The sequence below is a fragment of the Solanum dulcamara genome, chromosome 7, assembly GCF_947179165.1.
Source record: "Solanum dulcamara chromosome 7, daSolDulc1.2, whole genome shotgun sequence".
Taxonomy (NCBI): Eukaryota; Viridiplantae; Streptophyta; class Magnoliopsida; order Solanales; family Solanaceae; genus Solanum; species Solanum dulcamara.
The window spans coordinates 76,897,249-77,041,427 of record NC_077243.1 but is presented as its reverse complement, the minus strand read 5'-3'; the positions used below and the strand labels follow the sequence as shown (position 1 = coordinate 77,041,427).

At 33.0% G+C, this 144,179-nt stretch overlaps 13 protein-coding genes across 24 annotated transcripts; 4 read left to right on the top strand and 9 right to left on the bottom strand.

Annotated features, from left to right (window-relative positions):
• The first annotated feature begins 17,003 nt into the window (after positions 1 to 17,003).
• Positions 17,004 to 18,012, top strand: LOC129896340 (uncharacterized). The gene is made up of 2 exons (XM_055972209.1): positions 17,004 to 17,195; positions 17,637 to 18,012. The coding sequence occupies exons 1-2, from the start codon at positions 17,046 to 17,048 to the stop codon at positions 17,898 to 17,900; spliced, it is 414 nt and encodes a 137-aa protein (XP_055828184.1). The 5' UTR covers positions 17,004 to 17,045; the 3' UTR covers positions 17,901 to 18,012.
• A 2,330-nt stretch (positions 18,013 to 20,342) lies between these two features.
• On the top strand, positions 20,343 to 21,066 carry LOC129896365 (uncharacterized). The gene is made up of 2 exons (XM_055972240.1): positions 20,343 to 20,516; positions 20,759 to 21,066. Exons 1-2 carry the CDS (start codon positions 20,367 to 20,369, stop codon positions 21,020 to 21,022), a joined length of 414 nt encoding a protein of 137 aa, XP_055828215.1. The 5' UTR covers positions 20,343 to 20,366; the 3' UTR covers positions 21,023 to 21,066.
• A 1,347-nt stretch (positions 21,067 to 22,413) lies between these two features.
• Positions 22,414 to 26,242, bottom strand: LOC129896549 (autophagy-related protein 8C-like). Of its 5 annotated transcripts, none has more exons than XM_055972480.1 (6): positions 26,136 to 26,242; positions 25,817 to 25,879; positions 23,956 to 24,011; positions 23,820 to 23,872; positions 22,751 to 22,869; positions 22,414 to 22,671 (listed from the first exon to the last, which is right to left on the bottom strand). In XM_055972480.1, the coding sequence occupies exons 2-6, from the start codon at positions 25,851 to 25,853 to the stop codon at positions 22,565 to 22,567; spliced, it is 372 nt and encodes a 123-aa protein (XP_055828455.1). In that variant the 5' UTR covers positions 25,854 to 25,879; positions 26,136 to 26,242; the 3' UTR covers positions 22,414 to 22,564. The 5 variants fall into 5 exon arrangements, with proteins under 5 accessions (XP_055828455.1, XP_055828456.1, XP_055828457.1 ...); XM_055972481.1 differs by having other exon boundaries at positions 25,817 to 25,896; positions 26,136 to 26,236; XM_055972482.1 differs by having other exon boundaries at positions 26,179 to 26,225.
• Positions 26,243 to 28,352: 2,110 nt separating this feature from the next.
• Positions 28,353 to 30,762, bottom strand: LOC129896551 (protein S40-6-like). Of its 2 annotated transcripts, none has more exons than XM_055972485.1 (2): positions 30,561 to 30,762; positions 28,353 to 29,243 (listed from the first exon to the last, which is right to left on the bottom strand). In XM_055972485.1, the coding sequence occupies exon 2, from the start codon at positions 29,213 to 29,215 to the stop codon at positions 28,790 to 28,792; it is 426 nt and encodes a 141-aa protein (XP_055828460.1). In that variant the 5' UTR covers positions 29,216 to 29,243; positions 30,561 to 30,762; the 3' UTR covers positions 28,353 to 28,789. The 2 variants fall into 2 exon arrangements, with proteins under 2 accessions (XP_055828460.1, XP_055828461.1); XM_055972486.1 differs by lacking the exon at positions 30,561 to 30,762 and adding an exon at positions 29,989 to 30,209.
• Positions 30,763 to 38,661: 7,899 nt separating this feature from the next.
• LOC129894423 (putative disease resistance protein RGA4) lies at positions 38,662 to 44,477 on the top strand. Of its 3 annotated transcripts, none has more exons than XM_055970118.1 (3): positions 38,662 to 38,783; positions 40,016 to 43,523; positions 44,341 to 44,477. In XM_055970118.1, exon 2 carries the CDS (start codon positions 40,021 to 40,023, stop codon positions 43,429 to 43,431), a length of 3,411 nt encoding a protein of 1,136 aa, XP_055826093.1. In that variant the 5' UTR covers positions 38,662 to 38,783; positions 40,016 to 40,020; the 3' UTR covers positions 43,432 to 43,523; positions 44,341 to 44,477. The 3 variants fall into 3 exon arrangements, with proteins under 3 accessions (XP_055826093.1, XP_055826095.1, XP_055826094.1); XM_055970120.1 differs by having other exon boundaries at positions 38,663 to 38,771; XM_055970119.1 differs by lacking the exon at positions 38,662 to 38,783 and adding an exon at positions 38,798 to 39,910.
• LOC129894424 (uncharacterized) lies at positions 44,255 to 49,278 on the bottom strand. Of its 2 annotated transcripts, XM_055970121.1 has the most exons (7): positions 48,817 to 49,278; positions 48,463 to 48,677; positions 46,951 to 47,754; positions 46,293 to 46,483; positions 45,750 to 45,956; positions 44,977 to 45,037; positions 44,255 to 44,818 (listed from the first exon to the last, which is right to left on the bottom strand). In XM_055970121.1, the coding sequence occupies exons 2-7, from the start codon at positions 48,673 to 48,675 to the stop codon at positions 44,255 to 44,257; spliced, it is 2,040 nt and encodes a 679-aa protein (XP_055826096.1). In that variant the 5' UTR covers positions 48,676 to 48,677; positions 48,817 to 49,278. The 2 variants fall into 2 exon arrangements, with proteins under 2 accessions (XP_055826096.1, XP_055826097.1); XM_055970122.1 differs by lacking the exon at positions 48,817 to 49,278 and having other exon boundaries at positions 48,463 to 48,689.
• Positions 49,279 to 51,277: 1,999 nt separating this feature from the next.
• On the bottom strand, positions 51,278 to 59,445 carry LOC129894425 (calcium-dependent protein kinase 21-like). Its single transcript, XM_055970123.1, has 8 exons — positions 58,053 to 59,445; positions 55,065 to 55,208; positions 54,823 to 54,975; positions 53,746 to 53,858; positions 53,356 to 53,523; positions 53,152 to 53,279; positions 51,919 to 52,018; positions 51,278 to 51,839 (listed from the first exon to the last, which is right to left on the bottom strand). Exons 1-8 carry the CDS (start codon positions 58,819 to 58,821, stop codon positions 51,762 to 51,764), a joined length of 1,653 nt encoding a protein of 550 aa, XP_055826098.1. The 5' UTR covers positions 58,822 to 59,445; the 3' UTR covers positions 51,278 to 51,761.
• Positions 59,446 to 66,064: 6,619 nt separating this feature from the next.
• On the bottom strand, positions 66,065 to 66,439 carry LOC129894893 (uncharacterized). Its single transcript, XM_055970498.1, has one exon. It carries the CDS (start codon positions 66,437 to 66,439, stop codon positions 66,065 to 66,067), a length of 375 nt encoding a protein of 124 aa, XP_055826473.1.
• Positions 66,440 to 79,655: 13,216 nt separating this feature from the next.
• LOC129894170 (uncharacterized GPI-anchored protein At1g61900-like) lies at positions 79,656 to 85,903 on the top strand. 3 transcript variants are annotated; one of them, XM_055969725.1, is made up of 8 exons: positions 79,656 to 80,086; positions 81,263 to 81,442; positions 82,156 to 82,761; positions 83,683 to 83,928; positions 84,054 to 84,065; positions 84,921 to 85,064; positions 85,162 to 85,206; positions 85,477 to 85,903. In XM_055969725.1, exons 1-8 carry the CDS (start codon positions 80,020 to 80,022, stop codon positions 85,548 to 85,550), a joined length of 1,374 nt encoding a protein of 457 aa, XP_055825700.1. In that variant the 5' UTR covers positions 79,656 to 80,019; the 3' UTR covers positions 85,551 to 85,903. The 3 variants fall into 3 exon arrangements, with proteins under 3 accessions (XP_055825700.1, XP_055825702.1, XP_055825701.1); XM_055969726.1 differs by having other exon boundaries at positions 79,658 to 80,086; positions 85,165 to 85,206; XM_055969727.1 differs by lacking the exons at positions 85,162 to 85,206; positions 85,477 to 85,903 and having other exon boundaries at positions 84,054 to 84,085; positions 84,921 to 85,025.
• Positions 85,904 to 89,650: 3,747 nt separating this feature from the next.
• On the bottom strand, positions 89,651 to 98,220 carry LOC129895945 (DNA-directed RNA polymerases II and V subunit 8A-like). 2 transcript variants are annotated; one of them, XM_055971735.1, is made up of 5 exons: positions 98,110 to 98,220; positions 96,736 to 96,818; positions 92,319 to 92,476; positions 90,597 to 90,691; positions 89,651 to 89,936 (listed from the first exon to the last, which is right to left on the bottom strand). In XM_055971735.1, the coding sequence occupies exons 2-5, from the start codon at positions 96,806 to 96,808 to the stop codon at positions 89,825 to 89,827; spliced, it is 438 nt and encodes a 145-aa protein (XP_055827710.1). In that variant the 5' UTR covers positions 96,809 to 96,818; positions 98,110 to 98,220; the 3' UTR covers positions 89,651 to 89,824. The 2 variants fall into 2 exon arrangements, with proteins under 2 accessions (XP_055827710.1, XP_055827712.1); XM_055971737.1 differs by lacking the exon at positions 98,110 to 98,220 and adding an exon at positions 96,904 to 96,922.
• A 5,966-nt stretch (positions 98,221 to 104,186) lies between these two features.
• On the bottom strand, positions 104,187 to 108,033 carry LOC129895944 (UPF0051 protein ABCI8, chloroplastic-like). Its single transcript, XM_055971734.1, has 2 exons — positions 106,507 to 108,033; positions 104,187 to 104,843 (listed from the first exon to the last, which is right to left on the bottom strand). Exons 1-2 carry the CDS (start codon positions 107,932 to 107,934, stop codon positions 104,625 to 104,627), a joined length of 1,647 nt encoding a protein of 548 aa, XP_055827709.1. The 5' UTR covers positions 107,935 to 108,033; the 3' UTR covers positions 104,187 to 104,624.
• Positions 108,034 to 113,377: 5,344 nt separating this feature from the next.
• Positions 113,378 to 118,804, bottom strand: LOC129894344 (polyadenylate-binding protein RBP45-like). The gene is made up of 7 exons (XM_055969999.1): positions 118,338 to 118,804; positions 116,338 to 116,806; positions 114,556 to 114,611; positions 114,345 to 114,475; positions 114,135 to 114,234; positions 113,877 to 114,038; positions 113,378 to 113,764 (listed from the first exon to the last, which is right to left on the bottom strand). Exons 1-7 carry the CDS (start codon positions 118,635 to 118,637, stop codon positions 113,762 to 113,764), a joined length of 1,221 nt encoding a protein of 406 aa, XP_055825974.1. The 5' UTR covers positions 118,638 to 118,804; the 3' UTR covers positions 113,378 to 113,761.
• A 933-nt stretch (positions 118,805 to 119,737) lies between these two features.
• Positions 119,738 to 127,457, bottom strand: LOC129895875 (beta-glucosidase 18-like). The gene is made up of 12 exons (XM_055971654.1): positions 127,223 to 127,457; positions 126,516 to 126,582; positions 126,115 to 126,173; positions 125,429 to 125,504; positions 125,205 to 125,279; positions 124,714 to 124,801; positions 124,081 to 124,333; positions 123,361 to 123,476; positions 121,885 to 122,137; positions 121,209 to 121,311; positions 120,579 to 120,687; positions 119,738 to 120,046 (listed from the first exon to the last, which is right to left on the bottom strand). The coding sequence occupies exons 1-12, from the start codon at positions 127,400 to 127,402 to the stop codon at positions 119,851 to 119,853; spliced, it is 1,575 nt and encodes a 524-aa protein (XP_055827629.1). The 5' UTR covers positions 127,403 to 127,457; the 3' UTR covers positions 119,738 to 119,850.
• Between the last annotated feature and the right edge of the window lie 16,722 nt (positions 127,458 to 144,179).

Genomic DNA, 144,179 nt, shown 5'->3' with positions numbered 1-144,179 from the left:
AGCTAATCGTATTAGAGAAATTTTCCAAGTTACGTGGCTCCCAAAGACTTGACCAACTAGAGAAGACCAAAAATCAAGCTTTTTAATTATTAATTCTTGCAATTTTATATTATTTTTTGAGAAAGCGAGAAAGAGAAGAACAACAAAAAGCCATGATTGAAGGAAAGAAGAAAATGTTTCTTTACATGAATCCAATAATTTAGCAAACATTTGCATTTTGGCTATGTTTTTTCACTTTAGAAAAATTTAAGTTAAAAATTAATAAGTTTTTTCAGTTACACACTTATACTCCATCTTTTTCACCCGGGCACCATGGCACCAAGCACTCGAGTACCAAGGCATCACGACGCCAATGCATCCGGGCACCAAGGCACAATGGCACCATGGCACTGTGTGCACCAAAGCACAATGGAATCGGGCACCAAGACACCAAGGAACCATGGCATCGGTGCACCGGGCACCAAGGCACCATGGTACCAGAGTAGCCGGGCACCACGGCACAGGTTCACCTAAGCACCATGGCATAGGATCAACCGGATACCATGCCATGCCCACATTTCCAACATATGTAGAAGTTGAAATCCATTTTGTTTAATCAGACTTTTATTAAAAATTAATAAAAATCTTCTACCGAATTGGGGGAAAATTGAAATTGAATGGTATAAAGGCAGTTTTCAGAAAATTGGCTCGGCCAAACCGCCTTGCGACAGTTTGTCGTGATAGATCTAAAAAAATAGACAAGATAAAAAAAAAAGTTGTGTAAAACAGACATTCGTGGCCAAAGTTATTAATGTTTGAAGTTTTGCCATTTTAAAAGCTTGTGTGGCCCCTAAATGCTATGAACGCGCCGTGGATCGTGATGAGGCCGCACGTATGGATCCCTTGGGTACCTACAAAGGGTCCCATAATGATTTTTGAGAAAAATCCACCGAAAGTCAGTTCACCAAAAATATCTATGGGCTAGCACACACAAAAAGATGACGAAATTGCCTAATTCTGCTTATGCGGCCTTTAATTGCAATGAACGAGCTATGGATCATGCCGAGGCCGCACGTACTGATCCCCCAGGTACCTACGGAGGGTTCCATAATGATTTCCAAGAAAAATCCGCTGGAAGCCAGTTCACCAAAACTATCTATGGGCTAACACACATGAAAAAATGGTGAAATCACCTAATTCCGCTTATGCGGCCTCTAAATGATATGAACGCGCCGTGGATCTTGCCAAATCCGAACTTGCTGATCCTTCGGGTACCTACGCAGGGTCCCATAATAATTTCCAAGAAAAATACACCGGAATCCGATTGACCAAAAATATTAATGGACTAAAACACACGAAAAAGTGACGAAATCACCTAATTCTGCTTGTGCGACCCCTAAATGCCATGAACGCATTGTGGATCATGTCAAGGACACATGTACTTATCCCTCGGGCAACTATGGAGGGTACCATATTGGTTTCCAAGAAAAATCCAACGGAAGACAGTTCACCAAAAATATCTATGGGCTAACACACACGAAAAAATAGTGAAATCGTTTAATTCCATTTGTGCGGCCCCTAAATGCCATGAAGACATCATAGATCGTATCGAAGCCACACGTACTGATCCCCCAGGTACCTATGGAGGGTCCCATAATGATTTTTGAGAAAAATCTGTCAGAACCCATTTCACCAAAAATATCCATGGCGAACACACACCAAAAAGTGGTGAAAATGCTTAATTCGGCTTGTGCGGCCCTCAAATGCTATGAACGCGACGTAAATCATTTCAAGGCCGCACGTACTGATCCCTTGGGTACCTACGTAGGGTTTTATAAAGTTTTCAAGAAATATTCGGCGGAAGCTAGTTCACCAAAAATATTCATGGGTAACACAAGAAAAAATGGCAAAATCTAATAATTCATCTTGTGTGGTCCCTAAATACTATGAACACACAATGGATCATGCCGATGCCGCACAGACTGATCCCTCGGGTACCTACGGAGGGTCCCCTAATAGTTTCTGATAAAAATCCATTGGAAGATAGTTCAACAAAAATATCAACGGGCTAACATACATGAAAATGTGATAAAATTACCTAATTCCGCTTGTGCGGTCCTTAAATGCTATGAACGAGACATGGATCATCCAGAGGCCACACTTGCTGATCCTCCAGGTACCTACGTAGGTTCCCATAATAGTTTTCAATTAAAATCTGCAAGAAGCCAGTTGACCAAAAATATCTATGGGCTAACACACCCGAAAATATGGCAAAATCACCTATTTTCGCTTGTGCGACCACTAGGGCTGGCCATAAAATACCGAAAACTGAATTACCGAACCGAACCAGATATTTCGGTATTTCGGTATTCGGTAATTCGGTATTTTGGTTCGGTATTCGGTATCAAAATTGATATTTCAGTATTTGGGTTTTGGTATTCGGTATTTCGGTTTTGGTATTCGGTATTTCGGTTTCGGTATTCGGGATTTCCCGAATATCAAACTTTTTAATTATTTTTTTTTTACAAAAAAATTGGAAAACAAATTACCAAAAAAATAAGAGTATAGTAAGAGGAAACTATCTCATTTTTTCATTTCCCTTACCATTTTCATTTCAACTTTTCCACGTTTATCGTATATTATATGCACACTTACACGTACATTATGGATAACTGCTAAAATTTAATTCATGTACATGTAAAAAATTTAAATTCTAATTTCAAATTTATGCAATTGATTAAAAATTCTAATTTCACTTTGCATGATTCCCACGTTAGCTACCTACATAAATTGTTTGGTAGTTACATTGAAAACGAAAGATTCCAACTCTTTCATATCTTTGCAGGAACTAATTAATAATTAGTGCAGTGATGTAGAGTTTTTGGATAATTCAAAGAAAAACATATGTATAAAAATTATGTATGATATATTAGAGATTTTTATTTTCACTCTTTTTCATTATTTTTATTACATGGTAATATTTTTTTTATTCTGTATCGATTCATAAATTATTTTCTCTTTGTTTACGATGTATCATTTCTCCTCCGTAGAATGTGGCTTACGAGCAATTTCGATTTCGATATTCGGCAAGTTAAAATGCATATATTACTTAATTATGGTGTAGTAATAAAAATGTAAGTTAAGATATGTATTCTTTAGGTAAATGTAAATATTAAATGCGGATAAATTTTTATTGTATATTAACTATTAAAAAAATATAGTATTACCGAATACCGTATCGAATCGAAGTTTGATTCACCGATTACCGAATTACCGAACCGAAGTTTAAAAGTTCGGTATTTGGTATATACTTTGAATTACCGATTACCAAATTACCGAATCCGAACTTTGAAAATACCGAACCGAATACCGAACGTCCACCCCTAGCGGCCACTAAGTTATGAACGCGTCATGGATCGTGACAGAATGGACGTACTGATCCATCGGGTACCTATGGAAGGTCCCATAACAGTTTTTAAGTAAAATCCGTCGAAAGCTAGTTGACCAAAAATATCTATGCGCTAACACACGAAAAAGTAGCGAAATCGCCTAACTCTGCCTGAGCGGCCCTTAAATGCGTATGAAAAATGTTTTTATGCTTAATCATGAAGAATTTGATCCAATATTTTAAACTCTACTTTAACCTCGATGTAAATATAAAAAAAGGGAAGAAAAATTAAAAACATGAATGATAAGGCATCAATCGAATTCACTGAATGTGATTTATGAATAAATTTTGTAATTTTGAAAAATATATGGTGCAACATAAATATTATTATATGTATCTCCATATATAATACTAAGAATTTATCTATGAAAATTCACATTGTTTTGTTAAATGACACATAAATTCTCTTGACATGATTGTTTTCTTCATTTCAAGCACACTCTTTATGTATAGTAAGTGTATAGCCGTATATAAAAAGTTTGTATCTACATTTACGTTACCTTAAAAGTTTGTGCGGCTCCTAAATTCTATAAACGTGTCATGGCACCGGTGCACCCTGACACTATGGAATCGATGCCTTCGAGCACCAAGGAACCATGTCACCCGGGCACCAAGGCACCATGGCACCGTGTGCACCCATGCACCAAGGGACAATGTCACCGTGTGCACCCGGGCACCAAGTCACAAAAAAGTGGCGAAGTCGCCTAGTTCCTCTTGTATATCACCTAAATTATATGAAAGCATCATGGATCATGCCGAAGACACACGTACTGATATCTCGAGTACCTACAGAGGGTCCCATAGGCTAACATACACGAAAAAGTGGCGAAATTGCCTAATTTCACTTGTGTGGCCCTTAAATGCAATGAAAGCATCGTGGATCATTCTGAGGCCATAAATACTGATCTTTCAGGTACCTATGGAGGGTACCATAATGGTTTTCAGGAAAAATTTATCAAAATTCAGCTCACAAAAAATATTCATAGGCTAACACAGACGAAAAAGTAGCGTAATTGCCTAATTTCGCTTATGCGGTCCCTAAATATTATGAACGCATCGTGGATCATGCTAAGGCCATAAGTAATGATCTCCTGAGTACCTACGGAGGGTACTATACCAGTTTTCAGGAAAAATTTATCAAAATTTAGTTCACAAAAACATCCATAGGCTAACACACACACGAAAAAGTAGCGTAATTACCTAATTTCGCTTGTGCGACCTCTAATTATTATGAAGACGCCGTGGATCGTTCCTAGGCCACATTTACTGATCTCCCGAGTACCTTCGAAGGGTCCCATAAGAGTTTCCAAGAAAAATTCAGCAGAAGCCAGTTCATCAAAAATATTCATGGGCTAACACATAAAAAAGTGGCGTAATCACCTAATTTCGCTTGTGCGGCCCCTAAATATTATGAAAGCATCGTGGATCATGCCGAGGCCACATTTACTGATCTCCTGGGTATCTATGGAGAATTCTATAAGAGTTTCCAAGAAAAATACGGCAAAAGCCAGTTCACCAAATATATCCATGAGCTAACACACACGAAAAAGTGGCGAAATTGCCTAATTTCTATTGTACAGACCCTAAATGTTATGAATGCACTATGGATAATATCGAGGCCGCACGTAATAATCCCTTGGATACCTAAAAAAGGCCCTAAAATGGTTTCCAAGAAAAATTCTCTGAAATCCAGTTCACCAAAAATATTTATAGGCTAACAAACACAAAAAAGATGGAGAAATCGCCTAATTTCTCTTGTGCGCCCCCTAAATGTCATGAAGGCACCATGGATCTTACCGAGGCCACACGTACTAATCCCCTAGGTACCTACGAATGGTCCCCTAATGATTTCTGAGAAAAATCCATCGTAAGTCATTTCACCAAAAATATCCTCTTGTGCGACCCTTAAATTCTATAAACGCGCAATGGATCATGCTTAGGCCGCACGTGCTGGTCCCCCAAATACCTACGGAGGTCTCCATAATGGTTTCTGAGAAAAAATCATTGGGAGCCAGTTCACCAATAATATTCATAGTCTAACACACACAAAAAGATGGTGAAATCGCCTAATTCTGCTTGTGTGGCCCCTAATTGCTACGAATGGCCGTGAATTCTGTCGAGGTCACACATACTTTATCACCCAGATACGTACGTAGGGTTCCATAATGGTTTTCAAGAAAAAATCTATCGGAAGCCAGTTCACCAAAAATATCTTTGGGCTAACAAACACGAAAAAGTGACAAAAATGCCTAATTCTGCATATGTGGCCCATAAATACGTACGAAGAATATTTTTATGCTTAATCATGAAGCTTTTGATCCAATATTCCAAACTCTAGTTTAATCTCAACTCAAATATCACAAAATGGAATAAAAAATAAAATCATGAATGGTAAGGCATAAATCGCATTCAGTGAATGCAATTTTTGAACAAATTTTGCAATTTTGAAAAATATACAGTCCAACATAATTATTATGATATGTATCAATATATAATACCATATAAGAATTTATCTATGAAAATTCACATTGTTTTGTTAGATGACATATAAATTCTCTTGACATGGTTTTTTTCTTCATTTCAAGCACACTCTTTATGTATAGTATGTGTATAGTCGTATATAAAAAGTTTATAACTATATTTATTTTACCTTAAAAGCTTGTGCGGACCCTAAATTCTATGAACGTGCCATGACACCTGTGCACCCGAACACCATGGCACAGATTCCTTCGAGCACCAAGGAACCATGTAACCGGTGCACCCGGACACAAAGGCACCATGGCACCGTGTGCACCAAGGCATAATGGCACCATGGTGTCGTGTACACCCGATCACCAAGGTATCAAGGCTCTATGGCACCATGGCACAGTGTGCCTCCTTGCACAATGGCACCATGACACCATGGCACCATGTACACCCGATCACCATGGCACCGATGTACCCTAACACCAAGGAACCAGGGCACCGTGTGCACCCATGCACCAAGGTACCGGGCACTCGAGCACCTAGGCACCATGGCACCAGTGCACCAGGCACCAAGGCACCATAGCGCCGGAGTAACCGAGCACAAAGAAACCGACGCAACCGGGCACAACAGCACACACTCCTGCGCACCATGGCACAGGATAAACCGGGTACCATCCCATGCCCACATTTCATACGTATTTAGAAAAATTGAAATTCATCTTGTTCAATCAGACTTTTACTAAAAATTAATAAAAATCTTCTATCAAATTGGAGAAAAATTAAAATTGTATCGCATAAAGGTAGTTTTTCAAAAAATTAGCTCGGCCAAACCGCCTTGCGACAGTTTGTCCAAATAGATTTTAAAAAATACACAAGATCAAAAACAATTGCATAAAATAGACATCTGTGGCCAAAGTTACAAATGTTTGAAGTTTTGTCATTTTAAAAGCTTGTGTAGCCCCTAAATGCTATGATGCGCTGTGGATCGTGCGGAGGTCGAAGGTTCTGATCCCCCGTGTACATACGGAGTGTTTCATAAAGGTTTTTGATAAAAATCCATCGGAAGCTATTAACCAAAAATACCAATAAGCTAACACACCCGAAAAAGTGGCGAAATCGCCTAATTTTATTTGTGCGACCCCTAAATGTTATGAAAGCATCATGGATTGTGTCGAGGTCGCACGTACTGATCCCTCGGGTACCTACGGAGTATCCCATAGCGGTTTTCAACAAAAATCCACTGGTCAATTCACCAAAAAATTGATGGGCCAATACACACAAAAAAATGACAAAATCGCCTAATTACTTTTGTGAGGCCGTCAATACTGATCCTCCGGTATAAAAATCCGGCTAAATCCAATTCACCAAAATTTCCATGAACTCACACAAAAAAGTGGCAAAATCATCTAATTCCTTTTGCGGCTTCTACATGCTATGAACGTGTTGTGAATCGTGCTGAGGCTGCACATACTGATCCTTCGAATACCTACGGAGGGTCCCATAATGTTTTCTGAGAAAAATCCATAGGAAGCATGTTCACCAAAAATAACCATAGGCAAACACACACGAAAAAGTGGTGAAATTCCTTAATTCCTCTTGTGGGCCCTCTAAATGCCATGAATGTGTTGTAAATCAAGAGTGGCAGCACGTACTGATCCCTCGAATACCTATGAAGAGTTCAATAATGTTTTTCGAGAAAAATACACCGGAGACCAGTTCACCAAAAAATTCTTGGGCGTCACACGAAAAATTGGTTAAATCGCCTAATTCAGCTTATGCAGCTCTTTAATGATTTGAACGCGCCTTGAATTCTATCGAGGCCGCTCGTACTGATCCATCAGGTACATATAGAGGGTCCCATAATAGTTTTCAAAAAAATAATGCGGAAGCCAGTTCACAAAAAATATTCAAGGGCTAACACACAAAACAAAGTAGCGAAATTGCTTGATTCCTCTGGTGTAGCACCTAAATTCTATTAACACGCTGTGTATCATGCTGAAGACGCACATAATTATCTCTTGGGTACCTATATAGGGTCCCATAATATTTTTTGAGATAAAATTCCTCGGAAGTTGATTCACCAAAAATATCCATGACTGCATAAACGAAAAAGTGGCAAAATCGCCTAATTTCGCTTGTGCGGCCCCTAAATGCAATGAATTCACCATGGATCGTAGCGAGATCACACGTACTAATCCCCTAGATACCTATGAAGGGGTCCCATTATGGTTTCCGAGAAAAATCCACCGTAAGTCATTTCACCAAAAATATTCATGGTCTAATACACGCCAAAAAGTGATGAAATTGCCTAATTTCGCTTGTGCAGCCTCTAAATACCATGAAAGCACCATGGATCATACCGAGACCATAAGTAATGCTCTCCGGGTACCTAGGGAGGGTATCATAATGGTTTTTGAGAAAAATTTATCAAAATCCAGTTCAAAAAAAATATTCATGGGCTAACACACAATAAAAAGTGGTGTAATTGTCTAATTTCGCTTGTGCGGCCCCTAAATATTATGAACGGGCCGTGGATCGTGCCTAGGCCGCATTTACTGATCTTTTGGGTACCTACGGAGGGTCCCATAAGAGTTTCAAAGAAAAATTCGGCGGAAGCCAGTTCATCAAAAATATCTATGGGCTAACATACACGAAAAATGGGAGTAATTGCCTAATTTTGCTTGTGCGTCCCCTAAATATTGTGAATACATTGTGGATCATGCCGAAGCCACATTTACTGATTTCATGGATACCTACGAAGGGTCCCATAAGAGTTTTGGAGAAAAATTGCGAAAGCCAGTTCACCAAAAATATCCATGGTCTAACACACACGAAAAAGTGGCGAAATTGTCTATTCCTCTTGTGCGGCCCTTAAATGTTATGAATGCGCCATGGATCATGCCGAGGCCGCATGTAATGATCCCCGAGATACCAACGAAGGGTCCCATAATGGTTTCCAAGAAAATTTCAATAAAATCCAGTTCACCAAAAATATTTATGGGCTAACAAACATGAAAAAGATGGGAAAATTGCCTAATTTCTCTTGTGCGACCACTAACTGCCATGAAGGCACCGTGTATCATACCGAGACTACACATATGGATCCCCTAGATATATATACGGAGGGTCCAATAATGATTTTCGAAAAAAATATGTCGTAAGCCATTTCACCAAAAATATCAATGGGATGACACACAAAAATAAATTGGCGAAATAGCCTAATTCCTCTTGTGCGGCCCCTAAATTCTATGAACGCGCATTGAATTGTGCTGAGGTCACACGTACTGATCCCCCAGATACCTACAAAGGGACCCATAATGGTTTTTGAGAAAAATTTATCGGAAGCCAGTTATCCAAAAATATTAATGGCTTAACTCACACGAAAAGATGGCGAAATTGCCTAATTCCACTTGTACGACCCCTAATTGCTATGAACGTGCCGTGAATTATGACAAGGCTACACATACTAATCACCGGGATACATACGGAGGGTCCCATAATGGTTTCGAAAATTTTTTATCGGAAGTTAGTTCACCATAAATATTTTTGGGCTAACACACACGAAAAAGTGGTGAAATTTCTTAATTCCTCCAGTGCGGCCCCCTAAATGCGTGCAAAGAATGTTTGTATGCTTAATCATGAAGATTTTGATCCAATATTCCTAACTCTATTTTAAACTCGACTCAAATATAAAAAAAAAATGGAATAAAAAATAAAAACATGAATGGTAAGGCATAATTGAATGCGATTTATGAACAAATTTTGCAATTTTGAAAAGTATACAATCCAACATAAATATTATGATATGTATCTCAATATATAATACTATATAAGAATTTATCTATGAAAATTCACATTGTTTTGTTAAACGACATATAAATTCTCTTGACATGATTTTTTTATTAATTTCAAACACACTCTTTATGTATAGTAGTGTATAGTTGCATATAAAAAATTTATATCTACATTTATTTTACTTTAAAAGATTGTGCGGCCCCTAAATTCTATGAATGCACTAAGGCACCGGTGCACCCGGACACCATGGCACCGATGCCTTCGAGCACCAAGGAACCATGTCACTGGTGCACCCAGGTACCATGGCACCGTGTGCTCCCATGCACCAAGGAACAATGGCACCATGCCACCGTGTGCATCAGGGCACCAAGGCACCATGGCATCTGTGCTCCCGGGAACAAGGCTCTATGGCACCATATGCCCCCTTGCACCAAGGCACAATGGCATCATGGCACCGTGTGCACCCGAGCACCATGGTACCAAGCATCAAGGAACCAAGGAACCTTGGCACCAGTGCACCCAAACACCAAGGCACCATGTGCACCTGGGCACTCGAGCACCTAGGCACTATGGCACCGGTGCACCAGGCACCATGGCACCGAAGCAACCGGGCTCCAAGGAACTGGCGCAATCGGGCACTAAAGCATAGGCACTCCTGGGCACCATGGCACAGGATAAACCGTGTACCATGCCATGCCCATATTTCCAACGTATTTAGAAACTAAAATTCATTGTGTTTAATCAGACTTTTACTAAAAATTAATAAAAATCGTCTACCAAATTGGAGGAAAATTGAAATTGAATGGGATAAAGACAGTTTTTCAAAATATTGGCTCGGCAAACCGCCTTGCGATAGTTTGTCCTGATAGATCTCAAAAAATACAAAAGATCAAAAACAATTGCATAAAATGGACATCCGTGGCCAAAGTTATGAATGTTTGAAGTTTTACCATTTTAAAAGCTTGTGCGGCCCCTAAATGCTATGAACGCGTTGTGGATTGTGCTGGGACCGAAGGTTTTGATCCCCGCGTACATACAAAGTATCCTATAATGATTTTCGAGAAAAATCCATAGGAAGCTAGTTAACCAAAAATATCCATAGGCTAACACACACGAAAAAGTGATAAAATTGCCTAATTCGGCTTGTGCGGCCCCTAAATATTATGAAAGCATCGTGGATCGTATCGAGATCGTACGTACTGATCCCTCGGATACCTATAGAGGATCCCATAGAGGTTTCACATGAAGGAACACGTGTAGCCTCAGCATGATCCATGCTATTTTCTTAACATTTAGTGGCCACTTAACAGGAATTGGACGATTTTTTCAATTTTTAGAGTATGTTTATTAATGAATTTTTTGAAGATGTGATTTTTGATCATTTTTTTGCAAAATATTTACAGGACCCTCCATAATGACATGGGAAAATAGTACATATAGCATTGACATGATCCACACCATTTTCTTATCCTTTATGGGCTACTTAACATGATTTAAGCGGTTTTCTCTATTTTTTGTGTGTGTAAGCTTGTTATTATTTTTGTGATATGACTTTCGATCAATATTTTTGCAAAATTTCAACAAGACCCTCTGTAAACACCTAGGGGAACAATTATTATACGTTCAGCATGATCCACATCATATTCTTAGCATTTGGGGTTCACTCAACAAGAATTAGGCAATTTTTCTCAATTTTTTGTGTGTTAGCAATTAATATTTTGGAGATATATTTTTCAGTTAATTTTTTCACAAAATATTTGTGGGACTCTTCGTAATTATCAGGGGGAACAGTACGTGTAATCTCAGCATGATCCACACGATATTGTTAGCATTTAGGGGTCACTCAATAGGAATTAGGCGATTTCTCAGTTTGTTTTTGTGTAAGCCTATGAATATTTTGCTGATATGAATTTCAAGCAATTTTTTTTTGAAAAATCTTTACGAGACTTTCTATAAGTAACTGGGAAACAGTACGTGTAGCTTCAACTAATTCACGCCATATTCTTAGCATTTAGAGGTCATTCGACAGGAATTGGACGATTTTCTCAATTTTTCGTATGTCTTAGCCCATAAATATTTTGGTGATATAAATTTCAGTGAATTTTTTCGCAAAATCTTTGAGGGACCGTCCGTAATTACCTTGGGGAACCATATGTGTAGCCTCGGCATTATCCACGCGATAGTTTTAGCATTTATCGGTCACTCCATAGGAATTAGGCGATATCAATTTTTCATGTATGTGTTAGCCATGAATATTTTAGTGATATGACTTTCGGTTAATTTTCTTACAAAATATTTATGGGATTATCTGTAAGTACCTGGGGTAACATTAATTGTAGCATCGGTATGATCCATGCCATATTTTACCATTTTGGGGTCACTCGATAGGAATTAGGCGATTTTTTAAGTTTTTTTTGTGTGTTAACATGAATATTTTGATGATATGTTTTCGGTATTTTTTTTTGCTAAATATTTATGGAACACTTTATAAGTACCTGGGCAATAGTACGTATAGCCATGGCCTGATCCACGCCATTTTCTTAGCTTTTAGGAAAACTCTACAGAAATTAAGCGATTTTCTCAATTTTTTTATGTGTTAGTAAGCACATGAATTTTTTGGTGATATGAATTTCGGCCAACTTTTTTCCAAAACCTTTACAGGACCTTGTGCAATGACCTGTGGGAACAATATGTGTATCCTACGTATGATCCACGTCATTTTCTTTGCATTTAGGTGCAACTCAATACTAATTAGATGGGTTTCTTAGTTTCTTTTATTTATTAGACAATGAATATTTTGCTGATATGACATTTGGTCAATTTTTTTGCAAAACTTTTACGAGACCTTTCGTAAGTACATGGGGGAATAATATGTGTAGCCTCGGTATGATCCACACCATATTTTTATCATTTAGGGTCCATATAACAGGAATTAGGCGATTACACAATTTTTGTGTGTGTTAGCCCGTAAATATTTTGGTGATATGACTTTCGATCAATTTTCTTTCAAAACCTTTAAGGGACCCTTTGTAAGTACCTGGGGAGCAGTACATGTAGCCTCGACATGATCAATGCCATATTTTTAGCATTTAGGGGCCACTTAACAGGAATTAGGATTTTTTTAGTTTTTCATGTATGTTAGCCCATTAATATTTTGGTGATATGACTTTCAATTATTTTTTTTCAAAACCTTTACGGGAGCCTCCATAAGTACCTAGAGAAACAGTATGTATAGCCTCGGCATGATCCACATCATATTCTTAGCATTTAGGGGTCACTTAATAGGATTAGGCGATTTCTCAGCTTTTCATCTATATTAGCCCATGAATATTTTGGTGATATGACTTTTTGTCAATTTTTTTGCCAAACCTTTACTGGACCCTATGTAAGCACCTGGGGGAACAATATGTGTACTTCGGTATGATCCACACCATATTTTAGCATTTAGGGGTCACTCAACATGAATTAGACCAATTTTCTAATTTTTGTGTGTCTTAGCTCATAAATATCTTAGTGATATAACTTTCGGTTAATTTTTTTACAAAATCTTTACGGGATTCTCCGTAAGTACATGAGAAAAAGTACGTCTTGCCTTGGCATGATCTACGTCATTTTCTTAGCATTTAGAGTCCACTCAATATTACTTAGGCGATTTTCTCAATTTTTTTTTTGTGTGTTAGCTCATGAATGTTTTGGTGATATGGTCAATTTTGTTTGCAAAACCTTTACAGGAACCTCCATAATGACTTGGAAAACAGCATGTATAGAATCGGCATGATCCATGCCATCTTCTTAGCATTTAGGGGGCACTCAACAAGAATTATACGATTTTTTTCAGGTTTTATTTTATTTTATTTTAGCTTATAAATATTTTTGTGATATGACTTTCGATTAATTTTCTTTACAAAATCCTTACTGGACCCTCCGTAAGTACCTAGGGGAAAAGTACGTCTATCCTCGGAATGATCCACGTCATTTTCTTAGCATTTAGAGCCCACTCAATATGACTTAGGCGATTTTCTCAAATTTTCGTGTGTGTTAACCCATGAACTTTTTGGTGATATATGATTTTTTTTTGTGATATGAATTTCGGTCAGTTTTTTTGCAAAATTTTTACAGGAACCTCTATAATGCCCTGAAAAACAGTATGCATAGCCTCGACATGATTCATGCCATCTTCTTAGTATTTAGGAGTCACTCAATAGGAATTTTTTCTCAGTTTTTAGTTTGTATTAGCCCATGAATATTTTGTTGATATGCCTTTTCATTAATTTTTTTTTTTGCAAAACCCTTACGGGACCCTCCGTAAGTACCTACGAAAATAGTATGTGTAGCCTCAGCATAATCCCCGCCATATTCTTAGCATTTAGGAGTCACTTAACAGAAATTAAATATTTTTTTCAATTTTTATGTGTGTTAACCTATAAATATTTTAGTGATAATATGCATAAACGTAAAATCGAAATTATACGCGCCTACAATCCCCCACCTTTTTTTACTAGAACTATAGAAGCAACAAATCCCACTTGTTAAGACCTTAATGGGTCGTTTGGTTTGAATACAATTTATGATGGGATTAGTTACGATGGGATAAGTTATGATGGAATTAGTTATGATGAGATAAGTTGTGATGAGATTATTTCTTATTGAGTGTTTGGTTTGTTGCATTAAAAATAATATGCATTATATAAATTTTAAGAATAAATTATTTGTTTGCAAAAATACCCATTATGAATATGAAAAGTGATGTATAAAAATGGTTTAAAAGGGTTATTTTTGTCATTTACCTATTTTATTCGGGGATAACTTATTTCGGGATTACTATACCACCCAAGAAGAGGGATAGCTTATTCCGATATTAATTATTAATTTCAGAATAAGTTATCACGGACTTGCCAAGCAAACGACAAATTGAGTGGAACAATAATTTAATCCCGGAACTATTTGATGTTGTCCTTCACCCCAAACGACCTCTTAAGTTTAGTCAAAAATATGTAAGTACTATAATTATAATCAGATTTCTTCTATAACGATATCCTTATATAACATTATTTTATTATAATAATCAAGTTTTTTTGGAATTACTTTTTTATGTTATAATACATTTTACTTTTGTATACCAATATTTTTACCTATAACAATAATATTCATCTTTATAACAATACGCTCTTTGTAAAATTATGTTTTTATAACAATTTTTTTTTGATAATATAATATTCAACCATCTTTATAGAAATAAACTAAGATTATCAATAATAGGTGGAACTATTTTGATCAAATAATTTCAATACTTTAATACAGTATTTAAAATATAATCTGAATATATATTTTCATCATTAAAATTACTTTAATTTTAGTTAGTGATGAAGTATGCATGTTTTTGAGATTTAAAATTTTTAAACAATTTTGTTATTTGATGCATTTTATAATAACAGCCTAATATTATTTAAATATTAAATATTATTATAAATAAACAGTCAAAAAAATATGGTCCATCGTGGGTCCACACTAATAATCTGATGGCTTTGCAATACCACTACTCTACTAGTGTCAAAAACAACATATAATGCTTTTGTAGTTTTTTTAGTCCCCAAAATGACTTTTTGTTTGACCATTCAATATTTATTTAAAAACTACTTGCCTAGTGCATGCTACTTTATTCTATTTAGAGTTTTTTTTATTCTGTAAATTTAAATTCGATATCTCACGTTTTCAAGCATGAATTTCAATTAGAAAATTCAAAAAATTTACTTAAATGATCTCACATTAATTCTACATCACGCTTATTCTCTACGATGTTGATTTAGTGATAAAATTATGTTCATCTTATGATATATGAATTAGACGTATACATGAACTTGAATCATATAGCAAGCAAAAGTTAAATATTTGATTAAAAAATAAATCTATTTTTTTCTCAATTTCAAATTGTGTGCCACGAATTTTTGAGAAATTTTATATTATAAGAAGCAAAAAGTCAACATTCGTGTTGACTAGTGATAAATATGAATTATATATTCACTAATTGCCTCCTACAAAAATATACAAATGGTCGTTTGTTTGGTGGAATGTGATAGATACGGATATTTATTAGTAAATTTTACCTAAATTTTATAGTGATTCTTTTCAATTACATTTTATCCCTATTCTTTTAAAAACTATCCAAAATTCCTTTTTTTGGTCACTTTCAGATACATCACGTAAAGTGATATATCCAATCGATACATCATGTAAAGTGATGTATCCGACGTCCTAATACTTATGTGATGTATTCGATTGATACATCGCGTAAAGTGATGTATCTGACTTTCTGATACATCACATAAAGTGATGTATCCGATCGATACAACACTTACAGTGATGTATCAGAGAATAGGAAAGAGTAGAGATTTTTATAATTTTGTCAAATGATAGGAGATTTAAGAAAATATGATAAAATAAGTTGTGTATTTATGTAATATTTTCTTATTTTATTGGTTGGGATATCTTTTGAGATTAGCTATCTCATCTTTTATATGGGATAACTAATATTATTTTAGTACAAATGATGAAATAAAATAATTCTGAAAAACTAATTGATACTCATAACCAAAATAAAATAATATCACATTTTATTCCGAATTTATAATCCGCATCCCACAAACTAGAGGTGAACAAAATCAAACCGCAAACTGATCAAATCACAAATTTAGTCAAATCGAAAGAAAAAAAAACTTCAAGTAGTGATTTGGTTTGACTTGGTTTGGTATATTAAAAAAGAAAAACCGACTATACTTAGATTGGGTTGGTTTCAAGTAAAAAAAATCAACACAAGATCAAATCAATCCGACATTATATATATATATATATATATACACGCCTTCGAATCAGAGGATACTTTAAGTCAGTAGGTCGACGAGGTCGAGTTAACGACACAGAAAGACAGTTTCTTTAAAATCATATGAAGAAAATTAGTTCTTTACCGATAAAAAAACCCCAAAAAATCTGAAGTTGAAAAATCCAACTATTATCAATTTGATTTAATTATAAATTTAAAAATCCAATACAAATAATTTAATTTGATATTTTAAAAATCCGAACTAATCCGATCCATGTACACCCCTGTCATCAACCAAACGACTATGTTATAAATCTGTGTCCAAGAATTCAAAATACACACACTTTTTATTAGTCTAGTTGACTCCTACAATAACATTTACAAGTAAACTGTGCCAAAACTAGCAACTCAAAATTGGCAGTCTTCCAAATTCCAGTAATTGACAAAAAGTATTCAAGTATAAATAGAATCTTAGCTACAAATTATCATAATCATTAATTGTGTTTCAATACCTACAAATTAACATCACACAAAAAAAACATGAGTGTAGAGGTGCTTGACGGTGCGACAATCCTTAGCTTCGTGGAAGATGAAGAAGCGTTCAGTGAATTCATCGTTGAACGCTTCAACAATCTCGATAAAAACCATGATGGCATACTTTCTTATTCAGAAATGCTGAAAGAGTTGCAGGTAAGGACGGAGCCACATAAATTAAAGAATAATTAGTTAAAATATTTTTAATTTGTCAAAGATTACTTTTTATAGAGTATATATTTTTTGTTTGTCCATAGAATTTATTTATTTTGATGAACTTTTCAGGTGAATTCTTTTTCACTTATAATATTTTAATTTTTTTAAAAAAATATATGTCCAAAACTCAATTTTTAAGTACCCTTTTAAAAAAATATCAAATATCGGATTAAAAGGTCTCTATTAGAAATAACCTCACCTTATAAAGGTAGGAATAAGGTCCATGTATATATCACCTTCCATATACCCAAATTACTCGGAATATGCTATTGTTGTACTACCATTTCAAATATTATCAAATTCTTGATAGTCAAAACACACCTACTAATTTTTGAATATTATTGATTTTAACAAAATTCTTGATTTCGCCACTGATTGCAGGGGTTGAGGGTCTTCGATAAGCATTTTGGTATCGATGTAAAAACTGATCCGAACGAGGTTTCTCGTGTTTATAGTTCAATCTTCGTTCAATTCGATCGCGACTCGAACGGAACTGTGGATTTGGAGGAATTTAAACAAGAGATGAAGGAGATGATGGTGGCTATGGCTAATGGTTTAGGGTTCTTGCCAATTCAAATGGTACTTGAAGAGAATAGTTTCTTGAAGAAAGCTGTTGATAGGGAATTTAAATATTACTCTATTTAATAGTAATGGTTAAATATCTTATATTTTATCGTATCAATTTTCCACACAATGTTTATGCAATATCCTTAAAAAATTGTATTGTAAAATTTTGAAATAAATTTGATTTATAGTATGATTTATTATAATTATATGCATTTTATTTCGTATATTTCTCTATAGAAGTCCCAAAATAAGAAACAGAGAATTTTTACTCTTTTTAAAAAAAAATTGTACATATTATGCACTTCAGATAATCTGAAATTAAGCTTGACAAATCAAATTTTAGTCTTTTTTTTTTTTGAAGCTCAGTTAAAAATAGTTGGACTTAAGTTATTTTTGCCGCACTTTGTCCATCGTACTGTTAACTTTAATCCGGATGGCATTGTATATTATAATGGACCCAAACTAAATGATAGCATCAAAATTTGTGTATTCGTGCACTTTGCCCTTTGAGTTTGAATCATCCCATAACATAGTAATAATTAGGGTTGTACAGAATAAATTGATAAATCGCATCAAATCGATAAATTAAATTAAATCGAAAAAAAAACCGATTAATGGTTTGGTTTAACTTGGTTTGGTGTTTGGAAAAAAAACCGACCATTATAGGATTGATTTGGTTTTAACTAAAAAAAGTCAAACTGAACTCAAACCGACCCGATTATAGATATACTACTTTTAAATTATGTTATACATTAAAATATTTATTAAAATGTAATTTACAAATATTTTTTTAAAATTTTTCATATTTTTTGTTTTCTTTCTTACATTTAGATTTGGACTTGAGAAAACCCATCTAAATAATATACAAAAAAAAAACCATCTTATAAAGTTATAAAAGTTAAAACTTCAAACAGTGTTCTGCCTCCATTTTATATGTTGATATTTTATACTAGAACTCTTTTTAAGAAGCATTGTTCTGTGCTTTTTATTAGATACTATGAAAAACCCGAAAAAAACCCAAAAAACCCGAGAAAAATTAATATCAAAAAATCCGACTTTGATTGGTTTGGTTTGGTTTATAGATTTAATAACCCAACACAAATAGTTTGGTTTGATTTGTAAAAAATTCGAACCAACTCGATCCATGTACACCCTAGTAATAATGATTCTCTATAATCTCTCTTGGTTTAAAATTAGTATTTTTAGAAAAACAACGTATGATGCTTTTGTAGTTTTTTTAGTCCCAAAAATGACTTTTTGTTTGATCATTCAACATTTAAAAACTACTTGCCTAGTGCATGCTAGTTTATTCTATTTAGAGTTTTTTTTTTTTTTAAATTTAAATTTGAGATTTCACGTTTTCAAGCATAAATTTAAATTAGAAAATTCAAAAAGTTTATCTAAATGATCTCGCATTAATTTTACCTCGCGTTTATGCTCCACGATGTTGGTCTAGTGATAAAAAAATATGTTCATCTTGTGATATATGAGTTAGAGAATTTGAATCATACCATAAGTAAAAGTCAAAGATTTAATTAAAAATAAATCTATTGTTTTTGAATTTCAAATTGCGTGCCACGAATTTTTAAGAAATGTAAATTATAAGAGGCAAAAAGTCAACATCCGTGTTGACTAGTGATGAATACGAATTATATATTCACTAATTGCCTCCCACAAAAATATTAAGGGGTCGTTTGGTCGGTGGAATTTGATAAATATAAATATTTTATTGGTTGGAATATTTTTTGAGATTAGCTCTAAAATAAAATAATTCTAAAACTAATGAATACTCATAACCAAAATAAAATAATATCACATTTTATTTCGAATTTATAATCCTTATCCCACCAACTAGGGGTTAAAAAATCGAACCGCAAATTTAGTCAAATCGAAAAAAAAAACTCTTACTACTGATTTGGTTTGACTTGATTTGATATATTGAAAATAAAAAACTGACTATACTTGGGTTGGTTTAATTTCAACTAAAAAAATTCAACACGAGATCAAATCCCAAATCAATGATATATATATATATATATATGATTTTCAATTTCTCTGATGCATATTTTTCTTGAAATTGCACAACTATTCCGGAAAAAAAATGAAGTTTAGTATTCAACAGTTTCTTTAAAATCATAGGAAGAAATTCTTTATCGATAAAAAATCCAAAAAAATCTGAAGTTGAAAAAATCGATTATTAGCAATTTGATTTAATTTATAAATTTAAAAATTCAATACAAATAATTTAATTTGATATTTAAAAAATTCGAACTAATCTGATCCATTTGCAATCCTACCAGCAACCAAACGACAATGTTATATATCTGTGTGCAAGAATTCAAAATACACGCACTTTTTATTAGTCTAGTTGACTCCTACAATAACATTTACCCAGTCAACTTTGCCAAAACTAGCAACTCAAAATTGGTAGTCTTCCAATACTTGACAAAAAGTATTTTTAAGTATAAATAGAATCTTAGCTACAAATTATCATAATCATTAATTGTGTTTCAATACCTACAAATTAACATCACAAAAAAAAAAATGAGTGTAGAGGTGCTTGACGGTGCGACAATCCTTAGCTTCGTGGAAGACGAAGAAGCGTTCGGTGAATTCATCGTTGAATGCTTCAACAATCTCGATAAAAATCATGATGGCATACTTTCTTATTCAGAAATGCTGAAAGAGTTGCAGGTAAGGGCGGAGCCACATAAATTGTTTGTTCATATAATTAGAAATAACCTTAGCTCACAAAGGTAGGAATAAGGTTTTTATACATGTCACCTTTCATAGACCCGACGTGTCAAATTACTTTGAATATGCTATTTTTTACTATCATTTCAAATATCATCAAATTCTTGATATTCAAAACACACCTACTAAATTTTGAATATTATTGATTTTAACAAAATTCTTGATTTCGCCACTGATTGCAGGGGTTGAGGGTCTTCGATACGCATTTTGGTATCGATGTAAAAACTGATCCGAACGAGATTTCTCGAGTTTATGGTTCAATCTTCGTTCAATTTGATCACGACTCGAATGGGATGGTGGATTTGGGGGAATTTAAACAAGAGATGAAGGAGATGATGGTGGCTATGGCCAATGGTTTAGGGTTCTTGCCAATTCAAATGGTACTTGAAGAGAATAGTTTTTTGAAGAAAGCTGTTGATAGGGAATTAAAATATTACTCTACTTAATAGTAATTGCTAAATATCTTATATTTTGTCGTATCAATTTTCTACACAATGTTTATGCAATATCCTTAAAATTTTGTATTGTAACATTTTGAAATAAATTTAATGTATAGTATGACTTATTATAAATATGTGCATTTTATTTCGTATATTGCTCGGTAGAGTCCCAAAATAAGAAACATAGATTTTTTACTCATTTTTTTTAAAATTTTGCACATATATCCACTTCAGATTGTCTGAAATTAAGCTTGACAAATCTAAATTTTACTCATTTTTTTCTGATGCTCAGCTAAAAATAGTTGGACTAAAGCCACTTTTACTGCCCTTTGGCCATCGTATGGTTAACTTTAATCCCGATGGCATCATATGTCTAAAGTTATCCTAAAATAGATATACGTGCGAATATAATGGACCCAAACTAAATGATAGCATAAAAAGGGAAACTTATATAAATATACTATATTAAGAAAATATTTATCATTTATAGTAATAATAATTTTTTTTCAATGGACACTTATAATATATTTATAATACAGTTTTAAATATATATTAGCGAGAATAATTTATAAAATTCATATAATACAAGTTTTATTCATGGATAATATATTTATCACACACTTTAATACACTTATAATACATTGTGTCAATTTCTTACCAAACAAGTATAATATATTTTAAAACACTTATAATACATTTATATTACATGCATAATTTACTTTTAATACATGACAGATATATCATAATATTGTTATATATTGGTATAAATGGTAATAAATAAAAAATATCGCTAAAATCAATAATTATTTATTAAAATGTGTTCTCCCTAGTAATATTTTCGCATAAAAATCTGGTATTCGTACACAAATAAGTGGGTTTCGTAACACAACCTAAAACATTTTTTCTACTAAAAAAAGTAGTAATCTTGCGTCTGGCTGGAGTCGAACCCGGGTTTATTGCTTAGGAGGCAATTATCCTAACCGTTGGACTGCAATTCTGCAAACGCTTCGATGACATGCCTCCATTTGGAGGAGAATTTAGAACAAAGAATAATACTGCAATAAGGCCAATTCATCATCTAGTTGAAGATCTTGTCTTTAATTATATGGTCTTTTGTGAAAACATTCAAAGATCCCATATCAATTTGTTTAGTCCTTTTCTCTTTTTCATGAATCAATATGAAATCAACCAAACCTTTGATGGACTAAAATGGATTAGGCTGAAATGAATTGAACTAATAGAAGGACGGATCAGTAATCAACGTAAAGTTAAATTGATTGGGTGAGTTATGATATCATGGACTAATTCTATCACCTCTAGATTGGTCTATAACACAAGTTCTGCCTTATCGACAAAAGCTTTAGGGTGGGGAGCATGAAATCATACAACAATCCCAATGAAGTTAAAAGAGATATTGGATAAAAGTGCAAAGACTTGTCATCTGTACATTTTATGGGCATTTCTTGAACAAAAAACAGAAGTCATCCATCCATGAACAAATCAAAATAGTAGTAGTAGATTTATAATTCAGATAGTTAACTTGAAATATTAATTCCCAAGCTTGAGGAACCCAAATGTATTTTCGCCGTTGTATGTCATGTAAAGAAATCCGTCTTCGTCCTTGTTTTCCTCGTAAATTGCAGACATCAGAGAAGCTGCAACAGGAAAGAAGATATGTCAAGACAATGTCTCCGAAGAGTATCGCAACCTTATGTTATAATCTACTTTACTTACCAGTTGGAGGCAGAATGTTCTTGACAAAGACAAATATGGCCTTTTCAGCACTGAGATTGATCCTCTTTCGGACCACGTAAACAAATTGGCCAACAGTCAAATCAGCTGGGACGAGGTACCTATGTCACAATCGTAAGACAAATAAATAATGGTCCTGGCGGGTCTACTTATACATATAGTAGAACAATAATCGGCAACAATCAACTAATAAGAGACTACTAATTCTGTCAACATGTCAAAGTTTATTGCGCAAATAGCATGACACGCGAAGATCAGTCTATGTTTAATTGTGAAAGGAAGAAACACCTGAGGTACCTAGACTGCTTGTTCTCCACACATATATACCAATAAAACTACTTATTAGTTATTTTAGCACCAACCCTGATCTCCATAAAAATGAAAGCCAAAACACCTAAATCAACAAAAAGATGGCATCTATTGCGATATAGACTCGGGAACATGTAGTATTTAGGATACAAAACCTCACCTTGGTACCTTAAAAAACTGGAAATTACTGTACAGACCATAATTGAAATTTGAGAGACGCATATGATTTATAACAACCACCCTCATGCCAATAAACTCTGTTAAATTGGTGCTAAAAAAGGTGCACATAAATAAACACAAAAAACTGCAGCATTCACAAGATATATCTCCCAAACTTGTGTCCAGCACAACCATAAATCCGCCATCATAATGATAACTCATGATCTTAAAACAACCATGAAAAACTACATTAAAATATCATATATTATTAACTTTCCAGTTTCCAGGCCACAAAATACTCTGATTTTCTAATCAATTCCTGGACACGAAACCTGCCAAATTTTGTTATTACAAGCAGCATTCCCACAATATATCCCCATAACTTACCATGTTAACATACACATCCAAACACAAACACTCGTGCCAAAACCAATATATAGTTGTACTCTTCAAAATGTCAATGGGAGCGTGTTGGATCCTTCAAAAGTAGTGCATTTTTGAAGGATCCAACACGGGTGTGGCATTCTTTTTGGAGAGTCCAAGCAACATAGGACTTATAAATGTATAAAAACTGAGCACTTACTTCTTCTTATCAATGTCAGAGATATCACTCTTCTCTGCTCTCTCAACAATCACCTGAATGGGTAACATAGCCATGAGAAATAAGGGTACAGAAGTATCAATAAAGAGCAAGACCTTTATAACAACAGATATCATACCGGAATTCTGTCAGGATACTTCTCCCTGATGCGAGAAGATTCTGCCTGCCTCCTCTCTATTAAAAGAAACAAAAGTTGAAAACATCAACAAAATTACAAACATCCTTTTTGTCTCGTTCGCGGGATTTTCTTAGGAAAGGAGACACCGGGAAGTTATCAGCTCAAGTAAATAAGGATATGCTCGAAAGAAAAAGAAAAGAACATCGGAAGAACAGGTAACAGATCTGATATCTAGAAACTATATGGAGAAAAGTATCACAAACCATCACTTCATGTATATACTAGTGAGCAACCCCAGATCAGACTATCAATCAATCAACTAAATATCAACTGCAAAAACAGTTGGGGTCAGCTATTCCACTCAATTCAGGTTAATTCCATTTCTATACTAAATATTGCCTTCTAAGGCAAATTAGAAATTTCCTAAATGACACTAATCTCAACTAGTTTGTATTGTCTAAATGAATAATTTACTTCTATTGTGTTATGTTTTTAGCTAAATCTGCAATAATGTCGTGATACTTGAGTAATGAATTCATGCATATAGAGCTGCTTCAGAATTAATGAGGGGCAGCCCGGTGCACTAAAGTTCCCGCTATGCGCAGGGTCCGGGGAAGGGCCCGACCACAAGGGTCTATTGTACGCAGCCTTACCTTGCATTTCTGCTTCAGAATTAATGCACCAGATATATTCCTAGATTCAGGAAGACTAAGAACAGAACATATATATACCATCAGACCATGATAGGATACAGATCAAGACTTCATTGATATCTGGTTTGCTGCTTTAAGAAATATTTAGCTTTAGTTAATTAACTAGCCTCAAAAAGGCATCTAGAATTATTCAAATAAATACAATGTAACGAGGAGACCACAAAGCATAAACATCACTAGACTGCCCATATCCTAGCACCTGCCAACATAAGCTGATGTAGTATTTGGATAGTGAGTACATCTACACCAGTAGCGCGTGCAGGCACACTGAAATACACATATATGTATACAATGGAAGACCTAAATTATAGGGTTCTCAAGCACCCATTTTTTTTCTTAACCAACAACAACAACACACCAAGTGAAATCCCACTCCGTGGGGTCTATGGAAGATAGAGTGTACGCAGATCTTGCCACTACCTCATGGAAGTAGGGAGGAATTGTTTTTCTTAACCAAGCACTATAATTTCATATAGGAAACTAGTATCATGCAAATAGATCGATTGAGCACCCTTTTATGATTAGTACAATGACAACATAACAAACCTTACCCCTACCTCATAGAAGTAGAGAGATTGTTTCCAAAAGACCCTCGGCTCATGTAAAGCAAATCAAAGTAATAATGAAAAGAAAAAACGACAGTGAAGAAAACATGACAACTAAAAGGAAAGCAATGGAGAGCATTCAAACGAGAAACAACAACATCAACAACATAGTGCGATCATCCAAACATAATAAACAACCAATATAACATATACCAAAAGCCATAAACTACATGAAAAAGGTTAATACTACGACAAACACAATGCTCCAAACTATCACCAAGCCTCATCTCATCAAAAGGCAAGACAACACTCAATAACCTACTAACATTCTACCCTAATCTATGACCTCCATACCCTCATATCTAAAGGTAATGTCCTCAATAAGCTGAAGTTGCGTCATGTCCTCACTCTATATATACATACACTAAGTTATCACCCATCTAATCTACACCTACTTAAAATCCTGAAATCATCTCTGTTTATCAATGACTCAATTTAAACATAATCAAATTGACAACGTAAATCATGTTCAACCAAGAAAAGTTAAAAGAAAGATACAAATAAACAGGGGCACACTGAGTAAGACTTTAGTATGAAACATACCCAATGGGTGTTCAAGCTTGAAAGAACTCTTGGCCATTGCAAGACTCAAACTTTGATCTTTTGCTGCAAATTTCAGACACCTAAAGAACATCATAATCACAAAAAAATAAAACCCAATATCCCTCAACAACAAAAAAAAATTAAAAACATATACACTCATACACCCATATAATATACACTTATAAACGCAATTCAAGCAAAAGGGTATCTTTAAATTTACTCAAAAACACAAGAAAACAAACAAATTGTGAACTTTTTATATTGGAACTTTTTTTCACATCAAAAATCAAGAACAGATAATTGTCAACAAAATTTTTACCAGAATTCAACAGAGAACAAATTAGGGTTTTTCTGAATCGTACACGAAACGTAATGATTTATGATTGAATTCACAAGAAAACTCTATGAATTATTATTATACGAATTATGTATGCAAATTATTTATATTTATATGTTTGGTTTGGGTAACAAAACGACGTCGTAGAGACTTAAAAGGTGAAACGATATCGTTTTGTTTGCGTGGTTGTGGTGGTTTGCTGAGGTAATGGGACTTTAACCTATTTGAATTTTTTTTTAGAATTTCCTTAACAAAAAGTTTAAGGAAAGAATCAATTTTAGTCTATTTTAATGAATTCTTAGTTAATTAAATCAAAAGTTTTAAAAGTTTTTTCTTTTTTAAAAAATAAAAAATCATGCTTAATCAAATACAATTACATAAATTTAGACGGAGAAAAAATATATTTTTTTATTGATCATACTTTTTCTTTGAATCATTTATATGGACAATTGAAAACATGTTAATCATCTAATGTACCAAAAATGAACAAGAAGAAGAGAGCCAAAATAAGAAGAAAAGGAGAAGAATGTATAACAAGAAGTTAAACCATTTAATATTTGAAACTCAAGTTGTAATAGAAGCTAGGGTGTAAATCGGTCGATTGCGGTTTGATTTTATATATCATCAGTTTGATTTATCAGTTTTTAATTTTTAAATACACTAAATCAATAAGATAATTTTTATTGGTTTTCAATTTATCAATTTTGATCCTTAACATTTCGATTTTTGATTTAACCAATAAAAAAATGCTATAAAACAAATATATGACTTCTCCAATAATTTGACTTTACAAAACAATAATGTAACTTTATAAAACTCTCATAAAATATAAACAGTAATAACTAACATGAAAAGAACTATATAAGTGCAAAACAAAGAGAAATTAAGAGAAATAGGGTTCTTACTTTAGATTTTGACTTTCTATGGTGAAGTTGTGAATTCAAAGACAATATAAAGTGTGAATTGAAGGCTAAAGATCAAAGGTTGTAACCTGTAAGGTACTAAGATTAATATTTTAATATTTATCTAGGAGTAAAATAGTAAATTACTACAATTTTAATGGATTATCGATATACCTAATAACTCAATATTAAAAAATCAAAATCGAATCGATAACTCGATAAATTTGTTATGAAGTCTGTTGGTACAGATGTCATATGAGATGTGAAAGCGATTTCCGACTTAAAATCATTAAAAACCCGTTAATTCAATAACTCAATAGCAATAAATCAATAATATTTTTTTAATTCGATTTATCTGTCGATCTGATTTTCGCACACCCCTAATAGAAGGTGATGCTATTAAGAAAATTATTTTAAAAAAATATTATGTGTTCATGCAACTAGCAAAAAAACTACATCATAGGAAAATGTAACGCAGGAAACCAACTCTGATGCAAGTACTAGTGGTTGATTTATTGCTTTGCTAATTAATAAGAAAAATCATCATAAGAAAAAACGTGATGTATAAATTAGGACGGAGAAAAAAATATTTTTTTATTAGTCATACTTTTTCTTAGAATCATTTATTTGGACAATCAAAAACATGCTTATCAGATCTAATGTACCAAAAAAGAATAAGAAGAATGAATAACCAGAAGTTTAACCATTCAATATTCGAAACTCACTAGCCATATTGAAAGGTGATCTCTTGCATTGCTATTACGAAAAATCATAAAAAGAATAATTTGGTGCAAAAAGTATTATGTGTTCACGCAAAGTCCGACAAAGACCTGCACCTCAAGAAAATGTGATGTAGGCAACTAACCCTGGTGTGAGCACTAGTGGCTGACCTCTTGCCTTGCCAATAAGAAAATAAAAAAAACAGTTTGATGCACAAAGTATTTCATGTTCATGCAGGATTTAGGAAAGGAGTATTATCCTAATGGGGTGATACAAGTTGTCTATTCTGATGCAAGCACTAGTGATTGATTCCACAACTCAAACCTACAATATATATGTCGTCACACAAAGACAATTTATAATTTTATCGTTGGTCGAAGACTCCTTCAGCTAATAGGATCATATAACTAAAAAATGACAATGACACATGATGAAGATGGATTGCCTTATGTTGTTGTTGGTTGGATCCTACTAAAATTTACTAAAATGATTTTGATTTTATTCCAAGACACCAGTCTTGGTTAAAATGCTATTCCACAATTTGCTAAGATCTCTTCCCTTAAGTGTGCCCTCAACACCTTCACACATAGAAAAAGGAACAATTTGACTCCTTGCAACCCTCTAGCTATATACATTCATGTGGTGGTACAATTCCATCACCATAATCATCACAATCTTCATCTTCTTCTACACTATTATCAACATTTTCATAATAATCAGTCTTCATCAATCTTTGTGCCTACTATGGCATATACAAACTAAAACTGGAACCATTAGATATTTAACTATTCAGTATTCGAAATTTACTAGCTCGACTAGGGGTAACCTATTGCTCTACTAATAAGAAAAACTATAAAAAGGACAAAGTGGTGCACAATACATCTCTTTCATGTAGGGTTCGGTGAAGAGATGCAACTCAAGGAGGTATGATATAGGCATTCTACCTTAATGCAAGGCTCAACAGTTGATTCAACGACTCAAACCTGTAAACTATATATCACACTGATAGTGATGTTATTCCAAAAAACCAGTCTTGGTCAAAATAGCATTCCTCACTTTACTAAGATCTCTTCCCTTAAGTGTCCTCCCAACACCTTCACACATAGAAGAAGGAGCAATTTGTCTCCTAGCAACACTTTTAGCTATATATTCATGTGGTGGTAACATTCCATCATCACAATCTTCATCTTCTTCAACAACATTATCATCAACACTTCCATAACCATTTTTCAAGAATCTACTTGATGATTTCTTGTTATAAATTTTGGACAAATCAGGAATGTTAATAGGAGCTGATGATTGTTTTGGCACTTCGGACTCATTGTTGCTTATTGTAGTACTTTTAGCTGTTGGGATCATCTTTGGAGCACTTGCTAATTTCTTCTTCACAACATGATGACTCCATATGTCTTCTTCTTGAAAATCTCCATTAAATTCCATGTTTTTTCCTCTGGTTTTTTCTATTGCCCTGAATCCACCAAAATAAAGCTCTTATCATGAATCATCATGATGCCACCAGGAGAGAAAAAAAAAATTAAAAAATAAAGAAGAAAAAAACTATGATCATGAGTTAAGTCTCACAAAATTTCAAGAATGAGTATGAAAAAGATTGATTTCTTGAATGAGACTTAAGTTATATGTATGGTAGGTGTAAAAATTACACAATCAGGCTATGTTGCTCGAACTCTTCAAAATGTAGTTGAGTGTGTGTCGGATCCTCCAAAAATAGTCCTTTTTTGGAGAATCCAACGCGATTGCAGCAACAATTTTGATGAGTTATAGCAACATAGCTTGATTGTGTATATATTTTTACATCGAAAATACATAGCACTTAAGAATCATTCAAAAAATCAACATTTTTCACATAGCACTCAAGAATCATTCAAGAAATCAACATTTTTCATACAATGTCACCTCGAATCCTCCAAAAATATTGATTTTTTTGCGGATCCAACACGAATACAAGGAGAATCTTAATAGCCTAGTTAATTAACTACTTGAACTTTCACTTTATTGATGCGAGTTCAATTCTCCACATTGTAATCCCCTTCCTCATTTCCCCTTTCCTAATCCCCGATTAAAAAAAGCAAATGCAGCAACATTTTTTAAAGAATCCAATTAACATAACAATCAAATCATTTATAAGATAATTACAGATAAATCACAATGACATACATGAATTGATAACCTTATAAAAAAATGGTACTACTAACCTGATAATATAAAAATTATTTTCACAGACAATGTATATAACTTCAATCACTCTTTGAGTACAAAGAACCAACTAGCAAATTTTCCCAAATATTTATAGGCCTAGTTGGGTTTTCTTGGTAATCATCAATAATAAGAACCTTCTTTCACTTTTGGCCAAACAGAGGAGACTTTTTTTCTTTTTTCCTGAAAAATGGTACACTGAATTGAATACCAAATTCTATTAAAATCCCAGAAACAATTTCTTTGGATTTTACAAAATTCCAAAGAATATACACAGATTTCGAAGTGATTATAGCACAAGAAAAAAAATCGCAAAAACAGAGAAATAATTAATAGCAACAACAAACATACTCAATGATATTCCACAAGTGAGGTCTGAGAAATGTGATGTGTATGTACACAATCCTACTACTCCTATTATGTGAAGGTAAAAATTTTGTTTCTGATAATTCTCGACTTAAATAGCAATAATATATAATATAATAATTAAAGTAAAGTAAGCAATGATAATACTAAAATCGAAGAAAATAATTTTACGAGTGAGGCGTAGAAGGATAAGATGTACACATACCTTATCTGTGACTTTATGAGGTAAAAAAGTTATTTTCGATAAACAGAATTGAAAGAAATATAAAAGCAATATAAGTAAGATACAAAATAAAGCAGAAAAAGCCTAAAAGAAAATGATGATTTTCATGAAAATTTCAGTTCCCACTATGTGTTCTCATGAATTCCATTTCTCTTCAAAAGTGGTTTATAACTGAAATTTTAAAAGGAAAATTGAGGAATTTTTGGGTACATGAAAGTCTAAAAAGCTGCCCACAGATTATATAAAAGTTGTAAAAATAAAATTAGTGAAATTAAGGGCCCATGGAAATTCCCACAAGACGTTAAAGTTGCCTATTTTCAGTAAATACTCCCTTTATTTCATATTAGCTCAATTTTTAGAATTTGTTTTATTGTTTAAAATAGCTGAATTGTTCAAAATTCAAGAGAAATATTTGAATCTTTTTTCATGTTTACACTTTCCATTAATGAAGTTTTATAATTTTCTAAAAGTTAAACTACACTACTTATAAAATTATACTTCAATAAGGGACTTTGTATTTATGATTTCACATTTAATCATCTTTATGGGTTAATTAAACAAAAGGATAATAAAGAAAAATATGATTCAAATTTTATCTTTAAATGTTTTTCCTAATATCTGTGCATTACCTTAAAAAATTAATTAATATGGAATAGAGAGAGTAATTTATTTTGTACATAAATTTATTGTGGCAAAAGATTTTATGTCAAGTAGATTTTATTTAGTCTTTAGTAATGATTTATTTCAATGGAATATTTGAATATATAATAGAATATTCTTATCAGATAATTTTTTATTTATTAAAAAAATTATAAAATTTATATATAATCTCAAACGTTCACTATGTAATTACACAAGATATGTCACTTCATTTGATTACACATCAACATTAATTGAAGCGGATTAAAAATTTTACAGCTTATTGAGGTTAATGTATACAATTAAAGGAGATGACTAGTTTAAATGATGAACTTATCTACATAATTAATGCTCATGCGAAAATCTTTTTCCAAAATATTAATTAATATCATATGTTCAGATGTTTAATCAGAACATGTTATTATATAGCGGATTTCAGTTTGCTGAAATTGAAGCATAATTCTTGTTTAATAATCAGAATGAGGTCCTTAGAGAAACTTTAAATTTATCCTCGTATAATTTATACGTCACAAATTTAAACTGTAGAATCAATCAATAATATTTGTATCAGAGTAAATTATCGATATCACACATTTTTTGAGATAAAAAATTTGGAAGCTTATATAAATACGAATACTTCTTGCTCAGAACTATTTTCTTCTTTTGGGGATTAAATATTTAGGTATGTGGTAGACAAATGGGGTCACATACAGAAATTTGGAAGAGATTTGTGCAAAATACATAGTCGGCTGATGCATAGAAATTTGAGCAAAAGCTAAATTTAATAATTTCGAATTCAGAACTCAATTTTAACTTAAATTGTTATATATAGAATTGTAAATCTCAATTTATAATAGTAAAAATCCAAATTTCATATTTGTTGATGGTGATGGTCTGGTGGTATTTTTATATTTTGGGCACGCCCTTTAAAAAATCACTCATTCCTAAAAAATAAAAAATATTTTTACTAAATTATTCTTAAATAGTATTGATGTAATATGATTCCTTGATTATATAATAATTTACTTATCTAAATAAGCTTTAGTTTAGTGAGCTCAATAAAATATAGTGGTTCAGGTAGCTCAATTGATGAGCTGCTGCTCTAGTGATGGAGTTTCGAATTTTACGGTATCCTCCACCCCCTTCAAAAGAGAGAAGATTGTAGTCGTTGACATTTAGTTTTGACCTTCATACATGTATATTAGTTATTGAGCTTCTTCAATTTTAAATAATCTGAAGTAATTGTTTTTATAAAATATCAAAAAAAAATCAAGTGTATTTTTAAATTTTTTTTTATCATTCTTATAATTTTTAATAATATATATATAGTTCTATATATATAGTTCTATATACCCCATGTTGTGGGATTTCACTGGGTTGTTGTTGTTGTTGTTGTATATATAGTTCTATATAATTATGTATATAATTATTAATTTCTATAAATATCCAAAAAAAAAAATTTATTATTTCGTAAATTAGTAGCTTATATTTTTGAATTAATTAATTTATAACTAAGTTAATTAATTCATTTTATTAGAATTAAGAAGCCCGTTAGTTATTATTATTATCGATTCGTCTTATCTAATTTTTAGCTGAATTCACAATTAAATCAGTTTGGCTATTTTGTTAAGCTTAATTGGCTAAGTTATCAATTTTCATATGACCATTTTCCTTACAAATACAACTTTTTTTTTACTCCACCCTTAATCAAATTTCAAGTCATTTTTTAGCCCAAATTTAGGCCCAAAGTCATCCAACTCAATGTTGTCATCCCACTCTCTACAAACCCAATAACAACAACAATCTGCACTACTACGACATACTAACACCTATACATCTAAAACTCAATTCTTATAATAATTTTGGCTCAACACCAACTCAGTATAATATATATATATATATATTATACTTATATAATACTAACCATACGTTTTTCTTCTTGTTCCTTTTCCTCTTCCCAATCCCACCTAAACCCCCCTCCCCCCCCCCTCTTTTTTTTTAAAATTCTCAACAATCATCATTCTCCTACCCCCACCCTTTTCCTTTTCTTTTTTACACCCCACCAAATCCATCATTATTCAAAAACTCCATCATTACTCCCCCCAACTTCACTTTTTTTTAAATACATTCATCTTCTTCATAATCAAAGGAGAACAATATCAGAAAACGAAGAACAATTAATCAACATTCACCATTTTTCATCAAGAACCCCAAAATACATTCAAGAACACACACACAAAAAAAGGAACAAAAATACTGCACAAACAAAACAAAAAAAATAGAGAAGAGAAATAGGAGCTGGATTTTACACAAAACATTAATAAGAACAGAAAAGTAGTATTTTTTTCTTTTAAAAAAATAGTATTTCTATAGCAAAAAGATTTTGAGTCTATTTATTTTTGAATCTAAACTTTCATCGGAACTCCATTTGTGGTGGTGAAGAAGCTTCGAATTCGTCGTCTCAGTCGCTGCCTGAAAAGAGGTAAAATCTTTTTCTCAATTTTATTTTATTTAATTATTTCATGTTTTCTATTGAGTTGATTCGTAATCTTATTTTTTTTAGTTAACATCTGTTATGATTAATTAAATTAATGATGAAATTTCTTGTCTTGCTGGAAATGTAGTGATATTTTTATCAAATATGTGAAAGCTCTTAGTTTCGTTCATTATTTTCCCAAATAGTTTTCTTTGACGATATATATTTTCATGTTTTCATTTTTTTTTCTTTTATCATGATTTAGATAATAAATATATGCATAAGTTACTAGTTAGTTAGAACGTTAATGGCTTAATTGATTTAAATCTTGCTTTAAAATTTGAGTTGGTATAATGTATAGGTTAATTCCATGTTCTTTAGTTACTTGAATATATTTCTATATATATTTTTTCTACATGTATGCATGTTGTTTGTCATTATGTTATTTTATAATGTTCATATGTGATCCTTTTAAGTGTTATGCATATATACATATGTGTATTTTGATATTTCATTCTTATGCCTCAAGGACTCACTATACCAAGTTGAATTTAGTGGCAATTGGATCATGAGTTGTGTTGTCCCTATTCATTTATTGTGAAGTTATAATGCATGTGCCATATATATATGTTTGTTTGTTAATAAACAGTAGCTCATATTTGTATTATTAAATGTTATGCATGAATTGGTCTCTTAGTACAACACATGATTAGTTTGAATTAATGAGGTATCTCGTCCTTAGATGCAAGTTCCATATTGGTTTCTTTAGATCCTAGTGATTGCACTTAAAATGAGATGTCTAAGTATCCTTTATTCAATTAATAACAATCATATCTCAATTTCTTTCTCTCTATTCATTTACTAATTTTATCCTTTTTGTTTATTGTATGAACCATCGTCCGAGTCCAATATGGACTTTCTCCATTTTTTGCATTTCAGCATTGAGCCATGGAGGCCGAAATACACTTTTTTTCGAGTCATCCTCTTCAAAACCAAAAATGGAAAAGGATGCTGATTTACAGGTTGCTGGAGTTGAAAATAGGTTTTATACGGTGTATATACAGTCCGATATACATGAAAATATTATTGTATATATTGATATACAGTTTATATACATCCACAAAATACAGTGAAATTGGGACTAAGGCCCAAAACGTAAGTGGCTGAATAACTTAGTCCAGACGTACATAAACTAAGTGTTAGACCAAATTTTCATACTTTATTCATTTATATTTAATTTGGGTTATAATAATTTATTTATTTACGTTTATTTATACTTACGTAGAAATTAATTTTATTTGGTTTAACTTAATTGAACTCCCCTAAAAGAGAAACCATTTTTTCTGTTAATTTATTCTTTAAAAATGATTTCATTTAAGTGTTTTCTTTTAGTTAGACATTTCAACAAATATAATTTTCTTCCAAATTATCATAAAGGTTTGTAAGTTGATGCTCTTTCAAATCAATTGAGTTTAAAGTGTCTTTCTCTAAATTGATTTTTCCCTAAAGAGCTCAAGTGATTTTCCTTATTTAATCAAAGTCTTAATCACCTTTAATTTAGTTAAAATATATTAGATCTAATACTTCTCCTTAAACATATTTAAAATTTATTTACTTAGTCATTTAAAAGAGTATATTTTCTTGATAAATTATGTCAAATATTTCAAGTTGATTTATTGCTCAAATAAATATATTTATCTTTACTACTTACAAGTAATTTTTCCAAAGTTAATCAAATAATTTTTAAATCGTCGGACAACCGCACGTTAGCGGCCATTTTGAGTGCTAACACCTTCTCAAAGTGGAAATTTGAATCCTTACCCATTTTTTCTAATTTTTAAGACTTAAAGCTGTTAAGATCTTTTAAATTAAGTTGTCTCAATTTCTTTAAAAAATTAAGTAGCGACTATTCTTTTTCTAAAATTGATTTTTTCTATAAAAGTTGAAATTAATTTTCAATCGTCTTTTTCCGATATAATAGTAGTCTTTTAAAACTACTGAAATAATTTCTTTGCAATAATTATTTTTTATAGTAATATTTATTATAACAATTAATATTTTTTAAAATAGATTTTTCATATAATGTTTTATTATATATTTTTTATAATTACATTTTATTCCAAAGCGATAGCTTCTAGCTAGTTCAGTGGATAAGATGGTTGCGCTCCAACTCACTCAAGTGTCGCCGCCCTTTAAAGGAGCAGGTGCAGTGAACTGTAATTGTGAAAAGATTAGAAGAACTGGCCAAAGAAGGTGATAGCCCTGTATATTCGTTCCCATGGTTCGATCCTTCCCAGTAAAACGCGGCGTGTTCGGTGTCAAAGCAGTCAAAGAAGGCCACAAGTGGAAGCAACCGATGCCTTGATCATTCAATTGACTCTTTGCTGCCAGTTTGTACTTGTTGTCATGCTGACAAAAGCAGGGGTTTCGGTCGACCGCTAGCTATGCCCTGCTTGGCCCCTCTCTCCCGGCACGGTGGAGGTTCGTATGATAACGAAATAATTTGGATAAATAATGTCAATATAAAATTGTTTTGAGTATATAACAAAGTCTTCTTTACATATTGATTAACTATAATCTATTTTAAAATCATTGCATAGTCCTTTCAGAGTTCATTAATGCCAAAGGAAAATAACAAGGTGTTTTAAATTTGCATAGCATGAAATGGAGCCTGTCAAACTCCGTATTCGCGGCCTAAGTTGCACAGTCTAGTACCATTGAATTATTCCTTCTCGTTGATTTAGGTGGTTCACAATTAGTATATGTACAAAAATATATAAAATCTATCCTATATATACAGGGTATTTTTTTGCCGAGTGATTCGAGTGAACTCCATGACACCCACGTAGGTTCGCCCTTGCTTATTAAACAAATTTTTATATCCCATCATGGGGTGAATATAAGATTAAAGTCGAATACATCGAAAATCTCTTAAATTTATCTATGAATTTTATTTACTTATGAGATAAGTGTCAAAAACACATCTAAACTATCCTTATTTTTTGAGTTTCATACCTAAATTATTGGGAGTGTGAGTTTCATACATAAACTATCACTTCTTATTGGGGTGAATATAAGATTAAAGTCGAATACATCGAAAATCTCTTAAATTTATCTATGAATTTTATTTACTTATGAGATAAGTGTCAAAAACACATCTAAACTATCCTTATTTTTTGAGTTTCATACCTAAATTATTGGGAGTGTGAGTTTCATACATAAACTATCACTTCTTATTTTGAGAAACACACATCTCTCTTTTATTCTATTCTCACCATGATGTGTGTTATAACTCTCTCTTTCATTTTAAAAAAATTGTCACATCACACTCCACATAGAGAAAATATTTCACCTAGACAAAAATTAAATAAACTCTTAGAATTAGTTAAAATTAAATATTAAAGTATCACTATCCACCCACAAAAAAATATAAAATAAAATATAAAATATTTTTATTACCCCACCCCACCACTTTTTCTCACCATACTCCCCCTCCCCCCTCCCCCATTTTTTTTATTTTTTCTAAATTTCTTTTATAAAAGCTTTTAAAAAAATTTCTTACTTCATCTTCCCCCTCCCCCTTCAAATAATAATTTAGATATTATTTTTATATATTTGTTTTAAAAAAAATTCTACCCCCACACGTAATCCTCCGCTTTCAATTTTTTTCTCGTTTTGTGTTAGATACATACAAATGAGTGAGAAAAATAACTTTTTTAAAAAAATAATTTCATTTTTTAAAAAAATAATTTTGGTTTTTTTAAAAAATAATTTTTTTTTTGAGGGATAGAAATACTTTAGTTTAAACTTTTAACTAATATTAATAGTTTATTTAATTTTTATCAATATAGAATATTTTAGCCATGTGACAAAAAAAATTCAAAAAATAGAGAGAGAGTACAGAGAGTGTATTACACACACCACTGATGTGTGTTTCTCAAACTGAGAAGTCATAGTTTATGTATGAAACTCACATTCCCAATAGTTTACGTATGAAACTCAAAAAAAAAGAATAGTTTAGGTGTGTTTTTGATACTTATCTCTTTACTTATTTATTTTTTAAAACAAATATTCAAACATGTTTTAATTAAATATTTGAATATAGGGTAAAAGTGACGTTTCAATAGAACACTTTCGACTTAAATTTTAGAAAAGCTTCAGCACGTGTCCTCTCAAAAATTTATTACGTAGTAAGTTAATCATTTAAAATATATGACCTCATTTAGTTATACGCATTAGCCTCAATAAATTATAAAATCTCTAAATGCTAATTAAGATTAGTGTATATAATTAAATGTGGTGACATATTTTAGGTGATGCAATATGCCATATTCTAAGTGATACATAGATGACTCTTTCATCAGCTTTTTCAGTTGACAATAGATTAGCATATTCATAAATAGGATGATAATTCAATAATAGCATATTCAACGTAATTCTATACATAAGATCTGGAAAAAATAGAGTGCATGCTAACTTTACCCTTGTTTTATGAATGTAGAAAAAATGTTTTTTAAAGATATCTGACTCAAGTAATACATATGAAAACAAATTTCATATACGACTTTACACTAATTATCTCCTCCCCATCCTCCAACACGACTATCCTAACCCTGCCCCTCCACACTATTTCCACCTCATAGATCTAAAAGTATTTGGGATAAAATTTTCTACTTATTTACCAAATATCAAAAAATAAGTAGAAAATAATAATTTATGAGCGTTAGCTTTTTTAAATTTTAGCTGAAAATGCTTAACATAACCTGTTATGATATATTCAGATGCTCAATTAAAACAGGTCATAATTTGAATATCCCAAACTAGTAGTTACCTTTATGTCGACCAATCAAACTTTCCAAATCATCTAGTAGAAAATATCATAGAATACTTGGCATAAGATCCAAGTCAATCCAAACTAGTACTATTTTATTTGACCTTTTAAGCAAATAAATCATAATTTATTATTAGGTGGAGTCTCTTGTACCAGTAATACTTGCTGAAAAGTCCTCCTACACTTAGTGAACTTCAATTGCAGAACCTCATGGTATTTGCTGCTACATCTGAAGCATAACAAATAGGTAATTTCTCTGGTAAGTTCAAGAAAGTTACTCTGTCAGTTTTATGTTTGTCTTAATTTTTTTTATAGCACGTTTCAAAAAGAACTTCTTTACTTTTAGCAACTGTTTAACTGGAAAGTACAAGATTCAAGGGTATTTTAATATATTTAATATAAAACTCAAGATTTTTATATTTTGTTAAACTCCATGATAAATAAAACATGATAAATAAATTGAAACGGAATCACAAATATTGACCATTGGAGCAATTCTCTTTTCTCTGGTTACAAAAGGGGTTTATTCCGGAAAAATAGTGAATAATTTTTATGGCCTAACAAGTCCTTAGTTCTTTACCTTTTTCTAATTCCGATTTCTTATTAAAAATTGTGTTAATACCTTAAACTACTCTGTTGTGAGCTCATCAAGTACTGTGCTTGTGAGTCATAGTTGGTTGTGTGGTAGATTAATCGAGGTGCGTGCAAGCTGTCTGTCAAAAATTTCTTGTGGTAATATCAAAATTGAACTTGTTTTGTCATGGAAACAATGGGAGGGAGCCAAAATTAGGGTTTGTTCTATTGAGTCATGGAATAGTTTATTGGTGTCTTGAGTAAGAGGAAAAATATTTCCTAGAAAAATGTTTTTCATTTAGAAATCATTTATAGGGGTTGCTTTGAATTACACAATATATTTCAGTTAATGGTAAAAAAACATATCTGAAGTATCATTTTATTGCGAGTTTCATATCTCAGCTATCAGTTGTTCCCTTCTTACCTGTAATATCATCATAGCATTTATGTATTAAAACACAACTCAAAGCTGATTAGTCCAACTATTGGTTGTTCTCTTTTTACTTGAACTATCACGACCTACTCAACTATGTGATAATACATAGACGGTGATAGTTTAGATAAGAAAAGGGGTAGATGGTGATAGTTTAGATAGATGGTGATAGTTCAGGTAGGAAAAGCGGGATAGTTCTAGTCAAAAAATGGGAACAACTGGTAGCTAGAGTGTGGAACTATCATTAACTCAATATATTTTCTAGAGTGTGAAACTATCTGCTTAATACTATGTTGCTTGGACTCTTCAAAATTGTTGTTCCACCCATATCTGATCGTCCTAAAATGCACTACTTTTGAGGATCCGACATGCACATGGAGGTATTTTTTTTAAAATCCGAGCAATATAAGTTTAATTGAACAATTCTGAAAGCTGTCTTACTGATATTTGAACTACTAAAAATTTTCCTTGGTTTGATTTACTAGGAAACATGGCTGAAGCTTTCGTTGAAGTTTTGTTACAAAACCTTAGCTCTTTTATTCAAAAGGAGCTTGGATTGCTTTATGGCATCGATGAAGAATTAAGAAAGCTTTCAAGCTTGCTATCGACAATCAAGGCTGTCCTTCAGGATGCTGACCAGGAACAGCTGAAAGAAAAGGCAATAAGAAATTGGTTGCGGAAGCTAAACAGTGCTACTTATGAAGTTGATGATGTCTTGGATGAATGTGCAGCAAAAGAGATCAGGTTGCAGGAAAAAGCCCGAAGAATTGGATGCATTTCCATGCCATCTGTTTTTCCTTTGGAGAATATTTTGTTTCGTCGCCAGATAGGGAACAAGGTTAAAGATGCCATCAGGAAACTAGATGGAATTGCTGAGGAACGTATTAAGTTCCATTTGTCTGAAGTGACTTCGAAGAAACGATTATCCACAACAGATGAAGTACGTGAAACTGGCTTTGTTTTAACTCCGGCAGAAGTCTATGGAAGGGATGATGATAAAAGGAAAATTGTTGAAATCTTAACAAAGAATGTAGATGATTTTCAAGAGCTTTTGGTTCTCCCTATAGTTGGAATGGGAGGTCTTGGAAAGACGACTCTTGCTCAATTAATTTACAATGATGTGTTGGTACATGGACATTTTGATTTGAAAATTTGGGTTTGTGTGTCACATAATTTTGACGAGAAGAGGTTGATAAGAGCAATCCTAGAAGCCATAGTTGGGAAAGATATAAATGCTTCCGAGTTAGCTTCTTTACAAAGTCACCTCATAAACTTGTTGAGAGGAAAACGATATTTACTCATTTTGGATGATGTTTGGAATGAAGATCAGGAGAAGTGGGATAAATTAAAAGCCTTACTAACAATTGGTTCTAGAGGTACTTCAGTTATTACCACTACTCGTTTAGAAAAGGTTGCTTCAATTATGGGAACGGTACAGCCACATCGTTTATCCTGCTTGTCGGAGTATGACTGTTGGTGGTTGTTCAAGCATCGTGCATTTGTCCCCGACAGAAAAGAAAGCCCCAAATTTGTGGATATTGGAAAAGAGATTGTAAGAAGATGTTGTGGGGTGCCTCTGGCTGCTAAAGCTCTAGGAAGTCTTTTGCGCTTTAAGAATGACGAAAAAGAATGGTTGTTTGTCAGAGATAGTGATTTTTGGAATTTGCCACAAGATGAAAGTTCAATCTTGCCTGCTCTAAGGTTGAGCTATTTTCACCTTCCTCAAGATTTGAGACACTGTTTTGCTTATTGCGCGATATTTGACAAGGGCTCCAAAATTGACAAAGAAGAGCTGATTTATTTCTGGATGGCCAACGGATTTATCTCATCAGAGGGAAACTTGGAACCTGAGGATAAAGGTAATGAAGTATGGAATGAATTATACTGGAGATCTTTGTTCCAAGAAGTGCAACAAAATTCAGATGGGAGGATGTTGTTTAAGATACACGATCTTGTTCATGACCTGGCCCAATCTATAATGGATGATGGTTTTCATGCAACAAAACTTGAAGGCGGGGAAAAGATATCGGCAAGCAGAATTCGACATGCAACAATACATGCCGAAGATAAGTCATTTGTTGCTTTTCCTAAAAGTACTATGCTTTACAACCCTTCGACAATTGCTATGTATGGTTCTTTAAGGGTGTTGATTTTTTGTTCTGTTCAGTTAAAGGAATTGCCATCTGCAATCGGAAATCTAATACATTTAAGGTATTTGGACCTTTTCAGTACATGTATTGAGAGTCTTCCTCAGAGTATATGTTCTCTTCAGAATCTGCAGATGCTAAGTGTAGAAGATTGTTGCTTACTTCGTGTTTTACCGAAATATCTGAGGTATCTGAGAAATCTTCGGCATCTTCGGCTAAGAGGCTGTCCATTGAGTCACATGCCTCCTCATATAGCACAATTGACACACCTCAAGACTTTAAACAAGTTTGTCGTAGGGAAAAAAAGATGTTCTAAGCTTAGTGAATTGCGAGATTTGAATCTTCGGGGAGAACTAGTTATTGAGCACCTTGAGAGGGTTGAAAATCATATGGAGGCGAAAGACGCTCTAAGTTTAAAGACAAACCTCCAAAGTTTAGCTTTGTACTGGAACCGTTCCGCTGGGTGTGAGTCATCAAAGGATGTTGATCTGCTGGTGCTTGAAGCACTAGAACCTCATTCCGACCTTAAGCATTTGAAGGTATCCGGATTCAGAAGTACATGCTTGGCAAGTTGGATGAGGGCTTCAATTTTGAGAACTATCATTACCCTTTATCTTCATGATTGTATATACTGCTTGCATCTCTCTCAACTAGCTGAGCTTCCTTGTTTGAAATATCTTTCGCTGAGGGGAATTCATGTGGAGTACATTGACAGTGACGTTGAAAGCAGAATATCCCAATTAAGAAAGTTCCCATCCTTGGAATCACTTGAGATGTGCAAGCTTCCGAATTTAAAAGGAGTTTCAATCAAAGAAGGAGAAGAACAATTTCCAAGTCTTCACGAAATGTGGATTGAAGACTGTCCTTTGCTAACATTTCCAAGCCTTGTAACACTCAGAAATTTGAGAATTATGAAATGCTCAAACATGACTCTAGCCTCTATCTCTAATCTTTGTGGTCTCACCTACTTAGCAATTGGTAACAACAAGGAACTAACTTCTTTCCCTGAAGAGGTGCTAACGAACCTCACCGATCTTGAAATATTGATGATTGGGGATTTCTCAAAGCTGGAAGTACTACCAAACAGCCTGGCAAGCCTCACTGCATTGAAGTCCCTGCAGATTGGTTACTGCCACCATCTAGAGTCTCTACCAGAGCAGGGATTGCAAGGCCTCACCTCAGTCCGTAAATTGTCAATCGGCTGCTCTGATAGATTGAAATATCTGTCTAAAGGATTCCGGCACCTAGCTTCCCTGGAGGAACTTGAAATTTTTGGGTGTCCAGAGTTGGTTTCTTTTCCACAAGAGATTAAACACCTGAATTCCCTTCATCGCGTTCACCTTGGTGGTCTGCCAATGTTCCAGGATACTGTAATTCACCCTGAGGAGTTGGTTTTCTGGCAACTGCCTGAGGCTTTACGCCATGTCCACAATCTGCAATTTCTTTCTGTATGTAGATTCCCAAGTTTGACTTTATTGCCTGAGTGGTTAGGCGAACTTACTTCTCTCAAGGAACTGAACATAGTACAGTGTGATAATCTTGCCTCACTGCCAGTGTGTATGGAGAGAATGAGCCTCCAGTCCTTGAACATTTTGGGCTGTGCGATATTGGAGAAGCGTTGCAAGCCGGGACAAGGAGAAGACTGGTACAAGATTGCGCACATTCCAAAAGTGAAAATCAGTCAAAACTGTGATTTTCTTGGTATCAATTTTCCATCAGAGAGGTTCACTGGTCTAAGGCAATTTCACTTGTAGAAGGCATCACCGCTGAAATAACAATGTTGTATTTTGAAGTTGATAATGCTACTATTCGTGAAGTGTTGGCGTAATAGTTATGCTTATTACAGGTATGTTTAGCTTTACCTCTTTCTATTATAATCGCATACACCTGTGTTTATGTCATATAACTGTTTTGCTCATTGGTCAAAGGCAGGCATATCCAGTGTTATCAAAAGAACACTTGAGCCCTAAAACGAGGTGCAAAACATGTTGAGCACTTTGCCTCGCTTCACATACACTTCAGTACCATCATCAAGGCTATAAGACATACTTTTCCTTACCAATTGAAAAGGCGACACTAAACAATTGATATTTCACTTTATCTTTTTTTCCAATTTTGTCTATATGTTTGTTACTTTTTATTATAATTCTTAGCCTTAGACTATATATACATATTTGTACGTTCTCCATTTGTGCCTTGTTTTCATTAAAACTCACGCTTTATTTGCATTTTGCGCTTAAAGCCTCAATGGACCTTAGAGTTTTTTTTGCACTTTTTGCCTTTGATAGCACTAAGCTTATCTACTTGGATATCTTCTGTTGCCATTATGTTTGAAACTATGATATCTTCTGTTGCCATTATGTTTGAAACTATGCTACTAACTTTCTCTTGTTATGCAAGTACCAACAAGTAGAAAATTTCTGAATTCATATAATTGTCATCATTCAAGTCAGTAAGCTAATTTTAATGTCCCCAACATTGTTATTTACTTACATCAGGGCTACCAAAACTGTTCTTGCAAGTAACAACATGCCTAATCTTATTTCTCAAAATACAAGTAGAAAACTAAAATCCTGTTTACTTTTCTCTTGAATCTGTACTGCTTGAACTGCTATTTGACTCCCTTTTAGCCTCATCTAAAGCTCCATTTTGCTTCTCTTCAGTCCCTAAAGTCTCTGGAATCAAAGGATGATAAGACATATGACTGTAGTAAGAAGAATATGGATGTACTGAAATGCAGCTTGTAGGTGCAATATATCTATAAGAAGAGGGATACGGGAATCCCACGAACGCATTAGGTTGAGGCCAATATACAAAAGGCATGACAGAATTTGGTGGATAGATTGGGAAAACAGGATATGAACATTGGTTAAGGTAGTGAATATTGGACGCGGTATTAACCATTACAGGTTTTTGCATATCTGCTGGTGCATGAGGTGGTGCTTGTATTGGTTTAGTCATCTGACTTGGAGACGAGGCGTGGCCCATTAATCCGAATGGTGCAGGAGGTGGGGCAGAACATGAAGGGTCAGAATGTATAGTTGTAGCTTTCTCTGAAGTTTTGCTCTTAGAGATTGCTTCTCTCTTGCTTTTCGTTTTTGTCCATGCTTTTTTCCCCTGCTCTGAATTGGGACTAATATTCTGGAACAACATGAACACTTGCATCAGAGAAGACCTTTTTTTAACAGAATAAAAAGGTGTTAGTCTGAAATGTGAAAGTTAAACTCAAAACTGAGTTTTACTTTGCAGCAGAGTTACCACCAATTCTGGAGAAAATGACTATGAGTTGCAGATCTTACAATAGCATCAGTCTCAGAATGTGATAGAAATAACTCCTCCCTTTCTGCATCCTCATCTGTCCTGCAAATGTGGAGATGATTCGACAACATAAGAAGAATCTTCCGAGCCCAAAAAAACAGAAAAATTGTCAGCAGAACGTCTGCAAACAAGGTAATAGGGCAGCCTGGTGCACAAAGTATCCCGCTTCATGCAGGGTCAGAGGAAGGGCCGTACCCCAAGGGGGTGTGATGGTGACATCTTACATTGAAGCAAGCATCAACGATTGATTCCACATCTCGAACTTGTGACCTATAGGTCACAGGAAGGCAAACTTTACATTGCTCCAAGGCTCAAAAAGGTTTTCCTTTCTTTAGATTTGCTTTCTTTGATCAATTCGGAGTTATTTTGTGATACCAAATCATTTATAGGCATCCGAAAGCTTGTAAAAATGTACTCTCCCCCTCCGTCTCAGATTTTTTGTATTTTTGTTTCAAAAAGAATGTTATATATTAAGTATGTTTTGAATTCCAACATTCTCATTTTACCATCGCGGCGCTCTTATAGGAGTGACTTGATATGTTTAAGACTACAACATTCAAAGGGTGTTTCTGGTAATGTTATATACATCTTCATTTTAAAACAACAAGATTCAAAAGTCTTTTTTACCTTCTTAAACATCGTATCTAGTCAAACTAACATAGCGAAATGAAACAGAGGGAGTATATACTCTATTTCCGCGATGCACTATAGGCTACTTGAAAAGTATACAAGACAAACATGCAATGCAGAATACCTGTAATACTTCTGTAGGAGGTCCAAATTCTTATATTTGGTTTCTCTTTGAACCAGGTCATTAGGAAAGCCAGCCATGAAGAGAAGTGTAATTCCCAAGGCCTTAAAGAAGAAGCTTCCGCTGCGAATATGGATCAGCATTGCCATCCGACATATCACCGGACCAAAAGATTTTAGTTTTTTTCTTCCCATTCGCTGCCGGACATATCTGGTATGACAATGCATCAATTTACAGACTTGTAAAATCTCATCTATGAGAAAAAATACCTAACCAATTTCATGTTTGTGCCTGTAGAAAAGATACTTCTCAATTTTGTTGTAATGTTAACCAGATCAGTTCAAGTTATATACATAACAATGTAAAGGATTTTTACACTATTGGTGGAATTTTTGGTTTGTCATATTTGACTCGATATCGAGAGTTACCTATAGGTCAACTGAACCTAATAGCACAAAAAAATTCTTTACATTGTCAGTACATGAATCATAAAGTCCATATTATTGCAACAAAACGTACGGAAATACAATAGTTAAGCAGTATTACTCATTTTGAGGAAGATTTCTTGTCCTTCCTCCATACTTGATGCATAGGAATAAGCATGATGGGCAGGTAGCATCCGAGGGACGCATGGCCCTCTCCTCTTCAAGTATTTTAACAGGACACAAGGTTGGGTTGTGTCTGTTGGGATAGAATATCTTCCTCTGAAATCCAGGATTATCATATAATACATGCTCCTGGAACATAACATATCAACTCAATTAAAATTCGAACCACTTATAGGTATAAGAGAGTGACACAACAAAAGTTTTAGACATCCTTGTTTTAGCAAATAACTTGATTAATAATATTCAAAGATTTCGATGAGTGTTATAAGAGTAAACATGGTCATCAAGAAAATTGAACTTTTCTTCTGCTAATGAATAGTTTACTTTTCTGTTATTACGATAAAAAGTTGCTTCATTGAATGAAGAATTAAACTAATATATGTATAATTCATGTATAGTATGTTTATACCATTTTATAATCAGCGTATAATCTATGTATACGGGCTAAGAAAAGTAAACAGTGAATCCAGTCGGCAATTTGTGTAAAGATCTCTTATTGAAACTAACTAGACGTCTCCACGTGCAGTTTATTAGAACAAAAAAAAATAAAATCTGAGGACCTGTAGCGCGACATATAATTGAAGTTAGTAGCATACCCCTGGATCTTTTGAATCTATATATGGTTCTCCCTTGTGAAAAATGCTGAAATGGTTGAAGTCTAATTCATACATGTCCTCGCTCCCGTGCCTTAAACCAAGAGGCGCGAAAACTAAGATTTTTCTCATAGTATGAGATTGAGCATTTTCCAGTGAAAGTTCTTTTGATCCTAGCATTTTCGTTACTTCCTTTGGACAAAATTCCATCTTTAGGGACTTTTTATGTGAAGATTCACTTCCCTGTAGTCTTATTCCATAATCTATAGGACGGGTTTTTGAGAACTCCTTGTAGGCTTCAAGCATATTAATTTCTTCATTATTACAGTTTCCAAGTCCCCTAGCATTTTTGGAAACGTCCATATCAGTTGGTGAACTCTTTTCCTCTGGATCAGCATGATGATCACAACTTTCCAATACTGGTGGATCACTTGCTTCACAGATATCTACTTTTAGTTCTTCGGTCTCCTCAATTTGTAAGCTCTTGACATCTTCAGTGTCTACAATGTCAGTATAAGTGCCACTGCCATCGGATTCTTGGTCATTTTCGCTATTATCAGGGTTGTTATCTTCAGCTGAATCCCTGTCTTTGGATATTTCAAAATTCAGAAACTGAGTATCACCCATGCTCATCCAATTCACTAGGCAATGTTCTGTATGAATGTCTTTCGTTAGGAAAATTTCAGTATGATCCTTCACCTCTGAGTCCAATTTTCGTGTTCTGTCCTCATTACTGTCGATACATCGTGCTACTTTTTGTCTCTTGAGCTTTATGAAGTGTCTTTCCTCTATACTTTGACTACTGGCCTGTGATAAAGATATATTAAACGCGACATATTGCGCTAGAACTCAGCATCGAGCATATACATATTGAATGTTCATAAAATTTACAAGAAGATTTTCACTGATAGAACTGTTATATTATATGCTTTAAATCTCTGAAGTTGCACATACACACTTATAACCTATGTTTCTCGGAGTTTCCAAAATAATGTTGCATATGTGTCAGATCCTCCAAAAGTAGCTCCAACAATGCACTACTTTTGGAGGATCCGACATGCACCAGTTGGCATTTTTGAAGAGTCCGAGCAACATAACCTATAACTTCCAGCAAGTTGTTGATAGAGTTTTTGTCGCCATTCCCACCCCCCAAGCCCCAGCCCCCTAAATATATGATGGCATAAACCATTAGTTTACTGCCCAAGGAGAAATTTTATTTAAGAAATTCTTGCAGCGAACTAGTTTCATAGCATCTTTTAACTGTCCATTTGAACACTAAATCTTCAAGAAGAACAAAACAACGTCATGAAAAAGGAATTTCGTAGATATAATTTGATAATCTCAAGTAAGATCAATCACATGAAAATAAGAAAATAGACCTCGGGTGCCTAACTCAATCTCTAAAGCTTAGCTCGTAAGATAGAACAACTCATTCCCTCAACCAATGTAGCACATTTCACAATAATGAAGTAAAAATAGCTAATATATATAAAAAGTTGAGTTGAGCAATCATACATTTCCATTTGAGAAGTTGAAGTCTTTATGTTTTTCTTGTATGTGAGATTCAAGAATTGATATTCTCTCCATGAGCTTCGCGTTTTTCTGTTTTTCCCTTTGCAATTCTGCAGAAATCTCAGCAATATTGACATTCAGAGTTTTCTCTTCTTTCAGTTCTTGCTCAACAGTCCAACATGTAGCAGAAGCATTCACCATCCTATTTTGCAACATTCCTGTTTGTGATATTTCACCACAAATCCAAAAGAGAAACTAACTCAGCTAGTTTTATTATTTTTATGCTGTCCAGAGGCAGAGCTAAGGGCAGGGGTCGTCGAAAAATTACAATGTATATATATACAAGATCAAAATTACCTTTTGTGTGTATACTATACAGTAGATGTTGAATCTTTCTCTTGACTTCTTAGTGTGTTTACTTTATATTTCGTAGGGCAACACTAAGCTCTCCCTGTAAGTCGAGTTCTGGAGAAGGATCAAACCACTATGAGTCTATTGTAGACAGTCTCCTTGTATCTATGCAATAGATGCTGAATCTGTCTCTGGACTCTTTGTGCATTTACTTTTTCATATTTTGAAGGGCATCACTAAGTTCTCTCCCTATAAGTGGAGTCTGGAGAACAATCAAACCACATTGAGTCTATTGTAGACAGTCTCCCCTGTAATTTTTTGCTAATTTTCCACGTGACTTTCTAATCACATGAGGACAATTCTTACCGTAGCACCGTTAAATTGTAAATTACAAAAAGAATGAAGGATGGTCAATCACACCTAAAGTATTTTGATTTTTTGAGTTTCATATTTCAACTATCATGTGTGAGTTTCCTACCTAAACTATCACATATTGTTTATCGAGACACACCACATGAACTATCAGTTGTTCCACTTTTTCTACCTAAAATATCACTATTGTCCAGGTAGAAAAAGTGAACAACTGATAGTTTAAGTATATTTCGATAAACATTTGGTGATATAGAAAACTCACACACCTAATAGTTCAAACATTAATTCAAAATATTAGAATATTTTAGATTATTTTTTTTACCCTTTTAACTCTAAAAAATAGCTTGTAGCAACAAACAGAACACTCATTACTCTTAATAAAAAAATTAAGACATAAAAAATACTTTTTAAAAAAAAATCTTTAGAACTATATGTCTTCAAGATTGATGCATAGGTTAAGGAATCTGTTTACTTCTGTCATTCAGTTCTTTGGTTAGTTTTTCTTTTTCTTTTTATGGCACAAAAATTAAAATAATACTTAAGATAGCAATTTAAAAAAGGAAAGCTTTGCTGTTAAGTGAGGTTAGTTTCCCAATAATAGAAAACACTAGGAGTATCCTAGGCTAGTTTGATGTTCCATATTTTTTTAATACTTCAGATTTCTTGGCTTTTTCATATGTTTTACTTTTTTATATTTATTTTTTTTAGATAAAATTTTTGATTTCATCATTAAATTAGACCGAGAATTGAAGCTAGAAGGCAATGCACGAGTTCGATTAAATTCATAGCTTTAATCAAATTATGTATTTATATTATGAAATTCATTAAATATATGTATATATAATTTAGAATCTAGTTATTAAACACATGATATAATTATTCAAAATTTATAAGCTATAAAATTTAAATTCTGACTCCAACTCCGACTAAACACTTATCTTTGTTGGTCATTTTATGTGAAAGTAATTCATCCCTCTACTCCACATACTAAACTCCTAGAAACAACATTAATAAAGATCAATTTTTTAATTTGTCAAGGCATATGAGCCCAATGTACCAATGAAGACTCTGTTTCCAAGGCAAAAATGTAGAAAGTGCACATGTGCACATGAATATAATTACTTTGTTAAATAGAGGTACAACATTTTTCTTTCTTATTTTTATTTGTCCTATTAAATTTTTTATATTCTTTTAAAAAAAATCATATTAATTGATATTTAATTTTAATATTTAAAAAATAAATAATTAATATTGAGAGTAAAGAATAGGGAAAAAAAATCTCTTAATACGCCAAAAATGACGAATAAACATAAAATTATTTTTAATGTAGTAGATAAGTGAAAGTAATCGCTGAAGTAAAATATTTAATTATAACCTCACGTGCACTAGCAACTTCGAAGGATTTGTCTCCATTCTTCAATTACAGTTTATGTCAGCAAAGTAAAATGTTTAGTTATAACCTTGGATTCCATTTCTTCTTAATTCTTTAAAATTAAACTGATATGTGCACCTTTCCTTTTTGAGATTAAAAAAATCGGTTTTAATCTGAAAAGAAGAAAAAAATTACTTTTAAGATGTTGAATAATTGGTGTCTGATCTATCAGAAAAATCATATAAACTTGACTTAAAGCAGATAATATCACATTATTTGTCTAACGAATAACTTTGAATTGTTTTAACCCAAAAATCGATATCAATATCAACGATTCAACGAGCATGAAAATGACAAAATGATGACATGAGGCTCGGCTTACCACCTTTGCCCGTCGACAGGGCAGTATATATTATAGAATTACACAACACAAATCAATGTTCTAATATTGATAAAAATAATTTCAAATTGATTAGTTGAGAATAAATTGTTGTTCTTGAAAAATATTTTAAAAAAAAATAAAAAACACTTTCAAAATAAACAAATTTGAAAGCTCATCCAAAAAGGCTATAAGTAAGAATTATAACAAAGAATTTCAAGATTAAAAAAAGTCATCAATGAAAACAAAGACACCATCATTACGTATTTTAGGTTGCTCATACACTAAAAAAAATATTACCGCACACTAAATTCTTCAAAAATGCATTACTTTTAAAAAATCGATACGCAACCATCGATATTTACTTTTGAAAAATTCGACACACAACCACCCACATTTTCAGAGTCTGAGCAAGATAGGTCAATTTCTAACTTGTTAGTTAGCATAAGCAAACATGAAAAACTTCCAAATGCCTCCCATAGACATCAGTCTATTAAACATCTAAAGAACTTCAATAACATCATCGTCTTGCTATAATCTATAGACGGGGTTAACGTGACAACGCGATCCGCACAAAATTACAAGTGGATCGAATACGTTACAGGAAAGTCAAAATATACCATTAACTAGCTATGCACACATTCTCCGAGCGAACTCAACCTACACGAAAATGTCTCATGTACTCCAGTGTTTTCTGAAGATAGCTGAAGGATTGAAGAAATACCAAAGTGCGATCATTTCACTGATCCTCTCGTGATAGATACCTCTCTATCGTGCTGGCTGGTGAAGGTTCTCTGATCGTTGCAAGGGTATTTTGCTCTCGATGCACTAGAAAAGCTTTTGCTGTGGTTGTGTTGTTCCACTTCTCATCATAGCACAGAACTCCTCGTAGTTGATCCTACCGTCCTGTTCAATTGGAAGAGTTGGTATGAAATTATCCACATTTAGAGTTTCAACGTCGAGCGTTTCATATAAGAAGACTTACATTGTCAGTGTCCACCTCTGCAATTATTTCCTTGATGGTGGCCTCATCACCCATACCATATTCCTTCATAGCATTTTCCAATTCGTCTCTCGTGATGAATCTGAATAACATTAACAAATAATTAAAAGTGAACGCATTACTTACCGGAAACAGGAAAAAAAGAGGCGGATATGTAAGAATGGGTGAAATGTCAAGATTTTTAGACAGACCACACACAACTTATATAACTGCAGCCTCCAAAGTCTAGCATAGAAATAAGCCAGAGATAGAACAATATGTTACACATACCGTTACAAAGGTTTAATTTTAGAGTTAATGGTCAAAAACACACGTAAGCTATCAACTTTTCGCGAGTTTCATACCTCAACTATCCACTATTCCCTTAACCTATTTAAACTGTCAATCTCTTTCTATTAAAACACACTTCGATGTTGAGCTATCCTCCATGCGCCTGATGTCGATTAGATAAGTAAAGGAAACAATGAATACCAGATCCTCCAAAAATGCACTACTTTGGAGGATCTGGCATGCACCCATATGCATTTTTGAAGAGCCTGAACAACAAGAGACTTCAAATAAATGAAATCTACCAACCACCTATGGCCAATCCCACCCATAACTTGAGTACATTAAACAATTAGATGTCTTAGGAGGTTTTCCACTCAATGGTCTAGCGGCAAAAGTAATCACTTGCAAAACCTCCGGCCCTTATCAAGTCATTGATTACCCCGTTGATGCCACAAGTCCATCGATAAACCGAATAAAGGGATACGCCACTATGTCATAATACAAGATGAATATAGCAAAAAGGAAGATCCTAGGTAGAAAATGTTTTCCAATATTCCTATGTTCGGTTGGTCAAATTTTTAGGAAAACATTTTCTCTAGGAAAACAAAGTCCCTTAAAATGAGGAAAATGTCTTCCCTGATGGAAGTACGGAAAACAAGTTCGACAAGTGGCATTCCATATTGATTATATCCTCTTCACCCTCCAACACACCTTATCTTCACCCCCATCCCTACTACCCCTATCCCTACCCCTACTCACCATAGTATTTATCTAGATTGTATACAAATAATTTTAGGATAATTTTTTTTGTTTACGTATCGAGCACAAAAAACCCACTTATTTTCCTGGAAAACATTTTCCTTCCTACAGAACACACCCTTAGTAATCGAAACTTCATTTAGAAGGTCAGAAAAACAGAAGTTATTATTATCTTTATGGACTTACCCACTGTGGTCCTTGTCAAAATGCTGAAAAGCTTTAAAGAGATGCTCATCCCTTTCAAGTCGATGTCTATGCATTGTTGCGGTAATAAACTCAATGTAATCGATTGTTCCGTTTCCATCCACATCAGCCTAAAATGTTGAACCATATACAGGTTAGAAACTGCAATAAAACAAAATCAAATCTGGTCAGAGGCATAATACTTACAGCTTCCATGAGTTGCTTGACTTCAGTCTCTGTTAGCTTTGATCCAAGTCGAGCCAATCCCGACTTCAGCTCTTCATAAGTGATTGTGCCACTATTGTCCGTATCAATGTTGTCAAACATAGCTTTCAGACCCTTGATTTCTTCTTCAGATAAATTCTCCGCAATGACCTAGGGAAATTACAAAATGTAACATAATATCAAGAGCTTACTTCCAACATCAAGTGCCTATAAAATGCTACATCTTCTAGATAATTCAGTATGGACGGCATGTCCCACATCATTTCTGGGACTGAAGAACCAGTAATTATAGTCAGATTCGAGTAACAGCAGTCTCGAGAAAATACTTAACCATCTGCTGTGCCAAAATAAGAATGCAATATTAGATTCTACCTTCAATGCAAGTTTTTTGAGCTTGTTCATTGCTCTGAACTGCTTCATTCTGGACAGGACTGCACTGTCTATTGGCTTGTCTGATGCTTCTCCAAGTCGAAGCCATGGATGTTCTGTAGAAACAAGCAGGATGAATGCTAAGTATTAAATGAGCAAGCAGAACTTAAATCCAGCATATAGAGAATTTAGATACAAGTGACGCCTAAATCTAGGACGCAATTGAAAAGAGATAGAGAGAGAGGGGTTCTGCAATCAGCACTAAGTCCAGAACTCTATTTATACTAAATATATTTCTCTTTCCCAGATTTACTTTCAACCCGGAGACTGTTTCAACTCAATTTAAGTTTCAATAAAATCAAAGTTGGGATTGGCTATATGAATCATCTATTGATTATTCCACTATATTTGGTGTCAGATCATTTCAATCATACTTTTCTTATAAAAAAACTGTCTTTAAGGCAAATTAGGTACTCTCTAAAACTAGAGGTTCTCCGAATCACAATTTATCTCTATAGTGGCATAGGAATCTCTTAAAAGACTAGAAAAGCTCAAACTCAAACTTAATATAAGTGTAACAAAACAACTAACTAAACCTCAGTTGCAACAAGTAGATAACACCTATATAGATCTTAACTTCTATTTATATTATGTTCTTAGCTAAATTCTCATTGTTTTTTTTAGACAACTTCCCTTCATTTGATTTTAGTCTTACCTCATCCTCTTTTAGCGTTTTAAGCATTACAATGTTAAATCTATAGAACAATGCATGTGGAGGTCTATAATAACATGGGAAAATTATCTCAGACGACTTTCCCTCATTTTACCCTATATATGTATATTTGCTACTTGCACCATTAAATAGAATATGACCATTCCTAATGTTGTCAAAACTTGTATGACTGCAAATCTATTTCAACATCCACATTTCTGCAACACGCATGTTGTGGGCATGTTACGTCTTAGAGTCCTAACATTCACTCTCATCTAACATTACTAGTCACACCATTGTTCTATACAACATTCAAGCTGCTGTAACTTTTGAGTCTTTGACTACAGAAAGGGAAAAGAGAGAAATACCAAGGACTTGCGCTGAAGTAATTCTCTTCCTTGGCTCCTGTGTTAGCATTTTCCGAATAAGGTCCTTGGCACTATTTGATATGGATGGCCATGGATCACTTTGAAAGTCAATTTCTCCTTTTAGTATGGCATTAAATATTCCCTTTTCAGTTTCTGCAAAGGATTCGGGGAAGACACGTTAACAGAATACAACAAGTAACACAAAGTAAACCACCTTATTAAACTTTTATCACCATCCTTACCAGCCCAAAATGGTGGCACACCACTGAGTAGAATATACAAAATAACACCTGCACTCCATACATCTACTTCCTTCCCATAACTACGCCGCAAAACTTCGGGAGCAACATAATATGCACTACCAACTATATCACGGTACACCTTCCCTGACATTTATAAATGAAACATAAGCTCATTTATTATAGATGCTAAACAGAAAAATGGAGGAAACAAAAGATAATTGAAGTCAACTATTATCCATGCTGGAATACTCAATTAGCGGCAATACAACATATGACATAAAAGCATAGAGAAAAGACGTGTTATATTGAATGGGAAACTGGTTTAAGTAGTTTGTGGAATCAGCTATAGAACAGACTACAGAGCACCCTAAGAAACTCAGATCACAAGACAAGGGGATATGCATTTAAGTATACTTATCGCCCAAAAAAAGAGTGGAAAAAAATAATACCAAATAACAAAACCAAAAATACAAAAGCAAAACTAAAATGAGAAGGTCTTCTAGGGTAAGTTGGGATGGATCCCACTAAGGCTTGTTTTACAAATTTAAGTAATTTTCTAACTTCAAACTTATGCATCAATTACAATTCTTTGGTATGCGACAGATCTAGGCTACTCTATAAAGATCCAGCTGGAATTTTGTTTGGTTGATAACATGCTATCTTGGGGAAATTTTTTATTAAGTCCAGCCATCAAGTCTTAACAGGTATTTCATTAAATCGGACAAAAAATTATAATAAGTCCTTGTAGGAACAAATGAGTAAGTAGCTCAAGTATCAGCATATTTTTTTTAAAAATCCAGTTAATGGGAAAGTAACAGAAAAACAAGAGAGGAGTTTTTTTTTTTTTAATGATAGTGGTGCTCAGGCTAGCTTACGCACACCTCGACTATACAGGCAGGTAACTCTGCCAACCAAGGCTTAGACAAATGGGAAGAATCACCTAATTTATTTTAAGAATCACCTAATTTATTTTATCTTTTGCCTTCGCTAGGATTTGAACCCGAGATTTGATGGTTCAATGACCACTAGGCTACACCCTTGGGTAAAACGAGGGGAGAGTTATAAACAAATTAAAATCTTATGCAAACTTTTGTTGTTTATCTGGCGATTTTATGAATCTCTACTTTGGAGGTTATATCTGGATTTTGGCTCTAATCAATAAATATATTCCTACACTTCAGATGTCCCAGGATCAATGATGGCCACCCTCTTCTCTTTCTTACATATATGGGTCATGACTCGTGCCTGACTTAGCCAAGGATATCTTAACAGATAGAAAACTCCAATACACCTTTTTTTTGGGTAACGTAATAGTTCTATTGATTTGGGATAAAAAGTATGGTTCTACAGAAAAAGTAGAGAACCTACACGAAAATATGGTTCTATAGAAAAGGCATGCAACTATCTATACAAATGGGGAACTCGGGGTACACCAAAATTAACCAAAAAGGAGGATATTCTCAAATACTGGTCCCCTTTGTCTAGCACAAATCATTGCTACGCAGTTTATTTGGAACTCTCCGGGGAGTATAAATTCGGTCACAATATACGTAATCTGGGACAATTTTTAAAATTAGTTATGGATCTTGGACAAATATATGTACAAAGATGTTTTGTGCCACTGTTTTTTTTTTTTGAAACTGGTAATTTGTATTCTTCAGCATTAAGGGCTATGCTAGCCGCCTCCAAAAAGTTTACAGTAAAAGAGTTGTGCCACTGATTTCTATAAACTACTTTTCGATTAGCTAGCTTGCAACTTTAACACTTTATCAATGAGTATAATGTTTTATCAAAACTTGTAGCTTTCCTTGGAGACACTTAAACTCTTCCAAGGTACTCTAGAGTCTAGACTGGAAGAAAAGAATTCTTGAGATATTCACCGAACTAGTGCTCTATGGTAAAACTTCTGGTGATCTTGTAACAGACACATTGCTTTACCCGGAAAGGGGTTGATCAGTGATGAGAGATGCTTCTACAAAAATTCACACTCTCGGTTAAAGAGTCTCTCACTCAATCACCTTCACTACCCACAGGCCACAGATAGCAGCAAGTAGTAGCAAGATGTAATTCAGGTTTAGAAAATTAGATTGGGTCATGATTATAGAAATAAAAAAAACTCTTAGGTTATAAGAATTACGACAGCAAACTGCAGCGTTATACATAGAAGTTACAGGTCAGCTAGATTTTTTGAATCTTAGTAACTACCTGTCAAGTTCCCCCTTGATCCAGCAAGTCTAAAATCAATATTTCTTGCTCTCATGGTAATCATTAATTGCTTGCTTGATTGGTAGGTTTGAATTAATTCTTATTCTAGCTAACACTAGAATACATCTTCTACAAAGATTCGTGTATCTTTACATTTTACCCCAATCAAATCTCTTCTTTTTGAAAATTTGTCCAACAGATACTACTAACATGTCTTGGCACTAAAATGTATTTGTCGTCATACATTGGCAGACACATCATAAGTTGCTTGGACTCTTCACTTTCGGTTCCGCACCCGTGTCGACATGACGTGGGTGTGGGATCCGTACCGGATATGGTCAACCGACTTTGGGTACTTTGACCAAAATTAACAGAGAAATTCGGGACAGATACAATGATTTCTGTAATTAAAGCAAAAGCTAAGGTGAAATTGAAGAAAATAGAATACCTTGTATATAGAAATTTTTATGTCAATCCTTTTCCTTATACTCCTTCTGGGATTCTCCTAATTTAGAGATATAACTCTATTTAATGAATTAATTTTTAGCCAAATCCCCGTACCCGTACCTGAATGCATATCCCCAAATCTTAAAATTTAAATCATGATGGATCAGACATCTAGATCCACACCCGTATCGGACACTTGAGTCCGAGCAACTTAGGACACATCCAAGAAAGAAAAGTCATGTAAGTATTTAAAAAGTACATAATATTGACATCACAACAATTTATTCTTAAAAACTCAGCTGTAATGTAATTAATCTCGAGGGGTAAGAAACTGACCTTCTTCAATGAAGACAGAAAGTCCAAAATCAGTTGCCTTCAGCTTAGCATTTTCATCCTTACTAGTCAGCAAGAAATTCTCTGGCTTGAGATCCCTATGCATAACACCCATGAAATGGCAAATGTTAACAACATTTACAATCTGTCTAATAATCTCAGCAGCATCCTTCTCTGAGTAATATCCGCGGGCGATAATCCTGTCAAACAACTCTCCTCCAGCACAAAGTTCCATCACAAGGTGCACTGACTGCCTATCTTCATAAGCACCCTTGAACTCCACAATGTTTGGCTGCCCACTCAAATGCTGCATAATCTGAATTTCCCTCTTCATATCCTCCCTATCATTCTTACTCACAAGCTTTCTCTTAAGTATGGACTTACAAGCATAAGGGTTCCCAGTTGAATTCTCGGTACAATAGTAAGTCACTCCAAACTGACCCCTACCCAATTCTTTCCCAAGTGTATAGAGCTTTCGAATATCCTCAAAAGGCTTTCCCAATATGTTATTCAAATGGGGTCCTTGCATTTGGTCTTGCGGCTGTCCAGGCTGCACAGTAACAGGAACAGGGTGGGCCTGTTGCTGGGGCTGAGGTTGTGGCTTTGGCGGTGGAGGTGGCTGATATGGCCTTTCTGGCCGGGATTGTGGCTGATATGGCCTTTCAGGCTGGGGGGATGGTGATTTCTGATATTCTTGATTAACACTTCTTCTTCCTGCCCTATACCCATTAGCATCTTGTTGGGCATACTTCTTGCTAAAACAACCACCCATTTCTACAGTTTCTTCAACAAGACTGAATTTTGGGTACTTAGAAATCAACAACTTGGGGCTTAACAGAACAAAAGATTGCAACTTTAACAAGATTGAACTCTGGGTACTTCAATTCCTCAACAAGTTACAATAAATCAAGAACTTCAGGTTTAAAGAGTAAAAGGTTGCAACTTTGACAAGATTGAATTTTGGGGACTTGCAATTCCTCAACAAGTTACCAGAAGAAGAACCTGGGGTTTAACAGAACAAAAGATTGAAGCCTTAACAAGATTGAACTTTGGGTAATTCAATTCCTCAACAAGTTAGCACAATATCAAGAACTTAGGGGCTTTAACAGGGTAAAAGATTGCAACTTTGGCAGAGTGAAATAGGAGAACAGAGATTTAAAGATTTGAGAGGTGAAGCTCAAATAAGTACCTAGAAAATATTCCACAGATCAGAAAATGCCAAAGATTTGACCATTGTCCATTGACTTCACAAAGCTCGTGGGAAGAACTCCATGAAAAATGCTACGCTTTCTTTGCCAGCTTTTCTCTTTTGTCTATTCTTATTTTCCCAGGCTTTTTCTCCACTAGCAAAAAGAAGGCAGATTTCTTGTGAAAAGTAAGGTCATTTAAGTGGTAATTTAGGGTCATTTTTTGCAATTTATTTGTCTTCTTTAAGCTGTCAGCGACTAATCAAAACGAGTATTACCTATAAGGGATGAAAGAATAAAAAATCCAACTGAATGGAAACGAGTAAAATAAGAAAAGATGATACAACACTTATAATAATACACATTGAAAGAATAATGAATTGTGCGACTGATATTTTTTTTTTTTTTTTTTTACCCCCAATTTTGGAGGATTTATAGTGTTTCCACACTTCTCCTCCAGTGTGACTCGAACCCAGGACCTACCGGTCGTGGGTGGAGGTGCTTAACCAACTGAGCAACCCTCACTTGTCAATTGTGCGACTGATAAGTAATACTATACGGGTGTTTGGTGTGAAGTATAACATAAAATAATTTCGAAATTAAATTATAGTGATACTTAATTTATTGTTTGATTGGTAAGTTTGGATAATTTATTTCAAAATTAATAATTAGTATCAGGATAAGTTATCCCTTTTCTTGAGTGACATAGTAATCTCAGGATAAAGTAGAAACAATGATAAAAATATCCATTTATATCTTTTTTATATATCACTTTTCACATCCATGTATATTCACATTATTTTTAATACTATGTATAAAAAATTTACAATCTTCACTACTCCTTATTTTTACGATAATTCTTTATTTTTTTATTAAAAAATTAGAGTATACAAATATAATTTTTATTTATTAATTTATTAGACTAATTCTTATGTTTATTTATGTTTTGATTTCTCTACTACTAAATTACATATTTTTAATTATATATTTTTTTAGTCACTTGGAAGTTTGTATTTTATATATCAAATAAAATAAAAAGTTTAGTATTTTACAATTTAAAGTGGCATGTGCTTAAATGAAATAATATAAATAATAAATTATATTTTACTTTAACAAATTTAAGATGAGAATTCTATTTTTAAACTAAATAAGATGAATGTTTTATTTTAAATACATATGGTACCATCATAGGAATGCACACACAAAAATATTTAAGCTAAATAAGATAAAAAATTTATTTTTAAGAATGAATAACTAAGCTTGCAAAGAAAATATAAAAAACTAAATAAAGTGAAGGGTATTTTTTAAATAAAAAACTTGTTCTTAAAATTTATGCAATGCATATTATTTTGAACACAACAAACCAAACAATCAATAAGAAATAATCTCAGTATAACTTATCACATCATAACTAATCTCAGTATAACTTATCCGATCAAAACTAATCTCATCATAATTTGTATTCAAACTAAACGACCTCTTAATAATAAGGAGAAAAGGAAGAGGCCAGTCCCTTCCTCTCTCAAAAACCTCACCCTAAATTCTCGACTTTCAAACTTTTTTATCTATGATCATGTCTTTATTAAGATGGAGTTGTGTCATGTGTTGTCTAATCATCTCTGTCATTTTTTTTGTCTACTTCTAACTCTTGCTACAGTCAACCTCTCAACCGCATCTCATCTTCACATATCCGAACCATTTCAACATCGATTCACTCTTTTTGTCTGTCACAGAGGCTTATTATAATTTCTTTTCTAATCATATCGCTCATATTATGTCCACACATCTATTTGAGCATTCTCATTGTTGTACCTTTATCTTCTGAATGCGAGTGTTCTTGACTAGCCAACACTCTGTCCCATATAATAATGTTAATCGAACCACCACTTTGTAGGATTTACCTTTAAGCCTTGACGATACATTCTTATCTCATAATACCCTAGAGGCAAGTATTCATTTCACACACCCACTCCAATACAATGAGCGACATCATGATCATTCTCTCTGTTTCCTTGAATTATTAACTCTTGATACTTGGAAATCACTCTCTTGGGTATGGTTTTATGCATCAATCTTCACTTAAACCTCCGACGTCTCATGTATTACATCATTGAATTTGCATTTCAGGTATTTCATTTTAGTCCTGCTTAACTTGAACATTTAGATTCCAGGATTTGTCTCTGAACTTTCATAAGTCTATCATTAACATCATTGTACATCTTGTCAATCAATACAATGTCAACTGCAAATAACATACACCACTTCACCTCTCTTTGAAAATGTCGTGTCAATTCATCCGTCATTGGGACAAATAGGAATGGACTAAGGGATGACCCCTGGTGCAACCCTATCATCATCGAGAAGTGTTCTGAGTCATGTTTCGATGTTCTAACTTGAAGCTTAGCTCCACAGTACATGTTCTTAATTGCCCTAATATATTCCACAAGTATACTTTAGACTCCAACATTTTCAAAGATCCTCCCAAGGACTCTATCGTAAGCACTTAGGTCAATGAACACCATGTATAAGTCTCTTCATATCTCTATACTACTCCAACAATGTCCTCACAAGATGAGTGACTTTTATAGTCAATCACGCCAACATGAATTTGGATTGGTTCTTTAGAGTGATATATAGACATATCCCACTTATCCTCACCTCGATTATTTTCTCCCAAACTTTCATAATATGGCTTAGCTTGATACCCTTTTAGTTTGTTGTCATTCTGAATATTACCCTTATTCTTGTACAAGAAAACCCTGTACTCCACCTCCGTTCTTCTAACATTTTAGTCGTCTTAAATATGACATTAAACAACCCAATTAGCCACTTCATACCAGCCTCGCTTGTATTCTTCCCAAAATAATCCACTGAGATCTCGTATGGCCCGTCACTATTCTCCTCTTCATCTTACAAATAAACTCCTCAACTTTTGTAGCCTTTATGTATCTAACAATACCTAGAATCTCTATGATGTTTGATTTCATTTTATGTGACAATATTTGATTGAATATTTTTTTAAAAAAAGTTATAATTTAAAATATGTCATAGATATTAATACCACAAATAAAATCACATTATCTAGATAAAAATATTAACATTAAATTAACTTTAAATACAAAAAATGCTAAAAGAATTAAATAAACTAGAAAAAAGTATGTCATTTAAATTATAGAACATTGACATGTAAAACTTGACTTTATCTCTTGGCAAAGCTCTTGGGTTAAGTATTTACTAAAGAAGATTAAAATATCTAGTTTGGAATTTATCGATATGGTACAAACCTTGATTAGCTAGCTAATCATTTAAGGATCTTAATTATCCATATGGTAATACAATATGATGTGACATTAATATGAAGTGCTTTTTGACAATGAAAGAAGAAAAATACATATTCATGTTGTTGTTTTCTGCTCAATATTTACGTCAAAAGTAAGAGAAAATAGCCAAATATCCTTTCAAATATCCCTTCAATCTAGTATCGAATTTTTAACTACACACTTATACTTTATGAGAGTCTTATTATCCTACTGAACTATTTAAAATCGAAATTATTACCTTTCTAAAAAGTTACAACCACATTTATGTTGACCAGTGAAATTCACGCATTTGACACGTATAATTTTTTAATTTTTTTATTCTTTTCCCTTTTTGTTTTATTATTTTATACTATTTTTCTTTCTCTTTCATATTTTTTCTCTTCTTCTTCTTCCTTTCGACCTAGAACTAACTGAGCTTTTTTTTCCTTCCTCTTCTATCATTCAATTTAAGAATATACCAACATACCATGATATTCTTTTCCTTTTTCTTTCCTTTCTCTTTCTCTTTTTTCTTTAAATCCCTAAATACAGCCATATGCCAAAATTTTCTTTATTTATTTATTTTTTAAATTTTTTTCACCAAATTTAAAACTATTATTCAGTTTTTGGTTATGCAAGAAGAATAGGTTCATAAATGATAAAGATTTACTGTCAATTTGATTCACCTGAAAAATAAATTTTGATGGTCAAATTGTTTTTGGGGTGAGGGTATTTTGATTTTTTTTTAGAGATTCCCATAATTATTAAGTTATTTGAATAAATTTTGTTAAATGTAAACAATTGTTACAATAGCTTCAAAGTAGTATTTCAATGATGTTTTAATGGCTAATAATTAATTTTGAAAATGGATGTAAAGTAACTTACTTGATAGTTTCTGATTATGGAGAGTGAAAGTGAAGTTTTTATCTTGAGTTTGTGGTGTGTCGATTGACATCGTGATGGTGGTGCTTTAAAGATCGAGAGCGGTAGTGAAATTTGATGGTTGTCATGAATGCTCTACTAAATTGTTAAGAAGAAGAAAAAAAATTAAAAATGAGACAGAAACAAATATGGGAAAAAAACATATATTTATGAAAAGAATAATAAAAACAAAGTTTTAATATTTATTTCTAATTTTCACTCTCTCGGAGAGAGTGAAATACACTCACTTTGCCTCGTAAGCATTTATGGAAGTAATAATTTCGATTTTAAATAGTTCGAGAGAGTAATAGATCACCGTAAAGTATAAATATGTAGTTAAAAATTCGGTAATAGATTGAAAGATTATTTGACTATTTTCTCTCAAAAAGTAATAAATATAAATAACTATTATTTTAAAAAATATATTTTTAATTATTTAATTGGAAATTATTGATGTATATTTTTACATTAGTTTATTACTTAAAATACAGTATACTAATATGACTTGAGGTAAACATCAGAAGTAACTCTCTTGTTTTCCAAGAAAATATGTCGACATATTTTGTTGAAGCCTAATAAGGTGTTCTCAAGATGTATTTTCAGATACTGCTATATAGTTATAATTCGAGAGGAGGACTGGATTTCTTAATCATGTTATTGGTCCGATTTTTAATTTTTTAAAATTTTTTATCCGATGTTCGATAATTAAATTGAGACTCGCCTAATCTTAATTCAAGTCGTGTAAGAGTTATTGAAAAGGAAGCACTGTCTAGCTAGCCACTAGAATATATTCATATTTAAAGTTCAAATTTGAGATGTTTAGTTAAAAAATAGGAAGGATCTTATACATCCCACAACCCTTGATATCAGTTATCTCCAATTTCATCTCGATTTTAATAAGATTTTAAATTAATGATTTACATAAATTTAATAACTTTTTGAGACAACTCAAAACTCTCATTAGGGAAATAAATCCATCTTTGTTTTAGGTATAACAGCTAAACAAGATCAATTAGCTGAACTAATGATCAGTATGCGATAGCTTAATTAAAGAATTTTGTTTAACTTTTGTGCAATAACATTATACAATTATTATATACCATTACGTTAAATATACGTACGAGAAAGTCTCATATGAATAATCTACTATAACAAGCATTTAAGGATTGTATATGGAATTTTAAATTAATTCAAAAGAAATTATATTGAAAAATAATTTATATGAAACTTTTGATTATATCTATCAAATTAAATGTGTAACTACTCATATTTAATTTTGGAAAAACTATCTAAAATGGACCTTTTAAATAAACTATTTACTATCCCATCCTCCATCCCAAAATATTTTTTTTCAGTACTCATTCGGCCAAATTAATTACCCATGTACCCCTTTTAATTATTTTTAAATTCGCGCGCTGATGTCAGTGCCACCCTACATGATATCAATATGGTATCATATACCGATGGAGTATTACAGATGATTAAGCTTAGTCCAATATGATACCGATATGGTGTCAATATACCGACGGAGTATCACAAAGAATATAGTTACTAATTAGTTTAATAAATAAGATTGTGATTTTAATAATTTTCTCTTAATTTTTTTATTTTTATTTCTTAAAAAAAGAGTTCAATCATATATTATAACGATAAGGTATAAATATATTGTTATGATATCATTGAGAATTTTAAAAGCGTCTCATTAAGGATTTTCAATATCATAATAATATATGGCTATATTGTGATAGTATCATTTATGTAATATCGAATGACTTAGGAAAATCTTTATGATATCATCACAGTATATATATATACTATGATGGTATCATTCAATATTTGTATGAAACGATCCTTAATAATTATATGAAATGATCCTTAATGATACCATGTCAGTATATGATGGTTTCATGGAGATGTAGCTGAAGGATTGAAGTAGATATCAATGATATCATGACCGTATATAGATATACTGTGGTGGTATTATTAAGGATTGAAGCAGCCTCAATAATACTATTATGATACTGCGACGGTATCTTGATCGCGAATCTCATGCTTTGAGGGTATGAACTGTAAAGAGGTATTTGTCTGTAATTATTTTTCTTTTATGGGACATAGACTTAACTTTCCCTTAAATTTTTAACAAAATACAAAATATATCATCAAATATTCAAATATAATTTTATTTGATGTAATTTCATTCCAATAACGAAATTTTTAATAGTGCACGGATAAAACGGAGATAATATGTTTGAATAATATTTACAAATGAATATCTAAAAACAAAAATTACTAATCTTTGGACTATACAAATATTGACTTTTTCAAAAGCGTTCAAAATAATAGTCAACTTTATACATCAAAGTTTGTTAATTTCTTTACAACATCATCAATAGGCACACCTATAACCTAAAAAAATATAATTAAAATGAAAAAGGAGGGGGGACGGGGTTGGAGGGAGGGGACAAGGAAGGTACAAAAAAAGTACCTCCTATTTTGAGACGGATCTATAACTGGTGAATAATTCAAATTTTTTTTTTATCGATTCATAAATACATATACAAAATATATACGAACACACTAATTATAAATTTTAAATTTGTCGTAGCTATCAATTTACTTCAGGAATGCTTTGAAGACGAGGTCTCCAAGATTGTTGACGTTGAATATTCTCAAAATCAAAGCTAATATTGCTGGAATTTAAAAATCCCGATAATAGTTGCTCCATTGTAACTTCCTCCATATTGTCAATTTTTTGCGCTAGAATTTTCTCAAGCTCATTCTTCGTTATTCGTATTTTCACCTCTTTATAATCAATCGTCGAAGAAGATAAAGAAGAAGAATATGGCAATGATGATGATGAAGTAGAAGACGAAAATAACTTTTCTTTCTCTGCGACTATATTTTTTGGCGCTACAACACATTCCCACTCATCATCATCTCTTGCACAAATCATATTCGATCCACGTTTACAACAATTTCCCATCTTAAAATAACAGATGTTCTGTTGAATTAGTCGAGATACTGTAAACTGATCTGAACACTACAATTATAATAAAAGTTAAAAAAAATGATCACTTCTAAAAATTGTAATCTCTCATTAATATGTTTGTGAAATGAAAGAGGTGGAGGTTTGTGATTTACATGATGCATCTATATTTATACCCTTGGAAGTGATGGGTCTTGGGGGTTTTGGGGGAGGGGGTTGAGGAAGGTGAGGGGGAAGGACACAGAGAGTAAGAAATGGTCTTTTTCTATTTGTAGACAATTATTATGGGTGGCAGACAAGAACGATTAGTTCAACAATCTACTTTTGAATATACCATATTTTTGCTTGGAAAATTATTATGGCCGTCTCAATTTACGTGGAGTTTGAATAAATTAAATATAATTTTTTTTAAAAAAAATTGATAATTTGAAATTCATCACCATAAAACACGTTATAAATGTGTAACTATAAATTTTTAAAACTTGTGATAGAAATATTTCATATTATTTATGTGACTAGCTATTAAAACTTCTCATTAAGAATATAAAGACAAATTTAAATTAAATTATACCTAAATTTAATTTAGAAAGTTATCATTTTTTTTGAAATATTAAGAGAAATATTATCCATAATATCTCAACGGAGGGAGAAAAATAGTAGGGATTTTCGAAGATGTTTGAAACTATATATCCATAATATCTCAAAAAAAATCTAATGACTTTAGATTCAAAACGTTTCCTTATTTTGCATGGATTTTTATGTTAAAATAACCTACAAATATTGAAGAAGAGAAATATCTTTGAAAAATATTACTCCATATTTTAAGTGAATGTCAGGTAAGATTAATCTTGTTACGTTATAACTATCGATTTAGCTAATTACAGATATTTATCAACATGAAGCTAGATTTATTTCATATTTTGCGATTAATTTAGATTCGCTCCACATATATGATCTACGAAATAGAAAAATATTCATGATCAAATTTTCTCTAGTTAAAAATTGTAGAATTTTATTCATCCCACCATAATTCTTAGTCATTACGCTTATATTACCTAGCATTCTACCAAAATATTTAAGTACCCATATTGACATTTTTTTTAATGTGAAAGGAATTTTTTTTAAAAAGGATCTAGAAAGAACTAAAATAAAATTTAAGAAAAGGAAGAAAAGAGTGAGTGAGATAACATGTGAACATGGCATTGTCAATGGAATCAAAGAATATGTGGACAATTTTGGTCCCCTTTTTAGGCCTACACTTGTATTTTTACAACTATAATTCTTGGATTAAATTTATGGAAGGATCACGCAAATTCTATAATGTTAAAAAGCTAATTATATTTTATTTATATTCTTTTTTAAATTACAATAATTCCTTAAGTTTGGTAGAATTTAGATACATCTCAAAACATCATGATACATCGCGTAAAGTGATGTATTCAATTGATACATCGCGTAAAGTGATGTATCCGATTGATACATTACGTAAAGTAATGTATTCGACGTCCCGATACATCACGTAAATTGATGTATCCGAGAATAGAAGGAAGTAGGGATTTTTGTAATTATTTTAAATGATTGAGAATTTTAGAGAATATAATAAAATAAATTGTGTATTTATGTAATTTTTCCTAAATTTGTTGATTTCAACACACAATTTAAGTCTTCCAGCAAGTGAGAAAAGTTTTTTGTATAAGAATCTTTTAAATAAATAGTTAGTTATTTTTTTTTTTCTAGTCGATATATATACTGATAATATATGAAGAATTGGTGAGCGCCTATTTTTGTATGTATTAAAAGGATAAAGAGTTATAGAATCTAAGGAGTCGTTTGATTCTTAGAGAAAATAATATATGTATTAATTTTGATATCGTTTAATTTCCTGTTTGGTACGTAATATTTTCAACCTATATATTAATTATTCACCATATTATTCTTATAGATAGTAAAGAGTTAACAGGTAAAAAAACATACTGAAATTATTATTTTTTTCGTGAGTTTCATACCTTAATTATTCATTATTCCATTTATTTATCTAAACTATCACTCTCTTTGTATTAAAACACATCTCAATGATGTGTTGGCTGAATATTATTCCCACTCGACAACAAACGTGTATAGGCCAACTCAACATCAAAGTACGTTTTAATACAAAAATAGTGATAATTTCGGTAGGTAAATATTGAAACAATAGATAATTAAAAATAAGAAATTAGCAAAATGATGATAGCTTAGATGTGTCTTTGATCATGTTTTTATAGTAATTAATGATCGCAATAAATAATAAAAAATATTATTCTTATTTTAATACACCATATTCAATATTATTTCTATTTTAATATGCTTTATTCACCTAATATATAATAAATTAAACCGTCGATAAAAATAATATTAATATTATCAATATATCATATTTAATAATATTCTTATACGTCCCGAAAGTGTGAACCATAATTGGTCGATGGAATCTTGGACATTTTTCTTCACCAACTTCAGCCTCTTAGCTATACATAATAATAAGTCACTATTAATTTACATAAGATATTAGTGAGGGTCAAACTAGCAACCCTTTGGATATAATCTGCCACGTATTCTAATTAGCTTGACCTAATTATATTTTTGGCGTGTTTGGTACGAAAAAAATTGTTTTTCCCAAAAAATATTATTTTGCAAAAAATATGAATGTTTTGTAGTTGTATCGTATATTCTAAAATTAATTAATATAATACAGATAAATAATATGATAGGTTGGGGGTTAGAGATAAAAGTAGAGGTATAAGGATAGGGGCGGGGTGGGCAGAGACGGAGCTAGGGTATGTGTTTTGAATTAAAATTCATTCCCTTTAAAGTAATTTTTAGACGGATCATTAACTTATTATCCGTTTATTTACTAATTAAGTCAATTTTGGCATACTTAAATTCAATCTAATCTATCAATTTGACTTTCCTAGGCTACACATTAAGCTCTTCGACTGTTGAACTGCAGTTCATATGGTGTGAAGGAGATCATTCAAATATATATATATATATATATATATATATATATATGTTCATAAATTTAGGAATTCTCTGGTTCTCTTTTGCAGTCTATATCTAAAAATTGTATAGATCTTGCATTCTATTGGAGTCCAACTAGCACCTTTGAAATGTGAGTCCCAAAATCGGTGGTGTACCATCTATAGATTGTTTGATCGAACTTCTAAAATTAGCTTATAGGTCGGTAGGAATCGAATTACGCTAGCCTTTATCTCAATTTATGTATTGATAGTAATAGAAATATAAAGTCAGTGTGTTAAAATAAAATGTGACGAATAAAAATGAATAAAAAAGTATAACATAAGAATCAAAACGCGAATTAATATTATCCAATATTCATGTATATATGAAAGAATTAAATTTGGGGCAACCATGTGGGTCAATCCGAATCCATTTAAATAAGAGAAGAGACACAACTATTCAGAATGTTTCTGAAAAGTTGTATCCCTTTACAATAAATAAAAGAGAAGAGACACAACTAATCAAATTATTTATGAAAAGTTGTATCCATTTACTTCTATAAAAGAGCAGTGTTAAGAAAAAAGAAAAAAATACTTTTCCTTCTTGTTTTCTTCCTTCTCCAATTCCTAAAAGTTCTTTTGAAGATTCTTGTGTAGACTTCTTCTCCAAAAGGAACAGACTTCTGTAACAGGTACATGATTATAGACTGTGACTATTTTTGGTGTAGTTTGTGTTTCATAAACATGTGATTACACTGTTAGACTAGTGAAACAAATTCAATAATCCTACAAATTATATGTTTGAGTAGATTCTTCATTGACATCAGAGCATGTGTTGTTTGTTTCTCTAGTCTTTTTTTTTTAAAGATAATATTAGTTGTATGAATTTTAGATTCTGTGTTACAATTTTTTTGTAACAGAAGGCGTCTAATTATAAGATATTGAGAATTTTAAAACTCTTTTGATAAAAATTAACATTGTCTTTTGGCAGAGTTTTAAGTTTTATTTCTGTATATATACATGTGTGTATTGTATGCATAATTCAAGATGCATTTACTCTGTGTAATTGTTTATGTGACATTCTATTTGCATGAGTCCACATAATTTTTTACTCGTATGAAATTTAAATTTAATGTTTTAAGCAATTAGATTTTTATTGAGTGTTTCTATATGTGTTATAGAATTTATGCTTATCCAATCTTGAATTTGTGTGATTTAAGATAAGTGTTTTTTAGATAATTAATTATGTTAGATTTATGACATATTAGAATTCGGATGATGATTGGGAACTTAGTTGTAACACCCCAAAAACATTTTCGTCAAGACTCGAACCATTCTTCATATCCGTATAGACTCGAACCGAATAACTTTAAATTGTATATATGAGTTAGGATCAATTCCTAAGTATTTGAAGAGTATTAGATGTGGTTTATGGTCATAAGGGATCTCTAAAACCAAGTCAAGCCCAAAGAATTTCCATCGACTAAGTTTTCGTATGAGACCGTAGAAGGGTCAACTTCAAACAACCACATCTACTAAAATATAATGAATTAGGTGTCCCATGACCTATTAAATTAAAGGTCTTTGAGTCTTCTTTCCAACGCCACCAAAATTGTAGTTTTTGAAGTTCGTACTAAAAGGTTATGCCCAGTTGACCGGAGAGGTGCGCGCCAAGTCCGCGATGCGCACCTGACACGGACTTGGCCAGTTTTTTTCCCATATTTTATTAAGGGCAACTTGGACCATTCTCTATTATATATATAAAATCTTGGACGCGTTTTTAGGGCGTTTTTGCAATCTTTAGCCTCCTCAAAACCCCAAACTTTATCCTCTTCTTTCTCAAATCATCTCCAATAAATTTGCTCTCAAACTCAAGGATTCAAGATCTTCAAGCTATGTCCTTGATTTTTGGTGAGATAATCTTCATTCCGGGTATGTAAGGCTAATCTAAAATATAGATTGAGTTCTTCCATATGCCCCATAGATGTGTTGGATGGAAATTGTGAAAGACTTGAACCTTCTATGAATGTTTTCTTGAATTTTTTCTAAACTCTAGAATATTTTTACATACTATTAGTAGATTGATGATTTTCACGACTTGAATTCTTGAATAATTACTTTTCATATTTTATTTCATAAACCGTAGCTACATATTGACTGCAAATGATTATATATATGTATTGATTGAAATGAAAAAAATGAATTGGGATAGTTATAAATGTGAATGACATAAATAGGAATGAAACTTTGGTGGAGCTAGAATGTCCTTTGTGTCTCTATAAATTGAACATATAATTAAATAAGAATTTTGTAGCAAGATGTTTGACGATGATGAAAATGATGTTCATCTTTAAAAAGTGAAATGGTTGATGAAGATGCAATGGTGATGATGATGTTTTGAGATGTAATGGATTGTAGTCTAATATGACTATATGATATGATTTGCATAATTCGATTTGATTGGAGTCATATGAGGATCTTGAGTATAAATGATTGTTTGAGAAGGAGTTTTAAAGAAATGATTTGTGAACGTTTTTGCATAAATTATTTATGCACCATTTTGAGTTTAAAGAATGAATATTTTCATCTTTGATTTAGAAAGAGTTTAAGCATGAGTTGAGTTTGAGAAGTCTCTTAATTATTATTTTGAGCATGAGTATTTTGAATATAAACGAGTTGAGCATTTTTACATTAAAATGTTTATTTTGAGTTGAGTTGAGGAGTGAAAATTATGTTTTAAATATATTTAATATTTACTACATGATTGAGTTGAAAGCATGTATTAAATAAAAGCATTAATTGTATTAAATAAAAATATTAATGATTGTTAACTTGGAGTCCTGATGAGTCATGAATGAGTCTTGAAAGAATTGCCTAATTAAATGAAGTAATGATTGAGTTTTGAAAGAAGGTCCAATGAGATCAGATTGATTGAGTTTTGAAAAGAGTCCAATGAGATCAGATTGATTGAGTTTTGAAAAGAGTCCAATGAGACTAAATGAGTTGATTTGAACTAAGTCCAAAAGAGACTAAATGAGTATTTTACTCACCTGATAGATATGAGCATATTAAGTCTTCGGAGGAGTATTGAGCATTGAATTGGGTAAGAGTATAGTCCATACTCGAATTCTATGAACTACGTAGCAAACATAGGAAGGGATTGAACCGTTAGAGTCGGATGTTTCCCTATTTCATTGTCTTGAAATGATAGGACTTGATTGATTGATGGATCCATGATTGGTTGATTCATTCATACCCTGGCAAAGTATTGAACGGACGTGGCAACAACTTGGCTTGGTATACATCACTGGCTCATAGGTGATGGTTGTCGGTTAGAGAAACTTCCAAATTGAGTGGATTGTGTATAATATGATTGATTTGATTGAGATTGTAGCGCATGGCACAAGGCGGACAGGCGCAAAGCATCAGCGGGCATGTGCGAGTTAGACGCATGGCACCGGGCTGGCAAGCGTGCAGGCAAGGGGCGGTCACTGACAGACATGCGTGCAGGCATGGGCGTGCCAAGGCCAAGGCTGTGGGACATGGCAATGCAGTAGCATGGTGATAGCATGACAGTGCGGGCAAGGCATTGGCATGGTGCTGGCAAGTCAGTGTGGGTGAGGCATTGGCTTGACGCTGGCAAGACTATGCAGGCAAGGCAATGGCATGGTGCTGGCACGATGAAGGCAAGGCGGATGGCATAGGCAAATGCGGCTAAGTGTTGAGGCGAAGCTGTGAAGAGAAATTCGGCCAAGGCCAAGGAACCAGGCAAGTGTAAGGCATGCGAGCAAGGCACGCGCGAGGCACATGCGACGGATGGCAGTGTGCGAGGCACACGCGCGGCAGTTGGCAGTTTCTGCAGACTTCGCCCATGATCTCCGAAAATCATGGGCACGTTGGCTAGGCTGTTTCCCCATGTTCCCTTGTAAGTGCAGGCACATGACTATGCACGTCCCCACCCCCTTAGTGCTGTAATCCCCTTGGCAACTTGTATATATAGGCCTATAGAATGGCAAAACATTGCTAAATTCTAATTTGCATATTTTTTTGAGTTGAGTCATTTGAGTTTATTATTAAGTTGATTGAATACTTGGTTGATTGGTTTGATTGGTATTGTAGATGATTGAGTCGAGTTGTAAAATATTTCTAAATTCTAATTCACGTGTCTATTGAGTTGAGTCCTTTGACTTTATTCGTTGAGTATATGATTGGATTGGATTAGATGGTATGTAATTGGATTAAATCGGATTGTATATGATTGGATCGGATCGAATTATATATGATTGGATTGGTATGATTGGTCTCTGTCTAAACCGCATTCTTGCTTTAAACTTATGACACCTTGAGTCTCTCTTATCTTTCTGATTTGAGATATTTGAACTTATATTATTCTACCTTGATGTATGTTTCATTCTGTCATATTACATACTCGTACATTCTCTACGTACTGACGTCTATTTGGACCTGCATCATCAATAGGCGCACCATTGAGGATCTGTTCACACTCGGCTTATTAGTGAGTCCTCCCCTACATTTGGAGGATACCACTTATGTTATTCTTGCGTTGAGTTTAGTCTTTTTATTCTGATTTGAGGTAGCCATGAACTTGTCATTGACACCAATTAGATAGTAGTGATAGAGGCTTCATATACTAGATAGTGATGGATCGATTGAGTATTTTATTTTCTTGAATTGTTCTTGTCAGACTATTTAATGACATAAATTAGAGCTTGATTTATTGGCCCATGGCCTTTCTTCCTTGATCTAGATTGAATGAATGAACAGATGTGTGATCAGGTCAAATAGTTCGCTTGGAATCCAGTAATAGTTTTTGAGTGCCGGCCACGTCTAGGGTACCCTCCCGGGGCGTGACATTAGTGAACTTTTGATTCTGAACCTAATATGAAATAAATATTGATATAGTTAATTATTTTAAGAAGTATTATGTATATGAATTTAGGCTACAATTATGTACATAGTTATCTCATGTAACTTTATACTTGTTTATATCAGTATGTCAACTGCTGCAAAAAAATATTGTTGCCGAACTTAACAAATGTGATAAGCTTAGCAGTGATAATTATGAAATATGGAGCATAAAAATTCAATATGTCCTGGAAGAGCAAGAGGCTCTTGAACCTTTTAATGCGTCTATGACATTTCCTGAAATTGGTGATAGTCATACTTCAGTTGCCAAGTTAAGGGCCCTTGCTATTAAGTTTGATACTTATAAGAAACGCCCTGATCATACTATGTGTAAGAATCTTCGTCATATGTCAAATATGGTGAATGAACTAAACTCCAAGCTATCATACGCTCCTTACCTCGAAGTTAGGAAAATATGAAAATGCACTTGACCCATAATGTTAGTATTAAAACTATGAAGATGCTAAGCGTCATTTGAAACTCGAGGAAGAACTCCTTGGGGTTGATAATGCTGCCACAAATGCGTATATGGCTAGTTCCAATTCAAAATATGAACATGGTAAGAAACACAAATATGGTGAATATTCTAAGAAAAAGGGCAAAGGAAAAGTCTCAAACAAGCCTAAGACTGATCAACAAGGAGAGAAAAATGACTCCAAAAAAGGTGAACATGGCTAAGCTTAAGTGCTATAACTGTGAGAACAAGGGACACTTTTCTCGTGATTGTCCTAAGCTTAAAAAGGTATGTGATCTTATTAATGATTTACATAGTGATGTAAATGTTTTTTGTTCTGTTTTTTTAACTGAATCACTTCCTATATGGATTGTAGACTCAGGAGCCACCGAACATATAGCGACAGAAAGAGATGCTTTCGTAGATTATCGACGAATTCCATAAGGATCCAAATGGGTGTATGTAGGAAATAACTCCAAAGAGGAGATCAAAGGGATTGGTACCTACAAACTTGAAATGCGAGGTGGCCGAACTTTGTTTCTATATGATGTACTATTTGCCCCTTCAATTCAGCGAAATCTAGTGTCCGTCAGAATATTGATTAAGTTAGAATTTAATTTCTTCTTTCATGAACATGGTATGGATATGTATTTGGCCAAGATAAAATATGGCACTAGTTATTTTTATGTTCGATTTTTGGTATTGGATGTTATATAGAGTTTCAATAATAATGTTAGTTTTTTCTTATTTACGTTTTCTAAATATGAGAATGATGTAAATGCATGAAATGCTACGCTTGATTATATTAGTCAGCAAAGAATGAATCGCTTAGCTAAAGAAAGTTTGTCTCGCACAATAGATAAAGTAAAATTGTCTACTTGTGAACCTTACCTAGCCGAAAAAACTGCAAGGAAACCATTTGGGAAAGACACAAGAGCTGATACTCTATTGCAATTAATTCATTCTGATATTTGTGGTTCAATGAATGTAAGGTCAACACATGACGCTATTTACTTCATCATTTTTATTAATGATTTTACTTGATTTGGTTATGTATATTTGATTTCTCACAAATACGAAGCTTTAAGTTGTTTCATTAAGTTTATGAATTTAGTTGAGAATCAATTGGATAGAAAAATAAAAGCAATAAGAACCAATCAAAGAAGAAAGTAATTGTCTGATGAGTTCAGACGATTATGTGAAGAAAAGGGAATTTAAAGACAATTAAATACCTCTTATACTCCACAACAAAATGTTGTTGTGGAACGACGAAATATAACCTTGTTAGAAATGGGTAGGTCGATGATGACACAAGCAAAATTGTCAAACACCTATTGGGGTGATGTTTTGTTCACTGTTGCATTTGTACTTAATCATGTCCGTTTAAAATCAGTTACAACTACGCCATATGAGTTATGGACTAAACGAAAGCCTGATTTGAGCATTTTGAAGCCTTAAGGTTGTGCTGCTTTTATTCATAATCCTTCTTCCCAATATGGAAACTAGGTCCAAGGGGAAGAAAATGTGTTTTTATAAGATACTCCGAATAATCTAAGGGTTATGTATTCGTAGGTGAACAAAATAGTGGCAAAGTAACTGAAGTTGAGTCACGTGATGTTACATTCATAGAGAATGATTTTCCAAAGTAGGGAGAGATAGGTCAAGAATTGTCTTTTTATGAAACTACGAACCAGATTATTTCCACTGTCGAAGTTCAAATGGATTTGAGTGGGAGTCATTTTAATGATAATGAATCAGTTCCAATTTCCACAGATACACCATTTGAATCAAATCCTATTGATATTATTGGTCTGAGTGGTAGTAACTTACCAATTAATAAATCAATTTGTCAATCTCAACCTCGACGAACAAGTTGTCCACAAATTCTTCATTGTCGATGTGAGATCGAAGGGAAAGCATTTATAGTTACTTTGATGATGAAGAACCAAGAAATATAAATGAGGCTCTTACATGCCCCGCTAAAAAATGGTTAAAAGCAATGGATGAGGAGATGGAGTCAATGAAATCTAACTAAGTGTGGAAATTGGTTGATCTACCCAATCGGCCGAAAAACTATTGAAAATAAATGGATTCTCAAAATCAAACGTAAGGCAGATGATAGTATCGAAAGATACAAAGCTCTCCTAGTATCTAACAATATTGTCGAGCTTGTCACAATTAGTTGGTCAAGCTGCAATAGCCTACACAAAAGATCCAAAATACCATGGAAAGACGAAATATATTGACATAAAGTATAATTTTGTAGGAGATATGATAGTACAAAAAAAGTGAACGTGAAATACATATCTATGCAACAAATGATAACAAATTCCTTAACGAAACCCATAGCATGTGATGAATTCTAGTTCGACATGCTACCTTCTCGATGTATTGATTTTTGGTAGACAAGGTTGGTTTAGATTGAGACGCCACCTTTCGGTCCAGGATTACAATTTTCTTATTCTGTCAGAAAATGAGCTTCGCTTCTGGAAAAACATTAGGAGGGAGTGCTACTGCTTTCTTAATTCATCAATTCCCATCTATGAAAGGCTTATAAGGGACATGTGAAGTCATTGGGTTTACGTAGATGTTGATGTATTTATAATTTTTTTCCATACATGTTCATGTAAATTTACATTATTGAAGTTAATATTGATTTATGCCTAATTTTCATTCTTATTGGTTCATATACATATATCATTTTATGTTGTGTACATGAATTTTTATGAGAATAAAAAGTATGTCGAACAGACAAAATGATTGGCCTATTCACACAGGCAATCGCCTCTATTGTCTAAGTGACAAGTAGAGATGAGACAATTATAAACTAATTATTGTTAGAAGTGATGATAAAAAAGGGGTGGAAGTTTATAATAAGGATGTCGTTTGTTAGTTTGTGTTTAATCATATGTGATTAAAATGAGTTTGTTTGTTTCTAATGCCAGAAGTGAGTTCTAAAGAATAAAATGATGAGTAGATTTGTGAACTCAAATTTAGACATGAGTTGTCTGAACTATCATCTGCACAATATTAAATTAATAAAAGACATACGCTCCATGGGAAATGAGTTAGTACCGTGATACATGTTTTATACCATGTATGTATATTATGACCAATAAGGGCGATACAAGTTTAGTCTCTACTTGCTATCATGTGAAGCCCTAAAAATTATAAGTAATTTTCACATTGTACCCTCATGACTTTAATTAGTTTCTTGAGATTCAATTTGGTGTTTGCTAGCTTAGTATGTTGCCAAGAGATCATGTTTGATTCGATCTGATGGGACATTACTAGAAAAGCATATCACATTGAGATTAAGAGATTCATGAGATGAGGAAGATCGTAAGTATTATCACATTACTTGTGTTCATTGATTGATCCTTTATGTTTGTCTGCGAGACAAGAACATAATAATGAACTTAAATTTAAGAAAAAGGGATGATGAGAAATATAAATGTGATAAATGATCTAGGGTACTGCATACTATAATCTACTCTAAGTTTCATTGATCGAGATGTTATATATTCCTAACAGATGTATAACAACGAAACTCTTGAAGTATGCATTGGTTACACCGTCTAGTCGTCAAGTATGAATGTTACAAAATAGGAATGAGAATTGACCCACTATGTGTGAGTGAGAGATGAAGGAATTAAATTCGAGGCACCCATGTGGATCAATCCGAATCCATTTAAATAAGAGAAGAGACAAAACTATTCTGAATGTTTCTGAAAAGTTATATTCCTTTACAATAAATAAAAGAGAAAAGACACAACTATTCAGATTGTTTCTGAAAAGTTGTATTCCTTTATTTCTATATAAGAGCAGTCTTAAGAAAAAAGAAAAGATACTTTTCCTTTTTGTTTTCTTCCTTCTTCCTTCTCCAATTCCTAAAAGTTCTATTGAAGATTCTTGTGTAGACTTCTTCTCCAAAAGGAACAGACTTCTGTAACAGGTACGCGATTATAGACTGTGACTATTTTTGGTGTAGTTAGTGTTTCATAAAATGTGATTACATTGTTAGACTAGTGAAACAAATTTAATGATCCTACAAACTATGTGTTTGAATAGATTCTTGAATATATATATATAGTGTAATTTTGACAAAAGAGTTTAACTATATTCTGTAGTTTCACTCCTGAACACATTATTTTCTAAGTAAAATTTATGAATGCAAATTAAAATTAATCAAACTCTAAAATGATATCGGACACGAAATGAGAAACACGCAATGCAAACAAAGTATGGCATGCACTAATAATGGCTCGTGCTTGGAGCATGACTTGAGAAAAGACATATTTGATGGGTTTAGTGGGGTCTCCTCATACTATATTACCTCATTTTATTCACTCTAATATTTATATTTTGTATATAGAATCATCTCTGATCTTATATAAAACGTTTAAATTTTAAAATATAAATTCAATATAAATTTAAATTAATTAAATTTTAAAATAAGTGAAAAACCAAAAAAAAAAGAAAAGTATGACATTCACTAATCATGACATGACTATAGGAATTGTCCAAAGTGTTAGAGATAAGACATTTGATGGATTTTAAAAAAAGAAGTTATCTTTCATTTAGCGTTCAATTAAACTAAATAAATTTTTATTTTACTAATGAGAATTTGATTCGTCATTTATAAAAAAAATTCCATTTTTCTCTTTTTCTATCTCCAAATTTTAAGGGAAAAAACGTTTGTCCCATATGCCGTATATGTAGTGAAATTCAATTAATATAAATTTTCACACTACAAATTTTATTTCTAGGTGTTGAGGTTTGTAACAATTTTATTTTTTTATATAGTGAATTCAAATTTCACAGGAGATCTCAATCATGCCACGACAACGATGGACAGCCATTTTTCAATATCTTCGTTTCACACACAGAATTTTGTCTTGGTCCCTTTAGTGGGGTCTTATACTGATTCCTACAGCTGCCAATTCTTCATTACTGCTTGTTGCCCCCACCCACTTAAGAGCACCTCATTAATGGCTGCCCCAACTTTTACTCTCCACTTTCTGCACTTCCCAGTGCTCTTTCTTCTAATTTCAGTTCCCCTTTTCTCAAATTGCTATAGAAAACACTCATTTCTGATCAGCTGAAATTCCAAGATTTGCTGCTAAATTTCAACCCTTTTGGGTTTTCTTGCATTTGCTGTTTCCTTTCTAGTTTGGGACTTGAAGCAAAGGAAGGTAGAGATGAGAGGAGGTGTCAGTGAAAGTTTCAGTCTTGACCTTCTGCTGGTTGTATTTGTACTGCTTCTTTGTAAGTATTAGTTAATCCCCCTTTGTTTTGTGCTTGGTATGTTGGTTAATTTACTTATTTCTTGGATGATTTGTGAATACATTCTTGAAATTTACCAAATTTTGCTAAAAACTCCAGCTGGGGTTTGATACAGTATCTGAATTTGTTGTGTGTTTGTTAGGCCAATGTCTTTTCTATCTGGGGCTGGATATGTAGGTCCTAAAGATGATAGTGATATGTATGTTACTTTAAATTGGTTAGAAAATGTGTTTTTTTTTTAAAAGAGAATTTTGCATTTTACTTTCATCTTTACAATATTTCCCTAGGGGTTACACACACATATAATGTCTTTTGGAAACAGTGTATCTACCTTTGCGAGGTAGTGGTATTGTCTGCGAACATTCAACCCTTCCCAGACTGCATTTGTGTGATTACACTGGGTATGCTGTTGGTTACACACATATAAGCATTCTCTAGTAGTTCTGTATTATGTTAGTCTTATTTTAGCCTCTGCATAAGCTGGAAAAACAATTTCTGCTCCGAGAGACCGAGCCCGAGACCTTATTCGAGTGATGTTCTGATTCCCTTGCATCTCCTACTGCTTGAATCAGTTGTACTGTTGTGCATTGCATTGAATATTAGGGGAGGGAAATGTATCCATGGGAATTCATAATCTAACTCTGAATATGGAGTGTTCTATAGAAGGGGAGGGCAATGTACAGTTTAGCTGTAACTCACAGTCACCGGTAGGACAGATAACGTTTGTGGTTTGAGTTTGCTTATAGAAGTGGAAATCCGACCTATATTTATTTCCAACTTAACGAAGTGTGTCAGATAGTGTTTCTGTGGGTATTTAGATTTGACCCAAACTGAATGAAATCAAGGAGAAAATCTAGTTACAATGATATTGGATTTCTCTAGATATACAAATGTCTATCTTTGAAATTTCAACATGAGGTCTTCAACAGAAAGTGATTGCTTGCTGCCACCTTTTTTCTTTTACCCACTATATAATCTGCTGGTTTTAGTGGTTTCTGGTTGAATAATTCATGTGGATTCATGGTTGAACACTTAATGTGGTAAATTCACCTTTGATGCTTGCACCGTTTTCCCATATATTTCTGTCTGTGCATTTACTGGTAGTTCATTAGGATCCAGTGCTATTTCGAATCTCTGATGGATTTGCTACTTTTACAGGCCTCCAGGACTCCAGTTGCAGCTCACTGAATCATCTACAAGGCTCTCTAATCATGGACATAAAGGAGGATACTCTTTTGCTAGAGACGTCTCCAACTGCTGCTCCGCAACCCCTTCTTCCCCTTTTTGCACCTTCTCCATTGGCACCTTTCACAAACAGCACTTCACCTAAACTATCTGGTTTGTTTCAGAAACTAATTACGTTAAAACTCTTGGTCCTTAGCATTGAATAAGTTTTAATTTATACCAACCTTCCAATTTTGGAGCAACTTGGAGTAGTTAAAAGTGTACACACAACAGTATGCCTATATATTTCTTTTCTGACCTGGAATAGTTTGGAAGGGGAGCCTTGGCATAGCTTGTAAAGTTGCTTCCATGTGACCTGGAGGTTACAGGTTCGAGCTATGGCAGCAGCCTCTTGCAGAAATGCAGTAGACCCTTGTTGTCCTGTCCCATAGTGGGAGCTTAGTGCACCGGGTCATGGAACAGTGTGCCAATATTTTTTAAAGCTAACTAAACTTTTACAAGTAGTTGTATACCTATGCTATCTGTTTTGTTTCAGAAACTACTTTTGTCAAACTCCTTACGACTTAGAAAGAACTATATCTAAAAAGTTAAAAATGCCAAGGTCAAAACATAAAGCAACATAGATTGGACCTAGTGGAGACAAAATACACTAGGTGTTTTCTTCCTATCTGCCTAAGCATTGGTGTGACAGAGTTTTCAGTACCTGTGGTGGTGGGTGATAGTAGGTATCGAAGAAAATAGTCGAGGTGCGTGCAAGCTGTCCAGGACACCATCAATTATAAAACAAAATATAAAGCAACATAGATTTAGAGAAGGAATAGACCTCAGAAGTATCTAAGGTTTTCAATATCCTGTCTTCTCTCCAGGACTCTGTACGCTGAACTTTGATGCTCTGAAAAGCATGATGGCTGTGACATCAATAGATTGTGTAGCACCATTTGCAGAGTATCTGGCTAATGTCATGTGTTGCCCTCAACTGGAAACAACTCTTGTTATTCTTATTGGGCGGTCTAGTAAAAAATCAAATATGCTTGCTTTAAATGGGACACTCGCAAAGCATTGCCTTTCAGATTTTCAGCAACTCCTGGTCAGCCAGGGTGCAAATGATACTCTGCAGCAGATATGCTCTCTTGATCCAGAAAACCTTACTGAAGGTTCTTGCCCAGTCAAAGATGTTCATGAGTTTGAGACTACTGTGGACTCATCTAGCCTACTTGCTGCCTGTGGCAAGATCGATCTTGTGAATGAATGTTGTGAGGAAACTTGTGGAAATGCTATAACGGAAGCTGCAAAAAAACTTGCACTTAAAGCATATGATATTTCAAGGATGGATGGCTCTCATGTACTGTCTGATCACATAACTAGAGTTAACGACTGTGAAAGGATTGTACACCGATGGCTGGCAAGTAAACTTGAACCTGCTGGAGCAAAACATGTTCTTAGAGGACTTTCTAATTGCAAAAACAATAAAGGTGAGAAGTACATACCAATTCTCTTACATAACAACCTTGGATTTCTCATTGCATAGTTTGTTAGATATGTGCTTAAAATTGATAATGTCAAAGCCTTCATCCATAAAGCGTAGACATGGATATGGAAATGAATAGTTACGGGCATCCCGAATAAAATGCGTACACATGAAGGTTAAAAATGAAGGACTTGTTGGACAGATTTGAGCTTCTTTGCGGCAAATGTGCTTCTCAAGCTTTATATGGTAAATAATGGGAGTGATCTCTGATAAGCACATCATAGATATATACTACTGCTTTTATTTGGTAATAAATTTTATTGCAATAAATCTTATTAGCTAGTGTTGATCAATAATGTTAAAGTTTTTGTTCGTGGAAGGTGTAGGCAGAGGAAAGAATAAGATGGTTGATTGAGTACTTCCTCTTGGCTAAGGGAGCATTGGGCCCCCCTCATATTCCTTATTACTATTGAAACAGAAAAAGAAAATCACATTACCATCATTACTAGGAGCAATTCCAAAGTGTATTCTTGCTCCCTTTTGTTTCATGACCTGGTGAAAGTACCAACAACAGCAAACCTAGTGTAGTCCCATAAGCGGGGTCTGGGGAGGGTAGAGTGCAACCAAACCTTACCCCTACCTTGAGGAGGTAGAGAGGCTGTTCTGGAAGACCCTCGGCTCGAGTACCGAACATCATAGCAACTAAAAGAAAAATACAGAAGTAAAGATGAAAGCACCATTTCTTTTAATTACTATCTTATACTTCCACTTGTTGCCAGGTTATTCGATTATCCTTAATGGTATTGGCTCCACAAAGTTACCAAAATGCTTGCTAAAGAAATTAGAATCTGGCTTCCATTCTCACCTTCTATCTTTGCATTTCTGTATTATTATTAATCTACTGATCAGTTTTCTCTTCCCTTAGTGTGCCCTTTGGTTTTTCCTAACATGAAAAATATTACAAAGGCTTGTGGAGATGGGATGAATAACCAAACAACATGCTGTAATACTGTCGAGAGGTATGTGTCTCACTTACAGAGGCAGAGCTTTGTAACCAACTTGCAAGCTTTGGATTGTGCTGCTTCGCTTGGACTTAAGCTACAGAAAGACAATGTTAGCAAAAATGTCTACAATCTCTGTCACATTAGTCTCAAGGATTTTTCCGTACAAGGTCAGTTTTTATTTGAATGCTCTTTGGTGCATTGTACAGCATACAAATACGTTGAGCTGACGTCCAATTTTGATCTTGTCATGTTTGTGGCATCTGGTTATCTTCAAATGATTATACTACACCAGTTGCACCAGAAGGTAATAAACCTACTTACGTGGTCGCTAGTCCATTCCCATACTCCTTTTCTTTTTCACTTTGTTGTTTTGTTCCTTAGTTATCATATCATGTTACCTGCTTTGACACTTAATACTCCTGATGATGAGATATTAAATTTTCCGATTAGGATACCTTGGAAGATGTTGATCGAGATGCTATGATAGATATGATAAATTATGAACTCAAAGAACATTAAGACTGGCGGAAATTTCCAGTAAAAAAGAGCATTGAATTAATGTTAGCTTTACAGAAGAACAATTTATTGAATTAAGGTGGATACCTTTGAACCTCGGCTAGGTTTGCTTATGAGAAGAGAACTCTGTATTTACTCTTTAAATATGTATTACTCCAAGCATTTCAATTTGTTTGTCTATAGATTTTTTTCTTTGAAATTGGTAACGGGAAGTCTTACTTTCCTTTTTAGTCCATTTAAAAAAGAATGCCTCTTTCTTTTTTTGGCAACCCTTTAATTCTATCTTTCCACATGGAAATTTTCATATTTATGACCACAAGAGCATTTTCATACATTCTACATATCTTTAGTTTAAGACAACAAGATTCAAAAGTATTTTTTACTTTCTTAAACACCATACCAAGTCAAAATCAGGCAAACAAATTGAAATGAAATGAAGTACATGTTAATTCCTGTTTGCTAGATAAGTTGCCTTGTATACAGTAAGTCCATGTCATATCTTTACCCGCCTCATCTTTTCTTTTTTATCTTAAATTTTTACAGCATTAGTTAATTATTTCCCCGCGTAGTTTGGGATTGAGGCCTAGTTGTTATCGTTGTTGTACTAGTTAATAATTATTTGTTGTTCTTCATATTGGAGTAGTTTCGGGGTGTCTTTTGCCAAGTTTACCATCGGATGCAATACTGGACAAAACTATGGGGATCAGCTTTGTATGCGACTTAAATGACAACATTCCGTCTCCTTGGCCATCTATGACTCAGTTACCAGCTTCATCATGCAAAAAGCGTATGTTGGACGTAGTCCTTATTATGTTCAATTTGCAAAAAAATATCTTCATATATGACTGCTCGCTGATGTATATCGGAACTTCCTACTTTTGCAGCAGTGAGAATTCCTGCACTTCCTGCTGTAGCATCGGGGCAGATCAGTAAGAATATTTACTTACTCATTTGTAGTTTTACCATCATAAGGTAGGGGTAGGGTTGCGTACACACCACCCTTCCCAGACCCCACTTGTGTGATCACACTGGTTATGTCGTTGTTGTAGCAAAAAGATAGGTTTCATAATGCCATCTTAAGTTGTTTAACTATTCTACTCTAGTCTGAAACACATCCCTAGATTTTGCAGCTTGAAATTTACTAAAGATAGATAACCTTAGGGTTGTTCGTTGACACAGATTTCTCGTTGATTCGTCAGGTTTTAAAGGATTAAATATATGGTCACACCTGCTGCTGGCTGCCTCGATGATACTGGAATTCTGCTGTATATAGTATATATAATGCTGCCATTCTTTCTTACTAGCAGTATTTCGTGGAAGCGTAAATCTTGACCAGAAAGGAAACTGTCTGAAAGTTACAGTTCTCTGAAGGTGTCTCTTTGACATCAAAACTTCAAAATGTACAAATGCAGGAAAATCATGCACCTAAGTGAATTGATTCCAAGATCAATTTTGTGACAAATTTTTCACTCTGTTAATGTAAATAAATTACACAGTAGGTAGACTTTCATGTAAATATTTCCAGTTGATAAAAACTTTTCCTTTGTATAATTTGGAAATCCTAATGAAGCATTTTTAAAAAACGCACATTAGGTAAGTTTTTATGAGTTAGTTTTTAAGGTTGCATACTGTAATTTTCCTTTGTTAATGGGACTTGAGTTCCACATCGGTATAGAAATGTGTTGGTATAACTTTGTGCTCTCCCATGTCAATAGCTAGCTTTTGGGATGTGGTTCTCACGCCGTTGAGGATGATATATGTGGAGTGTGGTGGTTTGTTATAGTCTTATTGCAAGGTATGAGACTTGACTTTCATATTGGTATATAAATGTATTGATGTGAGGTTTATATAGACTTGGGCTTTTCCACCTCGATAGAAATGTGTTGATATAGCTTTAGGCTCTCCCACGTCAATAGTTAGCTTTTGGGATGTGGTTCTCACGCCGTTGAGGATGACAGATGTGGAGTGCGGTGGTTTGTTATTATGGTCTATTGCAAGGTATGAGACTTGACTTTCATATTGGTATATAAATGTATTGATATGGGGTTTATATAGCTTTGGGTTCTTCTACCTCAATAGAATTCCTGGATGGCAATACCAAAAATGAGTATTTCTCACTCCATCTTGTGTTGTTCTATTATCAATGTGTTGTGTGATTGTCAACTTTCTATTTTGATCACCTTTATCTTTTGCTTGGGATTGTAGTGAGACTATTTATTATAGGATGTTTCGTATGAAGTTATTATTATTACTGTATATTTTACATTATTTTTATTCTTTTGAATAAAATATAAATATTGGTCTACATGAAGGTTATTTGGTCATTTGATAGGTCACATAATGCTAATTTTCGCATTTTTATTTCACATTTTACGCCTTATAAAATAATACATAATTTCCAAACGCCTCAACTTTGGAAGAAAAAAAAGCATTTTTGACCTTGAAAATGCTTGGCCAAACGTGCTATAGAAAAATCTATTCATCATGTATCATGTCTCACTAGTAGTAGATGCTATCCGAAATCCACATTGATGCTCCCAATAGGATTTTTTCCATATCCAAGGCCAAACTTGAGACCTCTGATTAAGGGTGAAACAGTTTCACCACTGCACCACAACCTATGTTGGTGTCTATATTCACTCAGTTCAACTGAATTTAATATTTTACCCACATAAATAATTGTCAGAAATTGCTACAATGTCAACAAATTTGAATTCTTAATTACAAAAGTACAATATGTTCAATCTTAAAAACCTTAATAATTGAACTCAACAAATTTAAAATTTTGAATCCGCAAATCTGTTACATCACCTTTTTGCCCTGAACAAACATTATTCATTATGTTTGAATAAACATTATTCATTATTCATTCTCAGAAAGCTTCAATTTTCCCACTTCATTATATAATGTCGCACATCAATAAAAAAGTAGGCTAAAAAAATTAAGATTATTAAATAATAAGTAAAGACAAAATGAGAAAAAAAAAATAATAACACGGTCACAGCAAATTGATAAAACTGACAATACTGCAAGGAAACTATTGAGAGAACCTGTTCCTTCAGACAGAATTGGAGACTGTTTAATCGATGCAAGAAGTAGACCTTCAAACTTTAATTCTAGAAGTAGAAGAAAATGTAAATAATATTCTCTTTCTCAACCTCTTTAATTTCCTCCCAATTTTGATTTTCAACTTAAAAAATTTCACTTTCAACCAATATGATGATTTTTTTCTCATAGACACAACAGGATTTGCTTTCTTTAGTGTCTTGTAAATCAAAAATTGTGCTTTTCTATGTTTTATATCTTCTTTGTCTTCATTTTCAATTTTTGAATACATATATGGTCGATTGAAAAAGGTTTTCATTTTTTTTTTGGATAGTGGCAAGAAAAAGTGAAAAGAAATGAGTAATTTGGAGAGTTTGGGAAAATTAATGAAATATTTATAGTGAAAAATATAGAGTTCAAATGTTCAGTGAAATAAATTTAATTGATTCTATAAAAAAATAAAAAGCGTACATTAAGGAAGAAATAAGGGACGATGTAAAGTGCATGTCCTTTTTTAGAGTTTAATTAATTTTGAAAAACTAGAGGGGTCGTTTGATTTAGAATCTGTTTGGATTAGCTGATTGATCGCAAGTAATTGAAAAGTATTATTTTAAGTGTCAAAATAGATTTTATAAATAAGCAATCAGGTGTTTGAATATAAATTTTTGATGTGTTTGATGAAAATGTGTTAATAAGTTGTTCTTTTGTTAGAATGACTAAAATACCCTTCAAGGTTTTTTAATAAAAAGTTATAAAGTTAAGAGTTATCACTGTAAAGAAAATAAGAAACGACTGATATAGAGTGAAGATGAAGTTGTGAATTTTATTTTGGGAAAGATATTTTGAGAATAAAAACAATTAAGGATAAAATAGTAAAATTTTTGATCAAGTCAAAAGTAATTATACGCTGAAAAATCATAAGTTGAGAATGATCAGCTTATGAATTTTGCCTTATAAGCACTTTGATATTTACCAAACAGCTGAATAAGCTTTTAAAAAAAATACTGCTCACTTTATAAGCTTAGTTTGATATACATTAATTAGCTATGATTAGCTAAATAATGAGGTAAAGATATATATACTATGATTGAATGAGATAACTCTATGTTCAATCATATATATGCCATATATCTATTGAAAAGTAAATCTCGAGAGAATCTTGAATGTTTTTTTGGCCAAAAAACAATTACATGAAAGAGGTATTTCATATTTGGAAATTTCTTCAAATATTGAATGACATATATTTTCTATAAAAGATTTATCACTTATAATCATAGTTTATTCATAAATATTTCCATCTTTATTACAATTTATTCATATTTAATTGACGTGATTTGGTGTATGTATACACAAATCTTATATATATATATATAACATACTCAGTAAAATTCTACAAGTAAAAATTTTATAAGTAAAATCTAAGGAAGATGGTGTATGTAGCTTTACCCTACATTGACAAACTCACAGGATAATGTAGCTTGGTGGGCCAAGTTAGGGTGATCATAGAATGATGGGAAGACCCTAATCTAATGTTGGCTTTGCCAACTTAATGAATTGCAGGTGGAAAAAAGCAAACGTTGGGACTCAGGTCAAACACAACGTAAATAAGGGAGAGAGTCATTGGCAAGACAAAATAAGCAAGCACAAATAGTTTAGCTTATGAGCCCAATGACTAATTCACTTAATAAATAAACAAGTCCACTAAATTTGGAACTTTCACACTGGCGATTTCAACTTCTGACCCACATGTCTAAAGTATATTCTAAGACAGCTTAACTTTTAGAACCTTTGAGAGAGACCTTAGTACACTTGGAAGTAAACAAGGATGTCTGAAGTTGATTCTAAGACGGCTAAATTTTTAGAACCTTCAAGAGAGACCTTAGTACACTTGGGAGTAAACAAGTGTCTCGTGAAGAAAATTAATGGTTACAAATGCAAGACCACAAGTATTCTAATAGTATTTTATCAAATTGCAATCCAAGGCCAAACATCACTTCAAATAAAAATGTTTGAAGTCATACGCACTTTAGTCGCGTATGTCTGAAGTTGTTCCCGAAGTAGGGGAAACACAATTTTTCACCTTCAGGCATAAAACTTTAGTCGCGTATGACTGAAATTGTCCCAAAAGTGGGAAACATGCAATTTTTCAACTTCAGGCATAAATTAAGTGGCGGCCCAAAAGCAGATATTTGTGCATTTCGCCCTGTTCCTTTGAATACTAGTAGGAAAACATTCGTCTGATAAATACTAATAACAGGGAACGACTCTTCTTACGTTACCAGGAATAAAGATCATAACTGCACACACTAGGTTTCTACACACCAAACATATATAAAGCTTTCGTTCCATGGTCTCCGTTATTATATATCTCAGTTGCATTCTTTTGTATCCTTGAGAAACAGAAACCACCACGCGATTTATCACGTGCCAGTAGCTTAGGCGCTCACAAATAGTCCGTCACCTTTTAAGTTCAAATTGAGTTGTTAACAAAAAATTTTTACATCAAACCTTCCTTATGAGAAGGAAAATCTTCTGATCAAGCTCAAACTTAGCTGCAATGGATGGATCTCCTCTCAGCTGCATCAGAAGTCCTCCAAATGAAACAAAAATGTCTCTGAAGACCAATAAAACACCGGTAAATCCATTGTTATATCAGAAAAAATCGTAATTGCTAATTGGAAACCAACAAATCGAGTAGTCCCAACAACCAGAACATAGACAACTCTCAAACAATATATTATAAAAGTTATAACTGAAAGATAATTTACATTAGGCTAAAACGGCAAAACATTTAGCCCAAAACAAAAACAGAGAAAAAACGAGTGCAGGAAAGTACATTTAAATTCCACAATTAAACTCCAAACCACACCATACCCAATGTAATCACACAAGTGGGGTCTAGGGAGGGTAGGATGTACGCGGACCTGACCTTTGTGGGGTAGAAAAGCTGTTTCTGATGGAGCCTCGGCTCAGAGAAAAGTTTACAAAGCAGGGTAGCAAGAAAATAAAATTATATTCCACATATAAACGCAATAGAATTAAAAACTCCTACTAGAGAACAAGTCATAAAAGTCAAATTGAAATCTAATCTTAGCATATGGGAGACCTAAGAAGTCAATCTAAGCCAACTCTTTGAAACACGAAGCAAAGCATATATTGCTAAGGTGTGACAGTACTGCACAAATGATAAGGCAAGAACATGTCAGAAATACAAATCCATGCTCATGAAATTGAATATGAGATTAGTGATAGGAGATTAGTTATCCAAACATACGCTTTAACGTGCTTCCCCGAACCTTCTTCTGAGATCCTATATAGCTTCCCATGCATGACATATTCGAACTTGTCAGCAAGCGATTTCTTGTTACCCTGTCATCAGGTTACAATACCATTAAGTACCGTCATGATTTTAAGAGTTTGAAACACAGCAGAGAACAAGAATGAGAAGTCAAACAACAAAAGGAAGAAGGAAGTTCGTACAAGCATTTGCCTAACAGTTGTATCAGGCATTCTATCTTTAAGCATTAAAAAAACAAATAGAAAAATCAAGTATCATATCAAAAGGACTCCATGAAAAGTAGCTTCTTAAAAACATACTCCAGAGCAACAAGTACGTCTCAATCCCAAGATAATTCGGGTCAACTATATGAATCTCCATGAGAGACTCATTCTACTGACAAAAGATCTCCAAACTAACTACGAAAACTACTAGCAAAATTCAAAATTTTGAAAATATTCACTGAAGGCTCATGGATATTAAGGCTTAGAGCACCTTCAGGTTAAATACATTTGACGGACCATTTGTTTTTTGACGTAAAAGTTGCATACTGAAGGTGCTCCATGAGTCATGCGTTTTCGCCATTTTGGTAATGAAAATTCTGATAAATACCTCAATCATCAGCATTTCGATAAAAAAAATTCCTTTTTTTTGCTCCTTTTCCTTGATTTCCCTTTCCTCAGCCTTTCAGTCTTTCTCAAATGCAAAGGAAATCCTAAGAATAGTTCAAGGACCAAAAAAACATTTCACTACCCTCCAAATGGCACAATAGATGGATCCTTCTGTGCTGATTGGTGATTGGATACATGCCAATACCAAATGATTATACCCTTTCACTGGCAGATACAATTTGTTTGTCCTGCCCATTATTTTAGAACCCAATTGAACATCCATCACAAGGGTGTGCCATAAGGAATCACACCTTCGTGGAACAAAAATGTGTCTATGACACGTGAAAACAGACACCACAAAAAAGTTGTTATATATCCTTTAGTTTTTAGTTCTATTTAACAGCTGAACTATGTAATAGATGAGACTTCAAAATAGGTCCAGATAGACAAGGTCACAAAACCTAAATATTTTCCTGAAGGGGCTCACATGTTCGAGATGTATAATTCTTTTTTCTTTTGAAAACAAAAACAGTACATTCTAATTGCCTGTACATAGAAAGACTTGTTTAATGAAAATACATATATTCTCACATCATCGGAAGGCAATTGATGTTTCTTACTTTGACGAAAGTGATTCGTCACTGTAAGTTGAACACCCTCAAATTTGATATTATATTGTTTTCAGTTTTCTTTTCTGACTCTTTCTGATACATTTTGACTAATAAGGCCTACTCTGTAAACCCTCAGGGGTTGGCTGGGTGGCAATTGACTTGAGCCTTGGGGTTTGCTCCCTTTCAAGGTCTCAAGTTCGAAACCCACAGGGTCCAAACAATTTCTGAGGGCCATCGGACTGGGTAAAACCTGAATTAACCGTGGTGCACTTGCGGGAAAATCCTTGCCGAGGGCCTGTGCACCCCTGGGATTAATCGGGGCTCTAAGAGACTCGGACACCCGGTGCAAATAAAAAAAAATAAAATCCTGGAGACTTCAAGTAGCTTCAAGTACGATCTTGATAATTTTTTATACAAATCACAAAATTAGAATTAAAACAGACAGGCTAACACTTGCAAACCTACAAGGATAGATATAAACCACTACAGCAAATTACCTGAATAAAATAACCAGTATCTGGAGTCCCATCCAAGTTCAAAGTAGATGCTAGAACCATCATAAATTTCTCCTTCACGCGCATGGGATATATTTCAGTGTTTATATCCAGTAGCATGAACATATCAAACTGCTCACTCCGTGCTTCAATGCGATTAACTACAAAATACACGATATATTCGATCACATTATTTGCAACAACAAAAAAAAGTGTTTCTATGATTTGATAATTCACGGTGACAATAATAAGCAAAACATAGTTCATCATATGCAACAAAATGTTGGTTTTGCCAAGAAAACTGCATGAACTCTATGTTTATTACTCTCTCGTATGTGCAATCAGCAATACACTTATCTGTACTCTAGTGCTCAGTGCTCCCAATACTTATTTGGTAAGTCCCTGGCCTGAACCACCACACAACCCCATGCTCCTTCCTAAGCCCTTTATTTCTCGTGACAAAGAAACTAGAAGGAATAACTATATAAAAGAAAAGTTCTTTTTTTCAGAATGGTAACATTATAAACGAAAAGTTGATTCACTGATAGTGGAAACTATTGCAAGGAAGGTCACAAAAGATCATACCTTTGTCTCAAAGGCAACTCTCGCTGTAAGACAGATGATGTTGTTTGAACAAAATAAGAATAAAAAAGAAAAAAAGAGTACTTAACTCCAGCAAATATGAATAGATTAAGAAATCCAATATAGATACTCAAAATTTTCTCACATTCGTCTGGGGTATTTCCAGTCAACTACATGAATACTATCCTTTTTTTTTCTTATCAAATGCCTCCATCTTTTACTTAACCTTTTATTTCTACTAATTGCATAGTCCATGAGGAGAATGTCATCCCAGGTCTATTGTGAACACACAATTTAGTTAACCGCCTTTAGCTTATCATTCAATGGTGTACCACGACCATCTTGTTACTTCCCCTTGAAATAAAATTGCATTGATAAAGGTCTCAGACTCAAACCCCAACAGAAACAAAAATACTAGGGGGCAGTGTTTTGAGAAGCGAGAAGCGGAAAAAAGCGACGGGGGCTTGCTTCACAGAAGCGAGAAGCGTGAAGCGAAGCGCATGCTTTTTTCAGAAAAACGTTATTTAGTATAAAAATATAAAATATAAAATATGCATAGATAAATAATCAAGAACTCAAAAGAATTAGATTAAAAAGTAACTAGATAGTCAATAATCCTCATAAGTAACAACATATAAAGCAAATGCATAACCAAATCACAAAGAGAGCAAAATCCTATTCTTCAACAAGATCCTCAAACTCTTGAAGTGCCATCAACAAGGGTTCTACTTCTACTTGGTCCTCATCTTCTTCCTCATCGGAGGACTCATCAACAAGAGTTCTACTTCTATTTGAACATGAACTTGAACAGAGCATATGCTTTATCTTTAAAAAAAAGGCCAAACTGCTGAATAAAAGTTGAAAAAAATAATTCTTCGCAGACAGCAGTTGCGCAGAAATAGAAAAAGAAGAAGAGAAGAAGAAAAGAAGAGAAGAAGATCGCAGCAGTTGAGAGCAGTGTTGCACTGAATGAAAATAAAAATAGAAAGAGAAAGAGAAGAAGAGAAGAACAGAAGAACAGAAGAAGAGAAGAAGAAAAACTAACTTGGTTGACGTTGAAATGTTGAAGTTGGACTGTCGAATTGAAGAAGTCACACTGAAAGAGCAGCTTGGAGAAGTCACAGAAGTTATACAGTTTTTTTTAATAAAAAAAAACCTAGCGCCGCTTTTTTCCAAAAAAGCTCGCTTTTTTCTCGCTTTTAGATGAAGCGCGCTTCTCGCTTCTCCCGTGAAGCGCTCGCTTTTTCGAAATCGCTTCGCTTCACGATGTTGAAGCGCTAGTACCTCGCCTCGCTTCGCTTCACGCTTAAAGCGAGCGCTTCAGCGCTTTTTCACAACATTGTAGGGGGGTCGTTTGGTAGGATGTATTAGAGAAACTAATACATGTATTAGTCTTTGTATTACTTAATCCTTTGTTTGGTAGGAATTTCAGTCTATGTAAAACTAATATACACCATATTTTGTATTATAGAGTGTATAACCAATACATAGCAAACCATGATATTAGTAATATAATGGTTATTAATAAATGGATAAGCATAGTAAAAGACATACAACAACATACACAGTTAAATCCCACAAGTGGGGTTTGGAAAAACAGATACAGCACGATCCCGTAAAATCTTGGTAGAAGCCTCTAGATCAATAGATCCACCTTTTTTCTTTTCATTTGGTTTTTGCGAGAAATAGAGATTAAGAGGACCTTTGACATTGCTAGCGGTGGATGACCCACTTTCACTAGTTGAAGGTTTCTTTTTTGAGGGAGGCCCTATTGGCATAGTCACTTCAACTTCATCATCCATTTCATCATCATTAACAAGATTAACCATGGATGCTTCAGGATTCATTTGAGTTTTAAATTCATTTTTTTCGTAAAATACTCTTTTATTTCTTCCTTCACACTATTCGGGACCTTTGGACACACTTTAACATCTTTATAACCACCAATAAGATGCTTCTTGTGACGAAATATTCCGCCATTATATGTCATATCACAAAAAACACATTTGATTTTTGTGTTACTTCCCATGGCAATTTCATATGCCCAAGCTGGATCCCTTTTTTGTGCCATTAAGAAAATACAACTTACTACAAAGAAAAAATAGAATAATAATTCAGTCACACAAGTCAAATTGTCAAAACAATAATAAATAAGTTGATAAATGGCAGCAAAATTAATAGAGCAGCTGGCAGCAAAATTAATAGAGCAGCTGGCAGCAAAATTAATAGAGCAGCTGCAACAAAATTAATAGAGCAACTGATAGCAAAATTAAAAAAAAAATAATAGAGCAGCAGTTGACTATGTCAAAATAATAATAGAGCAGTTGACAGATGGAAGCAAAATTAATAGAGCAGCTGGCCGCAAAATTAATAGAGCAGCTGACAGCAAAATTAAAAAAAATAATAGAGCAGCAGTTGACTATGTGGAAAAAAAAACAGAGCATACGCTCAAGCTTAACAAAATAGAGGTCCCGCAGATACTGAGAACCCAAATAAAAAAAATAGTGGCCAAAACATAACAGAGTGGCGCAGAAGAGAAACAAAAACTTGAAGAAAAAAATTCTTTATCTACACAGCAGCTGTGCAGAACTGCTGAATAGAAATAAAAATAGAAAAAGAAGAAGAGAAGAACAAGAACTTCGCAGCAGTTGCGCAGAACTGCTGAATAGAAATAGAAATAGTAATAGAAATAGAAATAGAAATAGAAATAGAAAGAGAAAGAGAAAGAGAAGAAGAGATGAAGAGAAGAACAAGAACTAACCTGGTTGAAGAAGTTGAACTGTCGAAGAAGTCGCAGCAGCTTGTTTCTCGCTTCTCGGAGGAAAATAATTGGAACAATTAATTGTAAGTAAGTTTTACTGATTTTTTTTTAAAAAAAAACTAGTGCCGCTTTTTCCAAATAAGCGAGCTTTTTTCTCGCTTCTCCCGTGAAGCGCACGCTTTTCTGAAATCACTTCGCTTCATGGTATTGAAGCGCTAGGGCCTCGCCTCGCTTCGCTTCACGCTTAAAGCGAGCGCTTCAGCGCTTTTTCACAACACTGAGAAAGGGTAGAGTATACGCGGACCATACCCCTACCTCGTGGAGGTAAGGAGATTGTTTTCAGAGGACCTTCGGCTCGAGTATAACAAATCAAACTAGGTATGAAAAAAGGAAAATGACAGTGGAGAAACAAAGCAGCTAATGAGGAAACAGTACCAACCACAAAATAATGCAATCACCTAAACGCAATCAACAAGTGATGGTGGAATCAAAAGCAAGACACTACAAGAATACGGCTAAACCCCTCGAAAATCAAGAAAACACTCCATACCTACTAACCTTCTACTCTAATAAGCGACCTCCACACCCTCCTATCAACAGTCATATCCTCAATAATATGAAGTTGCATCATGTCCTATCTAATCACCTCTCCTCAATACACCAAACCAAGCAATGGATAAGAAATAATTTCAGTATAACTAAGCATTACTAATACAACCTATTCAATACTAATATTATGCAATCTACAAACGACCCTAGGTGATTTCTTCCCTCAGTCCTAACCTTGGTAGACAAGTTAGCTGATACATGTTGCTAGTGGGAGGTGGCAGGTAATAGGTAACCCATGGAATTAGTTGAGGTTCACGCAAGCTGACTCAGACAAACAGTTATCAAAAAATAAAATTGCATAGATAAAAAGTACTCCTATCAAGATGATTAATTCAACATTACATATAAATCATTGATATCTAAAGATTATGTGTTGGCTCATACTTTAAAATTCATTGATTACTAACTGATTACAGAGCACAATTAATAAATTACAGAGAGGGAATTAAGAATAATAATTTTGCATACCTCGATCAAATTTTTTTCCGTCAGGATCTTTCTGAGTGACTGTAAATATATCTTCGAAAAGAGTTTCAACCATTTTGAACAACCTGCAAATATCACAACCATAATAAAACCAAAAATATACAGAATCTACTCAAAATTGAGTAAAAATCATATTTACAGCTATCTAACCTTAAATTTGTGAACTTTGCTTCTAGAAAAAATCACTTGAAAAAAACAAAAAATTGGATTAGGGTTCAGGGGAACTTACAGGTGTTGCCAATTTCTTATAACATATTAAAACTATAAGATTTTAATAATATTTTCTATATTTATATAAATTTAAGAGAAATGTTCAAATATGTCATTGAACTATTAAAATGACTTATATATGTTATATGTTAAAAGTTGAGCTCATCTATAGGGTTGGGCGTTCGGTCGGTTTGTAGGATTTCCAAGAAATTTTTCGATTTCTTCCGGAAAACTCCAATTTACTTTAATTTATTTAGATTTATTGAATCCATAATGGATTCAATCAAGTTCGGTTTACAAAATTCGGTTCGGTTTGTCGATTTTCGATTTGGTGAAAATGTTAATCCGAACCAAACTAAAATAAATTTGATTTGATTTGGTTTTTGCAATTTCGGTTCGGTTTTCGGTTTGTGAGATTTTTTCACTAGCCCTTGAAATGATATATCTTCTCTTGTCAACAAGCACTTTACATTTGACAAGTATGATTTTCTCAACAATACGTTACACTTTCCGAAACAAGAAGAATTAAAATCTGGGATGTCTGGAAAAGGAGGATCATTCTTTTTTTCTTCCAATAAAGCGAAGACAGCATCAATAGGATGGCATTGGAATAACAACGTGACCATAACCACTAAAATGGAGCATCTATCAAAACAGAAATAAAGGAGAAGAAGTTAACAACAATCTTCTTCTAGGCATAAAAAAGCTGCACGTTCATTAAAAAGAAAACAAGGGGAAAATAGTCAAAAACCTAGCCTAGTATGAGGAAAAGGAGTTAATTAACCAAATAGAGAAATATGACAAAAATGTTGTGTCCTCCAAGTAGAATTATTCAATTCACACAACAGCTACATATGAACAACTCTGAAGTCGGATGAAAGCTACATACACAGAGGGTGACTCTGTGTTTGAATTTCATTAAAAGATAACAAAGAAAACAGTCAAAACACGGAAACAACTGCTTCAATCTTTAGCAATTTTCGACAGCTCTGTTTGATAATGCAGTCTAAAATTAAGGCAGGACTTGTCGACGTCTCGACGAGGTAATTTTCGCCTCTGCAAGATTTTCGTGCTTTTACGTATATCTGCAGCGAAGGTGCCTTACAAGAAATTGATAGTTTCAGCTTAAGATTCTTAGTTTCTTACCTTACCGATGTGGTCCTTGATGGAGCAGTCCTAGTGTCCGACGAGGACAAGGGAGGAGACGAGAGACGAGATTGGAGACGGACTGAGTGACGACGAGGAGAAAAGAGTCGAGAGTTTTAGGAATTAATTTGGCATATCAGATTATTGATTACAGATATAGAAATTGGAATAGGCCAATTGGGCCACTATTTGAATTGGGTCCTGTTATGTATGGTATTGGACATTTCACATTTGGACTATTGGTATCTCATAGGGGAATTTTTAGATATGGCAAACCTTTTAATCATAATTACTCCATATGTTATAATTTTCCTAATTACTTATAATTTGTCATTATGCAAATATTGTAGAAAATTATAAAAAAGTTATCGCAAATTATACAAATGTTATACCCATGAATTATTTGTATACCGAAATATACAAACACTGGTATACATATGTATTTGTATATTTGACAAGAGAGATTGGGAGAAAGAAAGAGAGAGGCGAGCGATATAGAGAGAGGGAGGAGAGAGGCGAACGAGAGGTGAATTGTGTATGTATATCTGTCGAATTATATATGTATATTTTATCAAAAAATTGTATATATGTAATTGATATACATATATATATTTGTATATCTGGCAAGCAAGATTCAGAGAGAGGAGGAGATAGGCGATAGAGGGAGGAGAGAGGCCAGTTAGATCAAGAAAGGTAGGAGAGAGGTGAGCGAGAGGTGAATTATATATGTATATCTGTCGAACTGTATATGTATATATGTCAGAAAAATTATATAATGGTAACTGATATACATATATATTTGTATATCTGGCAAGCGAGATTTGTCATACTGCGTACATAGATAGCTATGTTTGCTGCGAGCCATAATTATTTTTAAATTATACCCTAAACGCATAATATAATAGTAAGATTTGTCATACCGCGTAATTTTCCCTATTTCATATTTGGTGTATTAAATTTATTCAGTTTTTCGATTTAACCAAAATAAAATAATTAAAAACTGAAAATCGAATCGAATTATCAATTTTTTAAAATTAAAAATCGAAACCGCCCGATCAAACAGAAATCGAAATTTAAAAAATGTTAGTTCAATCGATTTTTTTGGTTTGAACCAAATTATGCCTAGCCCTAGATTTCTCCCTGTTTCTTCACTTTTTGTACTCTTTACCAAAAAAGGATACTGGTATAACATATTAAACCTACAAGATTTTAATAATATTTTTTATATTTATATAAATTTTAAAATTATAGACATATAGTACATAGATACATACTTTAATTTGGTACCAACTGACAATTAAACACTATATCTTAGAAAATGTATATTTACACACCCTCATCGTGGACATCTAATGTTGAAGTGACACATAAATTTTGAAGGTATTTTAGATGATTATTTTATAAGTTGAAGTTTTTAACTGACAATGAAAATAAGTTCACGTGTCTAAATATGCATCTTCAATATTTTAGCATTTTGTTGTCAGTTGAGATTAAATTAAATGTATGTCTATATATTATGTCATAATTATATGGAAAAACTACTTAATCAGATAAACATCATTATCATATCTATTAAATTTCTCTATACTTTAGAATAATTACATATACCGTAAAATAATTATATTATCACTCAACTCTTCTCCCTTTCTCTCTCCCCTCTTTCTGTTCTCTCCATCTCTTTTGGCTCTCTCATGCAATAGATGTTGGTGATAGCTATAACCTTACCATTATATTTTAGTGTATTTTATTTTTCTAGCTTTGACCTAATTTAGGATCCTAGTTCGAATAGGTTGGAGTTCAAAAAAAATATTCATTAATTTTGATGTATATTTTTAAAAGCCGTATCGTAGATTTTGATGTATATTTTTACATTGATTTTGCTCATTGGAGAAATTCAAGGACGACGAATTCAAACTTGAGTTGTATGTGTATATAGTGCATATTTTTTGTATCAGATACATGTGTCTAAGCACGATACACTAAATATTTGATATCAGATATACTGATGAAATTGATATTGGATATATGTGATGAAATTGATATCAGATACACTGCATAAAATTAATTTTGAATATACAGATACATGAAATTAATACTGAAAATATCGATACTTAATGTGAAACTCAGATACATTCTGAGTTACAAATACATAGGGAGAAAGGCATCAAACAAGAGAAGAGAAATGCGAGAGAAATTGAAAAAAAGCGAGCGAGAAAATCAATGTATTCCAAATATATATGAATCACGCAAACGAATATACCAAACATTGAAAAATTAAAGAGAAAAAAAGAACGAGATATGGGAAAGATAAATTGAGGAAACAAATTATAAGTCAATTTTTTCATTTGCATTGAAAAGCTTTAGTTTTATCAAATGGTGAATAGTATAAAGTATAAATTTAAAACAAAGAGGAAAAAAAGAAAAGGAAAATTAGAACTCATTTCTTTTGTCTCTTTTTTTTCTCCCCCCAACCCCCATGACTCTTATTAACTCCCCTTTATGTTTTGAGGTAATGATTCATCTAATATTACAATCTTTACCACAATAACGTTATTCATAAATCAAATAATGAGTTTCACTTAACTATCTTTGATTTCATTGTGTGTGCTCGAGATAGTAGTGATCAAGAGGAACTTGAAGTGAACATAGGTGGAAGACTAATTACCATAGTCTCTTTACCACCAATCAAATTCTTCAAATAGTTCAATTGACAAATAAATTGCTTGTAAATTCCAATTTTTGAAGCAGAAAATGTAAACAATATGCTCTTTTTCAGCATCTTTAATTTCCTCCCAATTTTGATTTTCAACCAATATGAATTCTTTCTCATAGACACAACAGAATCTGCTTTCTTTAATGACTTGTAAATCAAGAATTGTGCTTTTCTATGTTTTATATCTTCAGGGGCTACTTTTTCAATCTTGGTATAATTAGTAGTCATTTTGGTATTTATGAAATAGGTGGAGTTTTTTAAAAAAAAAATGAAAAGGAAGAATTGAAGAGATTTAGGAAATTTGGAAGTGAGGGTTGAAAGAAAGAAATATATATGTATTTATAGTGGAAAGAAGAGTTTTTGAAGGGTCAAGAGGGGGGGGGGGGGGGACACTACATGTGTCACTCTAAAGAAAATTTTGAATATTTTGTATTATTACTTGTCTTAGTTCTCCAAGTCAAAGAGTTTAATATAGAATTTTAGCGTGAGAAGAATTTAAAATTTAAATTTGATTATTTCTATCATATAGGGTATTTGATATAGAGAGAAATTCTTTTTTAAAAAAAATATTTTCTAAATATTTTTATCTAAGTTATATATAAATGTTATTGAAATATAATATTTTTTATTTATTTACTAAATACGAGAAAAGAAAATCACTTATTTTCCGGGATATCAAACATGCTAGCTCTTTTTCTTATCATCGAGCTCATAGCACTTTTAAAATAATTGATTCAAATTCCAATGTGTTTTTTTATTATATAAAATTATAATAATTTTCATGTATATATTTAAAACTCGTGTAAAAATACTAGATTAGGTTAAATTCAATATTTATACACTATCATATCATATGAGGAAATACGTCGATGTTTGAATTAATGGTCTATTCAAAACAATTTCTCTATTTCCATAAAAATAAAGTTAAGATTTTCGAATGTATTTTATCTTTTCTGATTTCACTTGTAAAATTATATCAAGTATATGTTGTTGTAAAGTTATGAAGTTTTAAAAACAGCAAATAATTATGACAAAAAACACAAATGTCTGGCAATGAACTGGTTGAAAGCTATTACAACTCTTAGAGGGACATTGAATATTATTATTTATTTATTTTTGAAAAAAGTGCAAATAATTGTAGTAATATAATGTAGAGTGGGAGCTAGAAATATCAGCAGAAAGTCAGGAGCCAATTATAAAGTAATTTATACTTTATTATAAATATATAATAAGGTTACCACATTATGTCTGTTCAGTAGCAGTTAAAGCCTATTTAGTTTCATCAAATGTCAACCAATTGGCCTCCATGTCTGCCGGCTTCCTTCTTATTTATTTTTTTTCGCTTGGTATTCGGTTTTTGTATTGGTATATTATAAATAATATTGGAGTTAAGATTTTTATTAAGGGAGTTTATAATATGAAAAAGTAAACACATGAATAAGTCGAAGGGGGTTCGATATCTATTATATATATATATACATATAAAAAAAATTTAACATATAAATAATATAATTTTTTACCAAAAAAGATTCGGATGAATTCCCTAACCTCACGCTGGCTCCACCCCTAATTGCTGGCTCCACCCCTAATTGCAAGGCTTGTGCCATAAAATTGTACGTTTTTCCTTTAAATGAGTTAATCTTTAGTTTTTGCTTTTTGGCAATCAAACTTATGCCTACTGAAGTATATTTTATTAGAAATTGAAGTTATGTCAACATATAACTTATGGGATATTATTATATAAAAATATAAATATATAGTCTGAAAAAAATTATTTATTACGAGGGACATACATTAAACACTTGACAAAATAGGTGCAGAATTTGAAAATAACCCATTTTGGGGTGGGGTGACAGGGTAGGGGCACCAACATAATTTTTTTCCGTTTTCAAAGGCTTGAACCCGAAATTCCTAATTAAAAATGAAGAAATTTCTATCATTTCACCATAACTCACGTTGATTTCCAACTTTCCTTTAGATATGTTTATGTACTCCTACATGTATTTCAAAGTGTTCAATAATTAATTGTTTTAATTAAAATCTCTTGACAAAGATAATCATTTTAATAGAAGCAAATTCAGAATTTTAAACGTACTACACAGATAAACATTGCAATAATATATAAGTAATTTGAAGTATATTGCAGTAATATATAAGTAATTTGAAGTATAAAGTCTGTGACCTTAGTAGAATTATTATAATTATATTTTTTTCTCATAATTATTCAACTATATTTTTTACTATTAAGTCAAACTATAGACCATGAAATGAAACTATATTTGACATGCAAGGCTGGACGAACCTGAAAATGTCATGTTGCATTTGTTCGAACTAGAAAAATACTTTCCTAATTTGTTTCTAAAGCTATTTTTAGATGCCCTTTCGACCTTTTTAACTTTTAGAAAATTAAAGGCACACATCTATATATACACTTATTTAAGTTGTCATGAATTATTTTAGTTTGTTAGCTTATCAATTAACATTTGTTTATTCTCGTCATCTATTTCAATAACATTAAGAGATAATTGAATAAATAAACACTATCACTTTATTGTTTTTTCTTTAAGTAATATGAATATTATTACAATTATGTTAACAAGTACTTTTAAATAATTGGCCCGACTTGCCAATAATTGTATTTAAGTAAATACTTGAGAACCATCTTTTTATAGGATTGTATATGCTAATGATTTCATAGTTTAATTAAAAGTTTGAGTCAACTATAGTGTTAAACTATTTAGATGTAGCCTCACCAAGTATATATACAAATACTAACAATGATAATGTAATGTCAAACGTTTAACTATTTATAAAATATATCCCTTTTATTCAAAAAAAAATATATAGAGATAATAAGGTATCAATGAGAAAAGACGGATCTAGATTACTTCAAATTATAATATTTTGTTGACTACATTTAGAAGCATGTATTATTTATTTTTGTCTCCCCACATGACCTTCCACATCAAAAATATTGAATTTAGATGAATTTGGTGGCATAATGCTACATTCGTCTACTCATTATATTTGTTTAGCTTTCTTATAATGTATGACAATATCAATTAGCATAACATGACATGTTAACTAATCAATTAGGATAAATTGGATCGGATTTAGCTTCTTTTTTTTGTAGTTCCTCGACGTGACATGAATATGAAAGAGATTTCATGTATCTTCAGGCATTAGAGATTTATCCTATAGACCCTACCAAACAACCCCTTAGTAATGTCTAATGGCTACTCGCGTAATTTGAATACTTAGACACCCAGAGAAGAGAAAGAGCATAGTAATCGAGAAATGCTTCATGATGTTGAAAATAAGCATAAATTCAAAGATTCCCGATACATTGATATGCAAAAGATCATACAGTATTTTACCATCTTTTATACCAACTGAAACACATCTTTACATCATCTACGCCAACTGAAGAAAAGACTTAATAAGTACTAACAATGCTAAAAAGCTTGGTTTCTTCAGTCTCTAATACAAATCTATCCGCAAAAGTTTTGGGATGAATTACAAAGATAACAACAACATACCCAGTGTAATCCCACGAGTGAGGTCTGAGAAAGGTAGAATATACGCAAACATTATCCCTACCTTGGGAGCTAGAGGGGTTGTTTCCGATAAACCCTCGGTTCAAGGAAAAGCAGGATGAACTACAAAAGATATGAGAAGATAATGCCTTGATGCATTATTTACAAATGTGTATTGATGATGCAAAGTTTCTTGTTCTATAACTTTACAAATTACAAAACCATTAGCTACTAGCAACTTTTATTGACTAAATTGAAAGAGTGCTTTAACCAACAGATCCTTCAAGTTTCAAGCTCATTAGCTGGTTCACTTCAGCACCAAATTCATCAGGAAGTTCATTGAAAACGTCCCTGCAGAAACCCGATATCATTGCAGCCATTGCTTTCTCGTAGTCTATTCCCCTCTGCTGGAAATAAAATAACTGGTCCTCACCAATTTTTGACGTTGTCGCTTCATGTTCGATGCATGCAGTAGGACTTTTGCTCTGTTCAAATGATGATAACATCAGTAGAAGCATTAGTGCAGAGCAAAATTTATGCTTACCATGTACTCAAACTGAGAACGGAAAGAAGTGGGTTTTCGGTTCAAATTACAGCAGGAAGGTTACATAGCTAACATGCAGAAGGATCTTCCATGGAAATTCTTGACCTAGTTTACATCTAAAATTGATTTCTTGATGTATTCTTATGATGTTAGTATCAAATAGGATCAACATTGATTTACATACTTGACTTAAAGGGAATGACGGAAGATGCACAACTTAAACACGCACCCCTCCTCCAACAAAAAGAAAATAAAAAAAAGAGAAACTCTTCTTTCATCAATACACCATGACCACTTTCTCACATATCCTAGAACCATATTTCCAACAGTCAAGAAGAGAAGAGAAACTGAGACTAAAGCACACTATCAACCTAAATCCTCGACAGTGGACTGTCTTCTGCATTATTCCAAGCAAGATCTCTCGATCCCTAGCCCAATCAAGATGATTCCCGGGCATTGAAAATATATCCCTACCAGCAATACATAAAGACAGTTTAACCAACTTTGTAGAAGCAGTTAGGAAATTATATTCTATAGGTGGATTTACATCATCGGCTGGACCAAGTATAACAGGTTCGCTATTCAAACTGATGAATAAGCTATCCAATACCTGTTTGCAACACACCCCTGTAATTTTCTCTTTGTGCTGAAATATATACTATGCTTTGGCAATAGAGGCTTCAGTCAAATTCCTGACAGATATTTATACAGCATGGCGATGGCTTTTGATCTTACAGGTCCATAGACTGATAGACAAATTGCCACAACACATCTTTTCAGGATCATGCACTTGAAATGAGGACACCATGAAATATCCCAGCAGAATTGACACTCTTTCTTTACTCACTTCGACCCCACAAGCAATCCAGCTAAAATAATTACGCAATCCAAGATTAATTAGGACTGAGAAACATTCTCTAAAAGCTAAGAGGACCAAATGGTTATGCTCAAAACAAAAGGGGCCACAATAGGCTGCACCTAACAGCCAGTACGACAGGTCTAACAAATTTTAACACTAAAGTTTGCCTTGGAACCTAGCAAAGGATTACCTGCATCTTGCAAACATGAATACATCCTTGGATAATCTAGTATAGCTAGAAGAAACTAAATCCTAGGACCTATAAGTCAAAAAGAACTATCAAAAGCCCAATAAGACCTAGAGTCCAACGTGGAACTTCTAAGCTGCCTGATCCAATATGGCAGCTTGTGCAACTTCTTCTAACAGATTGCTTTCGCAAGAGGAAATAGCAATAGTCCTTATGAACCTTTTATCTCCTTTCTTCATATTGCGGATGATTTCTAACTTCGTAAGGAAGACTTATCTCTTTCTTTTTTTATACATCTCGAGAAGAAGAGGTCTTAGATGTTAACTGGTGAAAAACATATTGCCTATTCTATGGAAAAAGTCATTTAAAAACTTAAATTCCCCAGCGTCATGCATAATAAACGTCACACAAAGCAAAGAAAAGAAAAGGATAACAGTCTTGACTACATAAGTAGAAAGTTTAGCATGCTGTAGCTACAAAACAAAAATGAAACAACATTTATCGCTATCAAGCTAAGCCAGAAAGGAAAAAAATTAAAGTTCACAAAGAGCAAACTACCTGAATGTATGGATAAGTGTTGGCAGCAGCAGTATCGCCAATGAGCATTGAATCACACTGAGAGGAGTTCTTGGCATTGTCTGCACTGGATAACACCTGAACTAGTCCTCGATAACAGTTCCTAGAATGTCCTGCTGAAATACCCTTTGAAATTATCCTACTCCTTGTATTCTTCCCTTTGTGTATCATCTTTGTCCCTGTATCTGCCTGCTGATAATTATTGGTTAACGCCACAGAATAGAACTCACCAACTGATTCATCACCCTCTAACACAACACTCGGATACTTCCAGGTAATAGCTGATCCTGTCTCCACTTGTGTCCATGAAATCTTCGACCTAGCCCCAGCACAAACTCCCCTCTTTGTAACAAAATTATAAATCCCTCCTCTACCTTCCTCATCTCCCGCATACCAATTCTGCACAGTGGAATACTTAATCTCCGCACCTTCATGGCAATACAACTCCACCACAGCAGCATGTAACTGATTAGTATCATATGAAGGTGCAGTACACCCTTCTAAATACTCCACAAAACTCCCTTCCTCTGCAATTATCACAGTCCTCTCAAACTGTCCAGTTTCCATTGCATTTATCCTAAAATAAGTCGAGATTTGCATCGGACACCTAGTGTTTTTAGGTATATACACAAAAGATCCATCACTAAACACAGCTGAATTAAGAGCCGCGTAAAAGTTGTCTTCCGGGGGCACAACTCTCCCTAAATACTTCTTAACTAAATCAGGATACTCCCTAATTGCCTCAGATATTGAACAAAAAATCACACCAGCTTTCTCTAAAGTCTTCCTATGTGTTGTAGCAATTGAAACACTATCAAGAACAGCATCAACCGCAACATTAGCCAAACGATTCCTTTCATTTAAAGGAATACCCAATTTCTCAAAATACTTAATAAGCTCAGGATCAGCCTCATCAAGACTATTCAAAGTTGGTTTCTTCTTAGGTTCAGAATAATAACAAATATCTTGAAAACTAATTTCTGGGTATTTATTATCAGACCATTTAGGCTCTTTCATTTTTAGAAACTTCTCATATGATTTCAATCTAAACTCAAGCATCCAACTAGGCTCATTTTTTCTATCAGAAATAAGCTTAACAGTTTCTGCAGAAAGCCCTTTTGGTAATGAAAAAGAATCTATTTCTTGATTAAAACCCCATTTATAGTCTCTTTTCAAGAATTTCTGAAGTGGGTCATTTTCATTTGAGGTTGAAACAGAAGATTCTTTACCTGGGGTGTCAATAGTTGCCTCATAGCTCAACTCTGCAGCTTTGACCTTCAAGATTCTTGAATTAGGGTTTCTGGGGTTAGCTGATTTTAGCAGAAATTGAGACCCTTTTGGTAGTTTAGGTTGTTCAGTGATGGATTGGGGAGAAAAACATGAGATTCCATTGGTAAGAAGAGAAGCCATAATTGAATTTTGAGGTCTTGGGAAATAGAAAAATTGGAGCTTTATTTGTCCTTTTTAGGGGAATTTTTTTGGTGGATTTTATAGATTTAGTGTTTTTTTTTTGTTTTATTTATTTTTGTGGTGTTTGATTTTTAGAAGGGACTTGTGCTGGCCACATACCTTCTTTTTCAGCCATAATTTTTTTTTTTTTTTGGATATTGCTATAACTATACTTTCTCCAAATTATTTATAGTGTTTTTCTTCTATAACGATAATAATGTTTCAAAGAAATCTCATAAGTCGGGGGTACGTGGAGGATAAAGTGACAAAAATCTTATTTTTATCACATGGAGATAAAGAAGTTGTTTTCGAACATGTTTCTCTTTTACACGTTTCTTTAAAAAATATGTTAATTATAAGATAGTGTGTTTGGTACGATCGAAAATATTTTCGTAAATTATTTCTTTTTGAAAAACAAGTGATTTTTTCTAATTTATTTTTTAGTGTTTGATAAGTAAGTAGAAAAATACTACCCAAACGAATTTATATGTTACTTAGCAAAACACTATGAAGGTGAGGTGAGATTGGGGAGTGGAGTGGCTGGGGGTGACGGGAAAGGTTGAGGGACTGAATGAGTGGGGAGGAGATAATGATAGTAAAATATCACTTATGAAACTTATTTTTTTCTACTTCTACGAAGAAAATCATTTTTCTAATTTTTAAGGAACTTGTTTTCCTAGAGAAAATATTTCCAAACATATTGACCAACCAAACATAAAAAATTTTAAAAATATTTTCCCCCATACCAAACACACTTTAGAATCTTTTAAATCATTTTCTCTTTATTTATTTTATGATCTCTCTTCATTGAGAGTATTTACTCTTGGAAATATATCATTCATTTCCGCGACTTTCTGCTATATTTATGTAAAATTGACTGTTTCTTTTCCGTGACAAAAGTAATTTAGTAATTGTGATATTTAGATAAACGGAATAGAGTATAAGAATTTATGGTGAAATTATCAATTATGCATATAAACCATGTGAGGGTATTATTACTTTCTAAACTTAATTTTTTCGTATTATTTATACCTCTAAACTTATCCAAGAATCTTATTATCCCTTGAATTTAATTGTCAAGATTGCACTGATTTTTGTGTTTAACCTATTGTGCCTATTAAGGTAATGTTATTTCACAGCTAAGTGCATTTTTGCACTGATTTTTGTATATATGAATCACTAGTTTTATATCTATAAAATTATTTTTGATACTTTGCACATGTTTTCTTCATTTATAAAGTTGTCATACTTGTAAAATTAATATTTTCCATAGGTTTTCTTCATTTATTTAGTGTATAAAACTTGCGATTTCTTATTCTTGCTCATGCCAATGAATCAAAACTAGATCAAAATAATTTTAGAGGTTTAGATAATAAGAAAAAATTTAACTTCAGGGAGTTAATGTGACCCTCACATAATTTAGAGGGTGTAAATAATTTGAAACAATTAAGTTTAAAAGAAAATAGCACTTTCACATATTTTAAATTTGTATTTGACAATTTCATCATAACTCAAATGATTCTTATGCTTTATCCCTATATAAATGGAGTAACTTTTTAATTATAAAAAATAGTTTAGTAATTTTAGTATAGTAAAATGAAAATCGAGATCATGAAAAAATCAACCCTAAAAAATAGGTAAGTAGGCAAATTCATTAGGAAAGTTAAAACAAGATCTTTATAAAAAAAAAATTATATGCATTTGGATTTTGATCCATCTCAATTCTTGTGGAGCAATGAAGAAGGTAATTTCTAGTTTCTTATTCATATATTAAATATTCATCCATTCAAGAATTAACATACAAATATGTATACTTGAATTAACATTTATCAGATCTGTTGCAATTGTTAATGTGTATGTGAATTTCTATCCTTGCATACTTTTTCTCGAACTGAGGTCTATCAAAAATAGCTTTTTTTAGGAATAAAGTCTGCGTACACTCCAGTTTTATCAAACTCCACTTATGAGATTGAATTGTGTATGTTATTATCGTTATTCTTGTTATATACATGGATTATTATTTTTCGCTTTTGGAAAATCTTATGAGTTAGAAAGTCAGGTAGGAGTACGACCAAATCCAATAGCTTTAGTCTAAATCAAGTGTTTGTGTTAATAAACTTAGTTAAGAGAGACAAAATATTTTAAAACTAAGCTGCTAACACTTCATGTTGTTATCCTAATGGTTTCAAATATGCAAAAACCCCATTTGCACGTCAAATCATAGAGAAGTCCAATATAGTCCCTTAAGTTTGAACTTCACCTAAAATGATCCCTATTATACACGATGGAGCACTAATAGTCCTTCAAGTTTCCAAAAGCGGTGCATGTTTTGGTCAAAATTACTAGAATTCACTTATATATCTAACCAAGAAAATCAATAGCAAATTAATCGAGCTTGTAATTTGAGCCGAGGGTCCATTGAAAATAGTCTCTACTGAGATTTTTCTTTATATGGGATGGAGCACATATTTTTTTTTAATTACTAGTGAATATCATGTCCTGTCTTTTTCTACATCAATGTTTTAGTTTTAACTGAACTGGCACTTTCGCACTTGAATTTTAATGATGAAATATGATCGGTAAGGATTCATATAGCCGAAACATGGTCCGTACTTGATCTAGTGCATTAGCTATGTCTCTAGTGAACTCGAACCCATAAAGTTTAAATCTTGAATCCTGAAAGCTCACATGAAGGAAGCAATAAGCCAAGGATTGTCATCTCATTTCCTATATTTTTTGTCTTACAGTTTCTGTCTGAATCTTTTTTGTTTGTTTGTTGATAACCGTGGTGTCCGGGCTAATCTGTCAGAATCTTTTTATCCTGTGTATTTGTGATACCTAGTTCTGAATCGTGATAGAAAAATGTTGTCTTCTATTACGTAGTGTGAAGAACCTGGGAAGAACAGACTAAGGTTACACATAATGAATGATCAAACTAAACAAGAAAATCCCTCTGCTCCAAAAATCCTTCCAGCAAAACGAAGGCGCGGTCGCCCTCGGAAAGATGAAGGTCCAGAAAATAGAATGATGTTGCAGACTCCAGTAACTCCAGCACCAGAAATGAGGCAAAGAGATATCACTACTGATGAAAACATGTTGGGACAAATAGTTTCTGGTGTCATTGATGGTTCTTTTGATGCAGGGTACTTCCTTTCTGTCAAGCTTGGTAACAACGCCACCATGCTCCGCGGATTAATCTTTGAGCCAGGGAGATTTTCTCCCATTACAGCAGAAAATGACATTGCCCCACAAGTTAAAATGCATCACAGAAGTCAAGTTATAACTCTACAAGATCAAGAAAATGGTACTAATAAGCAGCTCAATGTGTCTCCAGGACATGTTTTGTTGCCTTCTGATCATCCGTTAGTACGTAATAATCGACGTGATAATCCAGATCAAATGCTTAAACATCAATCACAATTTACCCCTTTATTGGAAAACCTTAGAATGGTTGAACAAGATGAGGTGATGGAGGTATTTGAAGTCGCGAACCAAGCAGAAGGTCTCGAATTAGGTAAATATTGCAAAAGTCAGAACCAACTTATGGACTCAAACTCAATAATTCAGACAGGTACTCTTGTTGTTTGTTCTGATCTCAACAGCTCAAACGACGATATTCATCATAATAATGTTGTTGTCGATGGATCACAAGAAACAGGCTCGGATCAGAAACAAGTCGAATCTGAAGTGGAGAAGAACAAGTCTAATCTTGAAACTTTATTTCATCAGCCAACAGAGTTGGTTCATTGTGAAGTAAAGAAACTCGAGATCCATCGAACTCCTCCTATAGATCTTCATAATCAACTCATTCCAACAATCAATCAAGATCTTGAACCGAAAGATTTTTCACAAAGTGGACAAGGGAATCAAGATTTTCAACCTCACCAAACTCCGCCATTCGTTGAACTTAACTCTGTAGCACAAGAATCACTAGCAACAGAAAGTGAAGTACATTATGTTGGCATGCCTCAACATAATGTTAGTAGTGACACTCAAGTTCTGTCTCAAGAATCAATCAGTGAATCAGTGGACTTCACGATGGAAACGCAAAGTTCTCCAAAGGAACAACAAAGTACTGATGTTGGAGCAGAAGTTAAGGTTGTAGGAAAGGAAGAAACTTCAAATGTAAGGGAATAAGCAAGTGATCTTAGTGATGGTAAACTTTGTGTTAGGTTCTCAAGGTGTAGCACAGCCAGAAGATGAAGACACTGAAAAATCTGATTAGCCAAATAGGATCGTTCCGTTCCTATAGAACTTTATCACGAAAATAACCCTAGCTAAGTGATTTTCTGATAACAAGCAGAAATTATCCGTCTTTTCTGCTAAACAAGATGGATTGAATTCAAAATTCGTTAGATGTCTTTTTTTACGAATTATTTGTTTTGCTTCTAGGATTTTTATAGTGTCATCTAAAGCTATTGTTTGAACAAATAACGCAGAAAAATACAATTACTTTTTCAAAATATATAAATTGTGATCATCCATAGCACATTTGGTCAAGTTACTAAAAGTCAACTTATTTTAAAAAGTAGTACTTTAAAAGAATAACAATTTGTGTTTGATCAAATCATTTAAAAAATATATTTTTTTAAGTGTTAAATTACTTATTTCTATTAATAAATTAATGTTATATTTAAATATATGCGAACATATATTAATATCATTTAATTAGATAATGAGCCTACATATTATTGAATTGTAATTTCTCATTTACTTTTAAATCTTAAATTAAACTTTCAAATGAAATACGCCAACCAAATAAGTTGAGAATCAAAGATGATGAAACAATAACTTCCTTCTTGACACTTAAAAAACATATTTTGCCAAACACAAATTACTGGCAAAAACATTTCTCAAATGATTTAATCAAAACACAAACTGCTATTATCCCAAACACACTTTTGGTAATTACTCAAATTAAGTTATTTCATCAGCTTGACCTAAACAAGATACTCCATTTGTTTCAATTTATTTATCTTGTTTTACCTTGACACAAAGTTTAAGAACATAAAAAAAAAAAAAAAAAATCTTGAGATACACAATTAAGAATATCAAATATACCAAAATACCCTTTAATCTTGTGATCTTAAACATGCCATGTGAAAAATTAAAACTACAAAATTGTCAAAAAGAAAAGTAGTACTAGTTTACAACAACATATACCCATTGCAATCCCACAAGTGCGATATGAGCGTGAATGTACACAAACTTTACCCCTACCTCACAAAAGTAAAAAGGCTATTTCCAAAAAATCCTCAGCTCAAATGCAACAGATCCAAGTACAACGAAGAAAATAGCAGTGAAGAAAAACATAACTATTAAGAGGAGTGCAAAACCTATAAAAAAAACTACTTCCTCGAGAATCAAACTGTTAAGAACAACATGTCATTGTTTGCAAGAAAGGTTAAATAAAAGCCAAATAATTTAGAACATATATTATAGCAGATTACAATATACGTTTACCCGTTATGTATAACCTCTTTGTGCCTTAAAAAACCCAACTAGAACAAATATCCAAGTACCAAGTTGGAGATATGAAAGAAAAACATAAAAGAGCAAAAACCAAAAAATCAAACAAAAGAAACCAATGAAAAATAACAGAACGTAACTTAATGAAAAGTAAGTGATGGTTGAACACAACCATAAATACTGATCTTCAAAAACCAGCCTACAGTAGAGTTTATCTTGTACTAAATCTGATGCAAACTTGAATCCATGCCCTCCCCTTTTCAACATCGCTGCATTACCGTGCTAGGAAGCTATCGATGACTCCTTTAACCAGCAGAGATCACTGCACAGCCACATTAGAATAGCAACAAATATTAACAATATGTAACGAATTATATATGATCGGTCACTTGTAAAATTCATTCTTTAAAATGCGGAAAAGGGTATGGCAAAACCTGTGGTTGTTGCTGCTGTGGAGGGTAATTTCCATACCCAGCATAACCCCCATAATATAGATTTGGATCCTGAGCAGGTTGAGCATAACCATAGGCAGCGGCGGCATCATATCCAGCTGAATACCCATAATAACCACCGTACTGGTTTGGGTCAGCCTGAGGCTGCACAACCCAAAGGTGAAACATCGTGTATTTCAGATTTGTGCACTAAGATAGCGTCAAAAACCAAAAAATAGCATTTAAGCACTAACTATTAACCTGCTGCTTGTTGGAAGGACTACGACCCCATGAAAGGCGGATAGTTTGTCCACCCAGCTGAGTTCCACTCAATGCTCGTAGAGCTTCCTCAGCACAGCTTCTGCAATTACAAAACAAAGGTTCATCATGTTAGTTACCATTTAAGTCATATTAACATTTTTTTCATTTATCTTTCTCATTGAATTAACATATAACCTTCAGAAGGGGTACCTGTCAGCAAATTGAACAAAGCCGCAACGTTTGCCTATTGGTATTTTCACATGAAGCAACTGTCCGTAATTTCCGAAAACCTGCCTTAGATGGTCATCTGTTACATTGGCATCCAAATTCCCAACGAATATCTGCCATCAATGTCAATTTCATATGAGTAGAAGTCAACAGAAAATTATGATACTTCCATTAATAAATATAATATACTGACAGTTGTATTAGTAGGGTCATCCTCATTTTGAGTTCCATTGGTACTTTGATATGAAGCTGCAAATGAAAAAAACATAGGTGAGGGTAGAAGCAGAATAACTTTTTTTATCGAGTCAAAAGAAATACACCTAGTAATTATCAAGAAAATGGATAGAGTTGGAAACGAAAATTATAAGCACATGTACAATAAACCTTTAAACATTAAGAGCCGGCAAAAAATCAAATAGATTAGCACAGCTAAAAGCATAAAAATAATTTTTGTGCTATGTTATAATACAAATAAGTTAAGGATTTATTACCCCTAGCATCTGAAAAGAACACTATGGTATTGGATTCAAGAGATAAGAAAGACACCATGAGACCCTGAGCAGTTGTTACTTCAGAAAAGCATCAGATATGAATATTCAAGATCCATATAAACTTGTTTTAATTGGACCCCCAACAACGAGCACGCAAGATAAATTAATATTTAATATTACTTTTTAGGTTCAAAGTTAACAAAAAAAGGGATAGAAAAATGTCAATATAAAGAGTGAAAGAGCAGTTGATCAACATTAAAAATACTTATCAATAGGATTCGAGCTTGTGACATCACCAACCACATCCTGTGGTGTACTACCTTTACCATTGAACCAAACCCTTTGAACTTATAACTATTACCTAAAATTATCTCAGCATCACTAACATAAATATGAAAATCAAATTAACAAATCCATACCCCCTCCAACACCATCATACATATTGGGCAATTACAAGAACATGTGGGAGAGACTCCTCTAAACAAGCCTCAACATCCCTTAATAACTTGTTAAAACACTCAGTGAGCTTTAGCAACCAGGGAAAAGAATAAGACGAAAAAAATTCAATATTAGTGATAAAACTAACAATAGGAACTTCAGGAAAAAAAATGAAACAAAAAAATTGTTGATGAGAATCTGAAAAATCTGAAAATAGCAAAAAGCAGAACGAACATTGACATGGAATCAATAAAGGGATATGTTATGGCTGCATTAGCATATGAAGGTGAGTGGGAACAACCCTCCTTTGTTGCAGAATTTGTGTACAAGATAATAAAAATAAAATGGCTGAAAAGTAAAGGGATGGATACAGGACCCAATTATCTTTATTTAGGAATTGGGGCTGCGAAAAGCTTGAGGAAACTGAAGATCAAAGTGACACCCGTGGCAGGCTAACTAGATATAAAGAATTAAATGGCTGACAAGTAAAGATAAATAAACTGATAGAAAGTATGTAATGGAAAAAGGAGGAAACTGGAAAAATAAAAAAAATTAATGCCACGAGGATCCGACATAATGGAAATTTTACCACATTTAAATGAACTGACCTACACAACATCACGTCCTAAAAGTTACTCATTTCAGCTGAAACAAGCTCCAGGCTCCAAAATGATAGAGCCTCCGACCATTCACCCTGCTTCGAGACAATCGGAATTTTATGAGATTTAATATTTCAAGGGATGTCTTTAATGAATGGAAGGAAAAGATGTTGAAAGCTGGTGCTAATCTTCAAGGAACAAGAGCAAACATAACAGCACTGTTTAACCCAGTGAGGTTAGAATAAAACCAGCAATTGCCCCCAAAATAAACCAATATCATTGCCAACAAAACTCAAATTGTCAAAGCACTTAATCACAAATTTACAAGAGCACAGGTTCAAAACCTAGGAATGCATATGTACTCAACTGCAAGCTAGATGCATTTCTTAACAGCTCCAAAAGATATCTATGCAGGCCAGTACAAGTAACAACGAGGTTGGAACATACCTTGGACCTGACCAGGTACATTCTTCTTGTTAGCTGCAGGACCTATCCGCATTGGCCTAGTGGAGCAGAACTTGCCATTCATCTCAGTCATAGCATGCAATTGTTCGCTTTCATCTGCGAATTTAACAAACCCATAACCCTTTGTGCGCCCAGTAACCCTATCAGTCACAACCTTTGCACCCTTGACTGAGGAGTAGTTGGCCCTGAATGTCTCCTGAAGCATATAGTCAGTGACATCAGCTGCCAAGTCTCCAACAAAAATTGTGTATTCAGGACCATTATCAGAACGTTTTTCACCCGAACCGAGTGATGCCCAGTTGAGTCTAAAGGGTTGCTCACTATTAGGCATCATGGAGCCATTATATGTTTGTAGGGTTCTTTCAGCAGCAGCATGACTAATAAACTCAACAAATCCATAACCCTCAGATTGTCCAGATTGCTTGTTACGGATAACTTTAACAGAGGCCACCTGCATAAACAACAGTTAAACCACTCGCAAAAACACCATAAAATTGAAGGGAAAAAAGGAAAATAAACTAAAATAGCAGAAACACAACCACCCATACATCATGCACTGCAAAAGGCAAGAATAAATAGAAAGAGAATGCAAGAATATTTTGGCATACGTCTACAAATCATGTAACTGAATGAAACATTTACACAATCATAAAGCAAGCACAAATTTGCACTTTTCCATGCTAGGAGAGGCCGATGAAGCAAAAGCCAAGAGAACTTTACAACTAGCCATTATAGGACTTCAAAAGCTTCCACTAATCATCCCTGACATGGTCTGCTAAGCTGGCATGCCATTACCAAACCTGATGTAAGGTTGTCAAATTGTAATAGTATTCAAAAGAAAACAATAGAATAGTTTTAGGAAGTGCTCGATCGTCTCACAGTCACTCAAACACACTGCTGGTATTCACCAAAATGCTTTTTGGTTAAATACACCATTCAGTTCCTGTATGTAACCAAGAAAGTATATGTTTCAGGATATCTGCCTAACATCTCAACTTAACCATTTTCAAGAAAAAAATATCTGCGTAACATCTCCCAGGCTACCTAAAAGCTATGGTAGCTGGCCTTCTCACAATGTTGAGATCACAATCAATGACCTCTAAGTACATGGGCTCAAACAAGAACCGTGTTACAGTCATGAGCCATAGCACTCTAAATAGATTGAAAATCTTATCTAAACATCGAGTTGGTTGAGACCAAAAGTCCCAACATTACAAATCCCACATAATATGAACTCAAGGCAAGAACACATGTTAAACAGTTCAGAATTATACCACCTAACCCTAGCAATCTCATTTTACAAGCTAATTTTATCATTAGAGCAGTTATTTTAAAACATTACCCAGAGAAATTAACTAGTATGTTTCCTGCACACATATATCATATATGGAGACCTATCCATAAATGTTATACAACTCAATGAATTCAAGCTAAATCTCGATGTAACAAGTTCCTAGAATTAACATTTAGAACACTGGGACAAGATACATCTATAGCAATTAGCACATGAAAGAAGAAAAAATTCCTAAAATTAAAAAAAAAAACATATTTCCCGTTGACACCTCACAATTCTTTATTCAAAACCTCAACAGCCACGTATAAACATATCTAGATATCAGCATCATGTGATCTTCTACCATCTAATTTCAGGCAACATAACGTGGAGAATTTTTTCCAAAATATTCGAAAAACTTGAAGGAAGTGAAACGGATACAGATTATACATATAGCATGGTTAGGATAGAGGCCTAGTAATTGTTATAGAACGGGAAAAACTTGAAAAGCGTAACACATAAATTAGTAATTCTAAAAGCAAAACCTCAACAGCCACATATAAACAAATCTAGATATCAGCATCAATGCGATTTCCTGCTGCCTAATTTCAGGCAATATAAACTGGAGAATGTTTTTTCAAAAATATTCGAAGAACTTGAAGGAAGCGGAACGATTACAGATTATTCATTTCCGGAACTTGAAGCGTACCTCTCCAGTGTGAGCGAAGCAGTTCTGGATGTACTGTTCATCCATCCAAAACTGTAGATCTCCGATCCACAAGCTCCGGATCTCATCGGAACTAGTCGGTTGAGCTGCTGCTGCCGCCGAAGCGTTGTACTGAGGTTGTTGCTGTTGCTGGTAATAATATCCCGATTGCTGCTGCGGAACCTGATACGCTGCCGGCTGCTGCTGAGCCATCCAATGTTGTTGCGGCTGCTGCTGGTGTTGGTACAGTTGTTGCGGTGGAGCCGCCATTGATTGTGGAACCATGGAATTCGCTGGTTGCATCTTTACGGTTTCGGTGAGCGGATTAGAGAAGAAAGGTTGACGACTGCGACGGCGACCGCGACGACGGCGGCGGAAACCCTAGAGGGATTTTGAGAGAGAAATAAGGGGGACAAAACTATTACTACGTATTTTATATCATATGTAGTGCGATGCCACATATTGGAGATTTATGAGTTGGTTTTTCGCCTTTTTGGCAAAGAAAATCTCAAAACCCAATCATAAAGGATTTTCAATATAATAAGAATCTTTATATTATTATTATTATTATTTTGAAGTGTTTTTTTCTTTTTGTACAAATAGGTAGTACTAAAATCTTATTTAAATTTATCGGAGCAAAAAAATTATCTTTTTATCATATTTTCTTATCTAAATAAAATTATTTTCATGGTTGTGATCTTCTTTTAATCATAAAGTGCATTTGTTTGTTTCTCTCGTGATGTGGATAATCTTCGCCTGTTGATTAATTTTCAGTAGGTATGTACGGTCTAATATAGTAGTCGTATAGGATGAAATCTATGAAGTCTTGTTGGGTAAGTTTGATAATAAGCAAATAGTTTGTTTCCACTTCTAACTTCATATATCTCGTTGTTTTTGCAATTATAGCCTTTGTTTGAAGCTTCACAGTTATGTGATGAGGTTTAAGTTAGATTTTCTTAATCGTCTCTAAAGAATTTCAATGAAAGCAGAGTCTTCAATTTATGTTAGCAGTATTCAATTTAATTTTTCCTACCCAAGCAAAAGACTAAATTATTAGTTTGACTTATTTCGATGTAGAAGTTCATTGAGGAAATACTTCAACAATTTTCATAGCATAATCAACCATATGTTTGCATATAAGTTGATACAAATACACATTTCTTTTCAATAAAGTTTTTATTTCTTTCTTTTCATATATGTCATATAATTGAAAATATAATTATAGCTCTATTAGGTAATTGACAGTCATCACTAATAATATCATCAATCCAAACGTTAGCATATTTGTTTAGAATTTTGGACATATCTAATGTATTTTAATCCATATCATATTATCCAAAATGGTAGTATCATCACATACAATCTCATATACTGACTTGTACTAGTTTCATTTTAGCCAATGCTGGAATCAAAAAATTTATTTTATAAATTTTAGACCACAATTATTTTTACAGTCAAAATTATTAAATTCCATCGAATCTGCACTTATCATTGTGGCTCCTCCTCAAACTCCGGTTCATGATGTATATCTTGCTAGCTGGCTTTGAAAGTTAGATATGAGTTCCTTATACCTAGTGGCTGATAATTTTGGACTTCGATGGAGATTTGTAAAATTGACATAATGCAGTCCAAATCTTTTTGTATATCCTTCTAACCATTCAAAGTTGTCCAGCAATGACCAAGCAAAATACCCCCTCACATCTGCACCTTCCCTATTTATAAAATAAAAAAATCAACCAAACATATACGTTATTATAGATTATAATTACTAACATATAATGTGATCAAAGATAGATAGATAGAGAGACATTCATGATACTCGATGGCGGAATATTCTTTGTTCAGAGGGAACTAATTGATAACCTTACGTCAGAAAACTTCACTGTATAAATAGGTTAACTTTCTTTAATTTACATACCTTGTATATATGTTGAATATTTAATTCTTTGAAAGGTGCAATTTATATTCTAACTTTCCTTAGTGAAAAATCTTAATTGCGCCACTGCTTATAGCCCTATTAATTAGTTCATGGATTGGACAGGCAAGTAACAATGTGCCGTGGCTCTGTGGCACATTGATCCATAAGGATGGGAGTAGAAGTGTACTAATTAACATAAGAGGGTTGATATAACGTTTACTTGTCACTTTTTCGATCTTATCTTTTAAAAAAATTAGTCATTGTTCTAGATTTCAATAAGTATGTGTGTGGAGAGACGAGAGACGAGAGACAAGAGAGAGAAGTACCTCATTGCATTTGCCAAGGAATTCAAGTAGCTATGCATGTACTCTACTCTTTGAGTGTCATTGAGGGCATCTTCTAGGGTAGAATTGGGATTGTCACTCTCTGCAATACCTACAAGATTGTTCAATTCATATCAGAAGGTGTAATTTATAAAGATATTTCATATACCTAATTACTTAATGAGAAAATGTCTAAATTTATCCAACTATCATACGGAATATTTTAATTTTATTCTTCATTGTAATTTGAGCTCATTATCATTTGCAAGTTGTCTCTCATTTATTTTTGACTTTAACGGAATTTCAAAATGGATTTTATAGATTTCACGTGTTAAAATACTTTGAAAAAATTAAACTTATCTTTGTACTTTTAATTTTACACGGTTTAAAGTACTATATGTGATATGCTTTATTAGGTTTGGATTCTATTAAAATTAAAAAACAAATGCGAGACAATTTGCTAATGATAACTAAGGTATGCAACTATGCATAGTGCCAAACTATGACAAAGCATAAAATTAAGATATTTCATATAGCAAAGGATAAATTTGACCATTTTTCCTTATCAAATGCCATGATTTTTGTGTATCTAAAATTGCACTAATAAAGGCAAACTTTTAACTTTTCTGTTACCATTTTCAGTGATGATGATTGGAGTATTATTGAATCTATCCTTCATGTACATCACAAGCTTTTCCATCCCTTGAGGGTACACAAATAGCCAATCCATTGTAGTCTGAATCATTTATAAAAGAAATCAATTAATGTTGCAATATCAAAAGAGTTATTTCCAAAATAGATGAATGAAGATACACACATAAAAAAAAAATTAAAAAACTTTAGATCGAAAGTATTTAATTGAAATATTTTATTAGAATATTAAGGCGTTTAATTGAAACAAAAACTTAATTATTTTTTCTTTCAGAGTGAGAAAGGGAAAGCAAACAAATCAAAGCGGAGAGTTTTAAAATGTCCTTCGAGGCTCGTCAATGGGTTGGCTTCAGGTCGCGTGAGTGTCCAAATCAAATATCCAGACAAGTTTAAGAGACTGATTATATATTATTATTTCAAGATTCTATCTGATATGCTTAAGACAATATGATTCAAGCACATAGGTATCTAGAGAGGATGAGGTGTACGCAGACTTATATCTTGATCTTTGTGGAAATAGAAAAATTATTTTAAATAGACTCCCGGTTCAATAAAATTGATTTTAGTACACGATACACATTTTAATTTAAAATTAATTTCTTAAATTCTTTGGTCAATCAAATTAAGATACGCAAAATAAAAAGAATTTTATACTTACAGGTTCTCCAATGTACACACCATCTTTTTGTGTAGCACGAAAATAAGAACCTTCTGACCAAGAATATTCTCCATATTTACAGGCAGAGTACAAGCAATCTTTAATATAAGCTGCTGTATAATGATTTAGGCCAATAAAATCTAGGCCATTTTTCAGTTTTTTCATATCATTTCTTGAAAATATAGGCAGGTTGTTTCCCAGAATTTGTTGCATTTCTTCTGGATATTTTCCAAATATAATAGGGTCCAAAAACCTGCATACAAAATTTATATTTCATTAAAATGGTCATTACCTTTTTGAATCGTGAACTTTAATTGATGAATGGTTTGAAGCGTTGTATTATACTATATTAAAAAAATATATTTTTTATTTATAGCAATAATATTTTTATTGTCGCTGAACACTAATAATACAGTTTTAATACATATTACAAAAAATAATTTATAAAACACTTATAATACAAATTTTATTGATAGGTAATATATTTATTACACACTTTAATACAATTATAATACACTGTGTCAATTTTTTACTAAGCAAATATAATATATTTTTAAAACACTTATATTACATGGATAATTTACTTTTAATACATAGTATAGATTTATCATAATATTGTTATGTATTGCTATAAATGATAATAAATAAAAAATATTACTAAAATCAATAATTATTTATTAAAATGTACTCTTTTAAATAATATTTTCTATTTTAAATAATAACAAATACACCCCAAAAATTAGAATTGTCAATATGGACCGGCCCACCCCATCCGGGCTAGTCTATACAAACTTTGAAATTTTATGGGCCAGGTTGGGTTGGCTCGTAATTTTGCGAGCCTAATAACAATCAGCCCAACCCACAACTACGTGGGCTACAGGCCGCGCCAAGCCAACCCATTTTCTTCAAAATAATATTTTTTTTATAATTTAACTTCTAATTTTAAAATGTTAATATAAATAACAAGACGACAATATTATTACATGATGTTACTATTTGTTAACCAAGTCTTGAATCCATGAATAAAATAATTTCAATAAGACTTATTAAGTTTTGACTTCAAGTAAACATTTGATTGTGTGACGTCAATTTGAAGTCATTGTCATTTTAGGTAAATATCTTGGATACAACCATACAAAAAATTTTGTATGTTTTAAGTTTTTAAACTTTTTAATATTTATATGCATCATTTAATACTTTGAATTTGAACTTCTCTTTTTATTTTTAGTAGGGACCTTTTTAGTATTTTTTATTATTATTTGGTCCACGAGCTAGTTCAATTCACATTACTCAAGTCCTACAAATCAACGAGCTTATTCAGACAAAGCTGAAAAGTCCTATTCTTAAACGGACTTTAGAATTTTTAGTCTGACTCTATTATATCACAAGTTGGGTCGGACTGGTCCAACAGACCTAGCCCTTATTCACTACTCTACCAAAAATACATCCAAGTTTGATGAGACAAAGAAAGCTTACCAATTGTAAACAAAAGATCTAGCTCTCTGAGTTGCAAAATTGTCTTGAGAAGAATTGCTCAAAGGTTCATACCACTGAGTATTTAAAGATATTCCAATCATTCCTCCTTGTCTTTTCTGTAAGACCAAACAAAAAAATTACTATTTTGATTGTGAGTTAATGGTTAAAAATAGAATATATATAGTTTGTTAAGTATTGAGTTAACAGTAAAAACGCATTTGAACTATTATTTTTTTTATGAGTTTTACGGTCTAATTATCGGTTGTTTCTTTTTGCTATCTAAACTATCATTATCTATATATCAAAACACACTTCAAAACTGACTAGGTCAAACTGTCAGTTGTTCCTTTTTCCTGTTGGAATTATCACCATTTACTCAATCAGGTATGTTTTAATACACTGGTGGTGATAGTTTAAGTAGAAAAAAAGAACGAATAATAGTGATGGTGTGAAACTCGTAAAAAATGATAACTATCAGTTATTCCTTTTTGCTACATAAACTACCATCATCATCTATATATTAAAACACACCTCGAAGCTGACTATAGATCGGCTATCATTTATTCCCTTTTTCTATCAAATCTATCACCATCTACTTAACTAAGTCAAAAAATGACAGTTCAAATATTATTATTTTTTACCATTATCTCTTTTAATGACCAACTTGCACTTTTGACAACTTAAAAAATCAAAAGAACTGTTTTGAACCTACTCTCGAACCTGATATTTGGTTTTGTAAATAGTGACAACAGCTGCATGTGATAAAATCATATTATGTGCTGCTATAAAAGGCTCTTTTTCTGAATTTCCAACACTGCAATTACCAAATGAACCGGAACATCGAACCGGAGGGAAAGTACCCAATCTATAGCCTCGAACCGCCATCACATTCGGTTCATTGATAGTGACCCAATATTTCACTTTGTCCCCAAAATATTTAAAACATATATCTCCATAATAACCAAAATCACTCCTGAAAAAAAAATGAAAATATAATAATTATCAATAAATTTAAAATTTAAATTTAATTCAGTTCAACTTTCAAGATCTATAGTATTGAAAAAATATGTTTTTTAGAGGAAATAGGAAAAATAAATTCAGTAAGTGAAGTTTCAAAATCACACTCTTTAATTTCCACCCCAATACCCCTAAACCTGCCACTCCTTCACCAATCCCATAATATTTTTTTAAATTATATTTAAATACTCTTGAAATGATATTTTTTACTTACCTATATATCAGACATCAAAAAGTAAATAAAAAAAATATATATTAATCCTTGGATTTAAGGATCCAACTTAATGAAGTACCAAAAAAAAATATAATAAAAATGATGTGTCAAATCTTGCTTACTGTATTTTGGGACTTAGCCAACCTCCATATCTGTCTTCAAGTTCTTGAGGTATGTCATAATGTGCTAAGGTGACAAATGGTTGGATACCTATAAACACATGATTAATAATATATATTCCAATGGCGAAAAAAACACTTTTTAGATTCCGTTTGATTATAAATTTTAAAGTTGAAATTTAAAATTTGAATATTTTGAAGTTGTGACTTTTGAAATTTAAAGTCGTGTTTGAGCATGCATAATTTTACTTGAATTTTTTTTTAAAGTTCTGAGTGAAATGAAATTTCTCCCCAAAACTTATTGTACCAATTTTCAGAACTTGGATTATTTTTTTAAGACAAATTTTCAAAATCTATGACGATCAAACATATATTTGAAGAGAAAAAAGTTTTAAAACGTGATTCAAAATCTTTGGCCAAACGCTAACTTAGTTACATTTTCGTTCAAATTTTGAGAACAAAACATCATGAATTAGAGAAGAAGAAGAAGCAACCTTTGTGTAGGAGTGCATCAATGAGCTTATTGTAGTGGTGAATTCCAGCCATATTGACACTTCCATACATCCCCTCTAATCCAATTTTGGGACAAGAAAAAATTATCAAGGAAAAGTTAAATGGCAAGAATGATTTAATAGCGTAAATTTACTTATTTATATTAACAACGTATATAATTTAAACTTATCAAAAAATGAGAGATCGTAGAGTAGTTATAACTTACTAGGTAGAATTCTTGCCCATGAGATAGAGAAACGAAAGCTATTCACTCCCATATCTTCCATAAGCTTGATGTCCTCCTATTTATGTAGGGGTGTCAATTAGATGGATATATATTTAAATTAATTTTAATAAATTAAAATGGGCTCAATAAATAAATGGACGATTAAGTTAAAAATTATTTAAATTGAAATAGATAGAAAGTTATAATCAGTTAAAAAAATTATCAATAATCTCAATTAATCCGTAACTAAATAAAATTAACATTAAATTTTTAATAATTAGCTATAAAATTTTGTTCGTGGCTAATTTTTTATTCACTAATAGGGGCTTTTGTGGGACAACAATTCAGCAGACACTACATTTTCATTAATCAACAACTTTGTCCAGAAAAGTAATTTTCAGGACTTTTTTTGGTCTTAAAATAAGCATGTTACGACTCTTTTTTCACGCTCATTAAAAAAATAATAAATATAAGTATCATTTATTAAGTTAATGATGGAGAATGAAAAAAAGTAGTCTGATGAATATAGTCACATTAAATAAAGAGCACTAAAACCCCCCCTAGTGGTGAAAAATAATAATTGAATCAATGGATCTCGAAAATTGAATTATTGATTAAATAAATAAATTAAATTAAATTAGTTGAATTAGTAAATTTTGAATTAAAAAAAATCATCCATATGGTACCTGATATCGATTATAATGATCTAGAGCAATGTCTCCATTACTTCCATCTGCTATGTGGCCTACAACAAATTATTAAATCCCAGCAATAAATATTATAATTCTTGATAATTAACGAAGAATAAGTAAATTCTTGATGATCTTTTTCTCTTTTGGATGTGAGCAGTATCGACATCACTATAAAAAAACAAAAATTAACTACGAAATTCACCAATAGTCTATTGCTATGAAGCTCATAGCTAATTACCAGATTTTTCTGCTATTCCATCGTCAAATAGAATTAATGACAGATTTTTATTGTTTAGTGACATAAATTAGTGTATAGTACTATCCTAGAAAACATGGAGGAGGGGTATGCCAAAAATGGGAAGAAAATGAAATAATAATTATAAAAGAAAGATCACCAGCTTCATGAGTAAAAACATCCCAATTGTTAAGGCCTTTGCCATCACTAAGGAAAGCTCCTTCAAACTGCAAAGGAAGCCAAAGAAAGTATAATAAATAAATAAATAAACCTACCTCCAAAAACAAAGTATTACAGTCAGAATTATCACTAAATTTTTTATAAAATATACATAAAAAAATATATATGAAAAACCCACAGGATTCAATAACAACAAATCCAATATAATCCCACTAATGGAGTCTGAGTACGATAGTTATGTGACCTTAACTTTACTTTATGTGGAAGTTGTTTTTCATAGATCCTGGTCAGTTTAAGAAGAAAAAAGAAGAAGCAGTAATAACAAAAAGTAACAATAATACGATAATAATAATAATAATAATATATATATATATATATATATATATATATTTTCATCCATGGAGTCGGAATAGAATAGTGTGTATGCAGATTTTTATTCTTGTTTTACTATAGTACGAAGATACTCAAGTAATCAAGAATAGATGAAAAAGAAACAGTAATAACAAGTAGCAACAACGACAAACAAATAAGATAAAAGAACCCAACAAGATTCACATTTATATAGAGGTTACTTTCCGTCGAAGGGTATTCAAATGAACTTGTTGCACCTCTAACTCCGATCTACTAAGAGTTACAACTACATAACAAGATTTTGAAATAATTGCAGAGCTAAAATTAAAAAAGAACCTGGTAACAAGAAGAGGCTGTTCCAAACAAGAAATTTCTTGGGAAGGAAATTGGTTCTTTGACAATACCAAGGTTTTTCGTCTGAGAAAATGATACCATGAAACTAGAAAAAACCACACTTAAAGCAAATAATATCATTGAAGTACTAATTGGTTCCATAATATTTAGAGAAAAGTCCATCTTTTTTCCCTAATATGTATATTCCAAGTTTGAATGTAGCTATAGATAGAATGAAGGTACCACAACTGTTTATATAGAAAAAAACACAAGGCACTTAGAGATATTTTTTTTGTTTTTCTTTCTATGATTCAACCATAATTGCTATAGTAGTAATCATGTCCTATAGGTCCAGTACTAGAAATAAAGTTTTTTGTCATTGCGAATTAGTGAAAATTTGTGCTATAGAAATAATTTTTCTATTCATTTTTCATCGAATTAGATCACTAAAAAAATGTATAGTGTGAAATAAATTCTCACTGAAGTAGTTTTCCACAGGAAAACATTATAATTTCCGATCCAATCAAAATATTTATAAAGAGTAACTATTGAACATTTTTTACTGAAAAAATAGTGATTTTTTAATAGTGACGGTGTTTCTAGATGCATCGACTTGGAACGGATTCAAAATTTTAAGAAGACGGGTATATTTTTACGCAAAGATATATTCAGGATATAAATTTAATATGTTCAGCTTTTAGGTTTTTAGCTTTGAATTCATTAACTTTTGAAATTATATGTTCAAAATTAGTAATTTAATTGGGAATGGAGAGCAATGTTGTTGACTTATTTTGAATTCGATTAATTATATGTTCAAAATGATTTTTGGATCCAATTATTTCCTGACTCATTTTGAATTTGATTAATTTTGTTTGAATTTTTTTCTTACACCTATAATTAGTTCATAAACACATATTTTTACACGTGTTTTGACTCTGAGATGAGCTAGGACTATATGAACTATTATTTTTCTTCCAGATATATGTGGTTCTAAACTTCTCATTCTAGAATTTTATGATTCTTTCATAACCATTGTTATTTGAGTATTGATTTTGATTAATTAATTTATCGTATTGATTTATTAATTTAATTTTGAACTTAATTATTTAATTGCTTGATCTCCAATCGAATACTATATACAAATCTTGAAATGAACTCAAAAGTGGAAATTCACAGGAATTATAAATGCATTCAAGTTAAGGTTCATGATCAAAGAAATATAGACATGAGATCAGTAATTCAAATAAATAGGTGAATAAGGACTTGATCGATTCTTTCAAAATATTAATGGTAAACTAGATAAATTAAGGAGTTGAATCAATTAAAGAATACAACACAATTATTAGATTGTCCATAGCCCTATATCGATATTATTCATCGATAACATAAAAAGAAATTGTTTAAAAATAAATGATAAAGATCGATTTTTCTTGTTGGTCATAAAATTGGGATCTTTCATTTGGAAGAAGACAAAGAAGAAAGAGAAAAATAAAGAGAAAAGTAAAATAGAAATATAAGAAAAACATAAATTTTAATAGATTAATAAAATTCAATTAGAAAGTGACAGTTGTACTATTTATTTTGTTTTGAATTTACTTTATAATTATTCACACGCTTTTAAAAAATGTATACATTTTTTCTGCTATATCATCTTTTGAGGAGATAATTAATATATTTTTAAGAGGGTAAACAATTGGACGCAAAAATGATGTAACAAGTTTATGATGTAATTTATGTCTTTTCACTCTCCCTGTCTTCATATATATTATGTGAGTCTCAAGAGTTTGGGAGTCACTATACTATTCTTTTTTCTTTAGATCTTGTACCTTTACCTAAACATCACCTTTTCTTTGATGCGACAATTTATCATACATTATTATAATAAAAAATATCTTTGTAGCTTTCAACAGTTTAAAAAGTGATTGAAATTCTGATTTTACCTCTTTTTTTCCCCTCCTTTCTTTGAGTTTTCTTTGGAACCATTTCTTGAAATGGTGAACAAATTATGGTTTAATTAGCCTCTCTTCTATAATTTATAGGATAAGCTAGTTGTAACTATTATTGTAATTTTCACTCATTTCACATTATATGGTTAAGATATTGTGGCATTAAATGAGATTAAATAGAATTTTGAATATCTCAGATTGTGACCGTTATTTGTAATATTATCTATTGAAGCGCTTTAAATTTTATTGAACAGATCATTCCAAGACTCTGCTATACCGTACGAGTGAAGTGAGTCTAGTGACTAATTTTCGAATGGTCAAACAAGTCTTTGGTCTGAACTGACATTAATTATAGTCTTCTCTATACCTATCACGTGTCTGACCAATAGTCTCCTCTTCGATATAATGTTACCAATATAATAAGAGTTCACGTGAATTCAAATTCTTCCACCTTGATAGATACAACATAATCAGATACAAACTATATGTGTTTATATATACCATAAAAACGATACGCTTAGTTATACAAGTCGCATATTAATATAATTGTGGAGCAATTGTAGATGCTAAAGTAATAAAGTGATCAAGGAAATTGAAAAGCATGGAATAAATAAAGCTAATATAACAAAAAATGAAGGAAAAAAATAAGCAGATTGGCGGGGCGAATTGAAGATAGACACAAATGCTAAGCGGAATGGGTTAAACTTCAACCCGAACAATAACTTCAACCCGCCCCGTCCACCTGCCATCCTAAGACATATTTTTCACCATTCAGGATAAAAATCAAGTATAATTTTTTTTGAAAGCTCAACTAATAATGAGAATGAAAGAAAATAAGTTGACAAGACATAATCGTGGGACATGAATAGGAACTTATTTCTTTTTTCAATCATTATCATTAGGATTTACATAGTCAAATTATCAAATCAAATCGATACAAAATATTAATTTGCGATTTGATTTAATTGATTTGGCGTTGAAAAAAATAAATTGATAATTATTGATTTAATTTGATATTAATAAAAAAAAGTTATATCGAATTCAAATCAAACAAACATAATACATATATAATTTAATTTTTTAATATACAAAAAAAATATTTATTATAATATGCTTTGTGAGTATTTTTTAAATTACTTTATAAATTTTAATGTTTACATATATTATTTCATATTTGAGATTGTAATATGACTAAAAAATGGACAAGTATTATGTCTTTTCAAGAGTTTTTGACATGTTTTTCTAGAAAATATTTTGAAGATGACATTGTACGTCTTATTTTTTTGATTTTATTTATTCAAGTGTCCTTGAGATGTCATTAAGCAATATAATCTTACGATCAAGGGAACAACCTTAAATTGAGAACTTCAAGTGCGGCATTAGATCACACAATCAAGGGACAAACCTCTTCAATTTGATCTATTTTAAATCAAGGTGTAATTGTAAAAAAAATTTGAAAAAACCAAAAAAAAAAAAATAGACGAAAACCGAAATTGAAAAAACTGACATTAGATTGGTTCGATTTGGTTTATAAATTTAATAAACCGACATAATTGATTTGGTTATTTTTCAATGAAAAAACAAACCAAACCGACCTATGTACACCTTTTATTATCATATTTCCATTAGAGTTTCTGATTAAAGGTTGTCCTAAATCATTATGATTAGTAGGGGTGTGTATCGGCCAGTTTGGTTCAGTTTAAGTATTATCGGTTAGGTTTATCGGTTTTGATTTTTAAATACGCTAAATCAATAACCAAATCAATAAGACATTTGTTATTGGTTTTTGATTTATCGATTTTTGATCTTTAATGGTTAAATTTTACGTTTAACCAATAAGAAAATGCTTTCAAAATAAATATATATCTTCTCCAACAATTTTTGGAAATCTTGAACATTACTAAAAAGGGAAAAAGAGTTTCTTAAGGTAGATATTCAAATGCTCATCAAATTTAACCCTAATTAGGATGAAATATTCTCCTAATTATTTACCAACGAAGTCGAATTTACCAGCGAAGCCGATTTTTTTGCGAAAGTGGGTACGAAGAAGAGGCGAAATCAGCAAAAGGAGAAGAAGAAGAAGAAGAGAAGTTAAAAAAAAGAGAGAAATCAAACTCACAATTCAGAACTTAACCATCGCCAACCGTAGCCGCCGCCGTTCTTAGTTCTTTAGGTTTTGACTAAAGCGGCAAAGTCTAAAGGGTAAATACAGTATGAAGTGTGAATTGTGTAGGACACTGATAGTATGATATGGTGATTATATATTCATAATAATAATTTTTATTTGATATTTGTGTATGAGTAAATATTAAAATGTTAAATTATTAAAGTTTTAATGAGTTATCGATTTACCTTAATAATCCAATATTTCAAATCTAATACCTAATCAATAATCCAATAATTTTTCTTTACAAAATCATTAAATAACTGTTGACTCAATAACCCAATAACACTTTTTTCAATTCGATTTATCGATAGTTTTGATTTTTACACGCATATTAGTAGATATTTGTGGCATTTGCATCCAAAAACAAAGTGGATCCAGCTATAGACAAATCATTTAATTTGCTACACAGCATGTTTGTGTCCTTTCCCAGTGAAATTATTAAAGTTGTACCCTAAAAAATGAACAAAATCAATGCATTATTTAAGTTCCAGCTTTATGCATCTAATTCTGAAATATTATTATCTTACAGAGAGGATAGTAAGAAAATTACCAATTAATAGTAGTATTTAACTTGTCATGACATATTAGCTAGACACTCGAAAAAAAGTTCTAAATTTACCCTTCCTTAATAGTCGACATGTGTGTATTTCACCTCCAACTATTGATCGAGGGTAAATTTTAACCATTTCGCAAAGTTTTAAAGTTTAAACTATCAAAATATATATGTTAAGGAAATTACTTAAACGTGTCAAAGGAAACCTCTTTTTTAATTGTTTATTTTAGTTGTTGGGCTTTTTGTTAGAGTTAAAAACAAGAGACAGCTTTATACTAATAAATATATTCAAATAAATAAAAAGTACAAATATTACATGTATACAACTTACAAGTGGTAATTTTTTAATATTTAAGATATTAGGAATGTAAAAACTCGTGCGCCATATCTGCAATCATATATATAAAGAGTTTGATTAAAAGTTATTGATTTCATGTGAATTTGTAAGAACTCATAGTAACAACGGAGTGAGAAGTTTCGTTAAAGGTGTTCAAGATTTAATATATACATATGAAAAGTAATTTTTAACTTATACACTTCATAAAATTTTTGATATACATAATATAATTTTTCAATGAAGGGTGTTTAACTGATCACATTCACCTTATGTAGCTACGCCATTGACTTGGGGTTCTAGATCCACTACCGAGCATTGAAAATGAAAAAAATAATCTAATAGAAAGTATTTTCCTTTTTAATAAGACTTATGCAATACGAATATAAATTAGTCGAGGCCGGAAGAATCAAATTAACATATTTTCAACAAAGTACTCGATGCAAATCTTATGTACAACATGATTTCAAAGATTTGTATTCAATTTTTAGGACAAAATGTTCCTTCAACTACCTTTTATATTTATTTTATTAAAAATTCTAAAAGGCAAGTAATCTAAGAACAGTAAAACAAAAGATATGGTAGTTAGAATAAAATAAAACAAAGACTCAAGGTCTTTTGGGAAATGAATATGAAAAAACATTGAAATTGAATTGAAATCCTCAAATTAATTGCATAACAACTATTTAAGAATTTGGAGATGGTACATGAAGGATAGATTCAATAATACTCCAATCATCATCACTAAAAATGGTAACAGAAAAGTTAAAGTTTACCTTTATTCGTGCAATTTTAGCAAAATCATGGCATTTAATCAGAGGCAAAATGGTCAAATTTATCCTTTATTATATAAAATATCTTAATTTTATGCTTTGTCGTACTATGGAGCTATGCTGTTATGATCCTGACCCGACATGACTGACACCCACAATAATTCTTCAGCTGGAGAACCATTAATATAGCCTAACTATCAACCTTCACGAGATATAATAAGTGTAAAGATGCAGAAACAACTTAATTTTAAGAGAAATAAGCCTGAATTTCCATAAACTCAGCAAAGTCTACTCAACAATCCAAAACATGCGGAAAATACCTATGAACTAAAAGTCATCGTACCAAAACATTCTACCAACAAATCTTAATGAGGATGCAACCTCGAAAGAACACAACAAAATATTGTTTGAAAGTCTAAGCCATGAAAGAAGGACTCAAGATAAGAAGAGCTCATGGTAGCCCGTAAGAAGTGGCTCACCCTTGAACTCTCGGCCACTAGTGATCTTCTAGGTGAGGTCTCTCTATAGTCGGCTGAATATGTCCTGTACTCAACAAAAACAGAGCAAGTGCAGTATCAATACACAAAATCAAGAGTGCACTGATATGATCATGCGATTAGCCGGTAAATGAGTCATGGAGGAGTAAACCCAACATAGTAAGCACATATATACAGAATAAAACTAACCATTTTCATCTCAATCAGTACTCAACAAGATCATAGTTCATTAATATCAATATCTTGCAATTCCACATAAGGGTCCTCTCATGGGACCTAAACCGTTCTGGGGTTTTTACCGATTTAAGTGCCCCGCCATAGAGGGATCATCCCACTCTGACGGGTTGCACAAAAATAGAGAGCTCGAAACCTGAGTTCCAAACTCCCATTTCACAACACACCCTCAACCCATGGCACCTTAAATCATAACCTTTACGCCAAATCCAATGTCGAGAGTTTTACTCACCCAAATACGATTTTGTAAAGTCGTAAAGGTTCCTTATCATCTTGTCTATTATCTAACTTAATCAGATTACCAATTTGATCCCCCATATATCACAAAGTCACTCTAGACCTCACCTGACTCAGTATTCGTCCAAGTCTGGCCTAGACTCAAATTTTTCGAATTTACTACTCAAAATTTTCTGGCCCGAATTCCTTCCTTATTGGCTTATTTGTAATGACGGGAATATGTTATTACAATAGATATCAATTTACCCATCACTCGTCCTCGATTGATTAGCTAGGAAAAATAGGGCTAAAGTAGAGATAGAGTAATACCTGATTTCATGAACAATTTGGGATAGTTGTCTCGCATGTTCTTTTCGATCTCCTAAGTAGTTTCTTCTACTGGACGATGCTTCCATTGGACTTTCACAGAATTAATTTCCTTGGTCCTCATCTTCCGGACATCATGATCTAATATTACAACTGGCTCTTTCTCGTACTGAAGGTCTTTGTCTAACAAAATTAAGTACTATTTAATGATGTAATCCCCATCTCCATGCTACTTCTTCATCATTGACACATGGAACATCGAATGTGCTCCAAACAAGCTAGGTGGTATAACCAATCTGTAAGCCATAAGCCCTACACAATCAAGAATCTCCATGGTACTTCTTCAGCATTGATAAATGGAACACCGGATGTACCCCACACAAGCTAGGTGGTAAGACCAATCTATAAGCATCATGCCCTACACAATCAAGAATCTCAAAAGGACCAATATAGCGAGGACTGAACTTTCCCTTTTTACCAAACCTCATTACTCCCTCATTGGGTGACACTTTTAAAAGCACTTGCTCACCAGCCTAGAATGTCATATCCCTCACTTTATGGTGAACATGCTCTTTTTGACATCTCAGAGCTGTTAGAAGCTTAGCTTGGATGCTCCTTACCTTATTCTGAGCATCCTTTACTAAGTCTACCCCCAGTGGCTCCACTTTTCCAGCTTCAAACCATTCTATGGGAGACCTTTTGTGACACCCTAAAATTTTTCATCAAGATTCGAACCATTCTTCATATGTGTATAGATTTGAACTCGATGAATTATATTTGTATAAATGAGTTAGTATCAATTACAAAGTATTTTAAGTGTATTATATGTGAATTATGGTCATAAGGAGCCTCTAGTACTAAGTCGAGTTGAAAGATCCTTTACCGATTAAGTTTTCATATAAGATCTTATAAGGGTCGATTTTAAATGATCATATATCTCTGAATATTAGGTTTTAGGTGGACTATGACCTATCAACTTAAATATCGACGTGTCCTCTTTCCAAAGCCTCCTAGTTTTCCTCATTTGGAGTTCGGAGTGAAAGGTTATGACTATTTTACTAGAGACGTTCCATCCTGGCAGAAGACTGCGATGGCTCCGAGTACGCAGACTCCACTGCCCATGCTGAGCAACGCCGTTTTTAATTTTTTAGGGTATTTTTGTGCTATAACCCTTTGGGTAGTTATTTTAATGTCCCTGAACATGTAGAAATCAGTTTTTCCTCATTAAAACCCCTCTCATTCACTCCTAAACCTTAATGCTCAAGAATTTTCAAGAAAGTATCAAGTTAGGGTTCTTTTTCAAGATTCTTCAATAGGGTAAGTCCTTATTCATCAATTTTAATCTTTCCAATCCAAACTTATTCATATATTTATGAATCTCTAAGAGAAATCTTAAATCCTAACCATAGGATTTCCAAGAAAAATAAATTCAAGAATTTGAAGAAAGGGTCTCTTGATTGTTCTTCTTCAAGTTAAGATTTTTCATCAAGATTTGTGGAACTTTTAAAGTCTGTAAGGCAACCACAATGTTGGACTGAGTTCGTCCACGTGCCCCTTCATTTTTATTGATTTGAGTTGAGGTGGAGTTTTCGAGTTTCCTGAATTGAATTCTTGAGTTATCTATTGTCTTTTCAGTTTCTTGTACTTATTTAAATATGTATTGATATTGTTCATGGATTGAATATTTGATTTGGATTCATGTTCATTTTTTCATTCACATGAACCCTAATTAAGGATTATATTTAATTTTTGAGCAATGATTTTATAAGAGTTTGAGTTTTCACATGAGCTGAGTCTAAGGAGTCTTTGAAAGTTTTTTTTAATATATATATTTTACTAAAATAACTTGATGATTTGAGCATGAGTCGAGCCAGAGTTGAATTGGAAAGAGTCTTTAATATTTTAACTATGTTGTGATCTTGATTTCTCTATGCATTATTTTGAGTTGAGATTACATATTTTAAAAGATATTTAAAAGAGTTGAGTATTTAATTTAAATGAGTGGATTTGATTGAATTGATTTGAAAGAGCATAATGATTAAGGATTTAGTCAAGAGCCTTGAACTGTGAATGCATGATTGTGATTGGAATGTGAGCATGATGATAGTATTGATAGTGTCGACGAATTGATAGTCTTGGACATTGTCATAAATGATTATCTAAAATCCCTCATAACTAAATAATTTGAGAACGATTGGGAAATTGATTAGTTGAAAGAATTGATTTGATAGAACGAATGAGTTGAAAAGGAGTCTAATGAGACCATATGAGATGATTTGCATGTCTTACCTGATAGTTATGAGCATATTGAGTCTTGGGAGGAGTATTAAACACCGAATTAGGTAAGAGCATAGTCCCTACTCGAATCTCATAAACTACGTAGGCATCGTAAGATGGAGGGTTAAATTATTTCGGTCCCAAAATGATGGACTTTAATAGATTGTGGATCTAATGATAGTGATTCATTCCTTACCTTGACAAAGTATTGGACAGGTGTGGTAATGATACTGCTTCGTTGTGCATCTCTGGCTCATAGATGTTGGTTGTCGGTTAGAGAAAATCCCAAATTGAGTGGATTGTGCATGATCTAATTGGTTTAAATGAGATTGTAGACGATTGAGTCTATTTGAAATGCATTTCTAAATTATAATTTGCATATCTATCGAGTTGAGTCGTCTGAGTCGACATGAGTATTTTCAGAGTTGATCCAGATTGGTTTTGATAGTACTTTAATGATTGGATTAGATTAGATTGTATATAATTGGTCTATGTCTAAACCTTACTCTTGATTTAGACTTATGATATCCGGATTGAGTTCCTTACACGTGATTGAGTTACTTGAGCTGATGTTATTCTACCTTATGCATATTTCATTCTGCCATATTACTACTCGTACATTCCACTAACTAATGTTCATTTAGACTTGCATTATTTCATGATGCATAGACAGGTTTAAGAGATCATCAACAGGCACACTGTTGAGGATCTGTTCACACTCAGCTTATTGATGGGTCCTCCCCGACATTCGGAGGATACTACTTATGTCATTCTTGCATTGAGTTTAGTATTTTTATTCTAATTTGAGGTAGCCATGAATCTGTCATTCGCACCAATTAAATAATAGTGATAGAGGCTTTATAGACTAGATAGTGATGGGTTGATTGAGTATTTTATTTCCTTGAATTTTTCTTGTCAGACTATTTTAATGACATAGATTGGAGTTCAATTTATTGGCCCATGGACTTTCTTCCTTGAGTTAGATTATTGATTGTAATTGCCCACCTAATTATATCTTTATTTTAAGTCTTCTGCTGATTGAATGAATGAATGGATGTGTGATCAGGAAAAATGATTCACTTAGGAATCAGTAATGGTCTTTGAGTGCCGGCCACATTTAGGGTACCCTACCGAGGCGTGACATACATTATATCAGAGCACAGAGTTCAAGAGTCCTAGCGAGTCTATAAAGTCATTTCTAGTAGAGTCTTACTTATGGGTGTGTCGTGCACCACACTTATAATCAAGAGGCTATAGGACATTAGGAATTGTCTCACTTCTTTTGTACTCCGAGTTCGTGCAATAGAGTTTAACTCTATAAAAATTCCCTTCTGATTCGTGCGTTGTTCAAATCCACTCGACTACCTCTCATACTCAAGGTGGTTGGAATAATAAAGCTCAGATCCTTATTGATGAGTTACTTTTAAATAAATTATTCAAAGGTTAAAAACACTACACCAGGCTTGAGAGGAGCCGATTAGTGTGCTTAAGTCTATTATTTTGTAAGAATGCACCCTCATTCATATGAATCGTGCTTTGAGCTAGAGCTAGATATATTTCCATACTCTATTCTCTAAAACCTTACTTCAGATATTACCCTAAAGAGGATAGTTATAAATGATTAGTGTCATCATCTGATGGAATGTGATTTGAGGCATGGTAAGCTATGATTCGTAGAATGATCCTAAAGCTAGAAAGATAGAGTTAGAGAAGTAGAAACCAAATAGTGAGAATGGTGGTTGATTGAGGCCAATAATTAGAGTGAAGTATCTATAAAGTAAGTAATGCGGTGTAATGAATGAGTTTGATAGTGCTAGTTTTATGATTTGATTTAGCAGGCTTGACACGGTGTATGCGAGAGATTAAGATATTAACTTATAAGAAGTGTGTGTTATGAATGGAGTGGTATGTGACCCTCAAATGTAAATAGTGAATTGAGACTAAGTCATTTGGTAAGAAGAGGATTAAGATGTGTATATGAGATAGTATTGAGTTGTATAAGGCTCTAATTTTATGAGTGTCTTTGGGTGACTAGTTAGTATGCTTTAGCTGCTAATGTGGAAAAGACTGGATGTAAGTTTGTCTTTCTATTTAGTATCCATAAGAATTGTGTTGAAGTGAGTTGTATATAGATAATGATGAGTTTCCTATTATAGTTCAAGTTTCTTTCAACTAAGTTAGGAATATGTAAATCTAAAAGATGAGTGTTGGTAGGCTAAAGAGAAGAGGTTAGATAATAAGAGTTAGAGAAAGTGGATGTGTACGCCAATAAGAGCAGCAAGTATAGAAGGATGCCTAAAAGATAGAAGAAAGTTAAGGGAAGTTGAATGAGGCCTAGTAACAGTTTGGTATCTTCGAGTATAGTATAATCGAAGAGTTTAAGTGTTTTTATGAACAGTGATATCCTATCGTGTGGCGCAGTGTGCATATAGCAAAGTGTAGAGAATTAGTCTACAAGCTCAGAGTTTGCACATGAACTCATGATAAGCCTTAAAAGGCTAGTGAGATCATATTAGTTATGGATGTTCCTAGATCAGACTTTTTTGAATAAATCGTACTTATGACTTTTTGCGCCTTAATATTTTCAATGATTCTTCTTTTCCTGTCGTGATAGCGATAGTGATGATAGTAAAATGAGTTGAGTAAGAGTAAATAGGGGAGAATGTGTGTTTCCTGATTGTGATAGTTGTGTTGTACTTGTCTAGTTAACAATAGAAGTGTAGAAGAGGAGCGACATGAGACCCTGTGAGGTACAATAGATAGGTAAGAGTATGTTAGTGTGTCTCTGGGTAAGAGCTCCTGCAAAAATATAGGTAAAAGTATTAAAGTAGTCTTGAAATTTTTTAGATGTGGTTGAGATGGTTAGAGTGATAGGATTGAGTATGTGGTTGTCACTATGAGAGTGATGGTAGTAGGCTATTAATGACTTTTGGGTGATGATTGTGAGTGTTTATATGAAGTTGTGAAGAGGATTTGAGATGTCACTCATGAATTGGAGTTACCTTCTGAGTTAGCCATCATTCATTTAGTGCTTCATGTATCGGTGATCGAAGAAGGGCTTGGGAGATCCTTTGTTGGTAGTTCCTATTGAAAGTGCTGAAATCAAGGATAGTTTGTCCTATGCGGATGATATGAAGATCAAATATCCACTTTTTCGTGCCATCAATGATGATGTTGAATGTAACCTCCTATTCTTAATTCGAGTTGATGTATTCTTTCTTGAGTTCGATGATTGATGGTCTAGATGTTTGAATGATTAAGAGCCCATTTCGATGAGCTTAAAAAAAGTAACTTTTATGTATGAAGTGTTTTTAGAACTTTGAAGTGCTGAAAGTTATTTTTATAAATAAGCAGTTGAGTGTTTGGATAAAAGTGCTTATGTTGAAAATAAGTGTTTGAATTTTAGGGTTAAAAGAATAAAAAGGATAGTTTGGAAATTTAGTTAAAATATAAGGGATATAAAAGTAATTTTCATGATCAAACAAAATGACTTTAAGCACTTAGAAAAAAAAGTTAAAAATCCTAACTTTTCATTTTTGACTGACTTAAAGAGCTTTAATGGCTTAAAGTTAGCATTAGGCAAACACGTCCAAAAGCTAAAAAGAGGCTTTAAGTTGGTTTAACCAACTTAAAGCCCATCCAAACGGGCTCTAGATTGATAAATATTTGATGTTCTATTCATGCCTAGTGATGAGAATATTGAAGGTAATGTCCTTACTCTAGAATTGAATTGATTTGTCTATTCTTGAGCCTGAATAGTTGATTATCTGGATTGCTTGATTTGGTTGATTGGCTGATTTGATTGTGTCTCAATTGTTATTCATGACTCGAGTCTAGCTCTAGTTGATCGGACGAATGATCCCAAGGGGGATATAATGTAACACCCTAAATTTTTTTGTTAAGACTCAAACCATTTTTGATATGCATATAGACTTGAACTCGATGAATTATAATTGTATATATGAGTTACGATTAATTTCTAAGTTTTTAAGTGTATTATTGGTGAATTATGCTTATAAGGAATCTCTAGTACTAACTCGAGTTAAAAGATCCTTTATTGATTAAGTTTTTATATAAGATCTTATAAGAGTACTTTAAATGATCATATCTCTCTGAATATTAAGAGTTAGGTCGACGTGTCTTCTTTCCAACGCCTCTAAGTTTGCCTCATTTGGAGTTTGGAGTAAACAGTTATGACTGTTTTACTAGAGACTCTCTATCCTGGCAGAAGTCCGCATTGGCTCCGCGACGCAGAGAGGATATGGACTCTACTGCCTAAGCCGAATAACGTCCATTTTATTTTTTAAGGGTATTTTTGTCCTATAATCCTTTGGGGAGTTATTTTAATGTCCCTAAAGGTATAGAAATTAGTTTTTCCTCATTAAAAACCCTCTCATGCATTCCTAAACATTAACACTCAAAAATTTTCAAGAAAGTATCAAGTTAGGGTTCTTACCTGATAGATATGAGCATATTGAGTTTTTGGGAGAAGTATTGAATACCAAAATTGGGTAAGAGTCCCTACTCGACTCTAATGAACTACGTAGGCAGCGTAGGATGGAGGGTTAAACCGCTTAGGTCCAAAAATGATGGACTTTGATATATTGTGGATCCAATAATAGTGATTTATCCCTTAACTGGCAAAGTATTGGATGGGTGTGGTAATGACACTACTTCGTTGTGCATCACTAGCTCATAGATGATGATTGCCGATTAGAGAAACTTTCAAATTGAGTGGATTGTGCATGGTATGATTGAATTAATTGAGAATGTGGATGATTGAGTCGATTTGAAAGGCATTGCTAAATTATAATTTGCATATCTATCGAGTTGAGTCCTCTGAGTCGACATGCGTATTTCCAGATTGGTCTTTATAGTACTCTAATGATCGAATTAGATTGGATTGTATAAGATTGGTCTCTGTCTAAACCTTACTCTTGCTTTAGACTTATGATATCCTGATTGAGTTCCTTACACGTGATTGAGTTACTTGAGCTAATGTTATTCTACCTTATGCATGTTTCATTTTGCCATATTACTACTCATACATTCCATATACTAACGTCCATTTGGACTTGCATCATTTTAGGATGTAGATACATGTATAAGAGATCATCAACAGGCGCACCATTGAGGATCTGTTCACGCTCAGCTTATTGGTGAGCCCTCCCCTACATTCGTAGGATACCACTTATGTTAATCTTGCGTTGAGTTTAGTATTTTCATTCTGATTTGAGGTAACCATGAACCTGTCATTAGCACCAATTAGATAATAGTGATAGAGGCTTCATAGACTAGATGGAATCATACTTTCCCAAAGTCTTGGGAAACCACACCACGAAGTCCATGGCTATCCTTTCCTACTTTCATTCAGAAATGAGCATTCTTTGAAACAAACCTTCTAGTCTTTGGTGCTGGGAAATTTTGGCACTTAGTTACATATTCGACTATGTTCTTTTTCATACCCGACCACCAATACAGACGCTTTAAGTCTTGATATATCTTTGTCACTACAGGGCGGATAGAGTACAACAAACCATAGGATTCGAACAACACTTTCTCAATTACATCATATATTCGTGAAACACAAATCTTTCCCCTAAAGTTGAGTACTCCACCCGCATCAAGGACTGCATCTTGGGCTTTGCCCATAAAAACTTTTTCTCTAATCTCATTCATGTTTACATACTCAAACAGTTTGGCCTTAATTTCTTCTATAAAAGTGGGTCTTAGATCAACACTGACCATCACCCCACCCTTCTTTGAGATGCCTAGTCTCATGAACCTGGCCTCCAAGGCCTGAATTTCTCTAGCCAGGTGCCGCTTACAAGCTCCTTAACAGGATAAACTACCGATGTTAATCAATTTTCAGCTTAATGCATGGACTACCACATTAGCCTTACATGGATGATACTGGATGGTGACATCATAGTCTTCGAGCATATCCATCCACCTCCGATGTCTCAAGTTCAAGTCTTTTTGGGTGAACACATGCTGCAAACTATGGTGATCAGTAAGCAGCTCACACTTGATACCATAAAGATAATGTCTTCAAATTTTTAGAGCAAACACTATCGCTGCCAACTCCAAGTCGTGAGTCAAGTAGTTTCTCTCATGCACCTTCAACTGCCGTGAAGCATTGGCTACAACATTCTTATCCTACATTAGCACAATACCTAAATACGAATGTGAAGCATCACAATACACAATAAAATCTTTACCTTCAATCGACAGAGTCAAGATAAGTGTTGTGGTTAGAAGAGTCTTAAGCTTTTGGAAGTTCTCTTCGCATTTGTCAGTCCACTCAAAGAGTACCTCCTTTTGAGTCAATCTGGCTAAATGAGTAGCAATAGAAGCAAAGTTCCTCACAAATCAGCAATAATAACTGGCAAGTCCCACAAAACTCCTAACTTCCACCACAAAACTAGGTCGAGCCCAGTTTTTAACTGCTTCAATCTTTTTTGTATCTACTATTACCCCTTATTTTGAAATAAAATGACCCAAGAAGGCAACCAGAATTCACACTTAAAGAGTTTTGCATACAACTTCTGCTTTCCTAGAATACCTAGAACAATATGAAGATGGTCTGCATATTCCTGATCACTTTTTGAATACACCAAAATATCATCTATAAACACAATAATAAATGAATCTAAGAGTTGTTTGAAAACCCAATTCATGAAGCTTATGAAGGTTGCAGGTGCATTGGTTAGCCTCAAAGACATCACTAAAAATTCATAGTGCACATACCTAGTTCTAAAAGCTGTTTTGTGTACATCATCTGGCCTAATCAATTGATGATACCAAACTTGAGATTGATCTTTGAGAAGACTGATGCACCTTGCAACTGATCAAAAAAGTCATCAATACATGGAAATATATACTTATTTCTAATGGTGACCTTATTCAGTTGCCGATAATTAATGCATGTTCTCATGGTACCATTCTTTTTCTTAACAAACAGTATCAGAGCACCATTCTTATTGAGTCTTAAGCTCTCTTAACTATGTTGGAGCTAGGCGGTAGGGAGGAATAATAATTGGGCGAGTGTCTGGTTCCAAGTTGATGAATAAATCTATGTCTCTACCAAGAGGCATATCAGGAAAGTCTGTAGGAAATACTTTTGGAAATTCTCACACTACCAGAATAGACTCAATAGAGGGAGACTCGATATCAACATTCCGAATATGGGCCAGATAGGCGAAACAACCCTGCCTCACCATTTTTCTGGCCTGGAGAAAGAATATGACCTTAGTTGGCTTAGGCTTATACACCCCTTCCCACTCTAACCTTTCCCTCCCTAGGATCTCTAGAGTCACAGTCTTAGCATTACAGTTAAGTACAACAAAATAGGGGGACAACCAAGTCATGCTTAAGATTACGTCAAAATCGATCATGTCTAAAATCATTGAATCAACCCAAGTCTGGAATCCATAAACATCATAGAATAAGAACGATAAATATGGGTGACTATGATCGACTCTCCAACAAGGGTAGAAACATGGGTGGGGGCATCAAGTATATCAAAATCCAAGGTATATTTCACTAACACCTATGAATAAGTAGACCCCAGATCAAATAAAACTATAGCAATATAGTCATAGACAAGAATAGAACATGTGATCATTACATCAGA

What these genes read in the sequence shown, in the direction of transcription:
- LOC129895945 (XM_055971735.1), bottom strand. Translation starts at nt 96,808, where the DNA reads ATGGTTGAAACTCTTTTCGAAGATATATTTACAGTCACTCAGAAAGAT. An exon ending in ATACTGGTTATTTTATTCAG is followed by an intron (nt 90,692 to 92,318) that starts GTAATTTGCTGT and finishes ACCTGATGACAG; the next exon opens with GGTAACAAGAAATCGCTTGC. An exon ending in TCGGGGAAGCACGTTAAAGC is followed by an intron (nt 89,937 to 90,596) that starts GTATGTTTGGAT and finishes ATTGGTCTTCAG; the next exon opens with AGACATTTTTGTTTCATTTG.
- LOC129894424 (XM_055970121.1), bottom strand. Translation starts at nt 48,675, where the DNA reads ATGTTGCAAAATAGGATGGTGAATGCTTCTGCTACATGTTGGACTGTT. An exon ending in TCAACTTCTCAAATGGAAAT is followed by an intron (nt 47,755 to 48,462) that starts GTATGATTGCTC and finishes TCTTTATCACAG; the next exon opens with GCCAGTAGTCAAAGTATAGA. An exon ending in ATTCTGAGACTGATGCTATT is followed by an intron (nt 44,819 to 44,976) that starts GTAAGATCTGCA and finishes ATGTTGTTCCAG; the next exon opens with AATATTAGTCCCAATTCAGA.
- LOC129896551 (XM_055972485.1), bottom strand. Translation starts at nt 29,215, where the DNA reads ATGGAATTTAATGGAGATTTTCAAGAAGAAGACATATGGAGTCATCAT.
- LOC129894893 (XM_055970498.1), bottom strand. Translation starts at nt 66,439, where the DNA reads ATGGGAAATTGTTGTAAACGTGGATCGAATATGATTTGTGCAAGAGAT.
- LOC129896340 (XM_055972209.1), top strand. Translation starts at nt 17,046, where the DNA reads ATGAGTGTAGAGGTGCTTGACGGTGCGACAATCCTTAGCTTCGTGGAA. An exon ending in AAATGCTGAAAGAGTTGCAG is followed by an intron (nt 17,196 to 17,636) that starts GTAAGGACGGAG and finishes CACTGATTGCAG; the next exon opens with GGGTTGAGGGTCTTCGATAA.
- LOC129896549 (XM_055972479.1), bottom strand. Translation starts at nt 25,907, where the DNA reads ATGTTCTTTAGGTGTCTGAAATTTGCAGCAAAAGATCAAAGTTTGAGT. An exon ending in AGTATCCTGACAGAATTCCG is followed by an intron (nt 23,873 to 23,955) that starts GTATGATATCTG and finishes TTACCCATTCAG; the next exon opens with GTGATTGTTGAGAGAGCAGA. An exon ending in TCTGACATTGATAAGAAGAA is followed by an intron (nt 22,870 to 23,819) that starts GTAAGTGCTCAG and finishes ATTGTGACATAG; the next exon opens with GTACCTCGTCCCAGCTGATT.
- LOC129894425 (XM_055970123.1), bottom strand. Translation starts at nt 58,821, where the DNA reads ATGGGTGGTTGTTTTAGCAAGAAGTATGCCCAACAAGATGCTAATGGG. An exon ending in TGTGCCACCATTTTGGGCTG is followed by an intron (nt 54,976 to 55,064) that starts GTAAGGATGGTG and finishes AATCCTTTGCAG; the next exon opens with AAACTGAAAAGGGAATATTT. An exon ending in TCAAGCAACTCATGGAAGCT is followed by an intron (nt 53,280 to 53,355) that starts GTAAGTATTATG and finishes TCAACATTTTAG; the next exon opens with GCTGATGTGGATGGAAACGG.
- LOC129895875 (XM_055971654.1), bottom strand. Translation starts at nt 127,402, where the DNA reads ATGGACTTTTCTCTAAATATTATGGAACCAATTAGTACTTCAATGATA. An exon ending in TGGCTAAGTCCCAAAATACA is followed by an intron (nt 124,334 to 124,713) that starts GTAAGCAAGATT and finishes TTTTTTTTTCAG; the next exon opens with GAGTGATTTTGGTTATTATG. An exon ending in GTGTGTACATTGGAGAACCT is followed by an intron (nt 121,312 to 121,884) that starts GTAAGTATAAAA and finishes TAAATGATTCAG; the next exon opens with ACTACAATGGATTGGCTATT.
- LOC129894170 (XM_055969725.1), top strand. Translation starts at nt 80,020, where the DNA reads ATGAGAGGAGGTGTCAGTGAAAGTTTCAGTCTTGACCTTCTGCTGGTT. An exon ending in TGTATTTGTACTGCTTCTTT is followed by an intron (nt 80,087 to 81,262) that starts GTAAGTATTAGT and finishes CTACTTTTACAG; the next exon opens with GCCTCCAGGACTCCAGTTGC. An exon ending in AGCTTCATCATGCAAAAAGC is followed by an intron (nt 85,065 to 85,161) that starts GTATGTTGGACG and finishes CTACTTTTGCAG; the next exon opens with CAGTGAGAATTCCTGCACTT.
- LOC129894423 (XM_055970118.1), top strand. Translation starts at nt 40,021, where the DNA reads ATGGCTGAAGCTTTCGTTGAAGTTTTGTTACAAAACCTTAGCTCTTTT.
- LOC129894344 (XM_055969999.1), bottom strand. Translation starts at nt 118,637, where the DNA reads ATGCAACCAGCGAATTCCATGGTTCCACAATCAATGGCGGCTCCACCG. An exon ending in TGTACCTGGTCAGGTCCAAG is followed by an intron (nt 114,612 to 116,337) that starts GTATGTTCCAAC and finishes TTTCATTTGCAG; the next exon opens with CTTCATATCAAAGTACCAAT. An exon ending in GTCCTTCCAACAAGCAGCAG is followed by an intron (nt 114,039 to 114,134) that starts GTTAATAGTTAG and finishes TGGGTTGTGCAG; the next exon opens with CCTCAGGCTGACCCAAACCA.
- LOC129895944 (XM_055971734.1), bottom strand. Translation starts at nt 107,934, where the DNA reads ATGGCTTCTCTTCTTACCAATGGAATCTCATGTTTTTCTCCCCAATCC. An exon ending in ACACTTATCCATACATTCAG is followed by an intron (nt 104,844 to 106,506) that starts GTAGTTTGCTCT and finishes TCATTTGAACAG; the next exon opens with AGCAAAAGTCCTACTGCATG.
- LOC129896365 (XM_055972240.1), top strand. Translation starts at nt 20,367, where the DNA reads ATGAGTGTAGAGGTGCTTGACGGTGCGACAATCCTTAGCTTCGTGGAA. An exon ending in AAATGCTGAAAGAGTTGCAG is followed by an intron (nt 20,517 to 20,758) that starts GTAAGGGCGGAG and finishes CACTGATTGCAG; the next exon opens with GGGTTGAGGGTCTTCGATAC.